The sequence below is a fragment of the Oryctolagus cuniculus genome, chromosome 7 (assembly GCF_964237555.1).
Source record: "Oryctolagus cuniculus chromosome 7, mOryCun1.1, whole genome shotgun sequence".
In the NCBI taxonomy this organism is placed as follows: domain Eukaryota; kingdom Metazoa; phylum Chordata; class Mammalia; order Lagomorpha; family Leporidae; genus Oryctolagus; species Oryctolagus cuniculus.
The window spans coordinates 30,280,549-30,424,727 of record NC_091438.1 but is presented as its reverse complement, the minus strand read 5'-3'; the positions used below and the strand labels follow the sequence as shown (position 1 = coordinate 30,424,727).

Here is a 144,179-nt window from a genome sequence, read left to right as displayed (position 1 = left end):
AATAAACTTTAAAAAAAAAAAAAGGTTTATTTTGGCCAGCTCTGCGGCTCAATAGGCTAATCCTCCACCTAGTGGCGCTGGCACATTGGGTTCTAGTCCTGGTCGGGGCGCCAGATTCTTTCCTGGTTGCCCCTCTTCCAGGCCAGCTCTCTGCTGTGGCCAGGGAGTACAGTGGAGGATGGCCCAGGTGCTTGGGCCCTGCACCCCGTGGGAGACCAGGAGAAGCACCTGGCTCCTGCCTTCGGATCAGCGCGGTGCCATGGCGGCCATTGGAGGGTGAACCAACGGCAAAGGAAGACCTTTCTCTCTGTCTCTCTCTCTCTCACTAGCCACTCTGCCTGTCAAAAAAAAAAAAAAGTTTATTTTATTTATTTGAAAAACAGAATTAAAGAGATAGAGACAGAGAGAGAGAGGTCTTTCATCTGCTGGTTCACTCCCTAAATGGCCACAGTGGCTGGAGCTGAGCCAGGAGCCAAGGAGCAAGGAGCTTCTTCTGGATCTCCCACGTGGGTGCAGGGGCCCAAGCACTTAGGCCATCCTCCGCTGCTTTCCCAGGCACATTAGTAGGGAGCTGGATTGGAAGTGGAGCAGCCGGGAGTTGAATTGGTGCCCATATGGGATGCTGGCACTGTAGGCTGTGACTTTAAGCCGCTGTTCCACAGTGCTGGCCCCCCCCAAAATAAACCATTCCATTTCCCCACAAACTTTTTGAGGTTCACTTGTATAAAAAGTAAGGGTCTTCTGTGGTGAATATCTTGAAGGTCAGCAATATTTTGTGAATTTTGTGAATGGTAGCCCAAATACTGTAGAGGAAGGAGCCTTGAGAATAATGAGTACAGAGTGAGACATCTGCACTTGCATTTCAGCTCCGCCACCGGCAAAGAGCACATTCCCTCCTCCTACTGGGCTCTAGTTTCCTCATCTCTTGAACAGTTCTATAGTGGCAGCTTTTATAAAGAGTGAGACGGTATCTATGTGATCCAGGGTGCTGTGGAGAGACAGAACAAGAAGACAACTGTAAGAAACTGCCTTTGCAGTTGTGGTGTTGGCCAGGCGAGATGGAAATCTGCAGGACCAGTTCACGCAGGAGCTGACACGAGACTGCAGGTGCCATTTCTTCTTCTGCAGGGAAACTTCAGTTTTGCTTTAAGAACCTGCAGCTGACTGCACCAGGCTTGCCCACATTATTGAGGATAATCTGTCTTATTTAAAGGCAATTGATAGTAGAGGTCAAACAGCCACCCAAGCCTTCAGCCTAGCCAAGCTGACACATGAACCTAATGATTAGCAGTACCCAGACTTAGTTTTTCCCTGCCCTGGCAACAGTCCAGAGTGCAGGCAACATTGCTGGGGGTACCATTTATGTGGCACAAAGCAAGCATTGTGACCAAACACACCGGCGGTCTTAGGAGTCGACCCGCCAGTCATCAGGAGGGGAAAGGAGCCCAGTCCCAGAGGCCCCAGCCTCTTCCACAGTCCCCCCAGGCCCTCGAGGAAAGGAAGAGCAGTGCTGGAGCCACAGGACACAGGAGTCTGGGACCCCGGGTGTCCCAGGGCTTCATCAGACCCGTGTTAGATAAAGTTAAACCAGGATCGGGGAGAGGCGCCGCGGCTCACTAGGCTAATCCTCCACCTTGCGGCACCAGCACACTGGGTTCTAGTCCCAGTCAGGGCGCCAGATTCTGTCCCGGTTGCCCCTCTTCCAGGCCAGCTCTCTGCTGTGGCCAGGGAGTGCAGTGGAGGATGGCCCAAGTGCTTGGGCCCTGCACCCCATGGGAGACCAGGAGAAGCACCTGGCTCCTGCCTTCAGATCAGCGCGGTGCGCCGGCTGCAGCGCAGCAGCCATGGAGGGTGAACCAACGGTAAAGGAAGACCTTTCTCTCTCTCACTGTCCACTCTGCCTGTCAAAAAACAAAACAAACAAAACAAACAAACCAGGATGGGGGAGAGGCGTCAGTCAAATTCTCATTTTCAGCATGGAAAAGTTGGAAATTCACTTTTTCTGGGTCTGATCACTCTGGGCATGCCTTGTGGGAGATTCTGCATGCGTGTTTATGTGCATGTGTGTGCATGAGTGTAATTACTTATTGAGGACTTTCCTGTCCCTGGGGAAGTTGTGACTTTGGAGCAGACCTAGTTCATTGTGCAAGAGCATTTTCTGGAGGATGGGATTGTGGGGAAGAGGTAACAGGGAGCTTTGGGTGACCAGGGCTGGCTCTGGAGGGTGGAGCTTTGGTGTTCTGCCCATAGAGAGGGGGCTTGGGGCTTCAAGGTGGCTAAGAGGGATTAGACAAATTCAGTGATCTGTTAGAAGAAAAGGGATTAAGATCTTGACATTTTCACTTTATGGCTCACATTTTAGAAAGGTAGATCACATAGCCAAGGTTGAAGAATGGGAAAAGTTTATTACCTCTAAGACGAAATTCAACAAAATGGAAGGGGGAGTTCGAGTGGACCATCCGTGTCCACACAAGAGTGACCGGAGATCAGAGACGTCCTGGGGCCCAGTGTGAATATTTGCAACTTCCTGGACACAGGAATGCCACATGAGTTGAAGGACTTGATGCTTAAGAGCTTTGCCATTGGGGCCGGTGCTGTGGAGCAGTAGGCTAAGCCTCCGCTTGTGGTGCCAGCATCCCATATGGGTGCCAGTTCGAATCCCGGCTGCTCCTTTTTTTATCTATCTGTCTATGGTCTGGGAAAGCAGTGGGAGATGGGCCAACTGCTTGGGCCCCTGCACCCACATGGGAGACCTGGAAGAAGCTCCTGGCTCCTGGCTTCAGTCTGGCCCAGCTCCGGCCATTGTAGCCATTTGGTGAGTGAACCAGCAGATAGAAGACCTCTCTCTCTCCCTCTCCCTCTCCCTCTCCCTCTCCCTCTTCCTCTCCCCACCCCCTTCCCATTTCTCTCTCTCTTTCTGTCTATAACTCTACCTCTCAAATAAATAAATACAATCTTGAACAAAGAGCTTTGCTACTCGGGCCTGTGCTAAAACTGCTGAGTGGGAGACTTGATAAAGCAGTATGCAGGGCCAGAGTAGCAGTTGGCCAAGGGTGGGAGGGGGGAGGGAGGACGCTCTCTGGATTTCTACCAACTTGAGCAGGGGGTGTTAATAGCCACTGTGGTTAGATATCCACATTAGAGAAATGACTTACTTTGCTGTTGCTGGGTGGAAGAATGTCTTGGTTCTATTTGAGGAGGAAGATTACCTACCCATTGCTGTATTTCCAACACCTTGCCCTATGCCTGTACATAGTACGTGCTCCATAGCTATTAATCCAGACTTGGTAGAAATAATCCTTAGCAGTGCATGGAAATTTTACATATGGAAGCAGCATAGTGGATTCATTAAGTTTTGTGTGTATTTTTTGTCAAGGTTGTGTTCTTGCAAGATCACATTTCTCTGGGAGAAATTCTTTTGCCTGTCTAGTCTTAGATCTCACTCTCATGGAATTATGTCATGCGTCCTTGGAGATCCTGTTTCTTTCCTTCTTTCTTTCCCACTTAACCTCTTTCCTTTCTCCTTCTCTGCCATTCTTTCCTTTTTTCTCTCTTTCTTTCTTTTTAGAGTCATTTGTAAGTGCTGAGGAGAGCACCTCACACAGTATGAGGACAGTTCCTTGTAAAGCTAGTACCTTTGTCTTACCTGGGGGGAGAGGTGGATGGTGACAACAAAACCAAACCACTGGCCGGCGCCGTGGCTCAATAGGCTAATCCTCCACCTTGCGGCGCCGGCACACCGGGTACTAGTCCCGGTTGGGGCGCTGGATTCTGTCCCGGTTGCCCCTCTTCCAGGCCAGCTCTCTGCTATGGCCAGGGAGTGCAGTGGAGGATGGCCCAGGTGCTTGGGCCCTGCACCCCATGGGAGACCAGGAGAAGCACCTGGATCCTGGCTCCTGCCATCAGATCAGCGTGGTGCGCCGGCTGCAGCGGCGGCCATTGGAGGGTGAACCAACGGCAAAAGGAAGACCTTTCTCTCTCTGTCTCTCTTTCTCACTGTCCACTCTGCCTGTCAAAAAAAAAAAAAAAAAAAAAAAAAAAAAAAAAAAAAAAAAACCAAACCACCCAGATAAGCTATTTGTAGCTCAGCCTACATGATGTTTGTCTGCACTTGGTGCTAGTAAAGAATGACACACTGGAGTATCTTGTGTTTGGACTTGTGGGTGCTAAACACAGTCGCTGAAATTTATTGAGCACCTGTTAAGTGCCGAATGCTGTGCTAGGCACTTTACATGCAACAACTAATTTAATTCTTACCATACCCAGAGGAGGTAGGTATTCGTTACTCTAGTGGCTTTATTGAAGTAAGTGCACGATCCACTAGTGGTTCAATCACACTACAGAGTCGTGCAGCCATCACTGTCATCCCTTCATGATCCTACAGAGAGACTTTACATGCATTGCCAGTGACACCCCCAACCCCATTTCTTCCCTGCTCTCCTCCACCCCCAGCCTGAGGCAACAGCCAATCTGCCCTCTTTCTGGATAGACTGCCATTTTTGACACTTCATTTACATGGAATCATGTAATGCATCATCTTTCATGATGGCTTCTTCACCCAGCATATTGTTTTTGATGTAGCCTGTATCAGTACTTCATTCCTTTTTTGTTGCCAGTGAATGTTCCTTTGCATATGCTTTTTTTTGACCCATTCATCGGTTGATGGACATTTGAGTTGTTTGTATTCTTTGACCATCTGTATGCAAGTTTGTGTGTGAGAAACTATCCCCACTTTTAAAAAAATATTAAGTAATTTATTTGAAAGGTAGGCTTACACAGAGAGAGAGATCTACCATCTTCTGGTTCAGTCTCAAAATGGCTGGCCCTAGCACTTGAGTCCTCTTCTGCTGCTTTCCCACGTGCATTAGCAGGGAGCTGCATTGGAAGTGGAGCAGCCGGGACTTTAACCGGCTCTCACTATGATGCCACCCCCCACCCCTTTTTATCCCCTCCCCTTGCCCTGATACACTATCCACATTTTAGAAATGAGGAAATAGGCTTGGGGAGCTGGATTTTTTTTTTCAGTGTCACCCACCTTCTAGGAGGCAGAACTTAGACGTGCCTGTTGGCAAAGACCATGCCCCTACCCACAACTCAGTGCTGCTCCGGGACTGAGAGAGGACCCAGGCAGGGTGGCAGGGTTTCTCCGTTGGTGCACGCCCTTTGTTTATTGTCACGCTTACACCAGGTCTCCAGGACTGCAGTGGTAATTAGGGCAGGGACAGTGCTTGAGAGGAGGTTGGCAGGAGGGAGCAAGGCAGTGTGAGGCTGGGAGACTGTGGTGTGGGCAGAGCCTCAGGGGCCAGCTCCTCCCAGGGGCCTGGTGGCAGACGGCTGGGCTTCCAAGAAGGCCTGGGTGGCAGGGAAGCCGCTCCAGGGGATTCTCAGAAGCATCCCCGGTATAGATTCCGGTAAAAAGTGAATTCTCTGGAGTAGTAGAAAGTGCAGGAGTCCATTATAATTTGGATTATTAATAGGAATGTGATCTAAAGACCAGTGAAGTCTGGCAATTTTTAAAAAGGATTTGTTTATTTATTTGCAAGAGTTACAGAGATACAGAGAGCCAGAGAGCCAGAGGCAAAGGCAAAGAGAAAGAGTGATCTTCCATCTGCCGGTTTGCTCCCCAAATGGCCGGAGCTGCGCCAGTCCGAAGCCAGGAGCTTTTTCCAGGTCTCCCACATGGGTGCAGGGGCCCAAGCACTTGGGCCATCTTCTACAGATTTCCCAGGCCACAGCAGAGAGCTGGATCAGAAGTGGAGCAGCCAGGACTTGAACTAGCACCCATATGGGATGCCAGCACTATAGGTGGCAGCTTTACCCACTATGCCACAGCGCCAGCCTGAAGTCTGGCAAATTTCTTTGGTGATTCATTTTAGGGTAGATTTAAGAAAATGAGCTTGTTGATACTTGAACAAACGTGTGCCAAAGTATTCAGAAATCCCAGGGCTGGCACTGTGGCGTAGCAGGTAAAGCTACTGCCTGCAGTGCCAGCATCCCATATGGGTGGTGGTTCAAGTCCCAGCTGCTCCACTTCTGATCCAGCTCTCTTCTGTGGCCTGGGAAAGCAGTAGAAGATGGCCCAAGTCCTTGTGCCCCTGCACCTGCGTGGGAGACCCAGAGGAAGCTCCCGGCTCCTGGCTTCAGATTGGCGCAGCTCTGGCCGTTGAGGCCAATTGGAGAGTGAACCAGCAGATGGAAGATCTCTCTATCTCAGCCTCTGTGTAACTCCGATTTTCAGATAAATAAAGTATTCACAAATACAAGGATTAACTTCATATTTTAAAAGTGTGATGAAATGAAAAGGATTTTGCCATTCCTTATAATGATAATTTGATTGGGGTCGTTTGTATAAGTTAGATCACTGTTTGGTAAGCCTACAGCTAGGATGCCTGTTAGCAACATAAGTGCATACATTTCTTGCTCTGTAAAAGGCTGAGATACAGAGGGAAGCCAATGCCTGGAACTGGGAGGCCCCTTGGAATACAGGTTTTGGGATGGGAAACCTGGGGGGCAGAGGGTGTCTGGGGCAGCAGCTAAGACACTCTCATGACGCCTGTGTCTTATATCAGAGTGCCTGGTTCAAGTCTGCTCCCAATCCAGCTTCTTGCTGTTGTGCACCCTGGTAAGAAGCAATGATGGCTCAAGTGTGAGTGACCCTGCCATCCATGTGGGAGACTTGGATTGCATTCCAGGCTCCTGTTTTTTTTTTTTTTTTTTTTTTTTTTTTTTTTTTTTTTTTTTTTAGAGTTATTTATTTATTTGAAAGGCAGAGTGTCAGAGAAAGAGAGAGGGAGAGACAGAAAGAAGGGTCTTCCATCCCCTGGTTCACTCCCCAAGGGCTGCAACAGCTAGAGCTGGGCCTAATTGAAACTAGAGGCCAGGAGCTTCTTCTGGGTCTCCCATATGGATGCAGGGACCCAAGCACTTGGACCCATTTCCACTGCTTTCCCAGGCCATTATCAGAGAGCTGGATTGGAAGTGGGGTAGCTGGGGCACGAACTGGAGCCCATATAGGATGCCGGCACTGTAGCTGGCAGCTTAACCTACTCCAAAGCACTGGCCCCAGGCTCTTGTTTTTAACCAGGTTTTAACTTGGCCTGACTCCAGCTGTTGTGAGCCTTTGGGGAGGAACCAGCAGATAGAAGATTCTCTTGGGTGTTTCTGCCTTTCAAGTAAAGTGAAAATTAATAAATAAATAATTAAAAACAAACCAAAACAAACATCCAGGGCAGCCTGGATTTTCCCAGGATGTGTTGCGCAGCCACACTGGGACACACACTCATACTGTGACCAGAGAGAGTCTCATAGCCTGCTGTTTGCATCACACGGGGAATGAATATTTTCCTGAAAAGAAGCAGGGCAGAAATGAGCAGAGAAGCAGTAGAAAAGCTAGCAGATGAGTGTCTCTTTTGTGCTCTTGCATTCCTACTGCACTTTTCTTTCTTTCTTTCTTTTTTTTTTTTTTTGACAGGCAGAGTAGACAGGGAGAGAGAGAGACAGAGAGAAAGGTCTTCCTTTGCCGTTGGTTCACCCTCCAATGGCCGCCGTGGCTGGCGCGCTGCGGCCGGCTCACCGCGCTGATCCGATGGCAGGAGCCAGGAGCCAGGTGCTTTTCCTGGTCTCCCATGGGGTTCAGGGCCCAAGCACCTGGGCCATCCTCCACTGCACTCCCTGGCCACAGCAGAGAGCTGGCCTGGAAGAGGGGCAACCGGGACAGAATCCAGCGCCCTGACCGGGACTAGAACCCAGTGTGGTGGCGCCGCAAGGCGGAGGATTAGCCTGGTGAGCCGCGGCGCTGGCCTGAAACTTTCTTAATTGTTGTGCAGAAACCTGGGACATTGGCAACTCCATAAAGACGGAAGTGTCTGTAGGCAGAATTTTATATGTTCATAGGGTAATTTTTGGGAGATAGGGAGACAGGTGAGGGTAAGGGATCCATAACTTTTATTAAATTTCCAATCCTTGTCCCCATGCTGATTAAGACCTACTGCTAGGTGCTTATTGGGTGATACATTCAGCTCATGGCTTCAGCTCTGAATGTTTGTGTCAATGGCCTGTATTCTCCAGGACAGCCTCTTGGTTCTAGACTCTTACACACTTTGATACTGTGTACAGGGTATTTCCACTTCATGTCCTATGGATTTCTTAATGCCAACACATCTATAACTCAACTAAATAATGGCTTCTCCCTCTCTTCAACATTTCATTTCAGAAAAGTTTGAAATTTACAAAATTAAAATTATGAGGCAGTAATACAGAGAGTTCCTATATACTCTTCAGCTTATCCTTCCCACCACTCCAAGCCTCCAGTAATCAACAATTTATGATCAGATTGAGTATTTTTTTTTTAATTTTAGCTCCTACATATAAGGGAGAACAAGCAGTATTTGTGTTTCTGTGTCTGGCCTATTTTTCTCAGCATAAGGTCTTCAAGTTCCATCCATTGTGCAGCAAATGATAGGATTTCATTTTTTTAAATAGCTCAATAGTATTCCACTGTGTATATATACTATGCTTTCTTTGTCCATCCATCAGATGATGGACACCTTGGTTGGTTCCACATTTTGGCTATTGTGAACAATGCTGCTATAAATATGGTGGAGCAGTATCTCTTTGACACAATGAGTTCATGTCTTTTGTGTATATATCCAGTAGCTGAATGGCTGGATCATATGGCAAGTCTATTTCTAGTTTTTAACCTACTTTTTCTTTTTAAAAGTTTATTTTATTTGAAAGGCAGAGTTATATATAGAGAGGGAGAGACAGAGACTGAAGGATCTTCCATCCTCTGGTTCACTCTTCAGATGACCACAATGGCTGGAGCTGAGCTTTTCTGAAGCCAGGAGCCAAGAACTTCTTCTGGTCTCCCATGTGGGTGCAAGGGCCCAAGCACTTGAGCCATCTTCCACTGCTTTCCCAGGCCACACGGCCTCTATTTCTAGTTTTTAAAGAAATATGCATACTGTTTTCTACAGTGCCTGCACTAATTTATATTGCCAATAACAGTGTATAAAGGTATAACAATAGATGATGGCCATTCTAACAGGGATGAGATGATACCACATTGTGGTCTTGATTTGCGTTTCACTGATGGCTAGTGATGTTGAGCTCTTTTTCATACACCTGTTGACTATTTGTATTCTCTCTTTTGAGAACTATCCATGTCCTTTGCCCATTTATTAACTTGATTGGTTGTCTTTTATGTTGTTTGAGTTGTTGATATATTCTAGATACTAATCCTTTGTCACATAAATAGCTTGCAAACATTTTCTCCCATTCTGTCAGATGTCTCTTTACTCAATTGATTATTGCCGTTGGTGTTTAGAAGCTTTTGAGTTGGTATAATCCTGTTTGTGTAGTTTTGCCTTGGATGCCTTTACTTTTTGGGTCTTATCCAGGTCATCACCTGCATCAATGTATTGCAGTGCTTGCCCTACATTTTTCTCCCAAGCAATTTCATAGTTTCTGATATTACGTTTAGATATTTGATCCATCTTGAGTTGATTTTTATTTATGATGATAGATGGGGATATGATTTCATTTTTCTACACACACACATACACACACACACATATATCCAATCCTATACCATAACTCTTGCCCATTGCATGCCAATCCAGCACACCTGCTGTCCTATAGTGCATCTGAGTCTCTTTTGCAATGAAGAAGACACCATGAACATGGGTACACTGAGTTACATGTGGAGACACCATGGAACTTTCCCAGATGACAACATGCACACTGAACCCCAACCAAACTCCACCCTGTTTGTATATTCAATTAAGGGACCACCTAGTACTCCATAAAGGGTCCATTAAACTGAGGAACTCTCTTCTCCTCTTGGGCCGCTGCCTGTCCTCAGAGGTGCCATGCAGCTCTCCCTCTCTCTCTTTCTTTGGCCCTCTCATGGCTAGCATTGCTCCTTGTTGGGTTGCCCAAACTTACTTCTGAATGTGTATTCTCTAAATAAATCTTGCTCCCATTTTTTTAAAGATGTATTTATTTATTTGAGAAAGTAGAGTTACAGAGAGAGGGAGAGGGAGAGACAGAGAGGAAGTTCTTGCATCTTCTGGTTCATTCTTCAATGGTTGCAACGGCTGGAGCTGGGCCAATCCAAAGCCAGGATCCAGGAGCTTCTTCCAGGCCTCCCACGTGGGTGCAAGAACCTAAGCACTTGGGCCATCTCCCACTGCTTTCCCAGGCCATCAGCAGAGAGCTGGATTGGAAGTGGAGCAGCCGGGACTCAAACTGGTGCCCATATGGGAGACTGGTGCTGTAGGTGGAGGCTTTAATCTACTATGCCACAATGCTGGCCCCTTTTCTCCCATGATTGTACTTATTTCCTGGCTCTGAGTGCTTATCTCATGTGGGGGTAAGAGCCTGGGATAAGATTGCCAGAAAATATTCCTATAATGATTGCTTAGACCCCAGTCAGTCCTCTAGACTTGAGTTAAAGTCAGCCAGGCCTGGGGGTTCTCCTGTAGAAGGGGTCACAGTGCTTTCTGCTCATCTCTTCTCAGCAAGCTGGGAGAAGAAATGTTTGCTGACTCTGATCTTATTTAGACAAGGTCATAGTCAAAGTGGAAGTTCTCTCCTCCCTTCAGAGAAAGGTACCTCCTTCTTTGATGGTCTGTTCTTTCCACTGGGATCTCACTCACAGAGATCTTTCACTAGGTCATTTTTTTTTTGACAGAGTGTCTTGGCTTTCCATGCCTGAAATACTCTCATGGGCTTTTCAGCCAGATCCGAGCGCCTTAAGGGCTGTTGATCTCCTTTTACCCAGGCCCTAACACAGTGGCATTTCTAGAAACTTCTTTCCTTGTTTCTTGAATTGATGCATTTGTTATTCGGCTTTTGTGGAGATACACATTGGTTTCTTCTTCGTTTTTTCCCTGTGGTGGCTTTTATCTTTGAACTATGTCTGAGTGTCTGTTTTCAGGGACTATCTAGAGGCATGTGGTGGGTGTGGCCAGGGAGCTCTGTTCAGTGCTCTAGGGTGGAGGGCATGTCTGAGGTGACATACCCAGGTTTGTCATGGTAAATCTCCCTCCCTCCCTCCCTCCCTCCTCCTTCCTTCCTTCCTTCCTTCCTTCCTTCCTTCCTTCCTTCCTTCCTTCCTTCCTTCCTTCCTTCTTTCTTTCTTTCTTTCTTTCTTTCTTTCTTTCTTTCTTTCTTTCTTTCTTTCTATCAGAGGGGACGTTTCTTCTTGTCTGTTGGCATAGACTCAGCTGAGCTCCTTACCTCGAAGGAGACCAAGTCCTGGGTGCAAGCTCCAGTGAGAATTTCATTTGTCCTTTCTGACACAGGATCGCACAAAGGATCTGTGCAGTCCTCAGTGTAAGCTGATTCCCCAGCAATGTCCCTCACCAGGTAACCAGGGAGCCCTGATTGTGTGGAGCCTCCCACAGTGACTGCCCAAAGTCCCGTCCAGACCCTGAGTCCTCCCACACAGCCTCAGAGTTTTCACAGCCCTGGCACACAAGCCTCCCACAGTCATGAGCACCCAGCCGCCTGTCTGTTCTCTCCACCAGACTCAGGAGTCTCCACTTGGCTTGTTGCTAGGTGCTGACTCGAGCTGGTACAGCTGTTATGTATGTCCAAAATGGTGCCTGCTCTCTGTCAGGTTGTTATAGGCTGCCTTTACAGGATGATGGGGAGAGAGAAAATGTGCCCTCTGCTTTGTTTTTTCTCCTCTAGTCTGGCAGGTACACTATCCCCCATGGGGCTCCAAGCTGGATTCCTCTTGGTTCTTCATGCAGCTTTTCCGCCAGCGGCTTGGGCAGCTGCTGTCTGGTCTCATCTTGTTCTCCAACGCTGGTGTGGACACTCTCAGCTGTTGGGTTCCTAAGTTGTGCACTACCTTCCATGTAGGTCCACTGTGTTCCTCCAATTTGTCAATTTGTGTAGAGTTCCTTCTGCTGTTTTCTTTGTAACTGTTCCCTGAGACTGCACTCTTTCCACTTCTTTAAAAACTATCTTCTAGACTCCAGCAGCAAGCTCCTTCCCTACTCTGCCATATTAATCCAATGATGTATATCATCCTTTTATAAATATCCTAGTGTGTATGAATCCATGACAAATATACATAATTGGTTTATGTGTCTTAAATCATAGTAAATGATATCAGCCTCTACATGGTATGTTGAGACATTTTTGTCCTTTAAAAAGTTTAGAAATATTTATTGTCATTTTCTATTTGAGAGAGAGAGAGAGAGAGAGAGAGAGAGGTGTCTTCCATCTGTTGGCTCACTCCCAAAATGCCTGCTATAATGAGAGCTGGGTCAGGCAGAAGCCAAAAGCCCAGAATCCAGTCCAGGTCTGCCATGTGTGTCAGGAACCCAAGTACTTGAGTCATCACTTGATGTCTCCCAGGGTGCACATTAGTAGGAAGCTGGATTAGAAGTGGAGGAGCTGGTACTCAAACTGGGTACTTCAATATGAACTTCTCAAGTGGCATCTTAACCACTGAACCAAACACCCACCTTGAGATTTATTTGTCAGTTCAACAAATGCGTAAAAGCTATGTTGATATTTACACATAAAGATCACATAGTTAATTCATTTTAATTGTTCTAGAACAATTTAGCAAATAGTTTCCATTTTATGAATAAACCTTATGTTTATCATTTCCCTTCCTAGGACAAGTATTTTAACTTATTTTCTAATAAAAGTAGTGGTGCAATGATTATCCTTGTATGGGTCTTCAGTGAACATATGTGAGTGCTTCTTCAAGACAGAGACCTCAGAGTAGAATCCCAAACTTAAAGTACATGCAGCTCAACTTTTGCAGGTACTGTTGAATTGTTATCTAAATTGGATAAATAAAAATTATATTCCCAGTAATAATATATGCATTTCCAAGCTTGCTGACACCGTGCGTTACTGAGCTATAACATTTTACAATCTCAGTGCTATAAAACTTTATCTCTTTGCTATAATTTTTGTCTTAGTTGATTGAGGTTGACTATCCTTTTATAGTTGAATGGTTAGCATTTTGATGATCTCTTTTAAGAAAATCCTCTTTATTTCCTATACTCATAATTCTTACAAGTAGATTGTCTCTCCTTACAGGTTCTGGATGGTTATTTCTTTGTTGGCACAGGTGAATCCTATAAAGCTAATGAAACTTAAATTTAGAGCCTCTTGTGTGCGTTCCCTGGGAAGGGGACAGAGCAAGATGCTTAGGTGAATATATATACTTTTAAAGTTTTCAAGAATAAGCTACTATAACACCATTAAAACCACATTTCTTTCCATTCTTACTTTCTTTCTGTAACACCTCTCTTTGTTAGATGTTTTGGGCACTTTGGAATCACATAGGATGAAAGGAGAATACTTTCACTGTTCATGATGTGAAAATAAAATGCCAGTGATTGTGCTGTGATATAAATGAGTCCTCTGGCACGTGGCACCAGAAGAGTCTGGATAACAGAGAGCTAGCAAGATTTAAATGTGCAGATCCAGAAGCGGAAATGAGGAATTTTATTTGACCTGTTCACTGGACATGGAGACTTGTATGCAGGAGACTCAGGGATCATTAGTACCTGGTCAGAATGGAAATTACCTCCTGTCAGGAGTGTAAACAATAAAGCATAAAGTATAACCATACATCTACAACAATTTATTTCTCCTTTAATAGGCACTATCAAAATTGGATGTTTTAGAATTCCCGTGTTTGCAAGGCACAAACCTGTACCCAAACCGGAAAATACACATGTGATGGCTCAAACGTAAAAGAAACTTGATACAAGTTTTACAAGATGGACAATGCTGGGGATTTGCATGAAGCAGAAAGAAAGCAAATATTAAAAACAACATGCCGAAGTTTGATCAATTGTGTTGGAGAAAAGCTTGCATTCCAATGTCTCCATGGAAAAGAGTATTACCAAAATCACTGTGTGAAGAGCCAACCACTAGCAAAAAGAAAGTTGGTTCCTAACTAACATAAACATTATGTCATTTCTGGAAGCTAGAACTGAGGCACCTCCAGCCTCCCTTGCAGATGTGTATGCCCATGTAAAGAAATTCTGGCCAATAACATATGTAGGAGCATCCTAGGGCAGCTGTTCACAAAGTGGCTTAAAGCAATGAGAAATGTGTTCTCTCATTGTCCTGGGGGCTAGAGGTCTGAAATGCAGCTATTGATGAGACCCCACTCTTTCTGGATGGTCTAGGTGAGGGGCCTCCCATACCTTTCATGTTCTTGTGGTTGCTGGCAATGTTAGCATTCCATCACTTGAGGGTGCAGGGACCCAGTCTCTTCCTCTGTTGTCACCTGCTATTCTCCCTGTGTCCACCATGTCTCTGTTTTCTCTTCTGATTAAGGCTTATTCTAATTCTAATTTTTTGTATTAGGGCTTATTCTAATCCAATACAATTCCCCCCCCCCTTTTTTTAAAATTTTTTTTGACAGGCAGAGTGGACAGTGAGAGAGAGAGAGACAGAGAGAAAGGTCTTCCTTTGCCGTTGGTTCACCCTCCAATGGCCGCCGCAGCCAGCACACTGCGGCCGGTGCACTGCGCTGATCCAATGGCAGGAGCCAGGTACTTATCCTGATCTCACATGGGGTGCAGGGCCCAAGCACTTGGGCCATCCTCCACTGCACTCCCTGGCCATAGCAGAGAGCTGGCCTGGAAGAGGGGCAACCGGGACAGAATCCGGCACCCTGACCGGGACTAGAACCTGGTGTGCTGGCGCCGCAAGGTGGAGGATTAGCCTAGTGAGCTATGGCGCCGGCCACAATTTCCTTTTAAACAATGATGCCCACAAAAGCCCATCTTTCCAAAAAGTCTCAATCCAAGGTTTTGGGTGAGTAAACATTTTGCAGAGGGAGACACTATTAAACCCAGTACAGAATACACACAAACTCTCATGTTTGACCTCCAGGAAATGCTAAGGGGTGGAGAAGATGAGAATGTCTTAACCCTTCCTTCTACTTGTTGGGTGGAATGTAGATGCAATAATCGGAGCTTGAGCAGTCACCTTGAACCTTGAGGTGAAGCCACCACAATTTGAGACTGTAGCAAGATAGAGGAATCTGAGTTCATGTCTTCTTTGTGCCATCACAGCAGCCCTGGGCCTTTTACTCCTGGACCTTGTTTACAGAAGACAACAACTTTCTCTCTCATTTAGGTCAGTCATTTTGGGTTTTGTGTTACTGGCAGTATCTACATTCATTCTTAGGTTTTACAATGGATTGTTATTAAAAAAATTTAAAATATAATTATTTTTTGTGGTCTTTCTGAATATTGTATGATTTACCCCCAAGTTCTTGGGGTCTAGTTGTACAGTCTGTTGTGTCTATTGACTTGGCACTCATGATTGATTTCCTGCTTGTACATGTGTATCTTTGGTTGTGAGCTCATCTTCACTGGAGTCTCTCTATTTCTCTCTTGATTCTCTCTGGTGTCCTTTCAAAGCATTTTAATTTGCTTCCATTCTGTACCTGACTTATCAACAGGCACTCCAGTTACTGTAGCTGCATAGCTAACCTCCTCAAGCTTAGTGGCACACATCCACAACCATTTAATATGCTGTGAATTCTGCAGAACAGGAATTTAGCAAGGGTGCAGTAGGCATGGCTGGTTTCTGCTCTGTGGTATCTGGGACTTCAGTTGAGAAAAATAAAAGGCTGGATCCTGAGTCTTCCTAAGGCTAAGTCTTCCTAAGCAGAGAGCTGGATCCAAAGAGGATCATCCAGGACACGAATTGGCACACATATGGGATGCTGGTGCTATAGGTGGAGGCTTAGCTTACTACACCACAGTGCTGGCCCTGACTCTAGCTTTTGATAATAAGCATATCAAAGTCACATTAGAGGAAGAGCATGTGGCATGTGTAATGTTATTCTGATAGTTTTTGGAAAAAACAAAACAAAAGAATGTGCCATACCACCAGCAACACTTATTTGAATATCATTTTCCCAACTTGGAATTTCCTTGTCTAAAAGTTCAAAGCTGGTCAAATCCAGTTTCCAGTCCAAAGTTTTAAACTATGCCACTCTAAATCCAGTGTCTCAGTTTCATGTGTTAAACTACGAAGCGAGAACTAATTTTTCTCCCTCCCAGAGTCCAGGCAAGGATGGGAAAAGCTTCCACAGAATTACTGGTGGATAATGAACTCCCTCATTGACTGTGTGGAATTTTGAAGGTCTCGGTGTGTTTTTTTTTTTTTTTAAGGTGTCTTTCTGGTTCACTGGATGAAGTTCCCAATAGCCCCCTTCATCTTTATATTTCTTCAACTAACACCCAAATCCATTACACATAGAGTTCAGGGAGTGTTTCTGAGTGGAACTGAACTCCCTATTCATATGTTATGTTGTCATGTTTCTGTCCTTTACGGAGTATCCACTCTTTCCTGCTGACTTCATTATTCTATGTTGGTATTATTTTTAAAGTTGTTTATGCTTTGAAGACTCCTTGTGATTCTTGGAGCCATAGGGCCATAGAAACTTGATAAATTAATAATGTTATGACTTTAGCACTTATGTGATTGCACTTGCAACAGAGCAAACATAAATATTTCAGTGGAATGTACTTAAAAGCTATGAGGATAGAACAATTCCTGGGTTCTGTGCCGCCATGGAGTGATGCTTCCATTCTTGTTCCTGTCTGAGTGCAAAAGAGTATACAAATCCCATATTTCTTCCCTACAGTTTATCCTCTGTAGACATTGAACATCCTGGGAAAAGGCTGAGGCCCCCAGTGATGTGCTCGGCTTAGGGATTTAAGGGCTGGTCCCCTCTATCCTGGCTGAGCCTGAGCGCTGCTTGTTATTATTTCAGCAAGGCTGAAGGACATAGTTTCTTTCATGGTGGGACAGTGGACCTCGAGAGCAAAGAGTATAGGGTGAATGAAGGGAGGAGAAATAAGCAATGGAAAGTACATTTTACCAGAAAACATTGTGGTCACTACGGATGTACTGATTGGGTCCATGTGGCTGATTCTGAATTTTCCACGATGATAGGGCGAATGGGAGAGTGTCAAAAATTGACAGTCACAAATAATTCCCAAACCTCACTTTGGCTATTGGCTTTATCTCTTGCCTTGCACCTTCTGCAAATGTTGGCATATAGGAATTTCACCCCCTTCCTTTTCATTTAACAAATTTAACAATAGCAAAAATGACAACTGATCTGGTACTGCATCTTGGAGTTACTGCCCATTCTCACATCAACTGGAAAATGAAGATGTGCGAGACCCATAAAGAGTTGTCTTACCACCTTGTCCTCATTCAGGTCCTCACTATCATGTTCCTGGGTGGCAGGCACATTTCTCCTCCCTGCCTCCCAGGCCATCCTGTCAATGCTAGCTCCCTAAAGTTCCATTTGGATAGCAAGCCCTTCCCTCATCAGGCTAAAAAGCCCTCAATGTCTCACCACTGGCAATGTTAAATATAAAGGCCAAATTCCATAGCCTGCCACTGAATCTTCCAAAATTGAACCCAACATATCACTGTGGTTGAATCTCCCATCATTCTTTTATATAAGACGTATGCCCCAACAAACCACTGCTATCCTTTCCGTATTTTAGTTTCGGCTCTTACTGCTCTCTCCATATTTCCCTACTGAAAACCTCATCTAACCTTAACGTCCAGCACACAAGAACCATGTACTGCATGGGGCTCTCTTTGACGACAAAACAGCTCCTTCCCTCTTTCATTTCCTTTACCACATTGTTCATGTGATCCCTATCTCTGATTTGCTAAGTGGTTAATTTTTAAAAATATTTTATTTATTTATTTGAGAGGTAGAGTTACAGACAGTGAGAGGGAGAGACAGAGAGAAAGGTCTTCCTTCAGTTGGTTCACTCACCAGATGGCTGCAACGGTCAGAGCTATGCCGATCCAAAGCCAGGAATCAGGTGCTTCTTCCTGGTCTCCTATGCAGGTGCAGGGGCCCAAGCACTTGGGCCATCTTCTACTGCTTTCCCAGGCTATAGCAGAGAGCTGGATTGGAAGAGGGGAAGCCGGGACTAGAACCGGTGCCCATATGGGGTGCCAGCGCCGCAGGTGGAGGATTAACCTACTACACCACTGCGCTGTCCCCTGCAAAGTGGTTATTTTTAAGTGCTTCTATTTGTGAAGATGATCCCAGCAACTATAATAGATAAAACTCTGACCAACAGTGGTCTTACAGAATGATACTTCAGTTTGCACTCATATGACATTCCATGGTGGCTCATTGTGGAAGAAGCCATGTAGCGGCTCTGCCATAATGGTGTTAGGATCTCTCTGTCCCATCAGTCAGAAGGGGCAAGGACATAGCCAGTTGCATTGGGAGACTCCTTGCTAAGTGAGGGCTCTGATACCTCAACTTCATTAGCTTTAAGACTGTCCGCCTCTGAGTGCCACCACATTGGTTAAGGCTCCAGAATCTTTCATCTCTGGAGCCATCCACTCTGCTGTGGACCATACTCCCCCATACACGTGATCTCTAGATCAGACCAGCAGCTAGAGTCTGAAATGAGACAAGAGGCTCATTTTGGCATCAGGTTCAAGCCACATTCTCCAGCTACATGTGGGGGCTTTGTCATGGGTGAACTTGGCTGCTGCTTGGCACTCAATTTCCCAGGATGTCTTTCCTGTATGTGTCCACTTAGAGTGGGCTTCAAGAGAGACTCTCACAGGCAGGAGTGAAGCATCCATTGCATCATAGCTCATGCAGGTTCTCATTTACCCACTGGCTTGCCTCAATGCAGGAAGCGGGTTGCCTAGTTGCTAAGAAACTGGAAATTTGAGTGATCTATTATTCAGGTGCATGAGTTTTATGATGCCCCCTGCAGTCCATTATAAAGTAACTTGTAACTCTATCTTCCTGGGAAAGGATGTACCAGAACAGTGTGGGAAGTTTTGGTTTCTGATCCACTTGTGCAGTGTGTTTCCAGGCACTTTATCCCCCCATTTATCACATAATTGCTGCACACCCACCCTGCCAATAAAGGTACTTGAGAGAAAGAAGGTCTGAACAAATGGGCCCCATGGCACTGGTTAACAGGAAAAAATCCTTTGTCAAGCTATATTGAGCTCTAGAGGAGATGCACAAAACTAAAAATAAAGGTGAATTATTTATGACTTGTACACTTACGTTCTCTTGTTGTAGCATTTGTTCTTTTAGCTCAGTGCAATGCAATGCAAGAAGTATAGGCTCAGTGGGCAGCTCACTGGGCATGGACTCTGCCCCACGCAGGGCTGGGGCTACTCAGTGGAAGAAAAGCTGATTCTGGGCTGTGTGGAGAGACAGGCACATTCACAGTGACTGTGGCATTCAAGCCCCGGAGTGAGCCTGTGCACACTGCGGTGAGCACCGAGGAGGAGGTGCTGATTTCCAGTGTACACTGGGAAGGCTTTGCTCGTGGAGCGGCTGATCCTGGGGCTGGGCCTTGGAGGGCAGATTCCACCCTCCACCCTGAGCCACAGGAAGGACATTTTTGTCTGGGTGTCTGTTGCTATGTTGTTCACAAGTTGCAGCCTCTGGAGGAGAAGGACCAAGGACAAGCTGGACTTCTCAAGGTGCCTTGGTGAAGGGAACTGAGCCTTCACTGGGAGGTGTAAAGTGTTCTTTTTTAAAAAAAGATTTATTCATTTATTTGAAAGTTAGAGTTACACAGAGAGAGAAGGAGAGGCAGAAAGAGAGAGAGAGAGAGGTCTTCCATCCACTGGTTCACTCCTCAATTGGCCACAATGGCCGGAGATGTGCTGATTTGATTCCAGGAACCAGGAGCTTTTTCCAGGTCTCCCACGTGGGTGCAGGGGCCCAAGGACTTGGGCCATCTTCTACTGCTTTCCCAGGCCATAGCAGAGAGCTGGATCGGAAGTGGAGCAGCCGGAACTTGAACCAGCACCCATATGGGATGCCGGCACTGCAGGTGGTGTCTTTACCTGCTATGCCACAGTGCCGACCCCTGAACAATCTTTGAAGAATTTACTGTAGCAAAAACCCAGTGAGATAAGTTACATGAAATGCTTTGTAATCATAGCAGATATTTTCAGTTATACTTTGTGCCTTGAATTGCTATTTATTTTTTAATAAGCATGTCCTGTATGTCTCCAGTGATTTTGTAGCCTCCTTGTGGGAAGGGGTGGGGTGGGCCTCTTTTTGTGTCCATTTATGAGTGGGCGTCCTGGCCCCCTCAGCATACTCTGCACACAGGACCTCCCAGTCGCTGGGGCCTGTGGGTCCACCTGGAAAGGCACTTCCTGGCAGTGAAGACCTTCTGCTGGAGAACCAGGCACTTCTCCCAGATCCGTTGTCTGTCAATGAGCTCCAGGTTACCAGTACTCGCTTTAGCCTGTGTGCCATGGGGATTTAGATTGTCCTAACTTTTCTGATGCATCGGCATCCCGTATGAACACCAGTTTGAGTCCCAGCTGCTCCACTTTTTTTTTTTTTTTGACAGGCAGAGTGGACAATGAGAGAGAGAGAGACAGAGAGAAAGGTCTTCCTTTTCCATTGGTTTACCCAACGGTGGCCGCTGATCCGAAGCCAGGAGCCAGGTGTTTCCTCCTGGTCTCCCATACGGGTGCAGGGCCCAAGCACTTGGGCCATCCTCCACTGCACTCCCAGGCCACAGCAGAGAGCTGGACTGGAAGAGGAGCAACCGGGACAGCAGAGAGCTGGACTGGAAGAGGAGCAACCGGGACAGAATCTGGTGCCCCGACCGGGACTAGAACCCTGTGTGCCGGCACCGCAGGCGGAGGATTAGCCTAGTGAGCTGTGGTGCCGGCATGCTCCACTTTTGATCCATCTCCCTTAATGCATCTGAGAAAGCAGTGGAAGATGACCCAAGTCCTTGAGCCCCTGCCAGCCATGTGGGAGACCCAGTTTGGAGAGTGAATCAATAGTGGACAATCTCTCTCTCTCCTTCTCTTTCAAATAAATAAATAAAACATTAAAAAAAAATCCAACCCTGCAGTATCCCAGAGGAAAGACCCCCTATTGTGCTCTGCTCCCAAGCTGCATCCGTGTGGGTTAACTGAAGACGGAAGCCAGGGGAGGATCCAGGAAGCGGGGTCAGAGGCAGCATGGGAGAGATTCTGATGGGAACTCTGTTACCAGGGCTAGCAGCTGAATAGCGAGGGGAAAGAGATCCGTGAATGCCTAATGACTGATACATTTAAAACACTTTGTGGGCCGGGAGTGCAGTGGAGGATGGCCCGAGTATTTGGGCCCTGCACCCCATGGGAGACCAGGAGAAGCACCTGGCTCCTGCCATCGGATCAGCGTGGTGTGCTGGCCGCAGCGCGCCGGCCGCGGCGGCCATTGGAGGGTGAACCAACGGCAAAGGAAGACCTTTCTCTCTGTCTCTCTCTCTCTCACTGCCCACTCTGCCTGTCAAAAAATAAACAAACAAACAAACAAAAAAACAAAACAAAAAAACCACTTTGGCCATGTCACACTTTAACTCCTGAGTCTGAGAAAGGATGGGATAGAGTTGCTTTTGATGTGAACTTGATGTAGGCTATGGTTCTATTTCACTATTCCCTTTGGAAAGTTCCAGAAATCATATGAGGAGGATCCGGAGCTGCTGAGGGTGTTTAGGGTGGAAGAATGAAGACCCAGGGAAAACTGGACAGCAGCTCTCAAGCCCGTGAAGGTGGTCATGGGAAAGGGAATAGATTTAGAATTGCTACAAGAAGAAAAATCAGGCAAATTAAAAAAAAAAACTTGTTTATTTGAGGAAAGAAGAATTCATGAGTGAGGCAGCTTTTACAACAGGACATTCAGAGAGCGCTGCTTTGTCAGCTTTTACAGTGAGCCATCACAGGCCAAACACAGTAGAAGGCAAAAAAATCCAGTTGGTCTCTGTTTCTGTGGGCTCACCATCAATGGGTTAAAAATACGCAGAAAAAAATTGTGTCCACATTGAACATGTACAGATTTTATTCCGTGTCGTTTTCCCCTAACAATACAACTATAACACATACTATGAAAAAGTATGCGTGGTTTTCACAATTTTTTGATCTGAAATAAGCTTGCTATTTAATCCATTTTCATAAAATTTCGAAGTGCCTTCCTACACTTTCATTGCATTAGGTATTGTACATAATCTTGATTTATGGTGTATGGGAGAATGTGCATAGTTATGCATAAATTCTATGCTGTCTCATAGGAGGGTAAGGAGCACCCCTAAGATTTTTGTATTGGGGGAAGGGTGTTGAGGGACCAATCCCCCATGGACACCAAGGGAGGGACAGCTGTATACACTTATGCATTGCTTCACCAAGGCAGGCGAGAGTCCTGAGAAATGCATCACTAGGTGATTTTGTCATCGTGGGAACATCATGGAGTGTACTTAGTACAAATCAAGACAGCTGCAACGTCACCAGGGCACTACAATCTCAGGGAACCAACGTCTTATATACTGTCCATCACTGGCCAGAATGGAATGTGCAGTGCCCGATGCACCTTGTATTGGGATTGGCTCTCTTTCCTTTTGTGCTGTAGCAGGCAGAATAGAGTGAGCATGGCACGTGTGAAACCATCGTTGCATATTCAGCAGAACCTGCATCTTCCTTGCTCTCACACATCTCTCTGTGTTGTCTAAGCCTGTGGCGACATTTTTGGCAGCCATATTGGGTGACTAAAACGCCTAGGTTTTCCCATATCAGCTTTTTTTTCCCAGATAAACAACTTTTTTTTTTTTAAAAAAAGATTTATTTATTTGAAAGTCAGAGTTACACACAGAGAGAAGGAGAGGGAGAGGGAGAGAGAGAGAGAGAGGGAGAGGGAGAGGGAGAGGGAGAGGGAGAGGGAGAAAAATAGGGCTTCCATCCGCTAGTTCACTCCCCAAATGGCTGGAGCTGTGCTGATCTGAAGCCAGAAGCTAGGAGTTTCTTCTGGATATCCCAAGTGGGTGCAGGGGCCCAAGGCCTTGGACCATCTTCCAGTGCTTTCCCAGGCCATAGCAGAGAGCTGGATCAGAAGTGGAGCAGCTGGGACTTGAACCGGCACCCATATGGGATGCAGGCACTGCAGGTGGCGGCTTTACCTGCTATACCACAGGGTTGTCCCCAACAACTTTATTTTTTATACCTAAAGGCTGATGAAAAAACCACTACTAATCTGATTGAAGAAAACCCAATATTTCAACTGGAAACTATACTTATTAGATATTATATAGGTTTCCTCAACCACAACTTGAAAACATCAAACATACTTGTTTAATTACAGTATGGTGGATTCAAGACCAAGTACATGTTATATGCATCAAAGTTAAATTACAAATTATCATAGTCATAGTCATCATCATCTTCACGTTTTCTTTTCAATGCATTTGATTCATTGGCAGTATTTTGTGGTGATCAACTGCTTTTAAGCCAAGTTTTCACATCTTGTATCTCTGTGGTCAACCTAAAAACACACACACACACACACACAAAACGTATTTCCAGGGCTTCAGATAAGCCTGTTGAGTTACTTTTTTTTTAAAGAAAGCTTTTATTTAATAAATATAAATTTCATAGGTACATATTTTGGACTACAGCGATTCTTCCCCCAAACCCGCCCTCCCACCCCCACTCCCATCCCACCTCCTACTCCCTCTCCCATCCCATTCATTAAGATTCATTTTCAATGATCTTTATATACAGAAGATCACGTTGAATTATTTTGGCCTATAATGTCTTAGCAAGGCTTCCCAGACTGTGCCGTATTAAATCCCGCCAGCAAGTCCTCCTCCCTGGCGAGACGAGAGGGGTTTAGCAGGACCCAGATGGGCACTGACAGGTCCACCAGAGACAGCTTCCTCACCGGGCCCCAGCAAACCACGCCCTGGGGTTCCCGAAAAGGAAAGATCTGCAGAAGTGGGGCACCCCCGCGGCCCGGGTTTTCTGGCTGGGCCGTGCGTGATCTCCGCGCAGCCACCCACGCCCGCCGCAATGCAGCCGGTCTCGTCGGTCTCGCCGGTCTGCGCGGCCCGGCCCCAGGACGCCTGTGCGGCGGGCCCGGCCTCCTGTCCCTGTCGCCCTCGGAGCTCGCCGCTAGGTGGCGGCAGAGCCCGCCTCACCCAGCGCTCAGCCCTGCGTCTGGTGGGCTGGGGCGACCCTGCGGCTTTTCCTTTAGAGAAGGAGCTGCGCCGTGCAAGATCAGCTTTCCGGGCGAGCGCCACGCCGCAGCGGCAGCGCTGTCAGGACGGAAGCTGCCGCGAGCACAACCCCAAAGCAAGCACCCAGACGGCAGTCCCCACGTCCCACCTGCCCTGCGGAGCTGCTTTGAGGGGGCCGCCATGCACTGTTTCGTTCAGAGCTTGCGGCAGGTCCCATTTTGGGAACTGTGTGCAGGGAGGCAGAGATTCGTAGTTTTCTGAGGCCCCCTCCTGGCTGCGCGGGGGCGGGAATGAGACGGTTTCCTGGTACCTTTTTGACTGTGGAGGGGTGGCTCTGCTTGCCCTAGTGATACTGAGGTTCCGAGCCATGCGTCTAGGGCCTGCAGCATCAAGGTGCATCTCGTAGCTACTACCCGGACCCCAGGTGGAAGTCAAGATGGGGCCGGTGGAGAAGCTTGCTAACCCGGAAGGGCTGGTTCTGGAGGAGCGTGCAAGGCAGAGCCTGTGGCGAGAGTACCTTGCTCGCCCGGGCATAAGGCGGCCCTGTGGCGTTGCTGTGTCCACCAGGAAGGAAAAGGCAGGGGGAGCAAGAATGATCTGCAAGGCGCAGAACGCCAGAGGCCTGTTTCTATAGACAGAACACCCGTGGGACCAACTGGTTCTTAGAATTTAGCAAACCCACTGCGGCACACCGACACTGCTGCTTCAACGGGATTTTATTTTTAGTGTTGTCAAAGCCCTTTAAAAAGCCAAGGCTGGGACGCTTGCTAAAAGAGATCTTGTTGAGCATGAGTGGTTTTTTTTTTTTTTTTTTTTTTTTTTTTTTTTTTTTTTTTTGGCTTTCTTGGTTGCTATTTGTGTAGCTCCTGAGACTTGAAGGAGATTATACAAAAGGCCATGGAGGGGCGGTGTTGTGATGCAAGTCGAGATGCCTCTACTTCCGGTCCACCTGCCTACTAGTGCACACCCTGAGAAGCAGCACCCATGCCTGCAGCATGGGGGTCCCTGCCACTCAGGTGGGAGACCTGGATGGAGCTCCTGGCGCCTGTCTCTGGCCTCATCCAGTCCTGGTTGTTGCAGGGCTACGGATAGTGGACCGGTTGAAGGAGGACCTCTGCCAACCTCGCTTCCTCTCTGTTGTTCTGCCTTTCAAATAAACAAAAACGAATGCAGTTTTGAAAAGGCGGTGGAGAGGGAGCCAGGATCAGAGGAAGGGTGATAGACTCTATCATGTACCTTTTTTGTCCCCCTCTTGGTCATCTAAGAATTTCAGGCGTAGTAGATAGCTGTAAGTTGATGGAGATGAGGAACCTGATTTTGCCATTTGTGGCTCTGAGTGGGCTTCATCACCCTTCTCTTCCTGGGACCCATGTTGGGTGGGGGGCATGGTATGTGTGCTGCCTGTCTTCTCGTCAAAGCCTGGGTGATGGGAAGAAGTAAATCCACCTGCCGCCCAGGCTCAGCAGAGCGTTTGATCCATACCCGTGCATCTGAAGCTCATCTTTCTGGCATTCAAAAAAAAAAAAAAAAATAAATCACCAGACGTGCCTCCTTCTTCAGCTCACCATCATCCATGCACCAAAATTCATGAACTCCTTTGCTCACAATGTAAAGGATTTCCTGGTAAGTCTGTGTGTTTATGCATGGTTTGCTCATACTTTGCATTTTCTCAGTGTTCAGAATTGGCGCACTTTCTCCCAGATTTCTGTTTGCGAGAGGGCATGCGAATGAGGAGGCTGATAGAATGAGTGTTAAGTAAATCAATATGTAAAACATAAGGTCCAGGCCGGCGCCGCGGCTCACTAGGCTAATCCTCCACCTTGCGGCGCCGGCACACTGGGTTCTAGTCCCGGTCGGGGCGCCGGATTCTGTCCCGGTTGTCCCTCTTCCAGGCCAGCTCTCTGCTGTGGCCAGGGAGTGCAGTGGAGGATGGCCCAAGTGCTTGGGCCCTGCACCCCATGGGAGACCAGGAGAAGCACCTGGCTCCTGCCATCGGATCAGTGCGATGCGCCGGCTGCAGCGCGCCGGCCGCGGCGGCCATTGGAGGGTGAACCAACAGCAAAGGAAGACCTTTCTCTCTGTCTCTCTCTCTCACTGTCCACTCTGCCTGTCAAAAACAAAACAAAACAAAACATAAGGTCCAGGGCCAGGGCTGTGGTGTAGTGGGTAAAGCTGCCACCTGCAGTGCCGGCATCCCATATGGGCGCCTTTAAAGTCCTGGCTGCTCCACTTCCGATCCGGCTCTCTGCTATGACCTGGGAAAGCAGTAGAAGATGGCCCAAGTCCTTGGGCCCCTGCACCCATGTGGGAAACCCAGAAGAAGTTTCTGGCTCCTGGCTTCGGATCAGCACAGCTCTGGCTGTTGCAGCCATTTGGGGAGATGGAAGACTTCTCTCTCTCTGTCTCTGCCTCTGTAACTCCAACATTCAAATAAATAAATAAATCTTCAACAACAACAACAACAAAACATAAGGTCCAAAAATATAGGCCTGGTGTCTAATGTTATCTTCTCTATAACACTGTGTGCTGACATGATTACTATCATGTTGTAAATGGGAAACTGAGGCTTAGAGGGTTAAGAAGGGCTCTGTGGGTACTCAGCTGGGAAGGGCAGGAGGTCTCTGCCTTACTCGGGTGGCTAAGCAGTTCCAAGTTCAATGTGGTGAGATGCTGGGCACACATCTGTAATGACAAGGGATAAAGTTGTGAACCAAGTTAAGATAGACAAAAGCCAAGTGAAAATGGAACTGTGGGTGGATTCATCTGCCATGGTGTCTCTCCCACTCTTTCCTCTGCCTCTCGAGTTTACAATTAAAAAAAAAATTATTTGAGGGGCTGGTGCTGTGGTGTAGCAGAGGAAGCCACTGCCTGCAGTGCCGGCATCCCATATGGGTGCCGGTTCGAGTCCTGGCTGCTCCACTTCTGATCCAGCTCTCTGCTATGGCCTGGGAAAGCAGTGGAAGATGGCCCAAGTCCTTGGGCCCCTGCACCCATGAGGGAAACCCAGAAGAAGCTCCTGACTCCTGGCTTTGGATCAGTGCAACTCCAGCCATTGCGGCCAACTGGGGAGTTAACCAATGGATGGAAGACCTTTCTCTCTCTCTCTCTCTCTGGCTCTCCTTCTCTCTGTGTGTAACTCTGTCTTTCAAATAAATAAATAAATCATTAAAAATTATTTGAGATTTGGGGGTGGGATGGGGGAGAGGGAGAGTGAAAAAGAGAGAAAGAGAGAAAAATGAGACTATGAGAGACACTCGCATTCTCCGATTCACTCTCCAAATGACCACAAGGGCTGGGCTGGACCTGTAGCTGGGAACTCAATCCAGGTTTCCCACATGGGTCGCAGGAATCCAACCACTTGAGCTCCCACTGGCTGCTTCCCAGGGTGTGCCCAGCAAGAAACTGAAATTAGGAATGGAACTTGGACTAGACTCCATACTCACCAATATGTGGGCCTACTGCCCACATTTCCTCTCAGTTTTTAAACTAGAGTTTTAATCATTTTTTTCTCTGAATATTAAACTTAGTGTGCTTATTATAGAAAAAGTGGATTTTTTTTAAATGAAAAGACAAATGCTCTCCAAATTCAAAGGACAACATCAGGTGATCCGCAAAACTAGGCAAAGAGCAGAGCTGAGCACAAACCAATGGTGCACTGTCTGAACTGACAAAAAGAATATAATAGGATTAAAGAAGATTTAATCACTTAGAAGATTTCTTTGTTTTCTCATTTTGTATAACAGTTATATTAGCATATTTTCCTCTCTATATAAAGATAATTAATTATTTAATTGTAAAAATTTGCATATTACAAATATGTTACCTTAATTTTATACTGTGCAATCCTTCTTATATTTCTAAAGGCTTTTTATTAGAATTTTAATTTCTGTGTTCATGTTCCAAAATTTATCAAATCATTACTGGACTGTGGGGCTTGTTTAATTTTTTAAAAAGATTTATTTATTTATTTGGAAGTCAGAGCTACACAGAGAGAGAAGGAGAGGCAGAGAGAGAGAGAGAGAGGTTCTCCATCCGCTGGTTCACTCCCCAATTGGCCGCAATGGCCGGAGATACACTGATTCAAAGCCAGGAGCCAGGAGCTTCTTTCGGGTCTCCCACATGGGTGCAGGGGCCCAAGGACTCAGACCATCTTCTACTGCTTTCCCAGGCCATAGCAGAGAGCTGGATGGGAAGTGGAGCAGCCAGGTCTCAAACCAGTGCCCATATGGGATTCTGGCACTGCAGGCCAGGGTGTTAACCCACTGTGCCACAGTGCCAGTCATGGGGCTTGTTTAATTTTTAAGTGAATATTTTAAAGTGTATGCTTGGGGCATTTGTGCTACAGTTAGTATTAATTAATTTTTTCCCTTATTTCTTTAGAGTAAGCTCTTTGGAGTATGACAACTAGGTCAAACATTGTGAACTTTTCTTCTTTTTAAGGATTTTATTTATTTATTTGAGAGGTAGAGTTAACAGACAGAGAGAGGGAGAGAGAGAAAAAGGTCTTCCTTCTGCTGGCTCACTCCCCAAATGGCCACAACAGCTGGAGCTGAGCCGATCTGAAACCAGGAGCCAGAAGATTTCTCCAGGTCTCCCATGTGGGTGCAGGGGCCCAAGCACTTGGGCCATGTTCCACTGCTTTCCCAGGCCATACCAGAGAACTGGTTCAGAAGTGGAGTAGCCGGAATTAGAACCAGTGCCCCTATGGGATGCTGGTGCTGCAGGCAGAGGCTTAGACCACTACGCCACAGCACCCCATTGTGCCCTTCTTATTGACTTTTGCTTTGTGTTGATCTAAAATGATTGTACCACTTAATCTTGTGTCAAGCAATACATGCATACACTAATTTTGCTATACATCACTAGCATTAGATGTTATTATTTTTACCTTTTCCCTCAAAGACAGTTTCATTTTCCACAAAACCTTAAAAATAGCTAGGAGAAAGCAGAGTTTACCACCCATAAGCAGCCTGTGGCTGGGTCATACTTGGCTAATGGTGGTGAGGTAGCTACATTGTCTTTTATGTTCTTCATTGTATCATGCATCTTTCCCCCCTTAAGTTGAAATGTTCAGTCATTGACCCACGTCCATCCCATTCCATTGCTTTAATATTTTACGGAAGACAAACCATGGGAAGGAAATGGTGGACTGGTGGTGGATCAGGCAGTGGTGGTATGATATTGCACAGTGATCCAAAAGAAAACACACAGAGAGTCAGGCAGAAGCTGGGTCTGGCACCCACTGTGTGGGACCTGCAAACCCTGCATCTGGGGGGTCTGCCTGCAGGAGGAACTTGGGAAGAAGTAGAGATGCATTAGACTCAATACCTAGGGAGAGGCGGGCATTGTGGAGCAATGGGTTAAGCTTGTGACTCTGGCCACTCACAGGAGCATGGGTTTTAGTTCTAGCTACTCTGCTTCCAATCAACATGCCTGGGAAAGCAGAGGAAGATGGCCCAAATGCTTGGACTTCTGCTATGCATGTGGGAGACCAGGATGGAGTTCCTGGTTCATGGCTGTTGTAGGCATTTAGGGGATGAACCAGCAGATGGAAGATCTCTCTTTTTTTCTGTCAATCTGCCTTTCAAATAAATCTTTAAAAAATAGACCTAGGGGAAGCATGGCATGAAAAGATGTCAGGAAGGAGAGGTTTCTAAAAATTGCTTAGTATAACAGAAATCTCATTTGGATCAAGAAATCTTTGTGGCATGGAGAGGTTAATTCAAGATTAAAAAATATTTTCTTGTGATTAAAATTGCATTTATTCATGCTTATGTATTCTGCAGTATGTTCCAAAAGGGGTTTTATGCAAGTCCCGGTTTTGGAGAATAGAAAATGAAAAAGAGGCAGGCCATTTTCCACCCACGCAAAGCAGTCGGGGCTCTGCTGAAGAAATGTGCAGATGTGACTACACAGTCTTGCAGCTAGCAGCTGAGAAACCACAGAGAGCTACAAGCTGATAAGCACACTCTTGACAGATAAGAGTCAAGACTCATTTCTTAAAGAGATTAGGAATATTTTGAAATGGATGCAGTGATCATGTGCTACAGGGAAGGAAACACAAGAAATTAACATCATGCTGCCTTTTCATACAGGGCAATTCATTTACAAACCCCAGGAAAGCCGTTTCTGTCTGGCATCTGGGAAAGCATGTTCTATGTTATCTGGATGGAAGAGTGTGCAACATTTGGATACTGTTGTTGTCAGATGTACTCAGACTGCAGGGGCAACATTTGGATACTATTGTTGTCAGATGTACTCAGCCGGCTGGGAACAAACCCCTGTCTTTTCTCAGCCTGGGTCTCTGTTGGAGGCAGAGGACTCTGCCCTTGACCTTGCCTTTGTCATGTTGGAGAATTTTATCCCTGACCTGTTGGAAGAAAGAAACATTTTATAACCAAGCAGATGAGATAAAGCTCCAGGGAATCTACTAAGGATGATGGCAGGACCAAGATTTAAAAGCCATTTTGGAGCCTGAAATAGGAGGCTGAAACTAACAGGATGAAGCTGAAATTTCATAGGTTTTCAAAAAAAAAAAAAAAAAAGCAACTGTACAAATATAGAATGAACACTGTTCCTGGGAAAAGATCTGGGAGTAATAAGATTCAGCAGCTCAGGAGATAATGAGGACTCAGAGGCGAGCAGGGGGCTCAATTAAGGGTGAGGATGCTTGTGCGTTGCTGGGTCTGGCAGCTGGCTGGATCAGCTGCAAACTTGTTGTTTAAGGAAGATGGTGAGAGTGAGAGGTGTGGTCAGAACAGGCCTCCAGCGTGGGTAGGACCCTGGAAAGCAAGCCAGGCACAAAATGATGGGATGTCGTACAGAGGAGTAGAGTAAGGGGGAGGGTCAGAATTACCTCCAAGGTTTTATGTAGAAGTGTGGCTGGCTCTAGGTAGCTTCCAAGGTCAAGGACTGGTTCCCTGAGCCCACACTTCCCCAGTCTCTCTCTTTTCATGACAACTCCCTTCTAACAACCTTCTCGAAGCAGCCAACCAGATCCCAGCCCACCACTCTGCTTCCTCTTCACCCCATCTCTACCGTGCTTTTCTTCACAGCACAAGTTGGGCAGTGTGTGCATATATTGACTGGTTTCCAGGCAGTTTCTGAGGGCAGTGTGACTTGGTATCTGGTGCTGGGCTGGGGATTCTGACCACCTGGGTTTAAATCCTGACCCAGTGTGTTCACCTTTTGGAACTGCATTTCATCTCCTGTGAAATGCAGGCTAGTAACCGTTCTACCTTGCAAGGTATTTGGAAGCATGAAATGAGTTAATCCTTACAAAAGGCTTAGAAGAATGCCTGCCTAAGTATTTGACAGCTGTTTTCATTATTACCACTCTAGAACACAACCTCCAAGAGGACAGGAATCCCGTTCTGTTCAAGTTCTAGGACAAGATAAAGGCACTTTAAACAGCTGATGAGCGAACAGGTTTAGTGGGTAGAAGTTTCGAGTGGCTGGATGCTATTTTGACAGAAATGGAGACATGTCCTAAATTAGAGCTCCTCAAGAACAGAAATGCTGTGCTGGGAGGCACTGTTCCAGGAGCCCGGGATGTTGAGGGAGTGGGCAGTGGGCCCTGGGCTTGGGGGTGGGAGAATTTTTTCCCTGCTTTGGTTGGATGTCAGACCTTCGGGTTCTCTGCAGCTCCTGAGCAGGGAGAAGACCTGATGCAGTGACACAGGTCATCACTGAATCCTCTGACCTCAGTGCCAGGTTGGACCCCTTTGGGTGTCAACAGATTAGCAGAGGCAGAATCTGTGGCTTGTCAATACTCGGGAGCTGGAGAAGCAGTCTTGGCAAGCAGCTGGCTCCTGTGTGCAGGAGGCAGGGAGAATAAGGTACATTATTTGTAATCTGGGTGATAGAGTTCGGCTGGCTTTTGTTGTGTGTGTGTGTGTTGGACTCTCTTCTGCTAAGACTCACAAAATAAGAAATTCTCCCAAGGAGGAAGCAGGTTACAAAACTCCACGTATATGCAGTTTGATAGTCTTAGGAGGTGGGTACCATCAGAAGGGATGAGGCCAAGAGGGTTCTCCCTCATTAGGGGGACTGAGACCTTTATAAAAGAGGCGCCTCTCTGTGCTGAGTTAGCTTGCAAATGTGCTCTGCTGCTCTCCCTTGCTTCCTGTCTTATGCCATGTAAGGATGTAGTGTAAGGATGCAGTGGGAGGGTCCACCCCACCCAGGGTCCTGCCCCCAGCAGACCAAACGCTGCCACCTTGATCTTGGAGTCTCCAGGTTTCAGAACTGTCAGAAAATAGATGGATGGCCTTTAGCAGTTAGCCAACCTCAGGTATTTTGTGGCAGCACACACGAAGCCAGAGAGTTTCTGGGTAGCTGGGCAACTCCCCTTGGTAGCTCCAGTTCTGAAGTCTCTTCCTGGTCACAGTCTTTCTCTTCTACTTTTCATGACTGTTTTTCCTAAAAAGACTCTTCTGACTGACAATTTTATTTTTTTAAACATTTTATTTATTTATTTATTTGAAAGACAAAGTTACAGAGAGGCAGAGGTGCAGAGAGAGATGGGGGAGGGGGGGAGTCTTCCATCTGCTGGTTCACTCCCCAAATGACCACATGAGCTAGGTCAATCCAAAGCCAGGAGCCAGGAGTTTCTTCCAGGTCTCTCATGTGGGTGCAGGGGCCCAAGGACTTGGGCCATCTTCTACTGCTTTCCCAGGCCATAGCAGAGAGCTGGATCAGAAGTGGAGCAACCGGGACTCGAACCAGCACCCGTATGAGATGCTAGCACAGCAGACAGTGGCTTTATCTGCTGTACCACAGCGTTGCCCCCCACCCCCATTTTTTTTTTAAACAATAATGACAGGATACTTTCTTCAACCAATGGCCCCTATTCTGAATTACCCAGAGCATCTGTCCCTTTCATGAGACTTGCAGGAATCAAATAACCTAAAGCTCCCCCTCCCTTCCCATCCTTCTTTCCCTGCTCATTGTTGTAGCACCACTGGCCAAGGTGAGCAAAGCGCTTATCTCATTCCTCTGCACTGCCTGCTGTCAGTGGAACCCAGATTCCCAGCAGCCCTGCCCCTCAACCCTATAACCATTCCCAGGCCACCTCGTAATTCCAGTGGATGAATTGGCTCCTTAAAGTAGAAGAGGAAAGTGCTCCACAGAGAGAGAAGCAGGAGACAGGAAAGGTGGCAGGGAAGGGCTGTGACGAGAGTACAGGCAGAAAGCTGAACCCCAAAGACCAACAGGGATGATTGGTGGTGATAACAGGTGCATTCAGAAACTTGGGTCTACCTCCTTGGGTGCCATTTCTAGCTTGGGGTTTTCTTATTGTCTTGATAAGCTCATATTTTGGAAGAAATACTGAGAAGCTCTTATGTTCCCCCAAAATACCAGATGGTGCCAGATACCACTTTCTTTCATCATAAGTCAGCCTAGTGACTTACAAAACAGTTCTCCACCAACACTCATGAAGACAGCTCCCACGCACTAAGGAAGCTCCATTTGTGCCCATGTCTGTTTTCATGAACTTAAAAATGCAATTTCTTATAGAACTGTTGTTGTAAAAGATGGCTGAGTTCCAAAATTACCCACCAAAAAAACTAATTTCCATCCCCCAACTATAACTAAATAATACACATTTGCAGAAAGAAAAATCTACTTAGTGTGGAGAAAAAAAATGGTCTGAGATAAGCAATACCCAAAAATGATTTTAAATGAGTAAAATTGGACTAGCCAATCCTTGAAGATATGAATTTTTTATATAATTATTTGTCTGCCTTTCAGACCTTAGTCTACTGACTATTAGGGGATGTTTCTGCTCACTGAATTTCAGTGCTTGGGAATAAAGCCGCTTTCATGGGAAGTGGCTAAGGGGTACCTGAAGATTTGTGTGGATTTTCTGAAATGACTTGCAAGACTTCCTATCCTGGCTGCTCCAGTTGCCTAATCTCACCATAGATAGATGGGTGGCAATATCCATGCACTTATAAATGATAACTCTTTTTTTTTTGACAGGCAGAGTTATACAGTGAGAGAGAGAGAGACAGAGAGAAAGGTCTTCCTTTTTCTGTTGGTTCACCCCCCAAGTGGCTGCTACGGCCAGCACCGATCTGAAGCCAGGAGCCAGGTGCTTCCTTCTGGTCTCCCATGAGGGTGCAGGGCCCAAGGACCTGGGCCATCCTCCACTGCCCTCCCGGGCCACAGCAGAGAGCTGGACTGGAATAGGAGCAACCGGGACAGATTCCGATGCCCCAACTGGGACTAGAACCCGGGGTGCCGGTGCAGCAGGTGGAGGATTAGCCTAGTGAGCCGCGATGCCGGCCAATGATAACTCTTTAACATTTTGCTCTAGAAATGGGCTAAACAAAATAGACTGGGAAAGAAGACAATAGAAAAGGCAGTAAGTGAAGAAGGCAGAGTTTCTCAAGGTACCAGGTCACAAGTGGGAGGAGAGGGACTGTTCTTCAGCTAGATGGGAGGCAGGAGGGAGGGAGTAAAGGAAGATGGGAGAAAGGGATGAGAGGAGGAAACAGAAGACAAGACAGGGGAAAGGGAGTGAGCACCACACTTCTTGGCCCTCCAGGGTGGGGAGAGAAGGTAGAATGAGTCTACAAAGCAGAGGTGGGTTTAGGCCAAGGCCCACATGGAGATGGAGCAGTTTGATAGTTTCTTCTCTCTTGTACTCCTTTTTTGCCTTGATTTTTTTATTTAAGTGTTTATTTGAAAGTCAGAGTCAAAGAGAGGAAGAAAGAGAGGGAAAAAGAGAGAGAGAGAGTGAGAGAGGTATCTTCCATCTACTGGTTCATTCCCCAAATGACCACAAAGGCTGAGACTGGGCCAGGCCAAAGCCAGGAGCCAGGAGCCAGGAGCCAGGAGCTTCTTCCAGATCTCCCATGTGAGTGCAGGGGCCCAAACACTGTTTTCCCAAGTGCAGAGAACTGGACAGGAAGTGGAGCAATCGGGTCTTGAACCAGTGCCCATATGGGATACTGGAATTGAAGGCAGTGGCTTTAGCCATTATGTCTCAATGCTGGCTTCTTGCCTTGATTTTATTTAAAAAATCAGTGTTGGCAGACAAGGATTTATAGGCATGAGATGGGAGGATAGTATGGAGAGGAGAGTTCAGAATGTGTAGGTCTCTCTTAGTTGAAGTTACCTTGGGGGAACAGGGAGGTGACTGTACAGTTACTTATGAGACTATCAGCAAACACTGAAGCATCCTGCTTTTTGAAAAATGTCTTAATTATGGGTAAACTCAAGTTCCAGTTTTGAAGGTAAATATTGCCTTAAACCAGAATACTTATGAGTACCCACGAATTCTCAGAAGACATACTGCTCGATCAGAAACTTGCTTATTTCACCAAGCAGTGTTTGCTCAATGCAGCTTTTTGGCTAACAGAGTATGAGGCAGGGTGAGAGGCCAGGGAGTGCAGTGGAGGATGGCCCAAGTACTTGGGCCCTGCACCTGCATGGGAGACCAGGAGAAGCACCTGGCTCCTGCCATCGGGTCAGCGTGGTGCGCCGGCCACAGCACGCCGGCCGCGGCGGCCATTGGAGGGTGAACCAATGGCAAAAGGAAGACCTTTCTCTCTGTCTCTCTCTCTCCCTGTCCACTCTGCCTGTCAAAAAAAAAAAAAAAAAAAAAAAAAAAAAAAAAAAAAAAAAAGATGGAGCCTCTTCTTTGGGAAGCCTGTGTTCTGCATGAGAAGAAAATGCTACAAGGTGGGAGTCAGAGGAGGCAAGATCTGAGATGACAAATGATGTCATCTCATTATGATACGTACTCAGCATGATACTGTGTATACTGACGATCAGTGCTGGCCAGCAAGGAAGAGCAAGGCTCCTGTGGGTTGGATGGCTGGGGAAGGTAGCATGAAGGAGTTGGGGTTAGAGTTGGATGTTAAAAAGGGGGAGCACATCATATTTGCATGGAGGAAGGAAGGCCCTTCACATAGAATAATAATCAGAAGGCGGGCCAAGGACCAGACCTACTGAATCAGCATAAAGGGAAGGGGCTTCACTGAGTGAGAAGTTGGAGTCAGGACCAGGACCAGGTGGGAGCACACAACTCAATGAGCCTGCGCAGTATTGATTCCTGATTCCACAGGCAACAGGGAGCCACTGGAGATCTTTGGGATGCAAGTATGGCAAAGACTTAAATCATAGAGTCCATTGTTTTAGAGTTGGAAGAATTCCTAGAGGGCATCAAAATGAAATCTTTCATTTCACAGGTGAGAAGATAGGCCGAGAGAGGCAGGATGACTGTGCAAGGCTGTTCAGCAAAGCAGTGGTGAGGCCAGGGCTCCAATTCCCTGCAGTGACCCAGGAGGCTTTCCTGCCACATCTCAGGGCCTGTGCTCTTGGAAACATTCCAGCTCTGAAGCTGAAGTGCAGGCCTGCTTCCCGTTGCTGCCTTGTGCTGCCTCTGCCCCTGCTTCTGCCCTTTCCCCGCCAAAGTCCGTCTGGGATTTGGATTTCCACAGAAAAGAAGCTTCCTCTTGGTTCTGGGAACTAAGTCTGAAAGATGATCTGTATTTGCAATGATTGGGGAGTTGGAAATGTGCCTGATGACTAATTTATCATACAGCTTGGACATTTATTCCTTCATCAAATATTTATTGAGGCTCTTCTAGGTAATAGGCACTGTGCGACATGTTGAGAGGACAACTGGTGCTTCTAGGCTGAGGGGGAGGGGATAGAAACAGGCAATCAGAACATAGCTTAGGAAGCGCTGCACGGGAGATAAAATACAGGGAGTCATAGGCAGAGACAGGCCACTAAACCCAGTGTGGGCAGGTGAGAGGCAGTGGGGAAAGAGGCAGGAGGGGAGAGAGAGGTGCACTCAATGTCTGCTCTTGCTCAGTGTGTCTGAAGTACTGTGTGCTGGTTTGGGGGTACGAGAGATGAGGATGGACATGTCAGCGGAACAGATTATAAAGACATTATGTGATCATTTTTTTCTTTTTAATAGGCAGAGTGGACAGAGAGAGAGAGAGACAGAGAAAAAGGTCTTCCTTTGCTGTTGGTTCACCCTCCAATGGCTGCCGCGGCCGGCGCGCTGACCCGATGGCAGGAGCCAGGTGCTTTTCCTGGTCTCCCATGCGGGTGCAGGGCCCAAGTACTTGGGCCATCCTCCACTGCCCTCCTGGGCCACAGCAGAGAGCTGGCCTGGAAGAGGGGCAACCGGGACAGAATCCGGCGCCCCGACCGGGACTAGAACCCGGTGTGCCGGTGCCACAGGCGGAGGATTAGCCTAGTGAGCTGCAGTGCTGGCCGACATTATGTGATCATTTAAGAAACAGGGGAGCAGCCATCCAGCCTAGTGATGGAGACACCTGCGTCTCACAGCAGAAGGAGCACCTGGGTTTGATTCCTGGCTCCTGACCCCGGCTACCTGCCAATGCAGACCCTGGGAGACAGTGGTGATGGCTTAATTCATTGGCTTCCTGCCACCTACGTAGGAGACCAGGATTGAGCCCCAATCCAATTGCTGTGGACATTTGGGGAATAAACTGGTGGATGGGAGCTCACGCGGTCTCTGTTTCTCAAAGAAATCAATAGTAGCAACAATAAAACAAGAGACTTAGATTTTAAATAATGGACAGTGGGGAGCAGCAAGTGTTTAAAGAATGCTTCCCTCTGAACCGAATATTGTTCTACGCCCACTCCTAATCTCAATCAGTCTTTAAAACAGAGACTGGTATTATTATCTCCCCCATTTTACAGATAAGAGAGAAAGGCTCAGCCTCCTAGCAATTGTCAGGATTGAAATCAAGTACAAACTTCAGAGTCTGTGTTTTTTTTTTTTTTTAAAGATTTACTTTATTTTATTTGAAAGAGAGTTACAGAGAGAGGTAGAGACAGAGAGAGAGGTCTTCCATCCGCTGGTTCATTCCCCAGATGGCTGCAATGGTCGGAGCTGCGCCGATCCAAAGCCAGGAGCAAAGAGCTTCTTCTGGGTCTCCCACGTGGGTGCAGGGGCCCAAGGGCTTGGGCCATCTTCTACTGCTTTCCCAGGCCATAGCAGAGAGCTGGATCAGAAGAGGAGCAGCTGGGACTAGAACCAGTGCCAATATGGGATGCTGGTGCCTCAGGCCAGGGCATTAACCCACTGTGCCACAGCGCCGGCCCGAGTCTGTGTTCTTAAGCATAGCCACTGAGCTGTGCGGCCTCGTTTATCGTGCTCAGCAGAGAAATGATGTGACCAGGCAGATGTTTGCAGAAAGACCACCATGGCCTCAGGTGTGGAAGATCTGGGGCAGGTCAAGAAGATGGACCTTGAAGAGCTGCAGCTGCGAAAGGTGGGACTACAGGAACACAGCCGCCATCCTCAGCCAGCCTGAAGATGCTGCTGTCCCTAGTTCTGGAGTGACAGTTCCGTCATGGTGTGGGTGGTGGAGCCTCCTGACTGGCATCCCCACTCGAGGCCTTCTGGCTGTTGGGACAGATGCACAATTACGGGTGTTTGGGAGAAAGCAGCAGAGACGTGCTCAGAGATGAAAGTCAGAATTATGTCTCACTGTGCCACGTGCACTCTGAGGGCTGCAATGGAAAGTCGGGTGGACTGAAAGGAGGAGTGGGGCAGGGGAGGAAAGGCACCCACCCCTGATGGGCAGAAGGCTCCCTCAGTGGACTCCAAGGGGCCAGGCTTAGGGGCTTGGTTCCAAAGAAAGCTGGGATGGGGAGAGATAGTATCTTGGCTGGACAAATTGTGCGAGGAAGCCAGAGAGTGTGGCATCAGTTCCTTGGTCAGGCATGGCTGTGGCTGTCATGGGAGCCAGCAGCCCTGCTTTCCCAAGTTCAGCCCTGCCCTCCTGGCCCTGCTCCTTGGCAGGAAGGCAGCAGGCTGAGAGAAGGCAGCTAGGCTGATGGACCAGGGCTCACCCTTGCATTTCAACCTGCAAGGGCTCCACTGTTGTTGTGGGAAGAGAAGAAGAAAAAAAATGGCCCAGGGGGCCCAAAGCAGGAGAATCCTGGGCTTCAACCTTCACAGCCTAAATTCGCTGCCATTTGACGCAGAGCTGAGCTTGCAATGCATGCTCCATTGCACCAGGGCTGCATGCATTGCTACACTGCACATCAGGAAACCCTGCAAATCAGATTTCTAGCTGGGAACGCTTGTGAAGGCACGAGGGATGGACAGATCTGAGGGGTATGCAGAGTTCGGCAGCTTGGAAACTTGGACTAGGAAGACGTTGGGCCGGCCTCAACCCTTCTCTTGAGGGACTCAGTTGCTTCTGAGACAGGTTTCTTTCTCTTCCTTCCCTCCCAATTTGGAAACCTCTGAGAAATGCTTCCCTTTGAAACAGAGACAAGTGACCTGTTATTTGGGTTAAAAGCTTATCTTGCAAGAAAGCCCAGGCTGGCTGCTGGGTGGCTGTGGGGAGGAGGCTGCGGCTGCCGGCTCCTTGCCTCCCTCCCTGCTGCCCGCTGACTCATTCCTCTCAAGACAGATTGCTCTTGCGTGGGAGCCGCACAGCAGAACTCAAAGCTGTTCCCAGGGAGTTACAGGAATCGCAACCTGGTGAAGGGGACAATTGTTCTAAATATGTTCTTTTAATGAGATTTTATTTTTATTTTCATTTTATTAATGGGTTCCTAAGAGGAAACGGCAGGTACCACTGTTCAGAAAAATCGTTTGCTCTTCTCCTTGGGGGCGTTTGGCCTCCTGGCTGTGCATTCTGAACGCTGCAGCTCCATCAGGCCTGACTTTTAGTGTCTGTGCGGCTGGCGTGAGGCCCAGGCTAAAACCCCTCAGGAAGGTTGCTGCCTTGGAATCAGTGTCCTGGGGTCCTCTTCTAGCAGATGGCCTCACTCCGGGATCTGATGCTAGCAAGGCCCTGCGGAGGCGTGACTTGTCCATTACGGTCAGGGTATGTCAGAACAGGGCCAGAAGCTGCCAAGGCTTCCAGAGCAGAAGAAAAGCAGATATCTTGTGTGTTATTTTTCCTGGAGCCCAACTATCCCCCACCCCCCTCAGTGCTGGCCAAGGGTCCTGTCTGCTTGTGCAGGGAGCTATGGCAGATGCCACAAGAGCTGGATATCAAATCCTTCTTAGTCTGCAGCGCTCTCACACTGGTGGTTGTGGTGGTTGCTGCTAAGGTGGGAGGGTTGCAGGCCCCATTTTTCAGAGCAAAATAGGGCCCCCAGAAGGGTGGGATCTCACTGGATGCTATCAGGGGGCCGGCTGCACAGAGCGCCTGGCTGGCTCATTATCCAGTGCAGTTTGATGAGTGTTAGCTGAGCACCTGCTGGAGGGTGAGACAGAAAAGTGAAAGGTAGGCCTGGCTTCAAGGAGCTCCTGGAATTGCAAATCCTCCTAGTTCTTGAGGGGTTTGATAAAAGTGTCAAGCACTGAGCTTCCTCAAATATAACATGGAGGTCATAGAAACCTAATGGTGTCCCTGGGAGAATGTAAAGGAACAATGCCCATAAGAACATGCTCTGTACATCACCTGGCACAGAGTAGATGCGATTATTTGCTGGAGGAATAAATGAATAAAGGTGAATCAAAGGTATAGAAGTGAGTCAAATGTGTGTGTGGAGGCATGTATGTTAATTTCTGTCCCCTTGGCTGACCATGCTGGTATTAAATCAATCCATACTGAAACGCGGGTAGTTTCTCTTCCTCTGCTCCCACCAGTTTTCAGCATCACATTATAGAAGCACAGACTGCAGAGCTGGGGCCTCTGCTGATCTCTGCTCTGCCACTTGCTAAGTGTATAGCCTTACTAGGCAATCGCTCTCTGTCTCAGTGTTCTCATTTGTTAAATGTGAACAATACCTCCTAAAGCCGTTGGGAGGATTGGACAAATTGCAGAGTCAAATGCTGAGGCTTGTGACTTGTGTGTTGTAACTTCTCCATAACTCTTTTTTTTAAAGATTTATTTATTTATTCGAAAGTCAGAGTTACACACAGAGAGAAGGAGAGGTGGGGGGGGGGGTCTTCCATCCGCTGGTTCACTCCCCAATTGGCTGCAACAGCTGGAGCTGCGCCGATCCGAAGCCAGGATCCAGGAGCCTCTTCCAGGTCTCCCACGTGGGTACAGGGGCCTAAGGGCTTGGGCCATCTTCTACTGCTTTCCCAGACCATAGCAGGGAGCTGGAATGGAAGTGGAGCAGCCGCAACTCGAACCAGTGCCCATAGGGGATGCCGATACTGCAGGTGGCAGCTTTACCTGCTACGCCACAGTGCCGGTCCCCTGCATAACTCTTGGGCATTGTTCTTTTCTTCACCACTGAAGGACGGGCCATATATATAACCATGGTGGGTGAGAGCAAGCAAGAGAGTCCTGAGTTTGATAGTCTCCCAATGCTGCATCCAAATGCCTAGAGCTCTTCACACAGCAGTTGCTCAGCAAATACATGCTATTGTTGAATTGTGTAGAGTGGAGTTGCTGGTGCAGGGTGGGGAAGGGAGGAAGGACCCAGGGACCCTCAGACAACTGCCTGACCTCAGGAAAATGGAGGAGCCGACTGAGGGCCTTGGGAGTTGGGGTTTTTGGGCAACAGACCTGGGAAAGGATCAGTGAGAGTGACCGACTGGGCAGCCCCATGGTCAAGGCAGTCTGTGGTCAGACTTCTGCCTTGGGTGGGATGTGAGTACAGGGGCGAATACTTAGGAATATCAGGAATCTTCTCCGTAAGATGGGAATGATGAGGCCAAAACTATTTCCTGCTTTTCAAAGTCATGCATTTGTTAGTGCGAATGGAATAAAGCTGTATCTGTGAAAGTCTTAATCAACTGGAAATTATCATAGCAATATGAAAATCAGCGTGCTGAAACCTTGAGTGTCTAGCATGTCCTCAACGTCTCCATCTATGGATGTTTGCATTTTCAGAGAGCCTGGTGGAGAATTGGTAGCTGGGCAGCACTTTGGAGTTTCAGAGGCCTCAGCGTTGGAGCAGGAGTGGGGAAAAATGACTGATGCCAGGTAGTGGTGGAGAGGACCATTTGGTGAACAAATGGCCTTGCTCTTGGAGCCTCCCCAAAACAGGTCCAGAGACTTAGGAGGAAGCTTGGTGTGTTAGTCCACTTTGTGTTGCTTTAAAATACCCAAGAGGAGTTTCTTGGGAAAGAAAAGGTTTATTTCAGCTTATGTTTTGGATGTTACAGTTCAGGATTCAGTAACAAATACAGTCTGGTGTCTGTGGAGGCTGCTTGAGGCAGGTGCAGAGGTAGCCACATGGTGAGCCAGGAAGCAGACAGAGAAGCTAGGCTGCACTTGAACTCAAATAACAACAAACCCTTTTGTGAGAACCACCCTCCAAGACCAAGACCCCAGTGACCTGAAGACCTCCCACCAGCCCCACCTCCGAGCTAGCATAATTAGATCCATCAGCCATTAACATTTATCAGGGGTCAGACATCTGCGTGCATTTGGGGAGGCAAATGCATATCCCTGCTAATGCACCTGTGAAGGCAAGTGGGTTATGGCCAAGTGTTTGAGCCCCTGACACCCATGTGGAAGTCCCAAATGGAGTTCCTGGCTCCTGGCTTCAGCTTTTCTCATATCTGGCTGTTGCATCCATTTGAGGAGTGAAACAGCTAATGGGAGATCTGTATGTCTTTCCCTCACTCTATTGCTCTACTTTCAAGTAGATAAATCCTTTAAAAAAAAGTTCATGGAAATTATAAGCTTATGGAATGGATGTTTGGCACAACATGGAGTGCCTGAGTTCAAGTCCCAGTTCTGCTTACAATTCCAGCTTCCTGTTAACATGCAGCCTGGGAGGCAATAGATGATGGCTCAAGGACTTGGATTGCTGATACCCACAGGGTAGACCAGAATGGAATTCCTGACTTCAGGGTTTGGCCTTGCCCAGCTCTGGTTGTTGCAGACATTTGAGGAATAAAACAGCAGATGGGAAGTCTCTCTCTAAAATTTTATTTTTTTAATTAAATATTTATTTGTTTGAAAGAATTAGAGAGAGGAAGAGACAGACAGAGCAAGCTTCCATCTGCTGGTTCACTCCTCAGACAATTGCAGCAGCCAAGGCTGGGCCAGGCTGAAGCCAAGAGCTTCATCTGGGTCTTCCACATGGGTGGCAGGGGCCCAAAAACTAGGACTTTCTACCACTGCTTTTCCTAGGGCATTAGCAAGGAGCTGGATAGGAAGTGGAGCAGCATTGGTGCCCATGTGGGAAGCCAGCTCTGCAGGCAGCAGCTTTACCTGATATACCACAATGCTGACTCCTCTCAAAATATTTGATGAAAGATTTGAAAAAAAAAAAAAGTAATATTGTTTAGTGCAGAAACACTTTGGAACCCATGAATAGTTTTTCCATAATACACATTTTTTCATGAACTTTTAAAAAATGCTTTGTTTTTAAAGACTTTTTTAAATTTTATTTGAAAGGCAGTGACAGAGAGAGGAAATGACATAGAAAGAAGTCTTCTATCTACTGGTTCACCCCTCAAATGTTTGCAATGACTGGGACAGGGCAGGAGGAAGCAGGAGCCAGGAACTCCACCCAGATCTCCCTTGTGAGTGGCAGGGACTTAAGTACTTGGGTCATCTTCCAATGCCTTCCCAGGTTAATGAGCAAGGAGTTGGATCAGAAGCAGAACAACTGGACATGAACCAGATACTGGACATGAGTCTGATCATGGATGCCTGCATTGCAGGTGGCAGCTTAATCCGCTGCACCATAAGAGCTGGGATTCTCTAATAAGTAAGGGCAGAGTCAAGTCATGTCATGAGCTGAAGGCTTGTTTCATGCCACCTTCCCCACTCAAGTCACAGGCCGAAGTCCTGGTCCCTGATGTCATGGCATCTGCAGATGGGGCTTTTAGGATGTAATCAGATGAGGTTATAAGGGTAGGACTACAGCTTGATGGGATCAGTGGCCTGATAAGCAGAGACTTCAGAAGCCTGCTGTGTACACAACACAGCACTGTGGAAGGGCTAAGTGAGCACGCAGGGAGAAGCCGCTGCCTGCAAGGGAAGAGATGAGGCTTTGGATGAAATTTACCTTGCCAGCACCTTAACCTGGACGTCTCAGCCTCCAGAATAGAAGATATATCTCTGTTGCTAGAGTTACCACGTCTGTGGGTTTTTCTGGTATGATATGGTCTGAGCAGCTAATACAGTTGTCAAATTTTCCATCACTCTAGTTTTGATTCTCAGGATGTGCGGTCTGCAAAACCATACACACATTTAAAAGAAAAGTCCACCCTCCAGTAACAGGTACTCTTTAAGCCACATTCTTTGGAGTGGGCAGGGAGTGAGCTTGCTGTGACAATCGTGGTGGGAAATGGATCCTTTCCATGGCTCGGCCAGGCTGCCTGCTGACTCCTTTACAGGATAATAACCTTTAATTTTTAGAGCAGTCTATGGAGAGGGTGTCATTGCCCCCATTTTACAGATGTGGAAACTGAGACTCAGGGAGTAGTTTCCTAGTAGGCAGGTACCCAGACTCGGCTTACATTCAAGGTCATGTTCTCCTGAGCTGAGCTTAAGTTAGGAAAGTAGAAGAACCATTCTCACATTACACATCTATCTGAATTAGAATTTCTTACTCTTGCTACCCTACACTCAAATTCTCTGTACTTTGGGAAGACTTTTTTTAAAACTATTTTAAATTTCTATTTCATTCTTAAATAATTATATTTCACCCTTAAAAGTATTTAGCTAAGTGTTATTAAAGATTTGTGTTTTCAAGAGTTGAGACAAAATGTACTCCAGCCTTGGTTCTACAAAGAAGAAAAGATCTAGTCTAAGTGTTGAGATAAGCTGACTGATCTCCCCATTATTTCACTTCAACCCTAGAAAATTCCACTCTTTGAGGGCTAGAGAAGGCAAACTTGGGGAAGATCAAGGAAAAACTGCAAAGTAGATGGCTGCAACAAATGTATAATAAGACCCAATAAGAGTCTAATAGCTGAGTGGATTAGGCTGGCGTTGAATATGAAAGAGAAGAATCATGAACCAGAGTTTGAATGAAGCAATTTTGGAGGTGTTTGAGGGAGATTATTTTCGACATCAACATGATCATCAGCATTGACATTTACTGAGTTTAGCAGCATGCTAAACCCTTTACCTATATTATCATATTTAATCTTCATAGCTACTCTACAAAGGAATTACTGCTAATCTCCCCTACTGCTAATCTCCCCATTTAATAGGTGAGGAAACCGAGGCTAATGGGCACTGTTCCCAGGTCACTGGCTAGCTGATGTGAGCAGCAAACTGAGTGCTTGCTATGTGAAGGGGAACAGTGACTTTATTTTGCTTTGAACTGTGTGGCCTTGGTTCAGTAAGCAGGAAGAGGCTAATGAAGTTGGGGGGCAGGGAGTGACCAGTTTAGAGCAGTGTTAGAGGACAGTTGAGCACCACAACATAGCATGTATGCAAGCAGGAAGACTGGTGGGCTGAAGGCCAGTTGAGAGGCTATCGCATGGTTCAGGGGAAAGGAGATGAGTGTCTGAATGGGGCGGTGTCACAAAGCCTGAGAATGAGAGACTAAGTGTTGAGGATGCCAAGGGAAGAGGCCATGGCCTCTGGAGGAACAGTGATGTCGAAGAGGGATGGAGAACTCCATGCTGATTTCAGACTTGGGCAGTGGGAGGATGATGGGGCATTCAACAGACATGGAAACAGAGAATCTGGAGCTTGTTTGACTGGGAGAATAGGAGTAGAGTGCGGTGCCTTGGGCTGACTAGCAGTAGTGATCTCTGGATGGACTCACAGGGCAGGCTGGCAAGAGGTCTGGTGTAGGGTGACAGTTCCAAAGCATCGGTGCCTACAACCTTGGAAGTATCTGTTCTCAGGATGAGTTCCTAAAGCTGTGGGATCCAGCCTCGAATCTTGCCTGGGTGGGGTGCTCAGGGAGTGGGGACGGGGCTTGGCTTGCTGATCTCACCCCTCTACCCTCAGGCTTGTCAGCTGATTCATGTTGAAACTTAGCGTGGGGTAGGGATAAACATTCTTCGAGACACGTCTGGCATCTTCCAGAAAATTGTGAAAATAACTGTACGTTACTACAATGATTGAGTGAACAGTGCTTCTTAAAGTTGTGCAGTGTATACTGCAAGCATCAGCCTAGTTACTGTGTAGCAGCTCTCACACTCTTGACATTTTGGTCTCATAATTCGGGCCTCCTCCTAAGCTCTCCTGGCTGAGTCTGGCCCCATGGCTGTGGACTGGGTACGTATAATCTCATTAGTTCCATGGGCTACTCTGCCACTGTGTGCCTCAGGCACTGAGCTCAGTACCTGCTGCAGTGCCTCTGCGACAGCTCAGCCTCTCACTCTAAGGTCCTGGAGGGAAGAAAGTTTGGGATTGTAGAAAGATCGTCAATACCAGGATTTTAGGCATCACCACCATTATAGGCACAAGAGACAGGAGACAAGAACTTCGAACTGGAGTGACTTAGAGCTCCTGTCCTTTGACCCAGTCTAGTACTTGTTCCGCTGGCCTGGGCTTCCTCCATTATACAGACTCTGTGTAGTAGTACCTGATCTGAAAAACTGCATTGGGGCTGGCGCTGTGGTGCAGTAGGTTAAGCTTCTGCCTGAAGCGCCGGCATCCCAGATGGGCATCGGTTTGAGCCCCGGCTGCTCCTCTTCTGATCCAGCTCTCTGCTATGGCCTGGGAAAACAGTAGAAGATGGTCCAAGTGCTTGGGCCCCTGCACCCATGTGGGAGACCCGGAGGAAGCTTCTGGCTCCTGGCTTTGGATCAGCGCAGCTCTGGCTGTTGAGGCCATTTGCGCAGTAAGCCAGTGGATGTAAGATTTTTCTCTCTGTCTCTCCCTCTGTCTGTAACTCTACCTCTCAAATAAATAAATAAAATCTTTTAAAAAATATATTATAAATATATTATAAAGGGTAAATGTCACATGTGTGTATTGATTTCCTTTATGATAATTTGATTGGATCACTTACCCAACTACTGTAAAATTAGATTGTAATTTCTCAACTAGTTCTCCTGCCCCTCAGGTTAGTTCTTCCTGCAATTGCATGATCAGGTATCATTTTCCATGTGTAAGTACAGGGTTTTCTCTGCTTGATTGGTGGCATCTAGAGGTCAAGTACTGAGTGTGATTAATTTGCTTTTTATAGCACTTAGCACGATGAAGCAGGCAGATAAGTGCTCCAAGGGGTGTTGGTGATTTCATCATCTCCCCAGGAAAAGGGTTCAGTGACCTCAAACACGGCCATTTCAGTTGTAGGTCACTGGTAGAGGTGGTAGCTAAGGGAGTGGTTGGGTGATAAGGGTTAGAGGAAAGCAGAAAGTTCTGTCTCAGGAAAAGCTAAGTTATCAATTCTATTAGAGAAGAAAATGATTGGGAGAAAAATAGTTAATTTAATATTGGTATGTCTTAATAGACGTTTGATGGTAAATTTTTGAGGATGTCTTTGTGTTTAATCTAATTGTGGTTCATTAAAAAACAAACATACCAGAAACACCTTGAAAGGTAATAAAATCAGCAAGTAACAGAACTTTCTACAGCAAATAATTTGAGAATAAATTGATTGCTTTTTTGGTAGAAGAATAATCTTGGTAAAATAATGGGAAGACACCAATATTCTGAGGCTGCAGGAGTTGGGCTAATAGCATTCCTCTTTCCCTTGCTAATTTTAATGGAATGGTGTCCAGGGAACCAACTGCATTTGACAGCCTGTCTTCAAGTGTTTGATGAGAAATTTTATGAACAATGAATGGTGCAAACAACCCAGGTTATGTTCTAATATTCAACTTGTCCATTTTGAGATTTATTCTCCTTTTTTCATTTTTTAAAAGTCAGAAAATGTGGGGGCCGGCACTGTGGTGCAGTGGGTTAAAGCCCTGGCCTGAAGCGCTGGCATTCTAGTCCTGGCTGCTCCTCTTTGATCCAGCTCTCTGCTATGGCCTGGGAAAGCAGTGGGAGATGGCCCAAGTCCTTGGGCCCCTGCACCCACATGGGAGACCTGGAAGAAGCTCCTGGCTCCTGGCTTCGGATCAGCACAGCTCCGGCCTTTGTGGTCACCTGGGGAGTGAACCAGCAGATAGAAGATCTCTCTCTGTGTCTACCTCTCTCTGCAACTCTGTCTTTCAAATAAATAAAACAAATCTTTTAAAAAAAAGTCAGAAAAATGTGGTTTACATTTAATTAAAACAAGCAATGTTTTTTTTTTAAAGATTTATTTTATTTATATGAAAGGCAGAGTTACAGTCAGAAAGGGAGAGACAGAGAAGAGTGGTCTTCCATCCTCTGGTTCACTCCACAAATAGCTGCAATGTCCAGGGTTGGGCCAGGCCAAAGCCAGGAGCCAGCATCTTTTTCTGGGTCTCCCATGTGAGTGCAGGGGCCCAAGTACTTGGGCCATTCTCCCCTGCTTTCCCAGGTACATTAGCAGGGAGCTGGATTGGAAGTGTAGCAGCTGGGACACAAACCAGCACTCATATGGAGTTCTGATGCTACAGAGGTGGCTTAACCTGCTATGCCATAGCATCAGCCCCTACATACAACAATGTTAAGGTAAGTTTATGGACTGGATATGGATGTTGTAAAAAACTCCTTTCAGACATACCATATTAAGAGGTTGCAAAAGGAGAATTGGAACATCAACATGACAGTTAATTTTATAGAGTCATTTGCAGTCAATTTCTGATACTGAGGCTTTTTAAATTTTTATTTATTTATTTATTTATTTTTACTGGCTTCCCAATCACTCTTAGTATATTACTCCTTGGCAGAGGATGTCTGAACATGTTACATTTCTGAGTCAATTCCTCGGCTCAATGATTCTTAATCGCTTTTTCTTGAAGTGTCATGGACCTGAATTTTTTGAGAAGTTAATGGAAGCCATAAACACTTTCCCCAGAAAAGGCTGTTTGTAATTTAAGATGTGGATGACAAGCGAAAAATCTCAAGTTATTCATCAGACCTCAAGTTGCTCTTCTTCTTCCTTCAGGAACCCATTCATTTTCCTTAAACCAGCAACTGTGCAGACAGGGCAGTAATAGACACAGCGCAAATAGCTGACTGCACCACAGTAAAACAGGTCTATGCTGACTCTGCTTCTACAGCTCGTGCTGATGAAGGCAGGAGCCTAAATTTGCTCCAAGCCCAGTTAAATTCATTTAGCAAGTCGCACTTGTGCACACACTATACACTGGGTTTTGTGACAGGTCTAACAATGGCCAGTGACCAAGATGTGGTCCTGCTCATGTTTAGTGGCACAGAGCGTTGGAAACAAATCGTTCTACACCAGTCTTGTCCCCTGCACAATATCAGATGGCTTCTCAAATCCTCACCAAGTCACCTCACATGCCCATTAAGTTTCTCAAAAAAGATATTACTGGAAAAATTTCACATGAAAAACACCTTACAGATGCATAGCTTATTACCAATGAACTCTGTACAAATTTCTCTATACGTTTCCAAGAGTGGGGAGTATCTGTTACGTTCCTAGAAGTAGACTTATCAGAGCCAAGGGTTTGAATATCTAACTGTTTGATATTGAGACCCTAATTGTCTTCTAGCAAAAGGTAGTGCCAATTTCCTGCATCAGGAAAATGTCTGTCGTTTATGAGTGACGATCCTTGTTCAGTGATGAATTTTGCGAGCAGTAGTGCCATCACCTCACATGGACCTCTGCATGCGTTCTCATTTCATTCCTGTTGAGTCTCCCTCGATGTCTGCTCTGGAGGACTCCTATCACCCTCTGTTTCCAGGGCAAAGCATTTGCCTTAGAATCACCTGCTCCTCTAGCAGCCCCGCCCCTAACATGCACCAGCCTGCAGGCTTCTCTCCTGTTGGCTGCTCTGGCCCTGGTTCTCCTTGCTCCCAGCTGGCTTCAGGCCCCTGAGGATGATGTCTCAGGTGCCTGGTCCTAACCCCTTGTAACAAAACCACTCCTGTCTTCTCCCTTGCAGGTAGAATGGATGCAGCTCAGCTTGGATAAGGTTCTGGATTGAGGAGAAGAACATGACTTGGAAGGAAGGAGGGAGACGGTATCTTTTTTCTTTGAGCTATGGGTGTAAGCTTTTCAACTTTATTTTGATGATCAGATTTTTGTTGCTTTGAATGGAACTTCTCACTGAGGCTGGCTTGGAGGCAGGAACTTGTGGCCTGGCCTGACAAGGATCATAAGGGCCAGGGCCATCAGTAGCCCTTGTGCCAAGGCGCACACAGTGCCGCCACTCACGTCAGTCAGACATGCATGGCACTTTATATACAACAAGCAGATGCAGGCCGCACGAGTGCACATTCATTAACTAAAATACTTGGGAGGAGTTTCTTGGGAAAGAGAAGGTTTACTTCATCTTCTAGTTTGAGTTCACAGGATGGGGAGGCCCAAAAGTCCCTCAGCTGATGGAGGCTGGCTACAGTGAGTACGGTGGTGGTGACTGCATGGTGAACCGGGAAGGAGAGCGTGAGGCTAGTCTGAACTTGAACTGGAATACTCAAACCTGTTAGGAGGCTGCACCATGCTCCTAGTGACCCAGAGACCTCCCATGGCCCCAACTCTCAGATGCTGTCATTAGAACAAAACTCTATCCTAATCAATCAGCCACTCATATTAAGACACCAGAGTTTAAGCAGCTGCATGAGATCTGGGGACACAAATCCTGCTGAACCCATAACACAGTCCTGTGCCTTTCCTACAGGATGAATCAGCTCTGAGCCAGGATGTCCGGTGTGATAAGAAAAGGGCAGGTTGCACTTCAGGCCCCACTCATATTCTGGGCTGTATGCCAGAATATGAAAATATGCACTGCCCTGTGCAAATGTATACAGCAGTCCTGATGGTGGGTTCCAAACTCAGCTGCTACTGCAAGGGACTCCAGGTCAGCAGCCTGTGCTGTGCTCAGGGAGACAAACATGGCCCAGCACTGATCTGAGGCCTCAGCCTCAGCCAACTCTTCTTCCTTCCAAAGTCCCTGCTTCTGCTTACTCTACTCCTCTGGCCCAGTTCTCGCTCCTGGGTCCCAAGGGTGAAAATGGCCATATTGAGGGATTTTGCTGTAGCTTGTCTTGCTCCTATTAGAGGGAACTTTTACATTTTTTATTTTTTTTAAAAAGATTTATTTATTTATTTGAAAGAGAGAGACAGAAAGAGAGACAGAGAATCTTTCATCTGCTGGTTCACTTCCCAGATGGCTGCAACAGACAGGGCATCTTCCTGGTCTCCAGTGTAGGTGGCAGGGGACCAAACACTTGGGCCATCTTCTACTGCTTTCCTCAGGCCATTAGCAGGGAGCTGGATAGGAAGTGGAGCAGCTGGGACATGAACCATCACTCATATGAATTGCTGCCGTTGCAGGTGGTGCTTTTACCCGCTTTGCCACAGTGCTGGCTCCCAGAGCAAGTTTTGTGTTGAGCTGGTTGATGGCTTTTCATTCTGGATCCAGCTTTTCTATTCTGAGGGCTTACGACATCCTCTCATTAGCTTAACTTTGCTGGTGATGAGACTGTGGAAGTTAATGCCAACTGCCATAATAGCGGCCTAACATAATAATCACAGCTGCCTAACATAAAAGTTGGTTTCTGGGAGTGGGCACTGTGGCATAGCAGGTTGTCGCTCCTCCGGCACCGGACCGGACGCTGTTATTCCCTTGCTGTCGGTTTTTTCTACAGTAAAGCAAGCACAAGTAAAGAGAAGTACGAAATAACGAGCTCCCCAGCGAACTCTCCACCAGCCCGGAGACAGTAGTTGTCCCAGAAAGTGCAGTTGAGTCTCCTTCTATAGTCCTCTTCCACCAACCCGTGCTCCGCTGCCCACATGCTGAGCACGCCTCTTTCTTCCAATCAGAGGTTGGGTCAGCTCCTGCAACTCATTAGTCAAATTGATGAAGCAGCCAAAGCCGCTGTGTAGAACTTGTTTACTCCCTCTCAGCGCCATGTTGTGGGAGCCGGGCCCTGCTTCCCACTCAGGTAAAGACACCGCCTGCAGTGCCGGCATCCCATATGGGTGCCAGTTCGAGTCCCAGCTGCTCCACCTCTGATCCAGCTCTCTGTTGTGGCCTGAGAAAGCAGTAGAAGATGGCCCAAGTCCTTGGGCCTCTGCACCCACATGCACCCCGAGGAAGCTCCTGGCTCCTGGTTTTGGATCAGCTCAGCTCTGGCTGTTGCGCTATTTGGGGAGTGAACCAGTGGATGGAAGACCTCTCTCTCTGGCTCTACATCTCTCTGTAACTTTTTCAAATAAATAAATCTTTAAAAAAAAAAAGTTGGTTTTTGACTTGTATTCAATTGTAGTGATTTAGGGATGCAAGCTCTTTCTATATCCCTGTTCTGCCATTTGAACCTGAGCCAGGAGAAGGGGAAAGAGAGGGCAGAGATGGACTCATTTGACTTACACATGACCTTGCTAATTTCCGCACATCTTCTGTTGGGAGGAAGTAGTCACATGGGGCCTAGATGCTGGTGCATTCGTGCATTTTCCATTACTATGAAGAAATTTCTATGGTAAGCTACATTTATAAAGAGGTTTATTTAGCTCACAGTGTGCGGTCCAGGTGGAAGGCCCACATATGGTGATGGTCTTCCTGCTGGCAAAGTCAGTCCCACCTCACATGACCCCCTGACGCACGTGTGTGTGTGTGTGTGTGTGTGTGTCTGGTCTTTCTCCCGCTTATAAATCCCCAGAATTCAATCATGGGAAGCCCAAGCTCCACCTTTCTACTTGCTCAACACTTCCCAAGGGACTTAAACACAACCCCCTGGGAAACACTGGAACCCATTCCACAGCCTTCTATCGGGAGGAACTGGTCACACGGGGCCTAGATGCAGGTGCATGAGTGCATTTGTCCATACCGTGATGAAATTCCCATGGTAAGGTGCATTTAGCACAGGGGTTGCTGGGAACAGCAGAAGGGGAGCCCCACGCCATGGCGAGCAGGGAGCAGTCTCCGCCCCGGCCCGCCTGCCAGCTGCCCTTCTGTTGTGTGGGGAGAAATCCTTACCCTTTACTCAACAACGGGCTCTGCCCAGAGACCTAACGAGGCTTCAGGTGGGATCAGATTCGCCTCCGTCTCCCTTCAACTCAAGGTCACAGGTAAATGTGCCACGGGGTCACTCTGGAGCGTCTCCCTGATTCCCCCGCTCCCCGTCATGATTTGTGACTGTTTCGGTTCGCCGGGGACTAGGGAGAGAAGGAATTTTTAATTTCGGGGAGGGAGGCCGGCTCGGGAACTCGGGGGGAGGCTCACGTGACCGCGCCGGCACCCAGGCCCCCAGCCCGGCAGCCGCGCGGGGGCGCTTTCCTGCGGAGGTGTCCTCCGTCGTGACGTCAGAGGCGGCGCCGTTGCCTTGGTAACGGCACCCGCTCCGGATGCCGTGTGCGCAGGCGCCGACTTCAGAGCTCTCTCGGTGCTGACGCGGAGTTAAAAATGAATCTCGCTGCCTCCCCCAGGCGACTTAATCGCCAGGAAGATACTATCCGGTACTCGTGCGATCCGAAGGCGGACACGGCCCTAGGGAGTGGTTGGTGCTGGCAGGAATTCTTTCTTTTCACACAAAAAGCTTTGTGTTCCACGAAGAGGAAACCCCGGTCCACCGTTCGCAGGGCTCGTGGCTTCCGCCTGTTTCGCGTGAAAAAACCTCGTGGAATTATGTGGCCGGTTGTCCATGAGTCCTGCTCCAGGATTGGAGAGTTCTGGAAGTAGTACAGAGGTGGGCGCCGTTAAGGTGCCAGCCTGGTAGAGAGCAGGAGGCACCTGCACACAAAGCCCGTGTTCCAGCTACCCACCTGCAGCAACGCGCCCCCTCTCTTCCCTTGCAGCCCTTCTGAGTGGGAGGAGACCAAACACCCAGGCGTGGGCACCACGCTGACCCGAGGCGCGCCCTCTTCCTGTCGGTGTGATCCTGACCCCCTTAACGGACACCACTGAGCTTTGGGATCTGCTCCGCAGGGCTTTAAGGAATAGCTGGTATAAATGTGAGAACCGTCTGGACCATAATCAGAACTTGAATGATGGTTATTTAGAATATTTCTTAAACTTTCTAGTCCACGGTTGACATTAGCACACAATAGGCCTTTGCACAAATTAAAATAGACAAACTGACCAAAGGTGCTTCCTCTAGCAGCCTGATGCAGCCCGGCGCTGGCCCACAGAGGCTTACAGCTTGATGAGAGGCGCATAGCTGTCCCATCAGCACAGAACAGCCCTGGCTGTGACTTGCTGCTTCTATCCTGTCTCAGTAACCTTCTTGGAAAGGAACCCGAAGCGTGAGGTCTAGTAGGACTATCTTGAAAAATTCAAAATAAGTAAAGTTTCTTTTTAAAAATTTTATATGATTTGTTTGCAAGGTAGAGTTACAGAGAGAGGGAGAGACAGGGAGAAAGGTCTTCCATGCACTGGCTTGCTCCCTGGGCTATACTATGGGATCAGGCCTTGAAAGTTCTTTTCTTTAATAGAATATTTATCTATTTATTTGAAAGCCAGAGTTACAGCAAGAGAGGGACAGACAGAGAAAGAGGGGGAAAGAGATCAGCTGGTTTTTACTCCCTAGATGGCTGCAAGGGCCGGGGCTGGGCCAGGCTGAAGCCAGGAGACTGGAGTTTCTTCCTGGTGTCCCACGTGGGTGGCGGGGGTCCAAGAACTTTGGGCCATCTTGCGATGCTTTCTCCAGGCCATTAGCAGGGGGTTATATTGGAAGTAGAGGAGCCAGGACTTGAACTGGCACCCATAAGGGTTGCTAGTTTCATAGGCAGAGGCTTAACCCATTATGTCACAATGCGAGCCCCAGGGATTAAAGTTCTCAGTAGCTTTAACTACAGCAAATCAGGAGTCAGTTCAGCACTGCTGGTCCCTTCTGTTTTCCCTAGGACTGCTCATTCTCAGTGACTGCCCTGTTACAAGTTGCCAGCAGCAGCAGCATCAGCATCAGCAGTTTGGTTTTATTTCTTCTTTCCTGTTACTGGTTTTTAGGTTGGCTTATTGTAAGACGGCCCTGGTTGAGGTGCAACCTTCTTGCAGGTGGTATGGAATTTGACAGGTAAGTGTTGCCTGTGAAGCCTGTGTTCAGGGTGGCTCCTTGGGGCTGTTTTCTTCATTGAGTTGCATCCACTAGGAGCATTGGAGTCATTATTGTCTCAGTATGCACCTCCAAAGGCTGGCGGCTGGCCTGCACTCTCAGATAGAGACATTGGGTATAGTCTGGGTTCTCAGTGGGTTTGTAGTCTTGTGGGGGAAGCAGAAACCGAGGGGTATATTGATGTATTAGATAATCTTTGGTTGGGTGCTAGAAATTTTATAGGAGAAGTGTAAGACTTTGTGCAACATTAACTTTTTCCAGAGAGAGCTATTTGTACTTTTGGTAGGCTATTATTCTAGGGACATATCACTTTACTTACTTACTTACTTATTTATTTATTTAAAGATGTATTTATTTATTTGGAAGGTGGAGTTAGAGAGAAGCAGAGACAGAGACAGGTCTTCCATCCACTGGTTCACTCCCTAAATGGCCACAATGGTCGGAGCTGGGCCAGTCTGAAGCCAGGAGCTTCTTCTGGGTCTCACACACTGGTATAGAAGCCCAAGGATTTGAGGCATCTTCTACTGCTTTCCCAGGCCATTAGCAGAGAGCTGGATTGGAAGTGGAGCAGCTGGGACTCGAACCGGCACCCATATAGGATGTCGGCACTGCAGGCAGTGGCTTTACCTGCTACGCCACAGCGCTGGCCCCAAGGGACATATCACTTTAATCTTATTTGGGATTGAGATTGAGATAATTCGGAGATGTGTTTTAGTTTTGTGAGAGCTTGTCTATCTTATTCAACTTTATTTCTTGGAGATAGCTCTTTAAGGGTGTGTTTGTTGCATAATGGCTCCCCGAAGAGATCCATATTCTAATTCCTAGAACCTGTGAATGTTAGTTTTCTGCCTTAAAAAAGGGAGACAGCCCTGGATTTTCTGGGTGGTCCCAATGAAATTACAAGGAGACTTAGAAGTGGAAGAAGGGAGTGGGTGTTTGGCCTAGTGGTTAAGACATCAGTTGAGATACCCACCTGCTCAGCTCCAGCTCCTGGCTCCAGCATCTTGCTAATGTAGTCTTTGGAGGCATCCATGAGGCTCAAGTGATTGGGTCCCTACCACCCATATGAGAGACCTGGATTGAGTTCCCAGCTCCTGACTCTGGCCTTTGCCCAGCTCTGGTCATTACAGGCATTTGAAGGGGAGGGGGTGCACCAGCTCTCTCTCTCTAACTCTCTCTCTCTCCATTCCCTGCCCATCCCAGTGATAGACCTTGAGAGGCACCCTAACTGCGGTTGCCAACTTTAAAGATGGAGGATGAGGGGCACAGCTAGGGACTACCAGCAGCTTCTTCAGACTGGAAAAGGCAAGGAGAGAGAGAGAGAGAGAGTTTCAGGACACATGCATATCTGCATATTTGAGTTCAGTGAGACGCTTGTCAGATTTCTAACCTACGGAATTGTATAGTACACCTGTGTTATCCTAGGCATTCAATTTGTGATAATTTGTTGCAATAGACAATGAAAACAAGGTGTCCGCAGCTGAAAGTCCTGTTTACCAGAGCATTTTCTTGGTGGGTCCTGAACTCCAGGATTGGGCTCCATAGAGCTGTGAGACTTCTACAATCTTTACATTATATCTTTCTTCAATATTTTTGTTTTAATTTGTATGTATCTCATAAATACAACATTAGGAACCTCTTGCCTCATGGTTTCTGCTTCACTCTTACAAATCAGCAACTGCTGGACAACAAGAACTTCAAAGAGTTCAGAATCACATCTCTGCACTTCTCTTCCTTAAGGATCTGCTCCTTCAGGCTTGGGCTGCTTTGGCAGCCCGGAACTCAAATTTGTGTTCTTCCAGTTGTGACGCTTTGGTTTCTCAGCATTTGCCTCATCCTGCTGACCAATCAGCATTTATACATGGCAATATATGAATGGTAGCTATTTGTTGCTATGGTTATTGAGGTCAGGAAATCTAATGGCCTTGGTCGGTGGTCATGGCTTCTTTGAACCTTTTCCCCTTGTATATATAACAAGGGTTTCAGATAAAACAATCTCCAGGTTGTCTTCTAGCTCTTGCTGTCTTTAATTGTGGGGTCACTTTGTGTTTCAGACAGTGTTTAATTGTGGGGACACTTTATGTTTCAACCGTGTTGGTTGGTTTTATGGGATTCTAAGAGGTTGAGTCCTTGACAAGAAGACACTTCCAGTATCCTTATCATATTGGTCAAATAAGGCCTATTTGAGTAGAAAAAAATTACAGGAATGAGTAGTGTTTGTCAAATGATAGGACCAGTCAGAACTGGCAGACAGCAAAGATTTCCATTTGGGTCTAATGAAATGAAAAAGGCAAATGCTATGAGATCTTATCTCTAGAAAAATCACAACCTTACACCTCAACACTTTCTTGTCAACGCAGTTTGGTTAATTAATCCATGATTAATCTGGAGAGTTAATTGAATTTGTAGGACTTAATGAATTAATACCCTGATGGAGTTAAGATCCCAATGGAAGTAGAAGCCATCTAATTTTGGTTATTTGTGCAAGCTGTGGATCTGACCTGACAATTGCTTTCTTTGTAAGCAGTGTGGCAGTTAAATGGATGGCAGCTTTGTCCAGATTAAATAGGATGAAATTAGGTGGTGTTTTGCAGGCTCTGCAGTTCAGTTTGTTTTCTGGGAAGGCAGTCAAGAAAAAAAAAAAGCAATAGAAATCTTTGATTATACAAGCATTAGGCCAAAGCAGGAGCTCCTTGGGGAGCTCTAACTCTTGTTCATCTTTGCCTCCCAGTGCTCCAGCACAGTGCCTGGCACATCGTTGTTGATTAACGGAATGCATGAATGAATGATTCCTCCACCCACCTATGCAGTGCATGTTCAATAAATCACCATGTCCAAGCCCTGTGGTAGACACTAGGACTAAAGGGTGAAAAGCAAACCATAGTGGCTGCCATGGGAGAGCTGCCAACCTAATCAGGGTGGCTGTCCCCTGACAAGCAATGGCGCACGATTTGATGCAGCAACAGGTCGTGACAAGAATGGGAGGGGCAGTTTGACATCAGGAAGAACAAGGAGAAAGGTCTGAGGAACCATGGGAGGGTTTCACAGAAGAAGGGACATTTGAGCTAGGTCTTCAACTATGAACAGAAGATGATTCTGGGAAGAGAAGGGGAAACCATATTGCACAAAGTACAGTGTGCATAAAAGGTGAAGGTACAAAAAAACCTTTGATGAATGGTGAGCAGCGTGAACATGCGGGAGGGAGTGGAGAATGGGACTTGATGGGTGGTAGGAATAAGGTTGGGAAAAGTTAAGAATGATGGTTTAGAGACCCTTGGCTTTTTTTTTTTTTTCTGTTTGGACAGAATGCGGAGTCTTGAAGGACTTTCAATATGTGAGTGTCATGGTAGGATCCATGTTTTAGGAAGGAGTTCATACAGGTGGATAGCAGGTGGGTGGAGACTCCTGGCAGGAACCCTGACTGGCAGATGATATTGATGGGCACAGTGAGAGGGCGGAAGAGGAAGAAAGCCATAGTAGGGTAGGAGGACAAAAGGTAAGAGGGTGAAGTTAATGTCTCTGATCTGTAAAATGAAAATAATTCCTACCTATAGGATTATTTTGAGATTTTGATGAGAAATTGCATACAAAAATACCTAAGTAATTATTGCCTGGCATGTCATAAGCCTTAGTAAATATGAGGAGAGATCATGAGAGCCTAGCTGAGGCAGCAGGGGTAGGGATGGAGAGGGAATGAAAATGAGGAGCATTTAGCACATGGATGAGAAGGCTGAGTCATGCTGCTCCCCTGAGAGCTGAAAGCAGTTTTATGCTGACATTTGCTACTGCAGCCTGTGCTGCTGGCCTCATTAAAAACCACAGATGAGGCTTGGGGTGCTTGACCTTGGGTTATCCTAGGATTGTCAGATACAGCCAGCAAAACAGAGGTAGGTTGCAAGCAAGGGAGGCACTGAGCTGGGTGACAGCAGCCACACCTGAGCCTCTGCCTGCTTGCTCCTGTCGTGGCAGGAACCCAGGCACGTTCTGCCTCTGCACTGTGGTGCATGATCGTTCCTTGTTCTTGAGCAGCAGAACCATGTGGGCCCTCAGTGCGGAGGAACAGATGTAATCCAAACTGGGGAGCAGGCTCAGGCATGGAGACAAGCATCTGTGAGTCCCGAGTGGGTGTCTCACAAGGAGAGGTTTGAGGGGTGCCATGAAAGACCTTGTCCAGAATTTTTCTTCTGGTCTGAAGGTCCATTAGGAATCTGATCCTTTGGATCTGAAAGTTCCTTTGTCTCCCATTGAATGCAGATATCCCAGGGAAAGGTAGTAGAGGTAACAATGGTAGCAGAAATGATAGTAAGGGAACAACTGATGTGTTGTTTAGAGAACTGTTTGTTGCCAGGCACTGTGCCGGGCTCTCTTATTTATTATTTAACTGTTCCTACAGTTGTATGAAGTGAATATGTTGATGCATCCAGATATCACAACTAGGAGATGTTATGAAACGGGATTAAACACACACATCATGCAGTTTTTGAGAGCACAGAAAGTGAGAGCGAGGGCAAAAGTGAGAGTGAGAGCCGGAAGGTAGAGGATGTGGCGTGTGGGATGCTGGGTAGGTGCCCCCAGAAGTGAGAGGAAAGGAGAGATGAAAGAGTGGAGAAGAAGCTGAATTCTGGTCAGGACTGGCCCTGCTTAGCTCATAGCCATTGGATTTACCTGTCTGCTCCCCCAACCACCGCCCTGTTTTGTCAGCCTCTGGTTTGGAAATACAGAAAAACAATCACATGGGGCACAAACAGAACTGGATTAGAGTTAAGGAAGCAAATAGAGATTCAGTTTTAGGCAAGTGTGTCCAGCCACAGTCAGGACAAGCAGAACAGATTCCCAGGGCCAGGATGGGGGTGCCGGAGGCTTGGCCTTTTGCATTGTTCATATAAGGTACAGGGCATTGCTCCCAGTAGCTGTCCACAGATGGACTCTGAGGGATGTTACCTAAGAGTTCTCACTGGAACTTGGGCTTGCTCACCTCAGAGTCCTGTAAACCCCTCTGTCAGCTGTGTTTCCAGTGATAAAGGAATTACAGGTCTTCTACTTGTGCATTCAAGAGGGATCAGATGAGGGTCCAATGCAACTGAGCTTTGTTATTTATTAATGATTGCTTTCACAGCTCATCTGGGCCATTTAACATTTTAATCCTAAATTCAAAAAAAATTTTTTTTAAGATTTATTTATTTATTTGAAAGGCAGAGTTACACAGAGAGAGGAGGGGGAGAGAGAGAGAGAGAGAGGGAGAGAGAGAGAGAGAGAGAGAGGTCTTCCATTCGCTGGTTCACTCCCCAGAGGGCCGCAATGGCCAGAACTGCGCCGATCCAAAGCCAGGAGCCAGGAGCTTCTTCCAGGTCTCCCCCATGGGTGCAGGGGCCCAAGGACTTGGGCCATCTTCTGCTGCTTTCCCAGGCCATAGCAGAGAGCTAGATCAGAAGTGGAGCAGCCGAGACTAGAACCGGTGCCCATATGGGATGCCGGCGCTTCAGGCCAGGATGTTAACCCGCTGCGCCACAGCGCCAGCCCCAAATTGAAAATTCTGAGTTTCTGATCAGGAAGCAGGCAGTGAAGATGTAGACAGAATAGGCACCTGGCCTATTCTTCAGGGTCGTGGTGACACATGTGTGTCAAACATAGGGGTCAGAATAGCTTGATGGTCTCCAAGCAACAAATGATCTGAACAGTCCATGTGTCCATGTAAAACTTTACTCCAAAATGGTATTGGAGAGAGTTCTGGAAGTTAGGAGGTCGTGGTTTTGCCACCAGCTGTGTGACCATGTTCCTCTTCTCAGCCTTAACTCGCTCAACTGTGAAATTGAGCTATTGGACAAGATGAGTCATCTTTAAGCCATGTTGGGAAGATCTGAAGAGTTCTAAGTTCTCTGGGTCATCTTTTATCTGTTTAAAATAATGTTGTGTTGTGTCTAAGGTATTGTCTCTGCTTTTTGTTGCAGTAAGCAAATATTATAGATTAGGTAATTTATAAAGAAAGGGGTTTATTGTGCTCATGGTTCTGGAGGCTGGGAGATCCAGGATTGGGTTTCTGATGAGGGCCTTGTGCTACTTCATAACGTAGAGCTGGAACAGCACAGAGGGAGGGTGTGAGAAAAAAGGGGCAAATTCCTGCCATAGCTAACTCATTCCCATGAGAATGGTGTGAATTCATTCATTCATACCCCGAAGACTCAAACACCTTCAACTAGGGCCCACCTCCCAACACTGAGGGGTTATGGTTCTAACACACAAAGTGGATGGGGTGGGCATTTGGTGTACTGATTAAGACAGTTCCTGGGATACCCACATTCTATGTTGGAGTATCTGACTTTGAGTCCCAGGTCTGCTCCTGATTCTAGTTTCCTGCTAATATGGACCCTGGGAGGCAGTAGGTGATGATGGCTCACGTGGTTGAACTGCTGCCAATCATGTGGGAGTTCTGGACTGAGTTCCTGGTGCTAGGCTTTGACCTGGCCCACCTCAGGCTGTTGTGTGCATTTGTGGAGTGAACCAGCAGATGCGAGAGCTCTGTCTGTCTTTCTCTCTCCATCTCTGCCTTGCAAAATAAGTATAATAAAAGCTTCCAACAAAGAAAGTTTTGGGGACCATACTCCAACCACAACAGGTATCAATTGACAAAGGAGAACAGGTGCCTAAAAACCTAAAGGGTCCTCTACAATGCAATCAGTCCATGACTCTGTATGTGCAAAGCTTCTTCTTCTTCTTCTTCTTCTTTTTTTTTTTTTAAAGATTTCTATACTTATTTGAAAGAATTGCAGAGAAAGAGAGCAACTGAGAGAGAGAAAGAGAGAGAGAGAGAGAGAGAGAGAGAGAGAGAGAGAGAGAGATTGTTGATCTGCTGGCTCACTCCCTAAATGGCCGCAATGGCCGGGGCTGGGCCAAGTCAGATCCAGGGACCTGGAGTTTCCTCCAGGTCTCCCACATGAGTGCAGGGGCCCAAGCACTTGCACCATCCTCTGCTGCTTTCCCAGGCCATCAGCAGAGAGCTGGATCAAAAGAGGAGCAGCAAGGATGTAAACCAGTGCCCATATGGGTTGCTGGTGCTGCAGGCAGAAACCTAACCTTCTAGCCACAGTGCTGATCCTTTAATGCTTGTTTAAGCAAACAGCTCTGTAAGTAAAAAGTAGATAGACCACTGTTTCACAGGAATATAGACAATAGTTATAGACAAAATCAAATCACAAGATGTCAGTTTAGCTGGATATACATTGTTTGTTTGGCTGTAGCTAATATATAGAGTACAAAAAAAAAAAAAAAAACCCAGAGAAAACATGATTTTTTTGGGGGGAGGATAGGGTCTGGCTTATTTCACTAAGCATAGTGGTCTCCAGTTGCATCTTTTGCTGCCAAATGTAAGATTTCATTCATTTTTTCCCTAATATTTATTTGAAAGGCAGAGTTACAGAGAGAGAAAGAGGAAGAGACACAGAGAGAGGTCTTTCATGTGTTGATTCACTCCACAAATGGCTGCAAGGGCTGGGGCTGGCCAGGTGTAAGCCAGGAGCCAGGAGCTTCATCAGGGTCTTTCACACGTGTACAGAGGCCCAAGCACTTGGGCCATCCTCTGCTGCTTTCTCAGGTATATTAGCAAGGCGCTGGATCAGAAGTGGAGCAGCTGGGACTCGAATAGGCACCCATATGGATGCCGGCATCACAAACATCCATAGTGTCTATACCCATTATGCCATGACACTGGCCCCAGGATGTCACTTTTTTTTTTTAAAGCCATCATATCTTATGTGTTTGGGTTAAAATTTATCATTCTCAGGTCTGTCATTGTGACACTGTGGGTCAAGCCGCCATTTGTGACATTGGTTTGAGTCCCAACTTGTGACACTGAGTAGAGTCCCAGCTATTCTGCTTCCCATCCAGCTTCCTGCTAATGAGCTTGGGAAGTTACCAAAAAATAGCCCAAGTGCTTGGACTGCTGTCACCCACATGGGAGACCAGGATGGAGTTCTAGGCTCCTGACTTTGGTCTGGTTCAGCCATGGCCGTTGAGGCCATTTGGGGAGTGAACTAGAGGGTGGAAGATCTCTCCTTCTCTGTCTCTCCCTCTCTCTCTCTTGCTCTGCCTTTCAAATAAATATATAAGTCTTGGGAAAAAATTCATTATTCTGTTTCTTTTAGTTACTTAGTCCCACCTAGTGTGTAGGAAGACTTGTGAAGTCTATTTTCAGGATCATATCTGGAAGGTATAACATAATAAAATTTAATATTATGGTCAATTTATAAATAATATTATTAATAAAATAATTAACATAATAACATAATAAAAAGTTTAATTGGAGCAGAAAGAGTGAGTGGGGAGTGGACTGATGCAAAGGGGATCAGAGCGAGGAATAAGTAAGGGCAAAATTCCTTACCAATACTTGGCACCGCCTTCCAAATGAAGCTGTGACGTTTGAATGCTCTCTTCGGTATTGAGGTTTCCCCTGACATCTCAGGTTCCTTTCCTGTCATTTAAGTCTCTAGGGAAGGTTTCTGAGGATCCCCAAGGCTGGCTCTTCCTGCAATTAGCTGACAAGATCAATCAGTGCTTTGCCAGCTTGTGGCTTCCCAGGGACAGCTCTGAGGAGTGGTGGGGCCCAGAGCCAAAGTGGAGTACGGCCCAGAGCTTGGCGCTGTTCTCACAGTTAGTACTGGGGTTCTCTTTTTCCAGTGCCTGGGCGGAGCACTAGCAGTGTCGGAGCCCCGGGCTGCAAGTCCCAGCTCTAATGAGTTACATCATTTCAGGCAGGCCACTTAGCCTTTTGGTTTTTTCATTTTCCATATCTGAAGTGTGCACATGATGATGTCTGGCCTGCTCATCAGACAGGCTTGGTTTGAGGCTCAAATCATTTAATTTATATGAAACAGCCTAGGAGTTGAGAGCAGAGAACAAAGGGAAAACACTTCAGGCTTAAACGGACAGCCTTAGCTGCTGGAGGGAGAAAAGTGGGGTTGGAAATGCCTCCGACAGGGCTCTCGTGAAAGTGGAAGGGTAGGGCAAGCAGAGAGGCCATGCTGGGTGGTGCCATAGAACTCAGACCTGTGGTTGAATCCTGTTGCTACTGTGTGCTTAACCTCTGAGTCTCAGTTTCACCATCTGTGCATGTGAGCGTTGGCAACCCACACATGGGCGTGACAGCGCTTCCCATTTGTGTCATGGGCTGAACTGATACAGACCTTGGATCCTGTGTTGTATAAGACCTTTCCCAAGTTCTTCATGCCCTTAAAGGTGAAGGTAGAATAGGGAAAAGACAAAATATTGTGACAATTTCCATATTAGACATGTTGTAGGAACTATCATGGCCACAGTGCAGAAAGGGGTTTAGAGCTTTGGAAAGGGGTTGGACATACAGATGGAAATTTTAGGGTGGCCTTAGAGGTGGTTCAGGAACATGCATTCACTCAGCAAGCATTTACTGAGGACTTACTAAGTGTAGTAGGATGATGTGTCTCTAGGTCAGGAGATAACTGGTGTGTGGGAGAAATTCAATCCCTCCCCTTGCTATCGAGAAGACATAAACCATTACATAATAGTGTGCAGTGTGTGGTGACAAGTGCCAAGAGGAGGGTAAAGATGGGAAAGGGACAGCTTTGTCACTGGGTGTCCTGGGTGGAGGCCGCCGTGTTCTCTCCTGCTCTGATCTCAGGGGCACAGCCTGTAGGCACCGCTCCCAGGTGGCTGCACCTGCCCACCTCTGGCAGTCAGGTTTCCTCATCCAGGCCTCCATTTCTGCTTGAAAGACGAAGGGAGGGCACGACCACACGTCCCTCCTGTCTCTAATGGGAGGCAGTAAGGCTGGGCAGTTTTGATCTCACAGGGAGGGGACAATCTCCTGCCTGGACCTCTGTTCTGGCCCCTGGCTCTGTGTGTGTGTGTGTGTGTGTGGCTGTTGGCATGGAGACCGTGGCAGGAGCGGGAGGTGGGTCTGGCTCCGAGTGCTTGAAATGCAGACTTCATTTGGCAGGACTTTCTGTGACTCCGTATATTATCTTCACAGCTCCCAGTTTCATGGGACATTTGTGCAGATGAAATTGATCAGCAGCAGGAGGAAAATAGCCGTTGCCTAGGCAACCAGCTGATGACTCATCCCGGCTTTGAGGCAGCCAAAGTCATGAGCCTGCAGTAATTTTCCAGATGCTTCCCCACCCTCCTCTTTCTTTCTCTGCTTCCCACTGCCCAGCCTTCGCTGCTTTCTCTGCCCTGCACTCTGCCCATCTGGGTCCTGAGCTCTCCGTAGTGAGAGTCCCAAGCCCCACCCTGCTCCTGTGTCTGTGACTTGATCTGCTGCTCCCATCCCTTTCCTGGCTGCAAAAATCTTGATGCCATAGAGTCCCCAAGGGGGAACTTGTGCTTCATCAGAAAAGCCTCACATGAGGCTAACACCTTTCCTTTTGTTCTAACCCGAGCCCCTGCCTTGGTCCCAGAGATCTGCAGCATGTTCCTTTGAGGAAAAGGCCTCTTTTGGGCCTACCCAAGCAAAACCAGGTCAATGCTGTTTAAAAGACAGCATCTCTTTTGGCGGGGGTTGGCCATCTTCTTGTGCAACCTTTCTGCGCTCTTCATCTGAGGTCTGATTTTCCAGGTTCTTCTTAGTTATCCATTGTAATCCTCCCTAAAGTGATAGAAGCTTACGCCAGTCCCTGCCAATAGCATTTTCACTGTAATCAGGGACTTTGGGAGGTAGAGTGTTTGAAGACCCAAAGGAAAAAGTCTTGAGTTAGCCTATCACATACAGATGGAAACTATGGGACTTGGGTGTTGGACCATGTCTGAACATCCTGTATCCTGTTCCTATGCTGCTTCCGACTTTAACAAAATTCATGCTGGATGTGTGTTGGTGCCTCCATTCTGTTTCCCATTCCCATCCATATGTGCTCCATTCCCACACATGCATGAACACACACACGCCTCACTTTGAACAGCAGTGGCAGCTGATGGGGAACGTCAAGCTCCCATGACAAAGGCTGCTCTGTCTGCTTACTTTTTGTGGAGGTGGGCCTAGTGTCTGCTATGTGCAGTAGGCAAGGGTCTCAAAGTAGCACATGGTCAGGAAGGAATGAAGTCAAACAGATACATGCCTTTGTGGGAATGAGGCGTAGAGGTTGGGAGGATGCTCCTAGGTATGGTTGCTCCTCAGAGTTTTACCCTTTGGGGCCCTGGAATGCTTTGTGCCTTTCTAATGGAATCAGTTGGCTCAAGTCTATGAGGTCTTTCTCACTGGTGGTTTCCTTGTCTTACCATGTTGTCACTCCACTGTGGGGTGGCCAGACGGCACTACCACCTGCCACAGAGATGTGTGTTCCCTCCATCCTGCCCCAAAGAGAGTGAGCTCTTTGGTCTCAGGCACCCATTGTGGCTGCTCTGTCTTGGGCAGCTTCATGGACGGAGAAGAAGCTGGAGGGCATGACTTCCCAGGCTCTCTGAACTTCTCAATACAGAAGCACATGAAACTCCTGGGACATATAAGACCACCAGCTGTCCAGGGTGCGCACTGCTCTTAAAGCAGCCTGACAGTTGTTGTCCCATGGGCTTGTGTGCCCAGGCATGCACAGCTGCCTGTCCCACATGGTAGCCTGTCTGGCTTGTGAGCATGTTTTATATTCATTTACTTATTTGTTGAGCAATTCCTTCATTCAACAAAGGTGAGCTGACTTCCCTGTGGCATGTTAGACCCCAGGACAGTCTCTGCCAGCATGGCACTGTGATCTACAAGGCAGGCAGACTTACTCTTATAACAAGCAAAAGGGCTGTGGGCAGAACAGCAGGGAGTTGTGAGACCCTGGGACACTGGAGGTGGGAGGCAGGGGCCAAGGAAGTACAGGGGTGGTCTCTTTGGGGAAGATGACATGGAGGCCAAAGAATGGAACTTGCTGGACCAGGAGAAGTGGGGGTGAGAGGGAAGAGCATTCCAACAGAGGGAACAGAATGAGTAAGAAATTGTCCTGAGGTCATGGGGACCACAGCAGGGCCCAGAGAGGGAGAGGAGGCCAATGTGGCTTGAGAATCCAGTACAGGGAAGGGGACACAAGAAGTGGGAGATGGGGCTGACAGGACATTGCCATGGAGGCATCAATGGACCCTCAGAGTAGCTCAGATCAGGGAGAAATGAGGATTTCTCTCCCCTCCCCATCACCCTCCTCCCCTTTCATCTTTTTTTTTTTTTTGGTGGTGGTGGGGAGGGAGTGATCTACAGCTAATTTAGTCTTTCTCAGAAGTCCCATCTGCTGAGGAGCAAAAAATTTCACTTTCAAAGCTTAGTGTGAAGTAAAAATAGAAAGTCTTTTTGAGTCAATATGCTCAGATTCAGCTACCCTAAGCTGCAACTCTTCAAAATGGCTTCTAAGAATGTTGGGCAGTGTTTTGCTTACTTGGCACTTGCAGCAGCAGTGACAAAAGGGACCTTGGAGCCCTGCAGTGACCTGGACTGTCCCCCTGCCTCTTTTGGTCTCTGCAGCACTGTCCCTTGTCACCCAGGCCACCAGTTGCATCACTGATGTTGGTGGCTGCAGTATTCTACTGGTGTCCCTTGCAGCCAGCCTCTCAGTCCGTGTCTCTTTCTCTGTCTTCTCCCACCCCCGAAGTTGGCCAGAGACTAGCAGCTGCCCCTGGGCTGGTCTGACTTTGCCTAAGCTCCTGCTGTGTGTCCATCGTATCCACCAAATGATCTTCATCTGAGCATCCACCTGAAGCCTGTGAAACATGTTTTTCTGATGCCTGCTGCTGTGTATCTCAGCAGACTGCTGGCTGTCAGCTCACAGGGACTCCTGGAGGCTGGGTGTTTTGTGTTCTGCCACAGTTCGGTAAGGGGAAGCTTCTTGATATTAAAGGGAACTCCATAGTCTGGGCATTCAGCCTTGATTCTGGATTAAGCCACAGAGAAGAAAAAAAAAAATCAGAAAACCTCTTGCATAACAGTAACACAAAAAATTCATGTTGAAAGTAAAAAATATGCGTATGAACTACTCCTTCCAGCCCCTTTGCATTTTTCCTTTATAGTCCTAATCTTTCCCTGAGCAGATGGAATACCTCTGGCCATCTAGGGTGAAATTTACCTTTTTGGGAAGGCAAAAGAGAAGAGTGTGTGGGGCATGTGTATGTTTCAAAATAGAATTCCTGCTACTATGCTATTATAAGGATTTTGTGTGCTTTTCCCAGGGACCCCTGGAAAGTCATTGAAATATTTTTAGCAAGGGAATGATAGATTCAGATCTGCATTTTTATAAAGATCAAGCACACGCTGTAGAGAATGGATTAGATGGGCAAGCCACAGGTAGGCAGATTGGGCAGCAGTTAGTGGGTGGTGGCAGAGGCGATAACTAGAGACACTTGCAAGATGTTTAGGTGATTTAGGGATAGGCAGTGGAGATGGGTCAGATGTGGGGTTGAAGGAGAAGTAGGTATCCAGAAAGAACTGCAATTTGTGTGACTTGAGACTTTTTGGGAGTCTTTACTGAGAAAGGAAATAGTAAGAGATCCAGCTTTAGAGACTGGTGAAGGATGACACCTCTAGTAGGATATCTTGAGTTTAAAGTATCTATGAGAACCCGAAACAGGGATTCCTGGAGCCCATTTCTGCTGCTGTAACAAATAGCACAGGCTGGGTGGCGTCTGGAGGCTGAGAAGTCCAAGACCAAAGCACCGGCAGATTTGGTATTGGGTGAGGGCCTCCACTGTCTGATTCATGGATGGCACCTGCTAGTTGTGCCCTCCTATGGTGCAAGTGGGCAAGGCAACTCTCTGGGGCCTCTTCTCCAAGGGCACTAATCCCATTCCTGAGGTCCTACCCTCCTGACTCAATTCACCCACAATGGCCCCATCTCTAAATACCATCACATTGGTGATTAATTTTTTTTAAAGATTTATTTATTTATTTGAAAGGCAGAGTTACAGAAAGGCAGAGGCAGAAAGAGAGAGAGAGAGAGAGAGAGAGAGAGAGAGAGAGAGAGAGGTCTTCCATCCACTGGGTCACTCCCCAAATGGTCTCAATGGCCAAAGCTGGGCCGATCTGAAGCCAGAGCCAGGAGCTTCCCCCGAGTCTCCCACATGGGTGCAGGGGCCCAAAGACTTGGGTCATCCTCCACTGCTTTCCCAGGCCATAGCAGAGAGCTGGATTGGAAGTGGAGTAGCCTAGACTAGAACTGGTACCCATATGGGATGCTGGCACCACAGGCAGAGGATTAACCTATTGTGCTGCAGTGCTAGCCCCAAAAGAACAATTTCTTACAAATGCAGAATAGTATTATTTTCAAGTACATATAGGATCTACAGAAATTCACCCAATACTGGATGGAAAAGGTAAACTAATACTATATCAGGGAACTGTATTTATACAGAATCAGACCACAATATAATTTTGCTATAAATAAATACAAAAATGATAACTAAAAAATTCCTATGTATTTGAAAACTAAAAATACACTTCTGCATTATTTATGAGATAATTGAATTTACAAAGTAAAATGATAATGAAAATATGACACATGATTTTGCAATATAGTTAAAGTAATATCCAAAGAAAGATATTCTTATATCCAGGAATGTACAAAAAAATAGCAGAAATAACTCCCCTCTAATAGAAGTAAATAAACTGTAATAGTAACAAAATACATCAATAGAAAGGATTAATTAAGCTGAGAGTCAATTCTTTGAAGACTAACAAAGTTGATATACTTTGGCAACACTGATCAAGGGAAGAAAACAGTCAAGGTGTAAATAATCAGTGTCAAGAATAGAAAAGAAGACATCACTACAGATCTCACAGGTATTATAAAGAAAATAAGAATATGATGAACAATTTGTGCCAGTGAACATAAAATTGTTTGAAATAGATGAATTTCTGGACAAATATGTGTAGTCAGTCCAGGTGGGCAGCAGTCATTAAGAACCTAGTCTCTATCATGCTGCTTTAAATGTTTAACTTGAGTTATCTACCTCACCTTCAAGCATGGCTGTTCAAATGCTAGCTATCATATTCATATTATGGTCTTAAGGAGGAAGGAATTAAGAGTATTATATTCTTCCTGTTTAAGAATATTTCCTGGAAGTTTGACATGACACTTTTGCTTACTTCTCATTGGCCAGAATTTAGTTACATGGCCTTCCTTAGCTGCAAGGGAGGCTAGTAAATATAATCTTTCTCCGCTTGGCCATTTATTTGAGTAAAATTTGCAAATTGTATTAAGAAAGAAGGTTCCTCTCAGCCACTGATAAATATATTTCCTGTAGACCCAGGAATTGTTTTGGCCTTGAGATAGACTGCCATTCTTTCACCCAAAAAGGTCCCTTGCTGAATGATGGGATTCCAGCAGCAAGTGACTATGGGGTGGTCTGTGTGTAATGAGGTCTTAGATGTTGAAAGGAGAACATGATTCCTAACCAGATCTCTCATATCAGGAAATTATTTCTTCCTTAATTCAACAAATAACTATTGAGTTTATGAATATTATAGGAACTGTTCTAGATGTTTGGGAAAGAGCAGTTGACAAAACAGAAACATCTTGTCTTTCCTAAAGCTATGGAGAAAAAGAAAGCAGAGAAGGGGATATACAGTGCTGGGGGTTGGGAGTGATTTACAAATTTTAATGGAATGGTCAGGAAAGACCTTACTAAAAAACTGACCTTTGAGCAATGACTTTAAGGTGATGGGTAGAAGGACATTACATGGAAAGTAAATATCAAGGGTATTCCTGATACCCATTCCTTAGCCACCTCTAATTTCCCAGAGATGACCTCATAAGTGAGGGAAGAAAGGGATTCAGAGAGAAGGGTATTGGCAAAGTGAAGGTGACAGGACCTGGGAGAAGAAATAGAGGCACAAATAAGATTTTGGACTTCATGGTGCAAATATTCTAGCCTAATGTTGGCTCAGGGCAAGAATAAAGTCATTGCTAAGAAGACATTTTGTTTTATAGTAGTTTATTCATTTTTAAGAACCATTTATTTGAAACAGAGTGACATGTTGGAGGGAGGGAGAGAGGGAAGAAGAGAGAGAGAGAGAGAGAGAGAGAGAGAGAGAGAGGTTTTTTTCCCCATCTGCTTGTTCACTCCCCAAATGGCCACAATACATAATAGTCAGTTCTGGGCCAGGCTGAAGCCAGGAGCCTGGAACCCCATCGGGGTCTCCTGTGTGGGTGGCAGGGGCCCAAGCACTTGGGTCATCTTCTGGTGTTTTCTGAGGCATATTGGCATAGAGTTGGGTGGGAAGCCGAGCAGCCAGGACTCAAATCAGCGCTCTGACATGGGTATATGTTACTAACAGGACTCACCCCACTGTGCCACAATGCTGGCCCCATCTTTTTTGATTTTTATAGTCATTTATGCATTAAAGAAAAATGCAAATCCCATAGAGATCTTTATCCCCACCAACTTTGCAGAATTGTGTTCATTAATTTTTTTCTTTGAAGCTTCCTTATGCACATGCCTCTTTTTTTCAATTCATAAAAACCTTGATGGAGCCCAGATATGAGTCCTACAGTGAAGCAACACCTCCTGAGTCTGGTGAGCCACAAGCTGAAGTGACAGAAGGTGAAGGTCACATGGTGTTGATTTCTACAGAAAACCTGTGAAGAAGAGTTCTGGGTGTTCATCTGCATGAGGGGGTTGATGACTGTTAAGGGTATGGTGGAAAATGGAGGATTAGAGTAGTTCAGTTCAAAGCTTGGGGCTTCCAAATGGGAAGGGCTGGGATGAAGACAGCATGAAGAACCCATTTTCCATCATGGCAGGAAGCTCTGGTAGAAGGGCAGCAAACAGTAGCACAAAAGGGAAAGAAGTCCCCATTAAAGACAACCTTATCAACAAGAAATCATTTTTCACTCATTCACTTCAAGAGAAAAGCCTTAGTAAAATTAAACCTTTATAGCTCAATCCTATTCCAAAAAAGCTTCTCTGCATTTCCAACAAGTGTATCCTCTCTACTGCAGATTCGGGTTGGTTCTGGAACTCAGAATCCTTTTTGGAAAGTGCTGAAGTCCCAAGGCAAGAGCTTTGGGTGACTGAGCACTTTGTTCTTGCACCTGCTCTGCTACTTCCCCTTGACATCCCAGAGTCCTTGGACACCAAGCTGATGGTTTCCACGGGCCCTGTAACTGGTGTTTTTTAGACGAGTTGGTATTGCTTCAGCTCCTTCAGCTTTGACTCCAGCCGTCTGTGGCCCAGGTTTATTTTCATGTTTTCAGACTCACTACCAGGAGGGTATTGATTTTATTCTTATCTCTGTTGTACAGTTGTAGACTCCCCAACATCAGGAGCAATGGATGCTTGTGTATTTCTTCTCTTCTTGTCTGTCACGTACTGTGACAGACCACTGGGTCTTTTTGAAAGGAAATCTTGTTATGTTTCAGGGTACTGGGTGTATTGTTTGCATCCTCTAAGTACAGGAGACTAAGTATTAGGTGCTCCCTAGTGCATAGATAAGGAACCCACACACAGGGCTGGACTGGACAAAAAGTATGGCTGCCTCAAAAAGATACCCCTCATTCAGGTCATGAGACACAGGGGCTGACATGTAAGGTACTGGAATGGTGACCTGGTGCCGTCCTGGTGATGTGCAGCGGGTGCCCCATGAAACATGGCAATGGATCTTGGAATGCATGCACTGTGGTCAAGTACATGAGGGTCCAGTAGTTGGAAGTTTGCAAGGTGCATGCTGTTGGCTGCCTGATTACCTTCAAGGATTATGTGACCAGACTGCAGAAAGGTGTGACTATTTAAGCCAGTAGGTCTTACTGTGAAGTGTAATGAAAACCAGTGGAAAAGTCCAAACTACGTAGCCCCCATCTCAAAGGAAGGAAGCAGCACAAGGGCTCCAGACAAGGTAGCTGCATCTTATTTGTGAACAGGACCGTTCGTGCCCATAACTCATCTTCTCCTCCCTTCCTTCTTTTTTGCTTCCTCCTAAGATACTAATTGACAATGCCAATATTTTATGTTCACTTGTATGCTGTACTTCTTTACACTTCCTCTTAAAAAGCTAACTTTTATAATTTTCTTTTAGGGAATGAGTGAGATAGAAAAAGAGTAAACCAAATATAAGAAGGCTTCCAAATGTTGTGGAAAATGTACATTATCTTGAACTTTGTTTCTTTTGAATTTATTTTTGAGAGTAAGAGAGCCATAGCTCCTATCCACTGGTTCATTACCCCAGATGTGCAATGGCTGGGACTAAGCCAGGTTGAAGCTGGGAGCCAGAAACTCAGTTCAGGCCTCCCATATGGGTGGCAGGCTGCCTTACAGGGTGTACATTATCAGGAAGCTGGAGTCAGGAGCCAGGGCTATATCCCATGATATGGGTGTCCTAATTGGCTTTTTAACCACTAGGTCAAATGTCCACTTAGGGCATTATTTTTAACTTAATTTTTCCATGGAACTTTTGAAGTCCTTGAGAACAAACTATCTTAAAAAAAACCTGCAAAGCATTCAAAACAAACACTTACTGAGACTTGTATGATGCATGTCTGGACAAGTCTGTTAAACCTATTTACCAGGTCAATTTGACTGGAAAGGGAGTGCACAAAGGGTCTGTTTTGTCTTAATCATCTGGAACAACCTTGCACAATGTTTAGTTCCTTGTCTAAATATTCCTTATATATTCCCAGAAACATCCTTCTTAAAATTAATCAGTAGCCTTTAAAGCATACCCCATCTCTAAAGCTATTTGTAACCAATCATACTCAACAAGCAGGATTCTCCAAGCTGTGAGGAATTTGCTCCTGATTTAAAGACTGCCTGTTTGGGCCAAGCCAACATGTTTACTGTATAGTGATAGGGGAAAATGCACTGTCATGGAATGCAGACATTCTGACTAGAATTTGGTCACTTTTGGGACATTTCCCAGGACTCATTACAAGTCACTGGCTTATGTTTCCCAGGTCCAGACGACTTGTGTCCTGCCCTGCATAAACCTCAGATGAGTCTTTTTGCAGTCTGTTTCCATCACTAACATTCTCTTGTATGTGGGCAACTGCCTGTCAGCTCTCTAGTCAATGACAGTCTGGGGTGGCACTGGGTGTGTACCAAGGACCACAGGACTTGAGTCAGGAAACCAGAGTACCTTGTTTGCTGTGTGATCCTGACCAGTTTGCTTCCTTCTCTAGGGCTTAATGTCCTCAGCTGCAGAATGAGAGCCCAGGAAACACAATTTCCTTCCAAGAATATCTTCCAGACAGTCCATGATGTCTTCTATGTGAAATGACAGGGATGTACAGGAGAAGCAGTGCACCGGAAATCACACATCCTCAAGTCTAACTAAAATTCGCTTTTGCTCTTCCTCCCCCAACCCCTCCCTTTCAACAATTGCATTTGCAAAGTCTTGAGTTTCAATCGTTTGTTTACTTGTTTGTCTCTACCTCTAGACTGGGATCTTTCACAGGGCAGGGTCCACCTCTTTCTCACCTGTGTTTCCTCAGCAGCTTATGCAAAGCCCAGCACACAGCTCTAGTGCTCTAAGTGTGGGTGGGTTGGTGGGGTCAACTAAAGCAGCAGAGGTTTCATGGCTGTGTGTGGTTGGCACAAGGGGAAGCAATGTGGGAAAGCGTGGGTTTGACATACTTGGGTTCAAACCTGTCTTGAGCCATTTTCTAGTTGTGGGCCTTGGACAATTTACTCTTTGAGTCTCTATTTCTTAATTTTAACATGGACTTAGTGGATTCTTCCTGGTGAGGTTATTGTGAAAATTAAGTAAGATAATTTATGCTATGCACCTCTCAGAACACCTGGCACATGGAAGTTGCTCCTTTTAGTGCTGTGCTGTGTTGGTCCTGTGGCCACCATGCTACAGGTTCAAAGCAAAGGCAGGGGAGATTAGCAATTTGATTGCTCATCCATTACAAAATATATAGAGATACTTTGGTCTGCATTTTGTAGGGGGTATATTAATTTTTGGCTCCATTTGACCACTGACCTCAGAACTAAGCAGACTTTCAATTGGCAGTCTTGTCAGCTGTGTCCTGCAGTGACAAGTAGGCAATAAAGAATTTTCTGTGTCTGTGCAGAGAGGTGCAGTGCAGGTTTGCTGCAGTGAGTCTGCAGGCAGACAGTCTGGCTGTGGGAGGGAGACTGTTAGTATATTAACACACCCAGCCTGGAAAGGGCACCAGAACAACATTGGCTTTTGACTTTAAAGCTGACTCTGTCATTCTCCTTGGGCCCCTCCCACACCAATTAGAAAAGTGCTGTCAGAGGAGTCTTGGGGACTGCTCCCCAGTCTCTGTGGTCTCTGTGACTTGGGACAAGGGGCATTACCTACAGGTGACTGCCTCTATAGAACTCCCTTCTATCTGCAGAAGAGGGAAAGTAAGAGACAGGGAATTCTGATGGGGAAGGCATTCAGATTTACTACCAGGGTCATAAAAATTGTTTAATTTATTTGAAAGGTGGAAAGACACATAGAGATCCTCTATCCCGTGGTTCGTTCCCCAAATGTCTGTAATGTCTGGGGCTGGGCCAGGCCAAAGCCAGGTGCCAAGAACTCAGTCTGGCCCTCCCACATGTGTTGCAGGGACCCAAGCACTTGCACCATCATCTGCTGCTTCTCAGGGCGTGCTTTAGCAGAAAATTGCTGTCAGGAGCACAGTGGGGATTCACCCCGGGCACTCTGATGTAGGATGTGGATGTCCCCAGTGTGGTCTTAACTACTAGGCCAAAGGCCAGACCCAAATCTGGGACTTTCTGAGTCAAGATCAGTATTACTTGATGTTGGGGTTTAAATATATAAACAGTAGATGAATTTCTAACCCTCTGGTTGAGTTTGTTTTATTATTTTTTTTTGGTAAGTAAATTTTTTCTCCAGGAGAAATAAAATTATAGGAAATTAAAAAAATTTAGTTTTTCTGTCCTAATGTCATAATAATTGTCTTAAATAATTATAATAGTAGTTATCCTTTATGGAATATTTAACATATGTTAAATACTACACTAAATGCTTTCTATATATAACATCTCTATTTATTTTAAAGATTTTTTTGAAAGTTACAGTTACACAGAGAGAGAAGGAGAGGCAGAGAAAGGGAGAGAGAGAGAGAAAGAGAGAGAGAGAGAGGTCTTCCATCCACTAGTTCACTCCCCAATTGAACGCAATGGCTGGAGCTTCGCCAGTCCAAAGCCAGGAGCCAGGAGCTTCTTCCAGGTCTCCCGCATGGGTGCAGGGGCCCGAAGACTCAGGCCATCTTCTACTGCTTTCCCAGGCCATAGCAGAGAGCCGGATAGGAAGTGGAGCAGCCGGGACTTGAACTGGCACCTATATGGGATGCCGGCAATACAGGTGGCAGCTTTATCTGCTATGCTGCAGCGCCGGCCCCACATCTCTTATTTTTAAAACAATCTTATTTTTACTTGTAGCTAGAAACCTAAGAAAGGCCACATCTTTAACTTCACCCCAATATCTTTTCTTTAACACTGTTTACCTAAAATGAATATTCTGCCTTCTGAGCCCTCATGGCTACATCTGCAGGCTCACTGTTGCATTAAATACAATTTCAGCTGTGAGCTCAGTGTGGGAGCAAAGATGGAGAGGCTGTAGTCCATCACTATGGGTGAGTGTGCAGGGACCTTTTGTGTTTTGGTTTATATTCAAGGTGAGTGAGGATGCAAAGGTCCTGACTGTCAGAAAGGGACCACGGTAGAGTGCTATTCTGTGAAACTGAGGCACTTGCTAGTTCTTGAAGCAGTAGAGGCTCAAGGAAGCAACGGGTTTTAGAAAGCACGTAGATTAATGTATCCAAGTGGTTTTGCCATGGATACCAGAACCAAGGCTCCTATGCCAGCACCTCTTCTTTTGTCCCTTGGTCCTGTTTCTCCCAAGGACACCTTTTTTTCCAAGCCCTTCTAGGTGTCTTCACCAATCAACTGGGTGATGTGTGGTGCCACCCCATCCACCATTCGAGTACCCCTCTCTCCCACGTGCAGATGGGATGGTGGTGTGGGAGAGAGAAGAGGTGCCTGATGTGTGCTGACTGGGTTTCTCTCTTTCTGCCACCAACTAGTTGTGAGCCTTTGGGGAAATCAGTTCATCTTTCTGGGAGTCAATTTCCTTATCTGCAAAATGAGGGCTTGGACCCACAGGTCTCTTAAGAGAGTGTTGTTACAGGAAGTTTGAGTGTTCAGAATGGGGAAAACTCGTAAGCTCTAGCAGAAAGCACGCTATTGGTGTTGGGGACAGGCTTTTGGATTAACTGGGCCTGGCTTGAAGGACTGCGATCATGCCTGTGTTTGTATCATTTGAATATTGCTGCTGTCTCTCAGAGATGGAGTGCATGTCTTCATTTTTCAGATGAAGAGAGCTGAGGCATATTTGGCTATGGGCTGACCATGGATCATTACTGCTGATTACTTAATTTGCAGGGCTAATGCATTGCCAATGAGTGGCAGCTGATGTGATGGTAGCCAGGAATAATTGCCAGCAAATGGAGAGGTCTGTCCTGTTTTGCTTTATGAAAGTGAGTCAGCCCTAGCAGAGGCTCATGCGGCTTCTAATGAATTTTGTTAAGTTTGGAGAAAAATTGGACTGTAGATCAATTGTGGCATGTTTCCTCCCAACATTTCTCACCGAAAAGGTGCTAAAATTCTGAAATGAGCAAAAATTAAAAATATCTGCTTTATTCAGGAGGAAAATTGTCTCTTACGGAGATGCTCCTTGAAGAATATCAGCTTCTTGATTTGACTCAGTCATTTGGCCAATGAGCTCCTTCATCCACCTTGCTTTCCTTTCTTTCTCCAACTCAGTTTTTAAAACATATTTATCTATTTATATTTGAAAGGCAGAGAGAGGCTGAGGCAAAGAGAGAGAGGTCTTCCATCTGCCGGTTCATTCCCCAGATGGCCACAACAGCCGGAGCTGCACCAATTTGAAGCCGAGAGCCAGGAGCTTCTTCTGGGTGTCTCACCTTAGTGCAGAGGCCCAAGGACTTGGGCTATCTTCTACTGATTTCCCAGGCCATAGCAGAGAGCTGGATTGGAAGTGGAACAGCCGGGACTCGAACTGGCGCCCATATGGGATGTCAGTATTGCAGGCGGCAGATTTATCTGCTACGCCACAGCACCAGCCCTTCTCCAAGTCTTTTTTACATGTTTGTTCTTAATTCTTTCTTGTCTGGGATGAAAAGATAACTTTCTTTCTCTGTGCCCACCCTTCCACCTGTAAACTGAAATTGTTTTTCTGGTTTTAAAAGTGTTGCATGTTTCTGGTAGATAATTTGGAAAATATGGAGAAGTAAAAGAAGAAAATAATAATCACTCAGAATTCCACCACCTGCTAACATTTTGAAGTCTTTCTGATGTTTTTCTTGGCATATTTATTTTTAAAAATTTTTTATTTTTACTTTTTTATTTAATGAATTCATTTTTTTTCATAGATATGACTTTAGGAATACACTGGTTCTTTCCCCCTTATCTCTGCCCCCCTCCAATCCCACCTCCCCTCTCCCTCTCCCATCTCCTTCTTCATTATGGTTCATTTTTAGTTTGACTTTATATACAGAGGACCAACTCCATGCTAAGCATAGACTTCAACAATTTGCACCCACGCACACACACAACATATAGAGTGCCATTTGGGAACAAAATTTGCAGTTGATTCTCATAGTACAACTCATTAGGGACAGAGGTGCTATATGGGGAGTAAGATGGCATATTTCTTAAAATAAAAAAAATTGGATATAGCTTAGAAGCTTTAAAAAAAAGTCATAGCGAGAGCATTTTCCATGCCTATTAGACATTTTTGGAGAGCTGTTCTGGGGACTACCACATTTTGCCGTAGGATGCTTTATGATTTGCTGTGCCCTCCTGCTTTCCTCTGGAGCTTGGTTTTGCCCCCTGTGCTCATGAGCTGATCCTTTCTTGGCTCCCTGAGTGTGCTCTTCAGTCAGGCCTGTGCGCCTCCATCACTACAGCCACGCTGTGCATCAGCACCCTCCCCGTGTCTTCTCACATCTCCAGGCACACAGCGCGTCTCTATTCTTGTCTCTTACGGGCCATATCCAGAGACCTATTGACTTACATATTTTTGTATTTTTAGATGTTCCTTGTTTCAGTCTTTTTTTTTTTTTTTTTTTTTTTTGACAGGCAGAGTTAGACAGTGAGAGAGAGAGAGAGAGACAGAGAGAAAGGTCTTCTTTCCGTCGGTTCACTCTCCAATTGGCCAAATGGCCGCCACGGCTGGCGTACTGCACTGATCCAAAGCCAGGAGCCAGGTGCTTCTCCTGGTCTCCCATGCGGGTGCAGGGCCCAAGCACTTGGGCCATCCTCCACTGCCCTCCTCGGTCACAGCAGAGAGCTGGACAGGAAGAGGAGCAACCAGGACAGAATCTAGCACCCCAACTGGGTCTAGAACCTGGGGTGCCGGCACTGTAGGTGGAGGATTATCCTATTGAGCCGGGGCACCAGCCAAGTCTCTGTTGTTTTTATATCACAGTGTTCTGGACTGAGTCTTTGGGTGTCCCACAAATTCATATGTTGAAGTCTTAACCCCTAATGTGGGAGTATCTAGGGGTGGGGACTTTAGGAGTTAATTAGGTCATGAATAAGATCAGCACCCTTCTAAGAAGAGACAGGAGAGGATGTGTCTCTCCTTTCTCTCTGCTCCCTGCCATCTAAGGATCTACTCAGAATGATGACATTTGCAAGTCAGAAAGAGGCCCTATGAAGAACCAAGCTGGGCTGGCACCCTGACCTTGACATCTCACTCTCCAGAGCTGTGAGAAGAGTATGTCTGTTGTACAAATCACGCATCTATGGTACTATATTATAATAGCCCAGACTGGCTGAGCCACACAGAAAATCTAAAGCACAGCAGGACTCCAACAATGCTCAGGCCTCCACCAAGCTTCCCAGCCTCATCTGCTCTCTGCATGCACCCCATGAGCTGATCTCACATTGCACAGGTACACCGGGCATCCTGCTCATGAGTTCCCTTCTGGTTGGCTGTCATCTAAACCAGTGATAGGAACGTCAAACCTCTTCCCTGTGGCCCCACACGAAATAACGTCGATCCACTTAGTACTCTTTAAGCAAAGATCAGCTAGCCTTTTGTTTAGGTAGGGAATTGTTGTCTGTCGCAGCCCGGGCATCTCCGTCCTATCTCCTGGGGTGTTGTTCCTGGTCAAGTTGATGCACTGGAGTAGATCAGACATGCTGCATTGCCACGTTGCAGTGTCTACCCTCTTGGAGCAAAGAGGGAGGTGACTTTGTCAGGTCCTTATGTTTGTGAACTCACAGTTGTTCCTGGGAATCACTGCTGCCCTTTCCATCAAATCCTTTAAAAAATTACTCTATGTGTGCAGACTTTTCTTTGTCCATTAAAAAAAAAGTGAACGTACCTGTGTTATTTACTGATGCCCGTAAAGTGGCAGAAGGAAGCTGCAGACTACCAGTCTAGGGAGAACTGGAATTGGGGCTGTGGTCTTTGTAGGCATTTTCTGTGCAGAGGACTCAGTTCAGTGCTTTCTCTCTCTTCTGTGGTTCTTACCTAAGGTCTGATGCCCTCTCCCATGCTGCAGCTACTTGCATAGGGTGTGCTAGGCAGAAAATTGCCCCCCAAATATATGCATGTTCCAAGCCCTTGACCCTGTGAGTATGTCGCCTTGCAGGGGAAAAGGACTTTTCCAGTATGATTGTTTTAAAAGTTTGAGATGAGGAGGCAATGTGGATTATTCAGGTAGGCACAATGCAATTATATTTGGTCCTTCAAGAGACAGAAAAAGGTTTGAAGATGGACGAAGGGGCCATGAATCAAGGATGCAGGCAGTGTCAGGGAACATAGCACTGCTGACATCTGGATTTTAGCCCTGACCCATTTCAGACATCTGATGTCCAGACCTGTGGATAACAAATCTGTGTTGTTTTAAGTCACCAAATTTGTGATAGTTTGTCACAGCAGCACTGTGAAACCTGTAAGTAAGTGGTCAATAGTGATTTTAAATTCTTGAGATTTAAAAAAAGGCCTTAGTGACTGTCTACCCAAATCTCTAATTTTGAATCCCTTTTTTGTTGCTCCTGACAAAGAGGAAGCCTATGAGCTTTGGGACTGGGGGAGAACAGTGCACTTAGAAGGAAATGGGGGAGTGGTCATATGATGAGTATCTGGAGATGCAGTTACGATAGCAGTCACTTTATGCATTTAAAGTGTATAGTTCAATGGTTTTTAGTGTATTCAAAGTGTTGTACAGCTATCACCACAATTGATTTTGGACAATTTCCTCAAAGAAACTTTCCATCCATTAGCAGTCCCTCTCCATTTCCTTCTGCCCTCTCTGGTCCCTGGCTAACAATAACCTACATTCTATCCCTATATATTTACCTGTTCTAGACACTTCACGTGAATGGAATCAGAGAATATATGGCCTTTGTGTCTGGCTTGTCAACTAACACAGTTTTTTTTTTTTAAAGATTTATTTATTTATTTGAAAGAATTACAGAGAGGCAGAGGGAGAGAGAGTCTTCCATCCACTGGTTCACTCCCTAGATGGCCACAACAGCTGGAGCTGGGCTGATCTGATGCCAGGAGCTTCTTCTGGGTCTCCCACTTGGGTGCAGGGGCCCAGGACTTGGGCCATCTTCCACTGCTTTCCCAGGCCACAGCAGAGAGCTGGATCAGAAGTGGAGCAGCTGGGACACAAACCAGTGCCTATATGGGGTGCTGGCTCTGCAGGTGGTGGCTTTACCAGGCTACGCCACAGCACTGACCCCACTTAGCACAGTTTTCAAGGCTCATCCATGTTGTAGCATGTATCAGAACTAGTCCTTTCTGTTGTTGAATACTCCCTTGTATTGTATGGGATTTATTTCAATTACCTATTCATCAGTTGGTGAACATTTGGATTGTTTGTGCTTTTTGACTTTTAAAACTATTTATTTGAAAAGTAGAGTTACAGAGAGAGAGAGAGAGAGAGAGAGAGACGGAAAGATAGAGAGATCTTCCACCCACTGGCTTACTCCCAAAGTAGGGCTGGACCAGGCTGAAGCCAGGAGCCAGGAGCTTTTTCCAAGTGTCCCATGTGGGTGGCAGGTGTCCAAGTACCTGGACCATCCTCTGCTACTTTTCCAGGTGCATTAGCAGGAATCTGAATTGGAAGTGGAGCACCCAGAACCTGAACTGACACTTGTAGAGGATGCCAGCACTGCAGGTGGCAGCTTAACCTGCTGTTCCACAATGCCAGCTCCTGCATTTGGCTTTTATTGAATAACACTGTTACGAATGCTTACATATGGATTTTTGTGTGGTGCTATGTTTTCATGTCTCTTAGATATATACCTAGGAGTGGAATTGCTAGGGCACCTGGTAACCCTGTGTTTAACCCCTTGTGGAACTGCAAGGATTGTTTTCCAGAGCAGCCGCCCTATTTATCCTTCCATCAATGTCTGAGAAAGCATCAGCGATAGGAACTCTTGCTGGCCTCTCAAAGTCGTATAAAGGACACAAAATGCAAAGTTGAGTGAGAAAGAGAGGTCTGGAGGTTTCTAGGAGTAAAAAAGTATCAAAAAAATTTGTGCCCACAGAGTTTGCCTGGAAACTCTTGAGTGATATCTGGATTCTTTTTTCGAGAGCAACAATTCATATTGGCCAAATTCCCTTGACAACTGGCTTCAGTAAATTATTTTGATGGTTTTAGTGCTTGGTTTTCTTGCAATCCATGTGATTATTTTGTGATTATTTCTGAAAAATTCTGATGACTAATGCCTCAGAGGAGCTTCTTGGACCATGACACAGTGGAGCAGAACTGTGTGCCCCATCTAAACAAACATACGCCATTATTTGAAGTTAAAAACAACATCAGTTCAAGGTGAACAACATTCTGAAGGTTTTATGAGTTTGCTGGTGCTTCCATAATAAATTAGCACAGACTGAATGACTTAGACAACAGAAATGTATCTTCTTGCAGTGCTGAAGCCTGGAGGAGATTTGGAATCAAGACGCCGCAGGGTGAGCTTCCTCTGAGGCCGCCCTCCTTGGCTTGCAGATGTCCTCTCCCTGGGTCTTCACATGCCTTCCCTCTGTGTGTCTTCTCCTCTTCTTCCTCCTCTTCTTCTTGGGAATGAAAATTATTTTAAATTAACATAATAATTGTCCATATCTATGGGGTATAGTGTGATATTTTGATACATGGATTAAGTGTATAAGATCAAATTAGGGAATTAGCACACCTATCATCTTGAAATATATAGTTTTGAAATTTATAATAAGTTACAGTTAATTGTTGATCTATGCTACGGAGTATAGATTTTACTAATCCTGTTTACTAGATTTCTGTACCTGATCACCAGCTTCTATCTTCCTTTTTTTTTTTTTTTTTTTTGACAGGCAGAGTGGACAGTGAGAGAGAGAGACAGAGAGAAAGGTCTTCCTTTGCCGTTGGTTCACCCTGCAATGGCCGCTGCGGCCAGCGCGCTGCGGCCAGCACCCCGCGCTGATCCGAAGGCAGGAGCCAGGTACTTATCCTCGTCTCCTGTGGGGTGCAGGGCCCAAGTACTTGGGCCATCCTCCACTGCACTCCCTGGCCACAGCAGAGAGCTGGCCTGGAAGAGGGGCAACCAGGACAGAATCTGGCACCCCAGCTGGGACTAGAACCCGGTGTGCTGGTACCGCAGGCGGGAGGATTAGCCAAGTGAGCTGCGGTGCTGGCCTTCTATCTTCCTTTACCCTTCCCAGCCTCTCGTAACCCCTGTTCTACTCTCTACGTCTATGAGAGAAACTTACTCAACTCCCACATACCAGTGAGAACATGCAGTATCTATCTTTCTGTGCATGGCTTATTTCACTTAATATAATGTCCCCTGGGCCTATCCACATTGCCACAAATTACAGGATTTCATTCTTTTATGGCTGAATAGTATTCCATTTTATATACTTGCCTTTCTCCATTCATCTGTTGATGGATAACTAGGCTGAATTCATATCTTGGCTATTATGAATGCTGCAATAAATGTGGGAATGCAGGTATCTTTTTCCTTTGGATAAATACTATTGGGATTGCTGGACTATAGGGTAGTTCTTTTACTTTTTTTGAGGAACTTCCATACTGTTTTCCATAATAACTGTATTAACTTACATTCCCATGAAAAACATATTAGAGTTCCCCATTTTGTACATACTAATCAGCACTTGTTATTTTTTGTCTTTTTAATAATGACCATGCCAACTGGGGTGAAATGATATCTCATTGTGATTTTGATTTGCATTTCTCCAATTTGTGCTGTTGAATATTCTTTCATATACTTGTAAGTCATTTGCATGTCTTTTTTTAAAAAAAGTTTTATTTATTAATTTGAAAGTCAGAGTTACAGAGAAAGAGAGACAGAGAGAGAAATCTTCCATCCTCTGATTGAATTCCCAAATGGCCACAATGGCTAGGGCTGGACCAGGATGAAGCCAGGAACCAGGAGCTTCATCTGGGTTTCCCATGTGGGAGGCAGAGGCCCAAGCACTTGGGCCATCTTCTGCTGCTTTCCCAGGTGCATTAGCAGGAAACTAGATTGGAGTGTAGCAGCTGGAACACAAGCCAGTACCCATAAGTAGTGTTGGGTTTGCGGATAGCAACTTTACCCACTATGCTACGATACTGGCCACCAAATGTATGTCTTTTGAGAAATGCTTATTCAGATGATTTTCCCATTGTCAAGTTAGATCATTTATATTTTTGTCATTGAGTTGTTTGAGTTCCTTATATATTAATTCTGAATATTGTTGGGTGAAGAGTCTGCAAATTTTTTCTTCTACTCTGTAGATTGTCTCTCTCTCTCTCTCTCTTTTTTTTTTTTTTTTGACAGGCAGAGTGGATAGTGAGAGAGAGAGAGACAGAGAAAGGTCTTCCTTTTTGCCATTGATTCACCCTCCAATGGCCACTGTGGCCGGTGCATCGTGCTGATCCGAAGCCAGGAGCCAGGTGCTTCTCCTGGTATCCCATGCAGGTGCAGGGCCCAAGGACTTGGGCCATCCTTCACCGCACTCCCGGGCCATAGCAGAGAGCTGGCCTGGAAGAGGGGCAACCAGGACAGAATCCAGTGCCCTGACTGGGATTAGAACCCGGGGTGCCGGCGCCGCAAGTGGAGGATTAGCCTAGTGAGCCGTGGCACAGGCCTAGATTATCTCTTAATTCTATGGATTTCTTCCTTTGCTGTGGAGAAGTTTTTTGGTTGACACATTTCCATTTGCTTATTTTTGCTTTGATTTCCTGTGCTTTTGGAGTTTTCTTAAGAATCATTGCCCATACCGGTTTCCTGAAGTGTTTCCACTATATTTACTTCTAGTAGTTTTAATAAGCCAGTCCTGAAAAGACAAATATCGTATGTCTTCCCTGATCTGTGGTAACTAATGGAGTACCTAAAAGGTAATGTATAGGAGTGAAATTGATATTTTGAGATTTAATGATAGTTTACAGCCTTTGTCTCGACTGTTGAGAAGCAATGGCTTTTTCTTCGTAGTATTTGTTGACCTCTTTACTTAGTGTAGGGTTAACTTTATAGTATGAAGTAAACTGAAAATACATCTTTGTACAAATTAAGAGTGGGGATAGGAGAGGAAGGAAGAGGAAGGGAAGGAGTGTGGGTAGGAGGGAAGTATCACTATGCTTGAATCTGTGTATATGAAATACATGAAATTTATATACCTTAATTAAAACTTTAAAAAGTTTTAGGTCCTATTAGATTTTCAAGTATTTTCAGTTGATTTTTGTATATGGTGAGAAGTCTAGTTTCATTCTTTTACAAATGGATATCCAGTTTCCCAGTACCATTTATTTATGAGCCTGAGCTGCCTCCAATGTATGTTCTTGGTATATATGGTACGCCAGTATATGGTAAATAAGTGGATTTATTTCTGGTTTCTCTACCCTGTTCTGTTGCTGTATGTCTTTTTGTGCTAGTAACATGCTGCTTTGGTTACTATCGCTTTGTAGTATATTTTGTAGCATTGTAATCCCTCCAGCTTTATTATTTTTCTCAGGGGCTTGTCTATTTTGAGGTCTTTTATGATCCCATATGAATGTTATGGATGCTTTCCCCCCTATTTCTCTGAAGAGTGTCATTGATTTTTTGTTAGGAATTGCATTCAATCTGTAAATTGCTTACGGTAGTGCAGATAATTTAGCAGTATTAATTCTTACAATCCACGAACATAGCATATCTTTCCTTTAATGTGTGCCCTCTTCAATTTCTCCATCAAGGTTTTGTAGTTTTATTTCTAGAGATCTTTCACCTGCATGGTTAAGTTTATTCCCAGGTATTTGTTTTCTTTTCATTATTGTTGTATAGAAACACTATTGCTTTTGTATGTCTATTTTGCAGTTTTCATCTTTACATAATTTATCAATTCTAGTGTCTTCTTTTTTAAAATATGTAATGTCATGTCATCTGCAAGCTGGACAGTTTGATTTCCTCCTTTTCAATTTGAATGCCCTTTACTTTTTTTTCTTGTTTTTTGTTCTGGCAAGGACGTCCGTACTATGTTAAATAAAAGTGATAAAAATGAGCATCCTTGTCTTGTTCCAGATCTTAGAGAAAAAGCTTTCAACTATTTCCTTTTCAGTGTGATGTTAACTGTGGCCTTTATTGTGTTGAGGAATGTTCCTTATAAACCTATTTTATTCAGAGTTTTTATCATGAAGGGGGCAGGCATTTAGTGTAGTGGTTGAGCTGCTACTTGGGCCCCCACTTCCCATATCAGAGTGCCTGGGTTTGAATTCTGGTACCGTTCCTGACTGCTAATGTGTACTGTGGGAGGCAGAAGATAAGAACTGAAGGGACTGAGTCTCTGTAACCTACGTGTGAGACCTAGATTCAGCTTGCAGCTCCCAGCTTGGCTTGTCTCAACTCTGGATTTTGGGGAGTGAACCTGCAGATGAAAGATATCTGTCTTTGTCTCTCTCTCTCCCTCTAATATAATATAATAATAATAATAATATAATAATAATATAATAAAAGAAGTAAATATCATAAAGGAATGTTGAACTTTATCAAATGCTTTCTCTCATTTATTTAGCACTTGATGTTTGTCCTTTATTCTGTTAATGTGATTTATCATGTTTATTGATTTCCATATTTTGAGCTATCTTTGCATCACTAGGTTAAAGTCCACTTCTAATTTCCCACACTTAAGAGAAATTATACTATCCCACCCTTATGATCTCATGCAACCTTAACTACCTCTTTAAAGTCCTCCAAATACAGCCATGTTTTGAGGTACTAAAGATTAGGACTTAAGCATACGAAGTTTTTTTTGAGGGCACATAATTCAGCTCATAGCAAAACTCATTATAAAATTGTACTTACTATACCAAAAGGGACTGGGTTAGTATGGAAAAACATTTAAAAAAATATATATACTATTCATATTGTATGTCTTTGTATGTGCCTCAGATTCCTTTTTTTAAAGATTTATTTATTTGAAAGAAGAATTAGAGGAAGTGACAGAGAAAGGGTTGGCGGGGGGAAGAGAAGAGAAGAGAAGAGAAGAGGATATCCTCCATCTGCTGGTTCACTCCCCAAATGGCTAAAATGACCAGGGCTGGGCCAGTCCAAAGACAGGAGCCTGGAACTTCATCTGGGCCTCCCATGTGGATGGTAGGGGCTGAAGCACTTGGGCCATCTTCTGCTGCCTTCCCAGGCACATTGGTAGGGAGCTGGATTGGAAACAGAGCAGCTAGGACTTGAAGTGGCACTTGTATGGGATGCTGCATCACAGGCGGCAGCATTATCCTCTGTACCACAGTGCTGGCCCCTCTCAGCATCTTAATGAACATGACAAGATATTTATTCTTGGTGCAGGAACATCTTTCAGGATAATGTGACACTTAGTGTAGGCCCCAGAAAAAGTTAAGTGGATGCATTTTTAGTTGCCCTTTCTACATTTACCCTGCATGCACATCACAGTGAAAGGCTGGTATACCCTTTCTATCAGAATCTGTTCTCAGTACCTGCAACTTATTCTCACTATAATACAAATGTCTGCTTTATGTTTCATTTTGCCAGAATCTCCAGCCCTAAGCCTAGGAATCCTGCTTTGAAGGAATTTTAGGGACCAGAGGATAAAGAAGGCATTTTCTGAAGTCCCCTATCAGACCTATGGGTATCGCCCCACTCGGACCAATGGTGACTCACCCTTTCACAATGTCAGTCCTGCTTAGAACTCAAATTAACGCACTTACTTAAAATCAAGTCCAACTTCCAGAGATAGATATCATGCAACAACAACAACAACAAGAATCCTTAGCCCTATTTTCACGTATCTGTGTTGCTCATAACAACAATATAATCTTTAACATGAGTCAATATGTGCTGTCTCCCATTTTCAGTTTTCATCTGCCTCCTGCATGTACCAAAGAACTGACCTAGCAACTCTTTTTTTTTGTTTTGACAGGCAGAGTGGACAGTGAGAGAGAGAGACAGAGAGAAAGGTCTTCCTTTGCCGTTGGTTCACCCTCCAATGGCCGCCGCGGCCGGCGCGCTGCGGCCGGCGCACCGCGCTGATCTGATGGCAGGAGCCAGGAGCCAGGTGCTTTTCCTGGTCTCCCATGGGGTGCAGGGCCCAAGCACCTGGGCCATCCTCCACTGCACTCCCTGGCCACAGCAGAGAGCTGGCCTGGAAGAGGGGCAACCGGGACAGAATCCGGCGCCCTGACTGGGACTAGAACCTGGTGTGCCGGCGCCGCTAGGCGGAGGATTAGCCTAGTGAGCCGCGGCGCCGGCCTGACCTAGCAACTCTTGAGTGTTGACACTGTTAGGAGTGATCAGCTTGGCTTGGGGTAGGGTCAGGAACTGGCTTTCATGCTGGGTTCCTGTCTACAAAACTGGTGCTGTCAATCACGTCGGCTACAAATTCCAACATCAAAAGGACTCACTTGTCTGAAGAAGATGCGCGCTGTTAAGTTAGGGCAAGAAATGATAGCCAAGGATGAAAGCCTGAATATATTTGATCCTCACAATTTCAGTGATTGGAGTGATGATTGGCAGTCTTTGTTGTCTCTTCCCCTCTCATCGCTGAAAATGTGTCTGATTCAATGGGAAAGTCCTTCAAAATCCATATAAAAGAATTTGTCAGAACTTTTTGAGTGTATAAAGGCCTCATTGGTCTGTAAGAGAAAATAATTAGAATCTTTGTATTCTGGAAAATTTGCTCAGAAGCATAATAATTGCGGAGGAAAAATGGAAAAAATCTCTTCAGACTGTTCTGATCTCACCAATATTAAATTTTGTCTCAGAAAGTGAAGTCTGGCAACGAACATGTTTTAGGTAGAAATGATTTTCTTGCCCAGCTCTAGAGACAACTTCATAGTGAAAGGCTGAGATTCACTTAATGAAGGCCTAAACCTCCATCTCTTATGTTATGAAACTCTTCAAGATTTATAATCCTAATTTATATAAAGAAGTCAATATGTCACTTGTTACTGTTATGACAAAATAACATAATATAATAGAAAAAGCTTGTAAAAACCAGCACATAATTATCAGATTATTTTCCCTTGGTTCCAGATCTCTTAAAAAAAGAAACCCGATTCTTATTATGAGCCTTTTGAAGAGTAGAAAGAATACTGAAATTAACATTCAATTATTCCTCATTTATATTTAATAATTGCTAACATTTATTATATTTACCTAATCTCTTTTTAGTTGTGTATTTTTCTGGCTAAATAATTTGAAGTAATTCACAGATAAAGCATTATTTTAACTCACATTATTTAATATATATCTTCAAAAAAGAAAACATTCCTCTATAGTGACAGTATCATTTTAATCTAACAAAATTAATAATAGTTTTCTAATATCAGCTCATAGTTAGTCTGTATTCAAATTTCACAGTGATTTCCAGAAGGCTTTCAAAACTGCCTTGTTCAAACAGGATGCTAATTTACTCTGTTATCAGGGAGCTCCATTTTCCTGTTGCTGCTCACTTACAGGCTGGCCTGGTTCTGCTGTTTGCCAGTCAGCAGAATTCAAATTCCCCAGCAAGTCAGCACAGAAACATAGTTTAAGCTAACTCATTATGTAAACTTAAACAGATGAAATCCTCGCAATGATTGATGACTCACATCTTTCCAGAGATTGACTGAAGCCTTGAAGTTCTAGTCTTGGGTGCATTTCAGTGAGTTCACAGGTGGCTAGTTATCTGAAGGGAAGGAAGATGACTGGTGATAGGGGGTCTGGAAGAATGCAAAGAGGACAACGATTCATTTATGTGTAGAATCTAAAATCATGAACTTCATAGCAGAAGAGAGTAAAGTGAAGGTTGCCAGGGCTGGGGATAGGGGAGAATAGGGCAATGTTGGTCAGAGGCCTCAAAGACCCAGTTAATGTAAGATGGATACTTTCTGGAGATGCAGTCTACTTTATGGTGAGAATAGTTGACAACATTGTGTTGCATACTTCTAATTTGCTAAGAGGATAGATCTTAAATCTAGTCACCACACATACACATGTGCACACACACAATGTAGAAAAAATGTATACATTCATTAGCTTGACTGTAGTGACCATTTCACAATATATACATATATTAAGACATCCTATATACGTACATATACATAATTTTTCTATATTAAAAATATCCCAATAAATTTAAATTGTTGTAAAGATAAAAATTAGAGTCTGGGGCCGGCACTGTGGCATAAAGCTGCAGCCTGCAGTGCCAGTATCCCATGTGGGCTCTGGTTTGGGTCCGGGCTGCTCCACTTCCGATCCAGCTTTCTGCTATGGCCTGGGAAAGCAATGGAGGATGGCCCAAGTCCTTGGGCCCCTGCACCCACATAGGAAGACCCGGAGGAAGCTCCTGGTTCCCGGCTTCAGATGGGCACAGCTCCAGCCGTTTCAGCCAACTGGGGGAGTGAACCAGCAGATGGAAGACCTCTCTCTCTCTCTCTCTCTGCCTGTTCTTCTCTCTCTGTGTAATTCTTTCAAGTAAATAAAAATAAATTAAAAAAAAAAACAACAAAAACTAGAATCTTAGAAATCCTGCCAAGTGGCATGGGCATAAGAGAAAAAATAGCTTTGAGAACACAGTGTTAAATTGATGAATAAACTGGGTTTGATACACAGAGCACAATTTGTACACAACCGCTCCAGGATATGGAATCTTCCCTACCATATTCACAAAAGCCTCAAAACCATCCACTGCACAGCAAGGATAAGCTTGTGTCCTGTGCTGTGAGCAGCACTACAGCAACGTTTTGGGACATTGTCCTTCTTTCTGCTTTTCACAGGAGTAGGTCACCAAGTGTTGCTCACAGAACAGCAAGTAAAACAAGGCATTCAAGGACGGCCTTGAGTGTCCTATAACTAAAGCCAGTTTGTTTTAGAAACAACAGTGATCTAGTAGATGTGCTTGAGCAGAGGGGCTGAGTTGATGGTGAGAAGGTATTTGAAGAAAAGGGATTTTGCAAGAGAAAGCAAGATGGACTGGGAGAAAACCAGATTTGTAAGCCAGATTCACATAAAGTGTGAAGTAAAGACTAGACACAGGAGCCTGAAAAAACAATTTGAAAGACATGTAACTCCTCGTTATCTAGGTAATTAGATATAGAATTCTGGATTGATCTGGGTAGAATGTCAGGGGTGGGAGGAGGGGGAGAGAGAGAGAGGGAGAGAGAGAGAGGAGAGAGAGAGTTTTCTTGAGTGGAGAAAAGCAGGGAAGCTAGAATTGGGGTGCCTGTTGAAGAACGACACTTTGGATAAAGATGGAATGGCATTGTCGTTACCTTGTGTAAGTCTAACTTAACTACTTACCATGGCTCCATAGAAATACACAGATCTGGGTTCAGATCTCAGCCCCATTCTTCTAGCTGCATGACCTTGGGAAAACTATCCTTTTAAACGTTAGACCCAGACCTGCTGAATGTGATGATAATTATGTCTACTTCTCAGGGATGCTGAGGGGAATATAGTCAGTGAAAGCAGAGTGCTAGGTGGAGAGCAACCACACCATGAAGAGTACCTATTACTGTGATAGTTCATTTCCTGTGGTCGACGGTGCTTCCATTGCTATTGATGAGAGCATCCCAGAGACAGTGTGTTCAACATCTCATTACATAAAGTGAAATAAATATAATCCTGCTTGCATGATATTTTGGTCAAGGAAGGACTTCATGTACAATGGTGGCCCCTGGCAAATTCGTGTCACCTGGTGACATTGTAGCCATGGTAACGTAGCACAACACAAGGACAGTACGCAGTCATTATAAAAGATGATGATGTTACTGGCCCATGTATTTACAATGGTATGCACTTTTAGCTATTTTATATGTACTCCTTCAATTTATTACAAAGAGTTTGCTGTAAAACAGTATACCATATACCACATTACACCAGCAGCTGCCTGAAACAGCTTTTATTTATTGTGTCTCTTGACTGAATCAAGAGGACACATTGAGTGATTGACCTATGGCATCTAGGGTTTTTTTTTTTTTATTCTGAAGATATTTGATTAACATGTAATACTTGCTTTTTTTTAAAAAGATTTTATTTATTTTTTTGAGAGGTAGAGTTACAGACAGTGAGAGGGAGACACAGAGAGAAAGTCTTCCGTCTATTGGTTCACTCCCCAAATGGCTGCCATGGCCAGAGCTGTGCCAATCCAAAGCCAGGAGCCAGGTGCTTTTTCCAGGTCTCCCACGTGGGTGCAGGGGCCCAAGGACTTGGGCCATCTTCTACTCCTTTCCCAGGCCATAGCAGACAGCTGAATTGGAAGTGGAGCAGCCGGGACTAGAACTGGCACTCATATGGGACGCTGGCACCGGCAAACGGAGAATTAACCTACTGTGCCATGGCACTGGCTCCTATACTTGCATATTTTATATAGTGCAGTGCAATATGTCAACATTTGTGTACAGCATACAAGCTGATAAAATCAGGCCATTAGCGTTTCTACTTCCTTAGCTTTTCTTTAGGATCGGAGCCCACCAGCTCCTGTCTTCCAATTCTTTACATTATTGTGAACTATAGTCACTGCACTGTGCTGTGGAACACTAGCATCTGCTATTTTAGTTTTGTAAGTACACTCTGTGATGTTCATGTGATGAATAAATTGCCTAATGATGCACTTTTTAAAAAAGATTTATTTATTTATTTGAAAGGCAGAGTTACAGAGAGGCAGAGGCAGAGGCAGAGGCAGAGGCAGAGGCAGAGGCAGAGAGAGAGGTCTTCCATCTGGGGGCTCACTCCCCAGATGGCTGCAATGGCTGGAGCTGCACCAATCTGAATCCAGGAACCAGAAGCTTCCTCTGGGTCTCCCATGTGAGTACAGGAGCCCAAGGACTTGGGCCATCTTCTTCTGCTTTCCCAGGCCACAGCAGAGAGCTGGATCAGAAGCGGAGCAGCTGGGACTCAGTGCCCAAATTGTATGCTGGCACTGTAGGCGGCAGCTTTACCCCATATGCCACAGCACTGGCCCCTAATGATGCACTTCTTAGAACAGATTCTTATTATTAAGCTATGCCTGATTGTCAAGGAGACTTGGGGGTTTATTGTAGGACAGGGTGGTGTTTTTTTTTTTTTTTTTTGGTCATGTTTTAAGGAAAACAGTTCTCCCAGGACCCCTGCCTATCTTTTAATCCTCTTGCTCCACAGGAGGGGTTGTGCAGTTCAGGGTCTATGAGGGCGTCCATGGCTGAATCCTTTGTTTATTTTTCCAGAGCCAAACTTTGCAAAGTTCTGCCTTCTGCTGGCACTACTTCCCAAGGTGAGTCCTGGACCCAGCCCACTGACCTGGAGGGTCTCACTGGCACCAGCACCTTTAGCTTAGCCACCAAAGAGAGAACAGTTTCCTCAACTTCCTTGGTGTCCAACTTAGCTTTTTCTCAAGCAATTTTATTCTTATAGGATTTGTTCTAAACATTCCATTTTGTTTGAAAGGCAAAATCACACAGATATATAGAGATAGAGATAGATAGAGATCCTCCATCTGCTGGTTCACTAAGCTGGGTTCATTAAGCTGGGTCAGGCTGAAGACAGGAGCCAGGAACTCCACCTGGGTCTCCCATGTGGGTGGCAGGGACCCAAGTACTTGAATCATCACCTGCTGCCTTCCAGGGTGCTTGTTAGCAGAATGCTGGATTGGAAGTAGAGGTGAGATTCAATCCCAGACACTGCGACATGGGATGTAGGCTTCCCAAGTGTCGTCTTGATGTGCTGTATCACAGTGCCCACCCATCTTATTGGATTTAGAAAACAAGTTATCTTTGTTTTCCCTCCGGTCTGCACTGCAGTGTTTAGAAGGTCTTTGTCAATATCTAGAGGCTGCCAGGAGGTAAGTGAGGGCTGGCTCAAGGTATTTGCAGATAGTGGCTGCCTGCTGTCTAGAACAAAATAGTCTTGCTTTCAGAGTTCATCCTGAATGAGAATCACGTGGGGCATTTGAGTTTCAGCCTTCTGGTCTTTCAGTCGGGGTGGCCTGTATGTTTAGTAAATACCCTGGGTGGTGATAATGCAGGTACCCCGGGGATCACACTTGGGGAGACACTGAAGCCAGTGAATTTACCCAGAAGGCAGTCAGAGAGATTGGCTGTCTGGGAATTGATTTTTTGTGAATTGACCAAGGGCTGGGAAACATTTTCCTACAGAAAATAGGATCTTTTCACCATAGCTTCAGGGATAAAGATCTCCACAGTCATTTCTCAGCTGGACTGGGGGTCTGGTTTCTTTACCTTTACTATCAAGCCCTTTTGTGGATACCTCAAAGCTTGTTGGATGTTTTAAAGAAACCTTTAGAAATACTATTTCTTTTTTGGTATGAGAAATAAAGTGGTATTTATTTGTGTCTCACTTTGTTTTCTTTTCTTTTTTAAAGACTCTTTTATTTGAAAGTCAGAGTTAGAGATGGCGGGGTAGGGGGGAGAGAAAGAGAAAGAGAAAGAGAGAGAGAGAGAGAGAGAGATCTTTCATCTGCTGGTTCACTCCCAGTGGCTGCAATGGCCAGGGCTGGGCCAGGCTGAAACCAGGAGCCAGGAACTTTATCCAGGTCTCTCATGGGCAGCAGGAGCCAAACACCGGGGCCATCTTCTGCTTTCTTTCCCAGGCCATTAACAGGCACGGGATAGGAGGTGGAGCAGCCATTGCACAATAGGGAGCACATATGGGCTGCTGTTGTCACAGGCGGTGGCTTTACCTGCTGTGTCACAGCACTGGTCCTCTTTAGCTTCTCAGTTGTTCAGTGATTTTGGTAAACATCTGCCCCAGGTAATCAAGATAGTCAGACGGTGACAGTATGCTGGGGAATCACCCCAAAGATATTTACAACAAGCCTAAACACTTCTTTTGCTGATTCATTCATTAAATAAATACTTCTGTGGCAAGTAGTTGTGTGATAGGAACTATGGTAGGTGCTGATTAGATAGCAGTGCACATACAGGACATAGTTTCTATTTTCTAGAGGTTACAATATTAGTAGTGGCATATCCCAGGGGACTTCAAAAAGTTCATGGAAAATGGAATTAAAAGGGGTGTGCATGAAGCATAGTATTTAAGATGCCTGGTGGGATGTCTACATCCCACATCAGAGCGCCTGGATTTGACTGCAGACCCCAGCATCCTGCGAATGCAGGCTCTGGGAGGCAGCACTGAGTGCTCCAGTACTTAGTTCCTTGCCATCCATGTGAGGACTATGAAGTGGGTTCCTGGCTCTTTGCTTTGATCAAGCTGTTGCAGGCATTTGGGGACGTGAACCAGCTATTTGCAGCCCTCTGTCTCTCCAAAGAGAAATGTGCATTTCCCATAAGCTTTTTGAAGTACCCTTGCATTAATTAAATCACTAATTAAGTTGGGGACGTGACAAGGCCTATGAAAGCCCAGCAGTGACAGTGGGATTTGACCCCAGTCAAGTGCCAGGTAGAGCTTTGCTGAAATGCTCACTGAGATCCAGGTAGCCAGGGAGAAGGAAGGAGAAGCTTTTTGGGCAGGGAGCTACATGTGGAAGGCCTGCAATGAGACAGTCTATGGAGAGCTGAGGGATTCCAGAGGTTAAGTAGGTCAGTTGATAAGATTTAGTGCTGGCTTGGAAGGTGGAAGTAGCAAGGACAAGATGATGTCTAGGGTGGTTTTTAGGTTTATGCCTATCTACCTGGTTGGTGTAATACCTGGATGATACCATTCAGAAAGTTAGGAAGAAGCAGGCTTCTTCTTCTGGAGGGTTGGAACATGGAGAAGTCATTTGTTTTTTGTCTTTGATCCTTTGCGGTGCCTTTAAGATATCCAATGGGAGGTGCCAAGTAGGCAGATGGGCCAATAGGCATGGGGCTGCTTGCGGCTATGAGCCTGACGCAGCAAGCCATGAGTCCTGTGGGAACTGGTGGAAATGGAGGCAGTGAGAATGGGTGAGATTCTTCAGGGATGGAGCAGAGGGAGAAGCACTGAAGTCAGAGGACTTAGTCCTGAGGAATTCTAACACTGAAAGGGCGGGAGAGGTGGAGGTGCTGGCGAAGGGAAGACCGAGGAAGCTCGTTTTCTTCATGTGAACAGTTTCAAATCACAAGTCAACTGGAAGAAACCATTTGTCAGAAGGAGGTTGAATGTGTAAGAGAGTGAAATGTTCAATAATGAAATGTGCTTAGAAAGGCAAGCAGGGATGGGATCCAAATTTCTGTGTCCTAGAAAGATTGTGGTGACACTGTCACAAAACATTTTGGTTCAAGATGTTCCTGGAAAAAATGGAATTAAAGAGATAATTATTTTGGTGCAAAAATTTTTGAAATGGATTCATATGAAGGATCTTCGAAAAGGTCATGGAAATGCATATTGTGAAAATACTATGTGTGGGTTTTAACTTGTTTGCTCCCAAATAAACTTTTAATTCCATTTTTTTTTCAAAAAGATTTATTTATTTATTTGAGAGACAGAGTTATAGACAGAGAGCGAGAGAGAAAGAGAGAGAGGTCTTCTATCCTCTAGCTCACTCCGCAAATGGCCACAATGGCCAGAGCTGGGCTGATCTGAAGCCAGGAGCCAGGAGCTTCTTCCGGGTCTCCTACGTAAGTGCCGGGGCCCAAGGACTTGGGCCACCTTCCACTGCTTTCCCAGGCCATTAACAGGGAGCTGGACTGAAAGTAGAGCAGCTAGGACTTGGGATGCCTGCACCGCAGGTAGAGGCTTAACCTATTAAGCCACAGTGCAGGCCCCTTAATTCCATTTTCCATGAACTTATTGAAATCCCATGGCAGGAAGCAGGTATGTATTACCAGGCTTTTGCAGTTTTTTTGTCCCTGAAGAGTTAGTGTGCTCTGGTCCTGCCTCCCATCCTGATACTTCTTGCCTTGGAGAAGTCTTAGGGCACACAGGAGAGCTGTGGGTTTTTGTGTGGGGCAGTTTATGCCCAACCTTCCTGTCATCCAGATGGCTATCTGGTGTCTGCCTGGCTCTGTACTTCAATTTGACCTCAAAATGAAGGGTGTGAAGAGGCCAATGCTTTTTTTTTTTTAAGTATTTAATTTATTTGAGAGGCAGAGTTAGAGAGAGAGAGAGAGGGAGAGAGAGAGAGGTCTTCCATCTGCTGGTTCACTCTCCAAATGGTCACAATGGCCAGAGCTGGGCCGATCCAAAACAAAAAGCTGGGAACTTCTTCTGATTCTCCCACGTACGTGCAGGGACCCAAGCACTTGGGCCATCAACAGGGAGCTGGGTTGGCAGTGGAGCAGCTGGGACTCAAAACTGGTGCCCATACAGGATGACAGCACTGCAGGCAGATGCTTAACCTACTATGCCACAGAGCCAGCCCCTTGTTTTTCTTTCTATTTTTCTCAGCAGAATTATCCAGCCATATAGAACTGCTATTTTAAATTTCATGAATCAGCTCTCCCTAATGAACGATTTTGGCATTTTGGGGCAGTTTCTGTGGAAACAGTTTATAGAGAATTTGAGGTGATAGCTGCCTCTTAGGAGACACACTGATTCCAGCTGCATTAGCAGTTTGGGTTCGAGAAAGTTATCAGACAGGAAGCAATCATGCTGTAGACAGAAAACAAGCCAGGAAATTTGATCCCACTGGAATTTCATTGAGAGCCCATGATAATGTTAAAAAAAAAAAGAGAGTAATTCTGGAATGGTTGTTCAGAAAGCTGATTTCTAGATTTTTTCCCTGCCCATTTGTATGTTTTTGGTGCTGATAATTAGTGAATGCTGATGGAGCACCCATGTCCAAATACCTGTGTGACAGACAAAGGTGAACAAGGCACAGTCCGTGTTACCGAGTGTCGGGGGAGAATGGGTGCACAGCATAATGTGATCATCTCTATAATGCAGGGAAAACAATAAAACAGTAATACATGAGCAGAGGAAGTGAGGGATGTGACTCTGTGTCTGTGTGTGTTTCTGTGTGCCTAGACAATTAAGGGTGAGATTGACAGAGATAGGGCAAAGACTGAAGCTATACTATAATCATAGAGTAGATGGCATTCAAACTGGACCTTGAAGCATTGTTGGGGTTTGGCAGGAAGAGATGGGGTGTGGAGTATGGGAGGCAAAGGCAGAACACAGGGTAGGTTGGGTGTCTGTTTGACCTCCAAGGCTCATTTCCACTCCAGGAATGTATGGTTTCATGAAATGATCTAGCTTCCTTCCGACTACACATTATTCTTGTTGCCTATTCACTCTCCCCAGACCTAAATTCTCTCTGGCAAAGTAATGTGCTTTGAGTTGTGTGCAGGACTTGGCTGGCGGGGCTGGGATAAAGGCACTGTGGCTGAGTTTGCAGTCCTCTTTGCTCCTGCTTGTGTCAACCATGGAAATGAGACCGGATGTGAGAATCACCTGGAAGGAGAGCCAGGACGAGGAACGGCAGTGGGGAGTTTCAGAAAGCAACACTGGGCAGGACAGGGCCGCACAAGAATTGTTTGTTTTTGAGAAGCAATAGTGCTCAGAAAGCAGCCTGAGCCACAGGCATTCCGGACTAGATTCAGAAGCTGGGAGCCCAGGAGAAGGGAGGCCAAAGGGGCAAAGTATGGCCCAGACTCTCATGGCTGGTGACGGGGAGGGTGGCTTTTGCTGGGGTCTTGGAGGCCTGAGATCTAGAAAATAAGCTGTAATGTTTTGTTCTGTTGTTTCCTGTTAATACTCAGAAGTACTAACCAGGAGAGATCTGGTTTAGACCGGAGAACGGGAACCAGTTGCAGAAACCTCATTTATGTGTGAGCCCATGCCAGGGGTGTACTGAGGAATGTGCAGTTACGCTCCCAGGCTGAATCCGTACCTACTCTGCATCCTGAGAGTCTCTACACAGTGGAGGATCCTACTGACAGCTGATTGGACAGGCAGCTGGGGGCAAGGGCTCCTGATTCCAGAAGCAAAGGCTTAGAAAGAGAAATGCCCACTGCCTAGATGGCAGCAGTGGAAAGTTACCCATGGGCGGTTGCAAAACCTTCAGGGAGTTTTCTTCATGGGACTTGATCTGGCTGTATTTTGTCACTAAATTCATTCATTTGTTAGACATGTTACATGTATATGTCTTATTTTTTATTATTTATTTATTTATTTGAAAGTTAAAGTTACACAGAGAAAGAAAGAGAGGCAGAGAGAGAGAGAGAGAGAGAGAGGTCTTCCACCTGCTGGTTCACTCTCCATTTGGCCACAATGGTTGGAGCTGTGCTGATCAAAAGCCAGGAGCCAGGAGCTTCTTCCAGGTTTCCCACATGGGTACAGGGGCCCAAGGACTTGGGCCATCTTCCACTGCTTTCCCAGGCCATAGCAGAGAGCTGGATCAGAAGTGGAGCAGCCAGGACTCAAACTGGTGCCCATACGGGATGCCGGCACTGCAGGCAGCAGCTTTGCCTGCTATGCCACAGCACTGGCCCCTATGTGTATGTCTTATTTAGGTCATTTGCATACCATCTTATAAAGCTTTTATTTATTATCATATATCACTAAAGTTTATAATACTTCCTGGCACAAAATAGAATTAGTCTATCAGCCTGCCTATTCGTCTGTCTGCCTATCATCTCTCTATTATCTCTATGTACGTATGTATGTATGTGTCACCGTTTTGCTGTTGTATAGTGAGAGGAGCTTCGATTATCATCTTTTAAATATTGAAGGGGGCATTTTGTATTTTGCTCCAGATCAGAGTTTGGCTTAGATGATTTCTAAGGCCTTTTATCTGCCCCTCCCACTTTCCTCCCCTCGTCGTCGTCATCATCATCATCATCATCATTATCAATTTCTAAAGCCTTTAACAAATCATCACTTCTGCAAATGTTTATTCTGGTGCCACCTCTGGATATTAACCCTTGAGAATAACCTATCCAGGAAAAGCACATTTCAGCTGTGTCTTACTCAGTAAATAGGGGTTTATGTTCTGCTGATAGGACATTGTTGAATATAGGCAGTCCTGAAACTTAAAAAAAAAAAAATCCCTATTGTAGAATTATTTTTGGAAAGCAAGAGTGGCAAAATACAGTGCCATACTCTATCAGGAAAATGGAAAGTGGAGAGAAGGCAATGAACATAAAAATGAATTGCAAGGAACCTCATCAGCATAAAAACAGCAGGAGGCAGCCCCACCACGATCCTTCATCCTGACAGGTCCCGGGGGCTGACAGGCAGGGCACTTTCCTGAGGCGTCCTTCCAGCCTGCAGGGGAGGAACCGGGCAGCCCGGATCAGCCCAAGACGGAGGCTTCTCTGCAGCTCTGGAGCGGAGGCTCTGCAGAGAGGAGGGGGTGCCTGGAGCCCTGCGGCGCGGTGCAGAGGCGAGGAAGCAAGGAGTGGAGTCGGCACAGAAAGGCACGTCCGTGCTGCTGTCTCTGTGAGGGCTCCAAGGGGTCCAGGCCTTTGACCCATTTTAATTACTCATGGTTGTGGGGCGGAGGAGCGGGGAGGGAGTGTAAGTGTGACAAAGCATTTTTTTGGAGTGAGATCAACCCAGAATCCATCCTGCTTCTGCCTTGCCTGAGCTGCTTAACCTATGCACGCCTCAATTTCCTTGTCAGGAAAATTGGAATATTTTGTAAAACAGCCGTGAAGTCTAAACCGAACGATTACATATAGTGTCCTTGATCCACAGTGCATGCTTGGTGTTAGTCTCCTTCCCCTGAGGCCCCGTTTCAGGCTTGACACCTGTGGAATTTGTTTGACTTTTTAATTAATGCCTGTCCCATCTAAGGTGGCACCGGCAGCACTCCTAAGGGTCTCTGCTAGGTGAGTGTCCCTGGGGCCAGATGAAAACTGACCAGCTTGAGATGCTTCTCAGCCTTCATTAAGGGGACAGGCTTATGGGCCGTAATGTAAAATCCCAGTCCAGACAATTCTTGTTCAATGGAACACTCACCCTGTGTCTACTTCTGTGCAAGGGACTGTTTAGCTGTGGTTCTGCTTTCTGTGATGTAAGTTACCTGCAATCAACACTGGCCCAAAAACCTTAAATGGAAAATTGCAGAAATAAACAATTTATAGGCTGTAAATGGCAAGCTCTCCTGAGGGGTGTGACGAAACCTTGGCTGTCCCGTTCCATCCTTCGCTGGATGTGAATCAGCTCTTGGCTCAGTGTTTCCATGCTGTGGATGCTGCTTGCCTATCAGTTGCTTGGTAACCATTTTGGCTGTCACTTCCACTGTTGCGGTTTTACAGTGCTTGTGTTCAAGTCATGCTTATGTTACTTAATGATGTCCTCAGAGTACAAGAGTAGTGATGCAAAGGAGATACCAGGACATAAAACATGGAAGGGCTGATTAACTCTGGCACTCTGTGGCAATTCTGCAGGACATTTAGGAAAATACACAGTACGTTGATATTGGGTTGGTGCTATGCATGGCTTCAGGCATCTACTGGGGATGTGGAAAAGGGAACAGTATTGTGCAGAACTGTTTAGCACCGGGCCTCTGCAGGCTTTATCATCTGGATGGGAAGGTAACTCTGACACTTGAAAGATTAAACTCTGCAGCTCAGTGCAGACGTGGTCTGCATTGCGGAGTGCATGGAGAACTGTGCCCTTCTGGCACTGAGATTCTGCACATCGGTCAATGCAACAAAGACGGCAGTGTCTGTCTAGCAGAAGTGTCTCATGCTGAGCTGAGTGGATTTAGGATGGATACAGGCAACTAAAAGCTAGCAGTGTCTTGGTGAAAACAGTCTTTTGCACCACATACTATGCTGCGTTCATCTTTATTGTGATTAATGACAAGAGGTGTTCTCAGTCACAGAAGGATGGATGCTCTAGGATGCAGCCCAAGGTCACACAGGGAGGGTTGGGGTTCAAGTCCAGAGCTTCCATCTGTGGAGCCCAGCGACCCCCTGGGTCTGCTGTGCTGCCTTTCACAGAATGCTGAGCATGGAGCACTTTCCCTAAGAAGTTTTTGACATTGAAGTAAGGACCCAGAACCCTGGTAGAAACAGCAAGTGGCAAACCCAAGGATCACAGAGCGGAGCGGTACAGTTAAGAAGTCTGGGTTAGGAGCACCTCTGCCACTTTGCTGTTCTCTGCTATCAGGTCAGGCAGCTATTTGATGTGGAAGAGAGGGAACAAACGCTCTCTCCCCCCAGACAGCTCCTGGTCTTCTCCTTGTGTCTCAGGGGTAGAGGCTGTCTGGCAGGTGCCATTACCTCCTCTCTACTGAGGTCCCCAGACACACGTGCTTCCTTTGGGCAAGAACTAGTGCAGCCAGGTGAGACAGCTAAGGAATGGAGAAGAGAAGGGCCTCATGCCACGTTTCAGGTCCAGAGTCCATGTTCCAGTTCTTCCCATTTACTGGCTAATCACAGAGTCTCCCAGGCCTGAACACTGGGTTAATTTCCCAACTTTCCAGGGTTTTGAGAGAGGGAAATAAAGTCCCAGAGTGAGCAAGCTTTGTACAGTGCTGCACACGTGGCAGGCAATATTTAACCTGTGGCACTGCTGTGGGTGATGTATAGATATATATTTCACAAGATGTATAGTTTTAAAAGCTTCCACTCAAAGTGGGCCCTCCAACAATGGCAGCATATGAAAGTGCTGTTGTCCGTAGAGATTATACAACCACACTCAGAGAGCTGCTGTGCAAGGAGAGCCCCACACTGAGTGGAGGCTGGGAATGGGGCTGGGAATGAGGCTGGGCAGCCTCGTTGCTCTGAGGCCGAGTGAGCCATTGCTTGGAGCTGCGTGGGTGGTTGAGAGGTCTCGCTCAGCCCTTGATTGCTTGTGCTGCAGTTGTCATTCTCAGCCTGGGGCTGGCTGCTGATGGCATTTCTTTATTTCATTTGGCTGGCATTAATAGGCCTCTGCAGATGTCCAAAGATTAAGCTACTTGTGGTAGTAAAGAGAAATAATAAGGAAAGAAAGAAGAAAATAAAAAAAAAAAAACCATTGCAGCTAAATGCTGTCCTACCACAAAACAGCAGACTTGCTCCCAGACCCTTAGTTCCCCCTTCATTAATCTCTCTCTCTCTCTCTCTCTCTCTTTTTTTTTTTTGACAGGCAGAGTGGACAGTGAGAGAGAGAGACAGAGAGAAAGGTCTTCCTTTGCCGTTGGTTCACCCTCTAATGGCCGCTGCACGGCCGGCTCACCGCACTGATCTGATGGCAGGAGCCAGGTGCTTCTCCTGGTCTCCCATGGGGTGCAGGGCCCAAGCACTTGGGCCATCCTCCACTGCACTCCCGGGCCATAGCAGAGAGCTGGCCTGGAAGAGGGGCAACCGGGACAGAATCCGGCGCCCCGACCGGGACTAGAACCCGGTGTGCCAGCGCCGCAAGGCAGAGGAGTAGCCTAGTGAGCTGCGGCGCTGGCCCTTCATTAATCTTAAGCAAAATAATGGATGATTCTGATTCTGTAGTTGGAGCCACCACTACCAGTCTGGAACTAGGGCTGTCTGGTGCACATGGGTGGTGGGAGGGAGCCCATGTCCTGTCTCTCATCTAGGATGAAATCTCCTTCTTGGAACTGGGGTGGCCCTATCCTGGTTGGTCCTGCAGCCTCACTGGTCTTCCTTCGAGTATCAAGAGTGTATCCCATGAAGATTGGATCATCTTGCTCCAAAGAGACAAGGACATCTCTGTTCCAGAATCTGAAATCTAGCGTGGTCATTGTAGCTCCAGAGAATGCCATGAAGATTTGGATGAGGTTTGAATTTCCATTCCAGCATTTAGCTGACCTAATAAGACTGTTCAGAGTCTGGGAGTATCTAAAAATCATACTCTAGAATTTAGAGGTCAAATAATCTGAACACAGACCACTCCTCCTAGCCATGGGTCAATTTAGCCATTGCTGGACAGTAATAATACTCTGGGAAAACAAGTGCAGGCTCTGGGGCATTGGAGTTCTATGAAAGTACTGCCATTTCTCAGGAACTGTCACTTGAAATTCATTTACTCATCCCTTCAGGCAACAAATATTTATTGAGCTTTTACTTTATGCCAAGCACTGTAGCAGGAACCAGGATAAAATGCTGAGAAAAATCAGAAAATGTTTCTGTTCATTAGAGCTTAAAGTTTAGTGGGAGAGCTTGAGGTAACCCAAATAGTCACACCAACAGGTATAAAATTACAATATGAGGGGTAGTGCGGAGCCAAAATTGTGGTTGAGTAAGAAGCTCCAGTGACCACCTGCCCTCAGAAACATCAATTGAAACAGCCATATATTTACCAAGGCACCTGCACAAGAGCCATGGAAGCCAGGTGAAAGACCACAGTACCTTATGTTATAAGAAAATTAAAGAAAGCAAGAGTTTCCCTCATCGTCCCTCTCCTGGCTCCAAGGAGCACAGCATAGAGAATCATTTCCTTTGTGAGAGGGGAAGGGGACTGACACCTAGTGCCAGGGCCACTGTGAAGAAAGTGTCAGAGGGAGCCCACTGGCCCCTGCCCCAAGGCCCTTACCCATGGAGAGACTACCTGGAGCTTCTTCATCCAGGCAGCCTCTGCCACCCAGCTCCACAAAAGCTAAACTCCAGCCAAGCAGAGTAGGTGGGAGAGGGAGGTTAAGGCTGCACCTTGGAGCTCAAATCTGGTTTACCACACTAGGAACAGATACCTGATAAAGCCTAAAGACCTCTCCCACCCAGATGGCCCTTACAGACTGAACCTCTAGACTTGCCAAAAATCAGGCAGACACACCTGTGCTCTGGTAGGCTGGGCATTTTTTGGGCATATGTTGCTGTCAGCCTTGAGTGAGTTTTGAGGGTACTCCAGGACTTTGTGGGGTCCAGAGTGTATAAACCAGGTGTGACCAGCCTGGGGCCAATCTGAGTGGCTAGAAGTTGCCTTTGTCATCTTCCACCAACCTTGAGATGTCATCAAGGAACCAAAGAACTGTGTCTGATAAATTAGTTTTGTGCTGGTAAAACCTAGTAAAGAACAGACCGTTATGGTACCTATGGACAGAGCCTCTGAACATAACCCAATATCAGGCAGAGACTTGTACCCTGGTGAGACAGACCTGTTTTTGTATGTAGCACCAATAGCTTCTCACAGGCCTGGTGTGCACCCCTAAGACTGCATAGAGCCAGGCCTGGTGATGTGAGACCCAGGTGTGACCCACCTACAGCCTACCTGAGTATCTAAGGAGCTGCATCTACCCCTCCTATAACCTTGAGAAGACCAGAAGGAATCACAGGACCATCTTGGAACTCAGAGGCGGGCTGATAAAACCCAAGATGGAGCAGCTTTTAATGGTTGCTCTTACTAGCCCAGTGCCTGCAGACAGAGCCTCTGGAGCTCTTCTGGTGCCCAGAGGAGTTCTGTGGTCTTGGTTGAGCAGTCTCATACTCCAGTCAGCATCATCAGTGATGGAGGTGGAGCATTGGATAGTGAACCCACTTCAACAGCAGCAGGCAGACTGTAGCCCTCCACAACAACATAACAGACTACTGAGAATTTCTATAGGACAGCCACAAATGAGGCTAGGTTACTAAAATGAGTTCCTCAGTGTGCAGATGATGTCACACTCCAGCAAACCTCAGGAACTTCCAGGGAACCATGGCCTTACCTCAGTGCAAAATAGGGTGCCAGAAACCAACCATCTAGGATTCAAGTTCCCAAATGCTCAGATGAAGATTTCAAAACAGCCATTTTAAGGAAATCCAATGATATTCTAAGGAACACAGAGGAAAAAGTCAATATTCTAGCAGAGAAACTTGATAAACATTGAAGTAATTAAACAAAATAAAAATCAAACTGAAATTCTCCAGCTAAAAATAAAGTGAAGTTCATCAGTAGCAGAATAGATCAAACAGAAGAGAGAATCAGTGAGCTCAAAGACAGGCTATTTGAAAATACACAATAGGAGGAGAGAAAAAAGAATCAAGAGAAATGAAAAAAGTTTATGGGAATATGGGACAGCATGAAAAGAGAAAATACTCAACTTATTGGGGTTCAAGAAAGACTTGAGAATGCCAAAATAGTAGAAAGTATATTCAAAGAGGTAATAGCAGAAAACTTCCCAACTTAAAGATACAAGTATCCAGCTATAGGGAGGTCAAAGGTCATAAGTCAGATTCAACTCAACCAAGACCACCCCAAGACATATCCTAGTGAAGTTCTAAAGATAGAGGATACTCAAAGCCACAGAAAAAAAGAAACAATAGCAAGAAAGAGGTCCCAATTCACCTGACTGTAGTCTTGTCCACAAGAATCTTACAGGCCAGGAGGTAGTGGGATTATGCCAATCAAGAATACTTTATCTAGCAAATATAACCTTCAGATAAAAAGGAGAGATAAAGATATTTCCAGATAAACAAAAGCTGAGAGAATTTATCACCACCAGACCTGTGTTACAAGAAATATTAAAGGGAGTTCTTCAAACTGAAAGAAGACAAGTAAGAAGAAAATATGAGAAGATAGAAAACTCACTGGCAAGAGTAATATTCTGAAAAATTCAGAAAGCTGTAGTATTAGAAACACGGTGTGTAAATCATTTATATCTTTATTGTGAAAGCTAAAAAAATAATTGCTACACCAAAATCTCAAGAATCAGGCAGTAAGGGAAGAGGTCAACTATCACATCAGAAATTCAAAGTGTGAGGAGGAATGGAGCACAAATGTGTCCTGCTTATTGTTAAAAAAATCTTTTTTGTGTTTTTTTTTCCTTGTTTTTATTATCAATGTTAAGTTGTGATCTTTTCAAGAGCTTGTTAATAGAAGAAGTTTTTTTGTATGCTTCAAGGTAACCACAAAGAAAAACATACATAGACTTACCAAAAATAATAAACAGGGATTCAAAGCATGCCACTAGAGAAAATCACCTTACCACAAGTGAAGGTTGTAATTTAGGGACAAAGAAAGAGAGAAACTACAATAAAAATACAAAATATATATCAAAATGGAAATGGTGAGACCTCATCAATAATTACCTTGAATGTCAATGGGATCAATTCTCCAGTTAAAGGCATAGAGTGAGTGAATGAGTAAAAAAGAGGATGCAACTATATGCTGCTTAAAAGAAACTCACTTCAGTTCAAATGACACACATAGAAGGAAGGTGAAAGGATGGAACAAGGTGTTACATGTAATGAAAATAAAGCAGGAGTAGCCATACCCCTGTAAAATAAAATATATTTTTGAATCAAAAGCAGTAAAAATACAGCTGGAAAGTGATTTCATTATGATAAAGGATTCAATAGGAAATAACACTGTAAATATACATAAATCCAATATTGGAGTTAGACTCCAATACAGTAATAGTTCTGGACTTTAATATCCCACATTCAGAAATAGACAAATCTTCTAGACAGAAAATCAACAAAGAAATCGCAGAATTAAATTGTACTCCAGATCAATTCGGTAAACAACTTATTGCTATACCTCAAGGAAGTAAAAAAATGAGGAAAAAATAAAATCCAAGATTGATAGGAATAAATAAATAATAAAACTCAGAGCACAAATAACAGAGAGAAAAAATAAAAAATGAAGAGCTTTTTTTTTTCAAAAGATATAATTAATAAACCCTTAGCTAGACTAGCCTAGGAAATAGAGGGGAATTTCAAATATATAGAATTAGAGTTGAAAATAGAGACATTACCACTGACAGCACAGAAATATAAGAACTGTTAGAGATTACTGTTGATTACTATATGGCAAAAAATTCAATAACCTAGAAAAATGGAAAATTCTTGGACACATATACCTTACCCAGAATGAATAATGAGGAAATAGAATACCTAAATAGACCAATAATGAGTAGCCACATTGAATCAGCACTAATAAAAAAAAAAAATCCCTCATCAAAGAAAAGCCCAGTCCCAGTTGGCTTCCCTGCTGAATTCTACTAAATATTTAAAGAGGAATTAACATCAATCCTTTTTTCATTATTTCAAAAAATAGGAGTGAGTTCTTCCAAATTTATTATATGAGAGTGGCATTGCCTTGAAGCCAGAGCCAGAGAAGGACAGAACAATTAAACTACAGACCAACATCCTTGATTAAAGTAGTTGCAAAAGTCCTCATCAAAGTGCTAGCTGATTGGATCCAAAAGCATATTAAAAAAGTGATCAAGTGAGATTCATTCTAAGGATGCAAGAATAGTTCAGATATATGAATCAATAAATGTGATAGAATGAAGAATAAAAGTCATATGATCATTTCAATAGAAGCAATACATTTGATAAAATTCAATATCTCTTCATGATAAACACTGACTAAATTAGGTGTAGAAGGAACATGCCGCAACATAAAAAAGGCCATGTATACCGAAGTAACAAGCAATATCACTGGATGGAAAAAATATGAAGGTTTTCTCTCTAAGATTTGATACAAGACAAGGATGCTCACTTTTATTCAACATAGTACTGGAGATCTCAGCTACAACAATCACTCATGAGAAAGAAATAAAGGACATACAAATAAAAAAGGAGGATATCAAGCTGTCACTGTTTGCAGATGACATGATCTTATTTAGAAAACTCCAAAGACTCCACCAAAAAAGCTGCTAGAATCAATAAACAAATTTAGCAATGCAGCATATGTAGTCAATGTACAAAAATTAGAATTGTTATACATAAATAGTGAATCATCTGAAAAAGAAATCAAGAAGATAATCCCATTTCCAAGAGCTGCAAAAACATAAAATACCTAGGAATAAATTTAACCAAAGAAGTGAAATATATCTGTAATGAAAAGTGTGTCACTGATCAAAGAAATTGAAGAAGACAAAATGAAAATGGAAAGACATCTTATGTTCATAAATTGGAAGAACCAATATACTCAAAATATGCCTACTACCCAAAGTGATTTATACTTTCAGTGCAATCCCTATCAAAATGCCAATGACATTTGTCATATAACTAGAGAAAACACTACTGAAGTTTGTATGGAACCCTGAAAGACTCCAAAGCAATCTTGAGCAAAATGAACAAAGAAGTAGACATTACACTATCCAACTTTAATATATATTACAAAGCTACAGTAATTAAAATAGCATATTACTGGGGCTGGCACTGTGGCATAGAGGGTAAAGCTGCCGCTTGCAGTGCTGGCATCCCATATGGGTACTGATTCGAGTCCCAGCTGCTCCACTTCCATTCCAGCTCTCTGCTATGCCTGGGAAAGCAATGGGAGATGACCCAAGTCCTTGGGGCCTGCACCTACGAGCACCGTTGCAGCAGTTTGGGGAGTGAACCAGAGGATGGAAGACCTCTCTGTTTCTCTCTCTCTCTCTCTCTCTCTCTCTCTGCTTCTGCCTCTCTGTAACTCAATCTTTCAAATAAAATAAATACATCTTAAAAAAATAGCATGTTATTGGCATAAAAGCAGATTCGGAGACCAGTGGAACAGAACACAGGTCCTAGAAATAAACCCACGCATGTATAGCCAGCTGATCTTTGACAGAGTTGCTAGGAATATACCTTGTAAATAGGATAGACTTTTTAATACATGCTGCTGGGTAAATCAGTTATCCATATGCAGAAGAATGAAACTAGACCACTTTCTCTCACCATTTATAAAAATCAGCCCCAAATGGATAAAAGACCTAAATGTGAATTCCAAGACTTTGAAGCTATTAGAAGAAAACATAGGGAAACCACTTCAGGACATTAAAATATGTAGGGATTTTCAGGATCAGACTCCAGAAAGGACAGGAGATAAAAGAAAAAATAGACAAACAGGGGCCTGGCATTGTGGTGTAGTGGCTTAAATCTTCACGTGCAATGCTAGCATCCCATATGGGAGTGAGTTTGCATCTCAGCTGCTTCACTTCCAATCCAGTTCCCTGCCAATGTGCCTGGGAAAGCAGCAGAAGACATCCTAAATCCTTGGGCTCCTGCATCCACGTGGGAGACCTGGATGAAGTTCCTGGCTCCTGGCTTTGACCTGGGCTCTCCCCTGACTGTTTCAGCCATTTGGGGAGTGAACCAGTAGATGAAAGATCGATCTCTCTCTCTCTTTCTCTCTCTTTCTTCTCTCTCTCTAGCTCTGATTTTCAAATAAAATAAATAAATCTTAAAAAAAGACAAATGGAATTTCATCAAGCTAAAGAGTTTTTCCCGACAACAAATGAAACAATCAGTAGAATAAAGAGACATCCTTCGGAATGGGAGAAAATGTTTGCATGCTATACCTCTGACAAGGGGTTATTTGGAATTATAAAGGACTCAATAGCAAAAGGAACAAATAAAAACAAAAGTTGAAACAATCTGATTAAAATATGGACAATAGATTTAAACAGAAATGTCTTAGAGGAAGACATACACATTTACCAACAGGTACATGAAAAACATGCTCTGTATCACTACTCAGGGAAATGCAAGCAACAATGAGGTGTAACCTCATACCAGTAAGATTTGCTACCAGCAAAAAGATGAAAGCTAACAAGATTTGGCAGGAATGTGGCAGAAAGGGAGTCCTCATATACTGTTGGTGGGAATGTAAATTCCTACAGCTGTTGTGGAACACAGTATGGAGATTCCTTAAGAAGCTAAAAATAGAACCATCATATGATCCAACAATCTCATTGCAGGGAATGTACACAAGGGAAATGAAGCCTATCTTTTGAAAGGACATCTGTATTCCCAAGTTTATTGCAACACATATCTTGTGGCTTGTGTCCAAAAAAGCCTGGAAAGCACTACTCTAGAGTCTTCTAGGGAAACAGGTCTGTTTTGAGGTTCTGAGCCAATAGGAAGAAACTCAGTACCCAGTGGGCGGGACTGACTCCTACAGAAGATCCCTGAGTCATTCACTCCAGTCCTGAGGTTTTGGCCAGGGATGGCCAAGAGTTTCCCAGGATGGTTCCACATCTCTGGGCCCCAAGCATCTAAATCAATGCTGTAATCTTAGAATTGAATTCACTTCTTCCAAACCTGATGCATTCTACTAGATGAAGGGAAGGAGACAAAAGTAAGTAAATTGCTTTTGGGGCTCATGACTGCTCCCTGGTGCTCATCCCCACAGATCATGGTTACCTCCTAAAGCTTCTTGACTTGGCACTGAGTGTTTCAGGTCTAAGGCTTCCTTTAGCCTCCACAAAGTCTTTTTCTTCCATCTTTTCAAGCCATTGAAGATATGTCCCATTTCTGAAGATTTCTACAAATGAGGACTTCTAATTCTGCTTTTCCTACATTTCCATATTAGGCAAAGACTTGATTAGAAGTCTTCACACTGCCTCCTATACCTGTGGATCAAGCTCAGAATCAAAGGCTTCAGAGAACATTGGAGCTCAGTCATTTGGGACAGTGAGTGTGTTGCAGACACCTGCATTTCAAAATTTGACAAGGAGTGATGAACGGAGCTGCAGGGGAATGGTTCCTTTGGTTGCTACAGAAACCAAATTGAGTTGGGTTTAGCATTTAATTATAGGGTACACCCAGAGATGGAGTTAAACATTGTCTACCACTGTTTTTGTTTTTTTGTTTTTTTTTTTTTTTATTGTAACTCCAATCCTCTTGGCAAGTAGCAGCGGTAACTCCCGGGAAGCTAAAAGGGGGCAGTAGAACATGTTGTGACAAAGGAGAGGGTGTTGTAGAAGTTTAGAAGTGGCAAGGACTTAGCCTTCTACCAATGGCAGGATTGTTGTCCAAGAATTTCCTTTCCAGCCTCTGGTTCCTGCCAATTAGGAAGGCAATCTCAAGAATAGCAAAGGGAACTGGATAGGATCTAGAGCTGTGGTTTCCAAGATAGTTGCCACCTGTGGCTATTAAGCACATGCAATGTGGCTTGTTCAAATTCAGATGTGCTGTAAATGAGAACACATGCCAGATTTCAAAGACTTAGGGTGATAAAACCAATGTAAAGTATCTTATTACTCTAAAAATACTGATTATGTATTGAAATTATAGTATTTTGGATTAAGTAATATAGAATTAAAATAATTTCCACTACATTCTTTTGATTACTTGTATATTAACACAAAATTTAGAAGTATATATGTGGCTCATATTATATATCTATTGGACAGAACGGGTTTACAGACTCCTGTTCTGAGACTGGATTGGGTCGATTTTCCATTAACTGGAGAAGGTGTCTAACCTTGAATTACTTTGGGTTCTTTACCTGCAAGATGAAAGAAAGTAAATGCCCTCTCTGGCTTTTTCAGAGGGTTATGTGAAGATTCAATGCTAGCATGGTTTCCATAGTGTACTTTCAAGATTCCCCATTTAGGGTCAAGGGACTCATTTCCCAGGTAATCAATCTGTGTGTGCTGTTGATGACTACAGTTGAGTGCCTCTTAAGGAATTTTTTGTAGCTGAATGGAGCTGCCCATCATGAGCTCGATTCTTTCAGATGAGCCTGCAAGATGCAAGTGGTTCATTCAGTGTCAAGCACAAGCAGGCCACAGATCACAGGGAAGCTATGTGAGCAAGTGGCTCGGACTCTTCTGTCACCTGTGTTGTTTTCTGTCCGTCAGCACACACTGGTGGCAATGGCTGCAGTGGAGACTACATTACGAACAGTGTATGGAGGGGAAAAATGGTCAAATTTGGGTTACAGATGGGTTGGCTTTGTTTGTGTGCAAGCCTGAAAATCTACTGCTGTGAACCAAAGCTCCACTGAGGGTGACTCCTAAAGAAAGGGATGAGAGGAAATTCTCTCAATAGGCAAAATGTTGAGCGACAGACCTAATAATTCATTCTGTAAAGAGAGAGAAGTGGACTAAAGTAGGAATATATGAGGGGGCTTAAAAAATGGAATTAAAAATGTTTATTTTGGTGCAAAAATGAAATCCATGCAAAAATTTGTGAAAACACATATGAAAAATAATTTATGGACTTAAAAATTTTTTTGCACCAAAATAGACTCATCTTTTATTTCCAATTCCTATGAATTTTCAAAAGTACCCTCATATATCTATAGGATCACGAGAAGTAATGAGTGGCTTGGCTGGTGGATCAGGGATGTGGAAAGAAAATGATTGAAAAGCTTGGAATAATATGGCTGGTGAAGAGGTATAGCCTTTGGATGTGGGCATAAAGGGTCAGAATCTTTGTACTGCATGTCAACACCACCTGAGATCAGCCATCTTGGAAGAGGTACCAGACAACCACGTGATAAATTGACTCAGCCAGCTGGCCTCAAACAGCTTCTGTCTTCGACTATTCTAGTATATGAGCAAAGGGTAGTGAATAGAATGCCCATGGTGGCAGGGACTTAGGTGATCCATGTGATATGTACTCTAAATAAACAACTGCTATAGAGGGATGTGAGGGTAAATAAGGAGTTGCCTTGTTTGCTATCCCTCCCAGTGACTCACATGGAAAATTTGTGCTCTCCATCCCCACAGCAGTAGACCCTGTAGGTCTAGAGGTGCTGGTTTCTGGAGGGGGAATGCTTTAAACAGTGTCTATGATAAGGGCACATTGTACCCTAAGCTGTCATTACCATCTGTTCTCTTCTGCCTCCTTGTACCCAGACGTCAGCAGGCAGGGACAGGAGTCACTACATAGGTAGGAAGGATTGACCTGGATAATAGGATGAAGTAGTGCCATATTGCATAATGTAGCATTCAGTTGTCACAACGGGGCATCTCTCAATACCCCCTAACTCGATTTAAAATAAGTAGACAAGTGTAGCACCCATGGCCAGAGAAGAGAGTGGTGAGAAGAAACTTGCTCAGTGTTCTCAGGGATGAGGGCTTGGGCCACACCATTAGGAACATAGACCAGCAGAGATATTAGCCGAGGGTGAGAGGAATCTGAAATGGATAGCAGAGGAAGGTGATAGCAAAGATCATCCACAGCCTCAAGACCAGATGCTGTAATGGTGGTTTATCCCACTAATCTAGCTCTGAATGTTTCCCCGGGTGAAGAAAGGACAGAGAAGTTGCTCCCAGAAAGGGTGAATCTGGCTGGTACAAAAGCTACACAGCACTGGATATTGTGGTGTATTGCCTGGAGTTCCTACCTAGGATTGAAGTACTCAGCATCCAACTGCCGGGAGTACTGGCTGCTAATGAATGACATAGGAGTTCCTCTCCAAGAATTACTCATGTCTGAAGGGAGCCCATGCTCACAGCTCCTCCGCAAGGAAATCCACAACCAACAATTGGTTGGGGTAGAACAAGAAACCCTGGCTCCTTTGTCTTGACTCCAGACCATATTGTAAGGCATCCTAGCTCCCGAACTTCCTGTAGTTCTTCTTTTGCCTGATATTATACCTGAGGACTTGTCCCAAAAACTTTGTGCATGCAAACCTTTGTCTCAGAATGTGCTTTTGGGGCCACCCAAACCTAAGAGGGATGATCCTAGTCACTGGTGCAAAAACACTGAACTTGACCTTGGAGGTTCTAGATTCCACTGAAAACTCTGTCCTGGTTTACTGTGTGTAAAATGGGGATGACAAGAAACAAGTCTGAATTATGTGATTCAATGTTGCTTCCAAGTATGACTTTCCACTTGTGTGAAGTAACTGGGGAAAGATAACAGTTATATGAAGAGCTAGAAGGAGCCCTGGGAATCTTTCAGATGTCCTTCACTTTACATGTCAAGAAACTAAGTGATCTTCCCGTGAGTGCCCTGCCAGAAAGAGCAGAGGTGATGGCCGGCGCCGTGGCTCACTAGGCTAATCCTCTGCCTTGAGGTGCGGCACACTGGGTTCTAATCCCGGTCGGGGCGCTGGATCCTGTCCCGGTTGCCCCTCTTCCAGGCCAGCTCTCTGCTATGGCCCAGGACTGCAGTGGAGGATGGCCCAAGTGCTTGGGCCCTGCACCCCATGGGAGACCAGGAGAAGCACCTGGCTCCTGCCATGGGATCAGCGCGGTGCACCAGTCGCAGCGCGCCAGCCGCGGCGGCCATTGGAGGGTGAACCAATGGCAAAGGAAGACCTTTCTCTCTGTCTCTCTCTCTCTCACTGTCCACTCTGCCTGTTAAAAAAAAAAAAAAAGCAGAGGTGAGATTTGAACCTGGACTTCAACCTGACACCCTGTCTTGTTTGTGCTCTTTACCATCTCTGGGTCTCTGGTGTCAGTGACTATTTGCAAGTTGCAAGAGTATTTGAAATAGGGAAATTGGAAAATTTAGGGTTGGTTAGAGGATCCTGATCAACTGGCTGCTCCTGCTGCATGTCTATAGTTTCTGTTGTGCAGCTAACAAGACAAGGAGTCACCATAATGCAGGAGTCATCGACCCTGATGGGAGGAAATTCTGTCATTTACTTATACTAGGTTGACAGGAGGTCATGGCTTTTGTCCTAGGGTGGGACTTCTTAAATTTTAATGTGCTCATGAATCACTTGGGATCTTGTTAATATAATGACTCTGATTCTATAGGTCTGTGTGGGGCCAGAGAGTCTGCCCTTCTAGATGTTTCTCAGTGTTGATGCTGCTGGCTCATTAGCCATATTTTGAGTAGCAAGGTGGTGGAAAGCGGGTTTCAACCGCTGGGATTGTCAGAAACACATGGGAACTTATTGAAGCAGCTCAATCAAACTACTCATGGTCAGGGGTTCAGATTCCACAGTATAGGATGGGCATCACTAATTTAAAACTCAAGTAGTTGAGGTCACCACCAATGTTTAAGAACTGAGGTTCTAGGGCAGTGATATTCATGGTTACAACTGACATTTGTGTTCATGATGAAGCTGAACAGGCAGCACAGGACTGCCACAGGAAGAGGAAGGAGACATGACTGTTGCCTGAGTGTCGCTGAGGTCACAGGTGCTGGACAGTAACTGAGTGTACATCACGGACCAGTCACAAAGGGCCATGGAAGGAATCCCTGGGACTTATGTGGGTTGGAGTTTTGTTAAAACAATCTATAGAAATAAAACATTTCATTACTTATAAGATGCATCCTACAGTTGTAATTTTTCATAACAATTAAGGTGGTGGAAGTTGACGGACTACTTGAGATTTCATTTTGCAGATTGAGATCATAGACTCAGACTGTAGGAAGTGAGGGCCTGCTTGTTGTTCCAGTCTATGAGCTTCATTCCAGCACTTGTCTGGGATGCCCACTTGTCTAGTTGGCATCTGCTTTCTGCTAACTGGGATTCTTAGCCTGTTTCAGATGTGAGTGAGCTCTTCAGTGGTGTTTATCTACCTCCAAACACTCTTTGGTTGGCTCACTTGCTGGCCTGCTGCTCAGGGGGACCCCAAATCCATGCCTACTCACTGCCAGCTGCCTGGCTAATGGGCATCCCTGCTTCGTGGCAAACGCAAGGTTCTGCTGCCTCAGCACAGGGCGGGCTGGAATTCAGTGTGGGATGGAATGTCCCAAGACACTCACCCCCTGCCAAACTCACTCCCTCCCTGCCAAACTCACTCCCTCAGACTCTGGTTGCCTTTGCTTGTTCATCAGAAGACACTAAGATGAACTGTGAAGGAAGGACCTGTTAGCAGGACAGCCACGTTGGCAGCACAGCCCTGATGGCAGCCACAGCCTTCCCACCGGGCCTGTCAAAGCTAGGGGCTGGGGAAGTCAGTGTCATCTTCAGACAGCTGACCTAGGACTGGCTCAGAAAGCCTCAGCCAGTCAATAGCTCTGCAACTCTGAGTATGACCACAATGCAGAATTATCCTGTAGCATGCAGAGCCTGCAAGGAGAGTGGAAGGAAGACGGTAGGTTAATGGAACTGGGACGTAGCCAGGACAGCAGTATTGGCCTATTCTTTACTGAGGAAAGCGGCCCAGTTGCCCGTGGATGAAACTCCATGGATCAAGCTCCAGGGATTAAAATGAAGGTCTGCATTTTGCATTGTGACCACTTTTGCACAATGAAGTGATGAGATCTTTTTTCTTTCTCTCCTCCCAGTCTTTTCAAGGTATTTTCCCTCCTGGTACTCCCTGGCACTTCCCCCAGGTTATCGCTCCTTATACTTTGCTGGGCTCATGTCTCCTTCCTTGTGGGTTTTTGTACTTTATATCCCCTTCTCTTGCCAACAGTAGTTTGTTTCATGAAATCAATTACATAATTAACTGACCACCAAGTGGACTTAATTTTTTCCATTAAATACATTGTGGACAAGTGATGAGTAAGACTGACCTGATAACGAGGCAGAGAGTAGAATGAGTGAGAGTAGCAATAATAACTAGCTTCCTGTGAGTGCTTACTATGTGAGAGGCCTAAACACCTTATTATCCATTAAATATTCAGTTAAATGAGGATTTTCTTGTGAGTGCATGCATTTTTTTTAAAAAAAGTTATTTTATTTATTTAAAAGAGATAGAGAAAGAGAGAAATCTTTCATTTGCTAGTTCACTCCTCAAATGGCTGAAACACCTGGGGCTGGAGCAGGCTGAAGCCAGGAGCCAGGTGCTTCATCCAGATCTCTCATGTGGGTGCAGGGGCCAAGTACTTAGGCCATCTCCCACTGCTTTCCCAGGTGCATTAGCAGGGAGCTGGATTGGAAGTGGAACAGCTGGGATTCGAACTGGCCCTCACATGGGATGCTGGCACTGCAGGCAGTGGCTTAACCCATTATACCAAGTGTTGGCCCCAGGATGCACACATTTGCTAAGCCCATTTTTCAGAGGAGAAAAGTGAGGCACAGAATGGTTATGTGGGGTCTCTGGGGTGGAGCCCCCCTTGGTGGAAATCATGGCACTCTCTTCCCCATCCTTGATTGTGAAGTTTTACTTAGCTTTCAAAGTCTTTAGTTGGAGGTGGGATGAGAGCAGAGATAAGTAGATGCTATGGTTTGAACATGATTTGGCTCCTCCACTCACATGGATGAGTAAGTTCCAAAGTCATGGACAGATGATACTAATGGAGTGGTGTCTTTATTCAATTATGGTGCCTAGGAGCTGGGCCTGATGGGTGGTCCTTAGGTCACTGGGGGCGTGCTCTTGTGAGAGGGATGATTGTATAAGCCAAGTAGTGTCTGGCCTCTCTCTGCTTCCTGGCTTGCTATGTGCAACTCTCTCCAGCCTCCTCTGGTTTCAGCAGACGACTGAACCAATGGGGCCACCTGAGCTTAAATTGTAAACTACCAAAGCAATAAACTAAAATAAACTTGCTCTCTTCATATGTAGTCTGGGTCAGGTATTGGTTGTAGAGATGAAAAACTGACTGGGTGAGTAGAATTCACAACTGAATCTGTTTTCCTTTGTTTCAGGAGATATCCATTCAAAAACCTCAGGAAACTTTGTGAATTATAAAATCATGCTAGTTGGAGCCTGCGCTGTGGCGTAGTGGGTAAAGCTGATGCCTGCAGTGCCAGCATCACATATGAGTGCCGGTTCGAGTCCCAGCTGCTCCACTTCCAATCCAGCTGTCTGCTATGGCCTGGGAAAGCAGTAGAGGATGGCCTAAGTCCTTTGGCCCCTGCACCCATGTGGGAGACCTGGAAGAAGCTCCTGGCTCCTGGCTCCTGGCTTCGGATCAGCCCAGATCTGGCTATTGTGGCCATTTGGTGAGTGAACCAACAAATGGAAAACCTCTCTCTGCCTCTGCCTCTCTGTAACTCTGCCTTTCAAATAAATAAATAAATCTTTAAAAATCATCATATTTGTCATCTCATCTTTTCATTGGCTATGATTCGACATAAAACCCATAAAATAATAAGGCTGATATGATTTGGGGGGTGGGTAGGGGAGGTGGTGAACTTAGAAAGAAGGTACTGAGAGAGGAGGAGCTGGGAGGCTGTGTCCTTTTCCGTTAGTGTGAGGGCAGGAGGACCCCCAGGGCACCAGCTGGTGATGACAGCATCCAAGAGGCCAGGCTGCAGAGACTGATCAGGTCTAGGGCCTCCTTTCGGGAGACTTGGGCTTTGAACAAAGGGCTGCACTGCAGAGCAGAATGCAGAGGAGAGAGAGGCCCAGTGCTGGTGAGATCAGCAAAGCAGGGCAGATTCTCTGCAGCCAGAAATCTGAAACACACACATGCGATCCCGCCTGTACTTGGTGTGGGCCAAGTCTGTTGGAATAAAAAGGGCTTTGGATGTGTCTACGCTCAGCTCCTCGGCTGAACTACAAGCCTTTAAGGCGTCTCTCTGTTCTCAGTCGGAAGAGGAAAGTGGAGCAGTCAGAAAGGAGAAAGGCGCGGGCCACGAGCACTCGGCCAGGGTTTCCTGGGAGATCCACTGGCTCAGGGCCTGAGGTCTGAGATGGGGTCGCAGTACCAGTATGACAGGTGCTGTGTTCTTCCCTCACTGGGGAGCTGAGACCCCTTCAGCAGTGAGCAGCTAAGGGCACTGCGGTTTTCTAGGCGGAATGTTGGGAGACAGCAGGTGGCGCTCTTTCTCCTGAAACACGTCCGCAGCTTGGCTGGCACACCTGCCGGGGGCGGCAAGCCGTCTGATCGCTGCAGTCCGCAGTCACCCAAGAGGACCAGCGTAAAAATGGCTGGTCAGGAAGGCCTGCCAAGTATAACGTCCCCCGGACCCGAAGTCACCCAGAGGGCTCTAGATGGGCGTGGGCTGGCTGCACTGATCAACGTGGAAGCGCCCAGTTCCCTTTTCACGACCTCAGCATACACGGCTGCCTTTGCAAAGGAGGACGTTCTGTGTTACACGTGCTGACTGCACCCATCTGGGCTTTAGATCAGACCTGGAAGAGTCACGCTGCCCCTGTGTGTGACAAGCATATGTGTAGTTCGTCACGTGGGAAGGTGAGAGGGCCGGGGTCCTGTGTGCCACCCGGGTGAGACGCTGTTCCCTGGGGAATGCAAGGACGGCAGGATTCTGTGAGAACCTCTTACCTGGGGGGACTTGCTGTAACCAGGAGATGTTGCGATTTCTCAGAGGAATAATCTGACAGTGGTTCTCCTCGGAAGACCCATTATCTGAAAAGATGCTAAATAAACAGAAATAACTCTCTCCTCCAAACAGAAAATAAAAATAATTTCATGGTGAAGAAAAAAGATCGCTGGAGGGGCCCACACTGTGGCTTAGCAGGTTAAAGCATCTGCCTGTGGCGCTGGCATCCCATATGGGCGTCGGTTTTGGTCCCGGCTGCTCCACTTTCGATCCAGCTCTCTGCTATGGCCTGGGAAAGCAGTGGAAGATGGCCTGAAGGAAGCTCCTGGCTCCTGGCTTCAGATTGGCCCAGCTCCAGCTGTTGCAGCCAATTGGGGAGTGAACCAGCGGATGGAGGGCCTCTCTCTATCTCTCCCTCTGAAACTCTTCCTCTGAAGTAAATAAATAAATATTTAAAAAAAGGATCACTTGATTGAAATTCAAGAATATGGCAAGGCCACTGCCTAGCTGTGCCACTTATTTCTGGTTCTCAGTCTCATTTTGAGAATCAGAAATCATTAATCACTAATGTCTCTTGCAGCACCATATTCCAAGGGATGGATCTTGTGTGTGTGTGTGGTGAGGAGGCGAGCAGAAGAGACAGGCAAGTCATTAACTAGAATAACTTTTGGGAGAAAGTTTGTATAAAGCAGACCAGGACATGCATTCTTGGGGGCTGAAGAAACCCCTTCCCTTTCTTTCCTTTTTTTTTTTTTTTAAAGATTTATTTATTTATTTATTGAAAGTCAGAGTTTCAGAGAAAGAGAATGAGAGGCAGAGAGAAAGAGAGATCTTCCATCCATTGGTTAATTCCTTTATTGGCCGCAATGGCCGGAGTTGTCCCAATTTCTCTGGGTCTCCCACGCAGGTGTAGGGGCCTGAGGACTTGGGCCATCTTCTATTGCTTTTCCAGGCTATAGCAGAGACCTGGATCGGAAGTGGAGCAGCCAGGACTTGAACCGACACCCACATGGGATGCTGGCATTGCAGGAGGTGGCTTTACCCACTATGCCACAGCATCGGCCCCTCGGTTTCCATTTCAATCACTGAGGCTCTTAGTGGCCACACTCAAAGGAGAGGGCCATGCCATCTTCATTCTCCTGCATCATGGGCCAGTACATTCTTCCCTGTGCTGGAACGGCTGTGTGCCTTCCTTCAAAGCCCATGCCTTCTGGCTTTTCCGGGTAACTTCAACAAACCAATGGTGGGGGAGGGGGAAGAGAGTGAGCTCTTCCCTTGCTTCCAGGGGACTCTGAGAGGGGTGAGGAGAGAGGAGGCACGGTGGGTGGCAGGTGATGGTGGTTGGGGGCGGTGGTGAGGCAGGGCAAGAGTACAGGCCTACTTAAAGGACTTGGCCAGTTTCCAACCTCCACCAGCCAGGAGACCATCACTGAGCACCTAGAGTGCTGTCTCACAAGAGAAAGTAGACAGAATCCATTTCCTCTGCAGCTCAGACAGCACGTGTAGTGCCCTAATCAAGATCTTCTCCCTAGCCTCCCACTCCCCAGATAAGTCAGAGCCGGAGCTTTTCAGATGGAAGGATGTGGCTTTGCATTTGCTTTGGCCTGCTATCCAGATGGCCGGCAGGCTGCCCTGGGAGGATTGTGTTAGGCAGGAACGTGATCTGCCTCCTTAATTGTTGACTTTGGGGACCAGACGTGACGGAGGGCCTGAGGGCAGCTGACATGAAGCAGCTCTTTTGCACACTCACCAGCATCAGGCTGTGAGTACTGCACGGGGGCAGCCAGGCATGCACCCAAAGCGGCCGCTGCAGCATTGCAGGGGGGTGAAGCAGAGTGTCCTTGGGCACCACCGTGGCTGCCACAGGACACGCTGAACGCAATGCGCAGAGCAGGGCCCAGGCTGCCAGCTGCAGGGTGAGTTGCTGACTCATTCCTGCAGCAACCTTTAGCAACTGGAGCAGTGCGGGAGATTTCTTCCTTCTTTTTAAAGGAACAGGTGATGTGGAGGAGAGCAAGGGACGATCCTCCAAGCTTGATCCCAACTAGCAAGTGTACCTAAGCATTTTCATCAGAATTCTTGTGCAGAAATGACTTTAAAAAGGAGAAGTGTAGCCTCCTTGCGGAAACTATTCACCCCGTTAGTGTGTTTCTATTAAACACCTATCATGTGTGTAGCTAAGGAGGAAATAATGAAAAGGTGGCTCTTGATCTCTGGGCAATGATTGTATGTATGGGTGGCACTCAGAGAGGCATACTCTGTGCCAGGCTTGGCATTCTATGGGTGCTAATTGAATTGGGGAATCCAGGATTTGAATCCAGATCTGCTCAGAGCTAGTGCTCTTAACCACTGCGCTATTCTGTCTCAGAAGCAGAAGCAGTAGAGGCGCTCGTAGGAACTGGAGAATTATAGAGGATGATATGTGGTTAGGTGCCCAGTCCTGCCTGTGGGTGTTCATGATGAGTCCAGAGTGAACCCCCATCAGTTCTACAGTCGAGGGCCAGCTGGAGAGTGTAGATATGCTTATGTCTGAACAAATATTGAGCCAGTAGAGGGATTTTTTGAGTAAGCAGGGGGTCACGATGAGTACTTGGGTTGCATAAGTGGGAGCTGTGGGTAACATAATACAAGCAGCATCAGATGATCCGTGTGTCTCAGGCCACATTGTGCCTAGACTAGTCCAGGTTTCTGGGAAAACACAGACAATCAACATTTTTACCAGTTGGGAATTTAGTCTCATTGGACTTATGTGACCAATTATTCAACTTAGGAGCTCTTAACAAAATAGGAGGAGAAAGCAGGACCCATGATCTGTTGCATCCTCAGTGGGTCAACAGCATCCAGTGGTCCCTGGGTCTTTGTTGCTGATGGCACTGACAAGGACTCAGAAGCCCTTTTATTTTCAGTTAGAAGTTTGGAGTGGGGCTGATCAGAACTACCCGAGTCCTGCTGGTTGCAGGGATAGTCGAAAACATTGAGTAGCCGCCAGAGCAATTTCTCCTGTGAAACTGATAAAATGCTTTTAGCTGGTTGGGCTGAAGCCAGAGTTGTAACTCCATTCGCAAGGTGTCAAATGCTTTTCAGGCATTCAGTTGGACCCATGGATTTGGATCAACAATACCTCCCTCTCTCCCTTTCTCTAGTATGTAGCCATGTAGAGTTTGATACACTCCACCTGAATAATTCTGCTCTTCCCGTAGTTATGAAATATTCTGGATACTATTCAAGGACTCTACAAGCTTTATCCATGTGGCTGAGACATAATGGGGGTTTTAGAAGCTCAAACCTTGTGAGGAAGACAAAGAAAAGAATAAGATCAGGTAACGGTGTCTTCTAGAACAAATTGCCTTTGGCAGAATGCCAGAAAAGTCACACACGCATGTAGGAAGACTTCTGGGACAGGATCTGAGATACAGGCCAAACAGGGTTCCCGTAACCATGGAGAAAGAGGTTTAACTACAGCCACTCAGAGAGCAACTTACTTCCTCGTACCTGAAAGAAACAGTTTTGGCACTGTTTAGAGGGAAGAGAATTGCTAAAGGGGTGAGGGTAGAGAGCAGTGTATATGGGCCACAAGGATGAGATTGAGCAAAACCTCTGAGGGGAGGCAGGGGTGTGTGGAGAAAGCTGATAACTGTGTCAATCAGGGCCAAGCCAACTGCAGCCCTGAGGGTTTAACTCAAGTTCTATTTCTGTAAAGTCAAAGGTCTCTATTCGGAGAAGCAAGCTGCTTTGGACTCCACATGCCAGCCTATACCTGTTCTGTGTGGCAGGAGGCCTTGAGAAGCAGATTACTACAGGAGAGAAGAGGGGAACCAGGGGCCGGGTGTCCTGCAGAGCCTCCACCTCCCACGTGGTGACGATGCAGCATTCTCTGTGCATTGTGTTAGATTCGCTGAGCAGGGTTCTCCTTGGGGCCTCTCCTCGGCTATTCCCTGGTGCAGCTAGTGACAGAGTGAGTTCATGTGCCCTTCTAGGTGAGCATTGGCTTTGGGAAGGAGCTGGAAAAAGAAATAGCTACAGAAATTGTTAATTTCTCCGCAGTAGGGATGTGTGGCACTCATCTGTTTATCCTTGGCTCCGCATGTTTAGCAAGTTTATAGTGTGTGTTTATAGAGCCACTTAAAACAATTTGCTCCTGGGGAGGTGGGAGATACAAGGTGTAGGAAAATGGTGCCCGTTTAGGCAGCGCGTCAGTCTCATACATCTGAAATGGTGCCTGTCTCCATTGCCTCGGGCTAATTTCTCAGATAAATAAACACATTGATTGATTCCTGCTGATTCACATAGAGCCTGGGAAAGAGACCTGATTGAAAAAGTATGGGGTTGCTTAGTTATCCCAGAAACAGAAGCAAAGAAAGTTCTCTCAGGGAGAACTGACTGAGGTTTTGGTTTTCCCAAGGAAGCGCAGGATATAGAAAGGCAGGTTTGCTGGTCCAATTGCAGGAAATGCTTTCTCAAAGGAGGAGCTGTTGGTCAAGTGGACAAAGACGTGTGTGGAACAGATGTGGAACAAGGACCTTCCAGGGAACCGCTGGGGAGGGGGTTGGTGTGATTGGGGCACAGGTGAAAGAAGGGTAGAGAGCAGAGGCTGGGAGGGGATTCCGGCGCTGAGCTGCTGTAATTCCAGGGTATCTTCTTAGGACAGCCAGAAATCAGCTGCAATAACCTGAGCAAGAGAGCAGGAGAGCTTGGGCAAGGACTGTGCCAGTGGTCAGGCTAGCAGAGTCAGCTTGGGAAGATCACAGCAGAGACACTTGACTGAGCTCAAACACTGACTGGGTTGGTGTTGCGGGAGAAGGAGTCTGGCAAAGTGAGCGTTCAGAGTCTGAGCTCCTGCTGCAGGTGACAGCATTCTTTGAAGTGTTTTAATCTTAAAAACTCATGCATATCTTTGTATAACATATGCCAATATTTGCATTTCTGTGAACATAATATGCAGAACCAGTTAAAAGACCTTGACCTGGCTTTACATAACTTCAGAGAAAATCAACACTCTAGAAAGACACCTGGTGGCTGTGTGTGGCTCCTGATGACGTGTGGGAGTCTCCTGTGATCTGCCAGTAGCCTCCCTTTTAACCTTTGGCCAAATTGACCATCCCCCGCCCAGCTCCCCCCTCCCCCCCCCAGGAATATTCTGTGTTTGTCTGCTCCAGCCCAATCCCAACTGTTGGAGCATTTGACGAATGAACCAGTAGATAGGATCACCCTCTCTTCCTCCTTCTCTGTCTCTGCCTCTCAGATAAATAAAAGACATTCATTGACATGTTCCCCTTGTGCTCTCCCTATGTGTCTCCTCTCCCAGGATACCAAGGACATGACTTCATTTTTGGCAGGATTAGGATTTTTATAAGAATGCAAAGAGATAGCCGGCGTCGTGGCTCAGTAGGCTAATCCTCCTCCTTGTGGCGCCGGCACACCGATTCTAGTCCCGGTCGGGGGCACCGGATTCTGTCCCAGCTGCCCCCTCTTCCAGGCCAGCTCTCTGCTGTGGCCAGGGAGTGCAGTGGAGGATGGTCCAAGTGCTTGGGCCCTGCACCCCATGGGAGACCAGGAGAAGCCACCTGGCTCCTGCCTTCGGATAGGCGCAGTGCGCCGGCTGCAGTGCGCCGGGCCGCGGCGGCCATTGGAGGGTGAACCAACGGCAAAGGAAGACCTTTCTCGTCTCTCTCTCTCACTGTCCACTCTGCCTGTGGGGGGGAGGGGGGGAGAATGCAAAGAGGAATGAGAGTAAAATATTCAGCTTTCAACACTTAGAGTAGGAATGTATTTTAAAAATCTTTCAGTTTTCAATAGTTTTTGAAACAGGCTTTACAAATGAAAATTAGGTTTTTTTCTGTTACTTTTTAAAATTGATTTATGTATTTATTCAAAACAGAGTTACACAGAGTAGAAGAGACAGACAGACAGACAGACACACAGACACACACAGAGGAAAAGAGCAGAGAGAGAGGAGAGGGAGGGAGAGGCAGAGATCCTTCATCTCCTGGTTCACTCTCCAAATAGCAGCAATTGCTGGGGCTGGGCCAGGCTAAAGCCAGGAGCTTCATCTGGGTCTCCCACATGGCTGGCAAGGGCCCAGGCATTTGGGCCAGCTTCTGTTGCTTTCCCAAGCACATTAGTAGGGAGCTGGATTGGAAGTGGAGCAGCTGGAACTCAAACCAGAGCCCATATGGATGTCAGCATTGCAGGCAGCAAGCAGCTTAAGCTGGCGCTCCACAATGCTGGCTGCGAATGGGTTTTCCAATACTTCTATAGCTGGGTTAGTGTGTTTTTTTAAATTAATTTATTTTTTGACAGGCACAGTGGACAGTGAGAGAGACAGAGAGAAAGGTCTTCCTTTGCCGTTGGTTCACCCTCCAATGGCTGCCGCGGCTGGCTGTGCTGCGGCCAGCGCACCGCGACTGATCCGAAGGCAGGAGCCAGGAGCTTTTCCTGGTCTCCATGGGGTGCAGGGCCCAAGTACTTGGACCATCCTCCACTGCACTCCCTGGCCACAGCAGAGAGCTGGCCTGGAAGAGGGGCAGCTGGGACAGAATCCGGCGCCCCGACCGGGACTAGAACCCGGTGTGCCGGCGCCGCAAGGTGGAAGATTAGCCTAGTGAGCCATGGCGCCGGCTGGGTTAGTGTATTAAAAGCCAGCTCAGCTGAACCAGATCCCAGAGATTCCTCCACAGGGCAGAGGACACTTTTCTGCAATTAGCCTGAGTATGAAGTTTTTTGCTCTAAAAGAAAGAGAATGAGTGGCAAGAAATATCCCTTCTAGGGAGCAAAGGAAATGGAACCCTCCCCTTGGACCCTCATGAATTCTTGGAAGGAGGGAAGATAGGGGCTGGCAAGAATCTCCTGTCCTAGCCAGATAGAGGGGAAAGCCAGAAGCAGAGGGAGTTTTCACTTTTCCGCTGTTCTTGCAGGATTCTGGGTGGAAACTGCCTTGGGGAATGTTTCTTGCACCATTCAGAGCAGTTATATTAAACGAGAGTAAATGGTGCAGTGTGGCTGGGCAGGGGGAGACCTTATAGGCTGCTTCTGGCTGTCTTCTCTGCTCCCAGGTGGAATGAGAAGAATCCAACAACTCTGTCCTGTTTGGCTGACTGTTGTGAAAGGCTGATCATACTGTGGGACAATGGCTTGTGTGCAGACCACCTGCACAGGACATCAAATAGACATCACACACGCCAAGATCCCAGCATGGTCAGCATGGGCGACTGTCAGGCTCTTAGCAAACTAGAGAAGACAGATCATGAACCTCACTGGCTGCTGACCTTGGCTGTGACCACTGGCAGGAAGAGGGATAAGAGCCACATCCAGGGGCCCTGTGAGGATGACTCACAAGCAGACTGGAGGCGCCTCTGCCTATGGACCACAATCTCGTCCATATACCCAGGAGTCATCTTGGCAGGTCTATGGGAAGGGGGAGTGCTCAGAGACTCAGCCTAAACCTGAACACACTTTCAGGGTGGAGGGGAGTCTATTTAAACCGAGGGGACCAGCCAGCGCTAGCTGGAACATGGAAGGGTTCTTTTCTTTTTCCCAGCTACATGTTTTGGTGACCGCGTTGCTGGGCCAAGGGTGAGTACAGTATAGGGCCAGCTGCACGTGTGATCTGATCCAGCACCACTGAGGTCCTCATTGTGTAAGTCTGAGGCATCTCAGAATCTTTCCGCTGAGCCCCCTGAAGATAAAATAATGACTTCAGTCCATGGGTGCATCTGTCTAGAAGAGTCATAATCAGCAAATTATCTTCTGAAACACATTCTGAATGGACCTAACAGCTTTTTTGGCACTATGTCTTTTTTTTTTTTTTTTAAAGATTCTTACTCATTTATTTGAGAGGCAGAGTTACAGAGAGAGGGAGAGAGAGAGAAAAAGAGAGAGAGAGAGAAAGCCTTCCATTTGCTGGTTCACAACCCAAATGGCTGCAACAGCCAGAGTTGGGCTGATCTGAAGCCAGGAGCCAGGAGCTTCCTCCAGTTCTCCTACACGAGTGCAGGGCCCTAAGCACTTGGGCCATCTTCCACTGCTTTCCCTGGCCATAGCAGAGGCTGAATTGGAAGTGGAGCAGCCGGGACTTGAACTGGTGCCCACATGGGATACTGGCACTGCAGGTGAATGATTAGCCCTTAACCTACTACATCACTATGCTGGCCCCCCTGTTTCTTGTTATTGCTGTTTCACAGGCATCAGTCTTATATATATTGGCCACATAAGTAGATTTTAGTTTTTAGGGGGATGGGGAGAAGAGAAGATTGCAGAGAATTTCTGGACACTTTGTCAGGGGAGAAAGCTGAGTTTCTGCTCTAGAGAAATTTTCTTTCTGATAGAGAGAATCAGTTAATAATGAGCAAAGGGAAGATAAATAATAAAACACCAACTAGAAATAAGTGCTTTGAAGAAAAAAAATTAGGTAAGGGATCTGATTTTAGATATAGTGGCCAAAGCGAATCTCTTTAAAGGAGCTGCTGGCTCAGAGAAGGAAGAGAGCAGCCAGCATAGATGTGAGGGAGGGGGGATGCTCAGGCAGAGGGGAGAACAGGCGGAGAGCCCTGGAGCAGGGCTGTGCTGGGAGAACGCTCGAGGACAATTGGGGGTGCAGGTGCAGCAGGTGGCAAGGGGGCAGTGCATCGGGGCAGCTGGGGAGATGGAACAGCCATAGAAAGGAGTGTGGGTCTCATTGTAAGGGAGGTTTTCTTTGACATTCTGTTTTTTTTTCTCTTTAAGTTTATATATATATATATATTTAAAGATTTATTCATTCATTTGAAAGTCAGAGTTACACAGGGGAGGGATGGGGGGAGAGGTCTTCCATCCACTGGTTCACTCCCCAGATGGCCTGCAATGGCTAGAGCTGCACCAATCCAAAGCCAGGAGCCAGGAGATTCTTGTGGCTCTCCCATGCAGGTGCAAGGGCCCAAGAACCTGGGCCATCTACTGCTTTCCCAGGCCATAACAGAGAGCTGAATCAGAAGTAGAGCAGCGAGGACTCGAACCAGCACCCATATGGGATGGTGACACTGCAGACGGTGGCTTTACCTGCTACGCCACAGTGCTGGCCCCTTTAAATTTATATATTTATTTAATTTATTTGAAAGACAGAAAAACAGAGATCTCCCATCTGCTGGTTCACTCCCTAAATGCCTGCAGCAGCTGGGGCTAGGCCAGGCTGAAGCCAGGAAACTGGAACTCCATCAAGGTCTCCCACGTGGGTGCTGGGGACTCCAATTCCCCAGATGTTAGTTAGCAGGAAGCGAGGATGGGAAGCAGAGCCAGGACTTGAACCCAGGCACTCTGATACAGGAAGTGGGTGTCCCAAGTGGCATCTTATCTGTGCCAAACACCAGTCCGAATTCTACATTTTTCCAAGATAATTGAGAAAGAACTGGGTGATGGTAGAAGCAATTAAACAGAAGAAGAAATTAAAAGAAAAAAGTCTAAATGAAGCTATGTTTATTTTGAAAGCCTGTTCTTTTTTTTTTTTTTTTTTTTTTGACAGGCAGAGTGGACAATGAGAGAGAGAAAGGTCTTCCTTTTCCATTGGTTTACCCCGCAATGGCCGCTGCGGCCTGCGCGCTGCGGCCGGCGCACCGCACTGATCCAAAGCCAGGAGCCAGGTGCTTCTCCTGGTCTCCCATGCGGGTGTAGGGCCCAAGCACCTGGGCTATCCTCCACTGCACTCCCGGGCCACAACAGAGAGCTGGACAGGAAGAGGGGCAACCGGGACAGAAACCGGCGCCCCAACCGGGACTAGAAATCCTGACTGGGACTAGGTGTGCCAGCGCTGCAGGTGGAGGATTAGCCTAGTGAGCCGCTGCGCTGGCCTGATCTCTTACTTTTTTTTTTTTTTTTAATGTTATCTTACCTGTAGACTCCAGAGTGGGATATAAGCTCCCTTCTATAAGAAAATATGTTGTTCTATAGGATATAGGCTATTGGACTTTTTATTTCTATTTATTTATATCTAAAACAAGAAAGAAATTGAGTTCTAATAATATATATTTTAAAGATTTATTTATTAGAAAGGCAGGGAGAGAGAGAGAGAGAGAGAGAGAGAGAGAGAGATCTTTCTTCTGCTGGTTCACTTCCCAAATGGCCACAATAGTCAGGACTGGACTAGGCCAAAGTCAGAAGCTTGGAACTCCATCTAGGTTTCCCACGTGGGTAGTAGGGGCCCAAGTACTTGGGTATCTTCCACTGCTTTCCCAGGTACATTATCAGGGAGCTAGACTGGAAGTGGAACAGCCAGAATGGAATCTGTTCCTTGTCTGGGATATCTGTGTCACAGGGTGTGGCTTAACCTCCTGTGCCACAACACTGGCCTCAATCTCTAATAATATTGACCCTGTAGATTAACATATGTATACATACACATATATATAGTTTTTTAGTGGATAATTTTGAGGTCATATCCTCAAACTTTTTGCTAATGAGGTGGATGATCAGAAAAGCTTGAAGACAATGATAGAAATAATCAGTAGAAGCAGATTCCCTTGGGATGTTAGAAATATCTCTGAATTGTATAACACTCAAAACCGAAAGGTTATGTTCATTTAGGCAATTATTATGCCAGAAAAATGTAAAATTATGACTCAGGGCTTCTCATCTCAGAAATATTACTGCATATTACCTTAAAGCTCGTGTCAAGACAGAAATTTAAAACTGTTTGAAAAGAGTAAATACAGTTACATCACATTGCGATCTGAAAATGAGGATGCCAGAGGAGCCCCTGAGAAACCACGGGGAAGGTGCAGTGACTGGTCTGGGGGTGCGGGCGCAGCATCCGCAGGTGCTAGATGCACCTGTGTAGGGAGCACGGTCAGTGGAGCATCCCTACGTCCTTCCTGCCATGGCAGTGACAAGCGGTCAGGGGCTGAGCACACCCACGGGCTGGGAGTCCCCCTTTGTCCCTACTTTCTCTTGTCAACTTTCTCTCCTCCTGGTGCTCTTCCCCTTGGAAGGCACATCTGCCTCCTTTGTTGAGTTACCTTTTAGAGAAACGTACATCCAAGGAGTTGGACCAAATATATCACAGACAGACTGTGAGCTGAACCAGGAACATTATCAGACAAGTCCCATAGAGAGGCCAACATTCCTCTTCCCACCTTATTCCACGACCACTCATTTCAGACTCCAGAGTGACAAAGAAATGCAGACCTTATCTCTTGGCTGGGAATAGGAATGTCCAAAAGTTTCATCTTTTGGACAGCACTAAAAAGCAACCAGACCTACTGTTTCAGACTTGATTTCTCCCAAGTCAGAGAAGCATGGTAAGTCTTTATTGTGAGTCTCGATGTTGAAAAACTCCTGCTCCTGGCCCAGTCTGGGCCTTGTCCCGGGATATAACCTCTGTTGGGTTGGCAGACACAAATGTTCATAGACTCTCTGACTCTAGGTATTTCTCTATTCCGCCCTTTGTAGGATCCACAAGTAAGGAGGAGTTAGAGTGGGAAACTGGTGAGTAGAATTTTGACAAGGCTGTTAAGGCAAGGTTCAGCCCAAAAGGATGCTGGCTCAAGATAAGGAAGGAGTGGGTCAGAATGTAGAGAAGACCCAGTGGGCTCAGAGTTGATGTCAAGGCCAAGTGCAATGATTGCTCCTCATACAAAAAGGCATTGCAAGAAGAAATAGCATTAGGATTCAAAGTTTAAGCCCACTTTTCTGGGCTCTGGTATTTTGCTGGATTTTCTTCTTTACTTTTGACATTTTTTTCTCAAGGTTCTAGAGAGACTTTGAAGTGCACAAGAAGCAGATCTCTTTTCAAATCCCATCTCTAGCCCATCAGCATGAGGTTTGCTTTCTGTGAAGCACATGGCATCTTGTCATGTGTCTCGGCAATTCTCTGGTCCTTGCGAGGTCTCAGGGGTGTCACTGCCTGAAAAGGAAACACAGCTCTGGCTTAATGCCAGCCTTTTCTCGTTCCCTTCTCTCCCCATGTATTTGGGAATATTCAATGATGTGTCAGTGCAGAATGCAAGCAAATGAACATTTACCTAAGATGCCTTTGTTTTGCAACTGGCTGGCTCCTTTGTTATGGCTTTAAATTTAGCTCCTTACTAATGACTATGTGCACTTAGGAGGGGAGGCTGGCTTTGCAAATAATAAAGCAGCTGGGTATGTCATGTCTGACTCCTTCATCAGATCCCCCTGTACGACCAAACTTCTTTTTCATTAGCTGCAGTAATGGTGATAACCTCTTATATCCAGTGTACTTGTAAGTGTATCAGAGAATTCAAAGAAGTGGGAGCCATAATCCCTGTCCTCCATGTACCTATGGCTCAGGGAATCAGATGATTTGGAGCACGGTGAATGAGGGTGGACTTTGCAATTTGACAAACTTGAGTCTCGGTTTTGTAATCTTTAGAGTGGAGAAAATAATCTCTATTTTACAGATTCCGACAATACTCGATGTAAATGCTTAACCCCTATTGGATGTTATTGTTACTAAAAGGAGGTGATTGTGCAAGGGTACCTGTGAAATGCGGCCCAGAATGCAGAGGAAAATCTGAACCAGGAGGCTGGAGGTGAGTAGGAACAGCTCCACAGGTGAGGATTGCTGCATTGTATTGTTGAAGGAGACCGCTTGTGGCTTCATGCATTTCTGTCTCACACAGTGCTCACCTGCCTCCTTTCTGAAATCTCAGCCACTGTTGCTAATGGAGAGCTGGGATCCCGCTGCCTTTCAGAACGGACCATGACCAAGATTCCACATCTTGTCTAGACCAGGGCTCCATGTGGAGGTACATTGGTTCTGTGGAAGAGCAAGAGGGGAGCTGCTGGGGCTGTTGCAGACAACAGGCTGTGTGGAGAACAGAAGAGGTGAGAGAGGGAAGCAGAAGGCTACAGGGGACACCAGGCTTCCAAGGCAGCTGTATGAATGGGGGAAGGAAGAAAAGTGACTGAGCGGAGAGGGAAAGGAAGTGATGTGGACGGCTGGCCTTGGTTACCTTCTTGCTCAGCCACCTCCACCTTCATTATGTGTCTGGCTCAAGGGTCTTTCCTTCCTTCCCATCTTGCCCTCGCTTCCCCCTGCCCCCCCCAACCCTGTCCAGTTCAAGAGAAGAGGAAGAAAATTCTTGCCAAAATATCTCCCAAGGATCATTCTCAATGAGCACAACCTTTATTTTACCTCTTTCTACTCATTCTTTCTCTTCTCCCTCAATGGTCAAAGAGAGGGGAGTGAAGAGAAAGAAGGAAGTGGAGGGATGGCTGCCTACGTGTGGTTATATCTGGGTGCCTTCTTGGGCTGTTGGGAAAACTGGTTCTTCCAATGAATTTCCTCAGGGTCATTGAGACTGAATATCCTATTTTAGTCCATGTGTCATTTTTTTTTTCTGAAAAATTTATTTACTACTATTGAGAGAGAGAGAGAGAGAGACAGAGAGAGAGAGAGAGAGATAAGAGAAGATGCTTTTCAGTTGCTTATTCACTCTCCAAATGCCTACAATAGCTGAGACTGGGTCAGGCCAAAGTCAGGAGTTGCAAATTCAATCTGGTTTTCCCATGTGGGTAGCAGGAACCCAACTACTTTAGCCATTATCTGTCACCTCCCAGGGTACACAATAGCAAGAAGATGGAATTAGAAGTGGAGCTGGGACTTGAACCAGGCACTTTGATGTGGGATGTGGATGTCCCAAGCAGCATCCTGCCCACTGTATCAAATGCCTGCCTTGAGGTTTCCCTTAAAAAAATGTTTGCCCCATTTTTATGGAGGTCTATGGCATTTATTTCTTTGGTGTAGAAATGTGATGGAAGAATAGGTCAACAGGAAGTGGAGGGGATAGAAAGTTTAGAACAGGAGATGGGGTGTTCTTGGTGTCTCAGCAAAGTCCTGGATGCCTTAGGGTACCAATTTCCACCTCTTCCACTCCATCCTCTGCCATCCAACCCTTCAAACCCTATGCACAGCGATGGATCTCTCAAGTCTGGCTGTGTCTTCCTTCCAGGAGACATTTTTTTCAATCCTACAACTTGGAGTGACTTCCTTCTCTTGTATTTATTCTACTGTGGCTTTCTCCCACTGTAGTAGTGATCATACTGTCCTATAATTACCTCTGGTTACCTTTCCCTCTCAGGTCACTGTGGTCTCCTTGGGTAGAGGGACTGTGTCACTTTCTTTGCCTTGTCTTTGGTATGTGCTAGACACTCCATTGACATTTGTTGACTGTTACCACGTGCAACCTGGTGCTCAGGTACCCTCTCATTCATCTCCTGATGCTTACCTGACTCACAGCCCATTTCCCTAAGACACTGCCCTCTGGTGTCCAATATGAGCATTGACATAAGCGTCCAGCTAGCACCTGCAGAGCTTTCCTGACTTTGTTCTCAGAACAAATTCATAATTGGGCCAAGATGACCCTGTGCTTTACTTTTTGTGACTTAAAAGAAGTCTGATCTCGTGAGTAAGAATGTTGGCTTTTTGAGGGAAAAAGGTGGGTCTCAAACTGGTTGGGAAAGAAACTAATTCTGAAGCCCCTCATGATGGGTGCAAAGTCTCAGGCTACAGAACAGGGCAAAGCAGAAAGGTGCACACTAGGCACCCTCTGGGCATGAGTGGGTTTTCCTCATGAAGACTCTCTAAAATTCCTTACTCACAAGCTGCAATACAGTGATCCTCATTTTCAGCTGAGCCCAGGGCCATAATTTCGTGGACAAATGCAAAGGGAGGCAGACTCTCACGTAGAGGAAGTAGAAACAACACGAATCTGAGGGAGAGAACTTGTGTTTTGCTCTGGTTTCTGAGCAGGTGATGGTCAGCGCTGGCAGAAAGCCCAAGTTCTGTCAGCAGTCCGGGAAATGAGAAGCTTTTGCTGTAAATGTGGGCTGGATTCTCGCCCCTCCTTCCCACTCCCCTCCCTGTAGTGTCATGTTCTCCATTGCACAGGCCTCTTGGGCAGGCTCATATTTCTTGGTTAACTACCCTGGAGTTGCCACGCTTGTGCCGCAGAGCACTTGGTGCTTCTATGAGCATGGGCTCCCATTCTGATGAACAGTTGTGGGCGTATCTGTCTCTTTTTCTCAAGATAGACATATTAGAGTGTCTCACTCACTGACATTTCTGCAATAGTGCTTGCAGACAATGTTCCCCCTCAGATGGGCTCTCTAAATATTTTCCATTGCTTGAATTAAATTTGTTCCTTTAGCTAATGTGCCAGATGAACAGAGAAATTCACTACGTCTAACAGTAGTTTTGGCTTCTTGATGGGGAAAGGTTGTCTTGTGGTAGGAATCCTACTTCAACCTCCTAGCACTCACCCCCAAAACAGTTTCTCAGGCCCATCTCTGCCTCTCCAAATTGCCCTTATCTTTGTGTCAGGGCAAGGCGTTTTGTCTTTGCTGGCTATTCTCTCTTCTGTTAAGTTTTCCCTTCTCACTGCATCCCTTGGCACTCATTATACTCAAACGTCCCCTGAGACTGAGCCCAGAGCAAGTTACAGCTCTCCCAGGTCCATATCTTGCAGAGAAGTAGAACACTCTTTCACTGTTTCCCAGGAGGGAGAGAGAGACTGGGGTGAACTCAAGTCAGAGGTTCATATGTAGTTGCTCTTTAATTCCTGATTGCCCTTGGAGACCGACCCAGAAGCCTGGTGGGACCTGTGTGCTGCCCTAATTCATGAGGCTCTTTTACTCCATCTTCTCATCCTTATAAATACAACCTAGAGGTTAAAATTGAGATAAAGCATTTCAGATAACATCTTGAATATGTAACTAACAGACTACCAAACATCATACAAGAAAGTACTGACTGCCAAGACTCATGCAAGTTCTTCACATACTATTTCATTTGCTCTATCAACTAGCCCAATGAGGTAAGTACCATTGCAGTTCCATTCTACAAATGCAGAAACTCACCCTTAGAGAGACTGTTACATGTTCAACTACAGCCATAAACTGGTGGCCTGGGTTTTATATCTAGTTCCAGAATAATAGTAATAACCAATCATCACCTCCTAATGGATGCCTTTTGATCTCCAGTGAGAAGGCTGCATTTGTGAAAATGTTAGGCTGTGAAAATACCCATTTCACTGATTCTCAGAGAGATGAACTATCTATCTGTATGCTAGTCAGACAGGAAATAGTCTGGTTCATTACTTATGAACTAATTCTTAGAACCAACACCATAAATGTTGACTTGGTACAGGAAATTCTGTGGTTTTTATGCTCAGGAAACAGTGACCAGAGTGAAATATTTGGCAAATTTTATATTCTGACTGAGAATTGTGGGTCTGAGGGAATATCTGAATATCTTTTCAGGCTAATAAATACTTTTCCACAATGTGATTTTTAGTGGCTGCATAATATTCCACTATGTGTTTGAAACACCATTAGTTACATGAAACCTGGGAAGTGATGAAATTATAGAGAGCAGGAGGGAGTTTAGGAAAGAGGAATTGAAGACTAGGTGTCAAGTAGTCAGCTTTTCCAGTTTTAGGAATTTTCTTGGAACTACCTCTGTCCAGGAGCTGACTTGAACTTGGTGTTCACTTTTCCAGGAAGTGATGGGAGAGAGCCATGCTTCTAGGTATAACTTCTTCCAAGAAACCCCTATAAAGGTCATTCAACTCAATATGATAGCATTAGAGATGGTCAAAGATTTGGCTTACAGCTCTTAAGCCTTTGACAGAAATTATAAATGTTCTAATCCAAAGGGGTTATACTTATAACTTAGATCTGCTATAATCTTTCTTAAGTGAAAGCAGATGGAAACCCAACAACATTCCTAACTGAATACCAGTCATGGGAAGAATGTCTAGAATGTGATCCTCTCTCCTGGCTAAGTTTGAAAGAATAGTATGTTCTGAAAAGAAACACGACAGAGATTAATCTGATCTTACCTCTTGGCTAAGGATCAAACCATTAAGAAAAACACAAGAGATCATCTTTCCAAAGCAGGATGAGTCTACAAATATCTGGTACACTGAATTAAGTCATTAATCAGAGTCATGTCCTCGAATTGTGCCTGTGTACTTGGTCAACCCATTTCCTGTTTTGTTTCAGGTCCAAGGTTCTCGCAGTGCACAGGGACCTTAGTAGCATTTCGTCTGGGCTCCTCTTTCACACTGGGCTGTGATAAAGGTATCCACCTTCCAGGCAGAAGCTCAGTGGTCTAGACTCAGGGACCGAGTCTTCTCACCACTAACCCTTTAGCACTTAGCACCGCACCTGCCATATAGTAGTAGACACTTAATACAGGCTTTTGTGGGTGAATAAAGGAATTAGAAGTTGATGTAGAACTGTGGATTGCCCACTGCCATGCTTAGTACTTCAGTAGAATGCATGGTTAAGGGTATAGGGTCACTTTCTTTTCTCAGTCTGGGCCTTGGTTTTCCTCAGCACACTAGCTTAATGGGTCATGGTTATATCATGAAATGACATCCTCCCAGTAATAGAAGGAACAAAAAAAAGATGATAAGTGGCTACAAACTTATGCAAAGGGGTGGGTGGTACCGTGATAACTTGACTCTATACTGGCAGGGACCCCTAGCCGTGATCAGTGCTTTGAGCTGTGGATGAAAGCTGGGGACCTATGTTGGTGGCTCTAGAGCCAACAGATATCCTGATTCCTCTCAACTGTTTATCCATGCAATACAAGAGGATGGTTGGGGGGGCACAGGTTTAAATGCAAAGAATTCCATATATAATTTGTGAACTTCATGCTTTACATATCTGCCTTCTTTCTGGAAAGATGGAGGACTCTTTGTCAGGACTCTATGCTGGTGGTGACTCAGGCTGAACACAAATCAGATGTATGACTTTCAATTCCCTTTTTGGTTGAACTAGCTTTGGATAAGCCAAATCAATTAAAGAAAAGAGGGTCTCCATTTCCCTTCTGTAAGATCAAATTGGTCCAAATTTGAATGCCCTTTTCTTCAAACTGGCAGTGTCAGGAAGGGATTGGTTTTGTAGGAAGCTGTCACTGGCAAGTCTCATTATGTTGAAAAGAAAAGAAAAGAAAGAGAAACTCCTGCAGGTACTGACACTCGGGAAGAACTTTCTGCACCACAACATGAGAGGAGACTTGGTGTTTGATCCAGTTATTTCTGTTCTGGTCTGTTTGTAAGTTGTGGAGCTTCTCCTAAAGCTAGTCATAATTCAGATAACATAATCAATTCAAAAAGAAACTTGGGGTTACAGAGTCCCAACAGACACGTGTCGAAACAGCCTCCAGATCCAGCTAAAAGCCAGTTCTTAGATGCCACTCTAGGCTAGGGAGGGTGAGGAGGAAGTGGTGATCTTGCCACAGCCCGATCCGTGGTGACAACTTGAGTGGGTGTGAGTCAAACCAGGTCTTATCTAGACCTCATCTCAGCCCCTTCTCTGTGGAAAGGCAGTGCTGTGTGAGGGTTCAGAGTACAGGCTTTGGAACCAGACTGACTCAACAGACCACTTACTCGTCTGTTCCTTCCTCAGTTTTCTCATCTGTAAAGTGGGGGGAAGGAATAAATGCCTACCTCATTGGGTTCTTGTGATAATTGAATAAGTTAATACATGTAAAGCACTCAGAACAATGCCTGGCATATGTGGATGAGTTGCCAATAAGTGTTATGATATTATTTTGCATGCCACTTACACCTTATAATAACCTTTTAGACAACAATGAACTGCATTTTTGATGGTGGTTCTGTAAGATAATAATGGAATGGAATAAATCTCTATCACCTAGTGACATCATAGCAGTTGTGATGTCATAGCACAGTGTACTACTCATGTGTTTGTGGTGAAGCTGGTGTAAACAAACTTACTATGCTCCCAGTTGTGTGAAAATGTAACACATACAATTGTGTGTTGGGCATTAATGCTTGATAATGATAATAAATGACTATGATACTGGTTTATGTATTTAACTATACTTTTCCTCATTATTTTAAAGTATACTCCTACTTATAAAAAAATGTTTGCTGTCACACAGTGTGCTTGTATGCCATGTTATGCTGGTAGCAGCCTCATACATCTTGTTTCTACCATGTGTCCTGACTGAATTTCTCAGAATGTACCCCTATCATTAAGTGACACATGACTTTAAGAGCTTATGCCTTCAGTTCAGAATTCTGGGTCTCTGCTCTGAGAGACTCAGTGGGATAAATATTTTGTAGAGTGGCAGGCAATGTATAAGTATCTGTGTTAATGGAAAGCAAGGCTAACACAGCAAATGAATACCCACAAACAAGCACCACACTTCATTCTAGACAGTGAATCCAATATCTTTCTCTAGTATAATTTTTTTTCTGAGGAGACAATCAAAGTAATTGGAGCCTTATTTCCTTTCCTGACCCTACATACCTTCTATTGTTGTTTAGTGACAGCTCTACATCCAAAGAGAAAATGGGCAAGCCAATAGCCCTAACAATGCACTTAATTTTGGTTCATGTACCCTAGCAATAATGGATGACACAGATCAGGGTGATATTGAATTCCTATTATGTATCACTTTTGCTTTAATTAAGATACTCTTTCCAACACTGATGTTCCATTATTCCCCATTCCCTCAATAGAAGAATTTTTATCTATATTTTAGACCATTTAAAAAACATTTATGGTCTACCTTCCCTGTGCCAGGCACTGTGCTGAACTTACATAGGTTAATATCCTTTCCTTCCACAAAGAGCAAGGAGACATGTATAGGCAAAACCACCTTTAGGTGAAATCATCAAATTGAAGATTTAGGGGCCCAGAGCCTTGGAATCAATGAGGATTTTCTTCAGCAGTGCACACTGATAAAAACCTTCATTTGTTACAGCCACAAAACATCCCCAGGGCATTCATGCTGAAATGACCCAAAAACCAATCCTCATTTCAAGGTTCTAAGTAGCTTTCGTACTGACTAAATCAATAAGAAATATAGGACCAGGCCTGGAACAATGCAGATACTATATGAACGAGAATCAAATTCAATCTTTGTGTGGCTGACTCAAGGCTTTCAGATGGGCTTAACAACAGAATGGATTTGTTTTGTCCTGCTTTAAATGATGTAACCTATTTCATCACTGACTGATCTACCACCCGAGTTCTCACGCCCGACTTAGGAAGGATGCCTCCTCGGTCCAGACTAGCATTTTTTTCTCTGGGGCTGTTGTTTTTCCTTTTCTCTGGTTTCATGGAGTTCCAGACTCTGACCACTAATACAGAAAAGCTGGAACTTATTGGCAATCTTGCTGGTGAGTCAGAGCCCTGGGAGTTGGTGACAGTGCTCGGGTCATTCCTCCAGTGAGCTTTCTCACAGCACTAATGCATGTTGCATGTTCTAGAGAGAGCTGGCAGCTCCAACTCTCATACCCCAGATTTCCCCAAGACCCTGGGCCCTGCACACCCAACTGTCTGCTGGAGAATTCTTCATTCACTGTTTCCTCCCAGGTCTGCTTTCTTTTCAAGGTGATGCCAAGAAGGACACCAATGTTCATCTAGTGGCCAGGGCCACTAGATGGGTATCAACCTTGTCTTACTCATTGCCACCATCTGACAGGGCACCAAGTCAGGCTGAGTCTCTGAATGTCTGCAGAATCTGTCCCAGACTCTTCATACTAAATGGCTGTTAATATCAATGCTGAGGAGAAGAGCATTAGCAGAAATTATGACTTTCCCAGCCTGTTTCATGCTGTTGCTGATTTGAGATTTAAGGCACACACAGCTTCTGCTCATAGTCCATTAGGCAGCTACATCTAGCTACAAGGGAGATTGGGAATGTAGTTGCTCCTTGAGCAGCCATGTGTCTCCAAAGATGGAAATAATGAGTTTAGAGGGGTGATTAGCAGCATGACCTTCCATTTATTTTATTTTATTTATTTATTTATTTTGACAGGCAGAGTGAAAAGTGAGAGAGAGAGACAGAGAGAAAGGTCTTCCTTTACCGTTGGTTCACCCTCCAATGGCTGCTGCAGCTGGCGCGCTGTGGCTGGCACACCGCGCTGATCCGATGGCAGGAGCCAGGTGCTTCTCCTGGTCTCCCATGCAGGTGCAGGGCCCAGGGACTTGGGCCATCCTCCACTGTACTCCCTGGCCACATCAGAGACCTGGACTGGAAGAGGAGCAACCGGGACAGAATCCGGCGACCCGACTGGGACTAGAACCTGGTGTGCCAGTGCCACAGGTGGAAGATTAACCTATTGAGCCGCGGCGCCAGCCGACCTTCCATTTATTTTATAAATATATCAGTTCAATACTCAACGGGGAGACAGTAGGCAAAGCAGAAGACCCATGCCCTCAGGTTTACCTTTAGAGCAGTGGTGGAGGCACACCCAAGGTAATTATGATATATCTATCACTCTACTGCCTATTGGATATCTATGTATCAATCTATTTCAGATGGTGATAAGTTAAGCAGTCAAAAATATTAGGCAGAGAAGCAGTGTGGGAGTTGAGAGACTTGGGGGTGGTGTCTACCTATTTTAAATAGCACAGTAAGGGAAGGTGCCTCCGAGATGGTGACATTTGAGAAGGACCTGAAGGACTTGAAGGAGCCACTCATGCTGATCCCCCTGGGAGATGAGGGAAGAGCTGTGAACTCCAGGCGGGATGGTGCCCAGGGTGCTTGAGGAGGAACAGGGAAGCCACTCTGGTTGGCGCAGAACAGATCAGGGGAGAGGAGCAGGAAATGAAGTCAGAGGGGTATTGTGGGGATGGGGTGTGGGAAGGGGGTGGCAGACTGTGGGGGCCAAGATCACAAGTGAGGGGGTGATGTCAGTAAGCCAGGAAGGTGGGAAGTGACACGAGCCTGCACATCACACTATGGTTTCTGGTTGATTTGTACAGAAGTGCCCCCAGCCCCCACCATGTGCAAGTATTCTAAGGAAATGGATGAGTATACGAATGCATAAGCAGCAAGCACATTTACACTTATATCTGAGCCTGTTGCTCCTGTGCTTAACCCCTTTCATTATGTCCTGGGCTTGGCATAGTGAGACCACCATTTGTCTAGGCTTGCCCTAATTTCCAGCCTCAGTTTTCTCACAAATCTCTCACTTTGAATGCAAAACTGATTTCTCTCTCTTCTACCAACTTCTTCCTCTCTTCCCCACAAACTCTTTGTGAGATGCTTCTTCTACTTTCACAGGCAGCTACAGTCTTCTCATTGTTATTTGCCTGGCTTAAACCTTGGTCCCTAAGTAGAACCCTAAAATGACCTCAGATCAACAAACATAATTAATAAACTCCTAATTATTTTCCCACCACTGACAATGGTTGCTTTAGAGACCATAGGTTAATGTGAAATGACATTGCATGAGCTCAGGCTGAAATCTGTCTTGCTGAACAGACAATTCTGACATCTGTGACATGATAGTGAATGTGACAAGTCGGCATAGGACATGGTGTGGAGAGGGCAGTGCACAAACCCTAAGACCTGCTGGCCGAGGAGCTGAATGAACTGGAGAAGGCAAGACTGAGCTCTGAGCTTATGGAGGGGTGACCCTAGGGTCTGGCTGGGCAGGGAGGGAAGCCGGGTATGCCAGGGGAGGAGACAGATTGGAGCAAGAGCAGCCACAGCCCCTCTGCCAAACTTCTGTTCTTCATGCACTCTGTGTAACGGCACGGAGAACACAGTGTCAGCAGCAATGGATTTCCACTCCACATCCAGGTTGCATCACCAGAATAGGCGGGCCTGCCCACCTGTTCAAACAGACTGCCTTGTCTGGGACCCCACATCTATGGAGCTCTCTGCTCTGTCCTGCCCGGTTCTGCTTGGGAAGGGGGAGGGGTGCTGTTGTAGGCTGAGAATTGAAAGAAGAAGAAAGGTGCCGGGAGCAGAGAGCTCGGGGAAGCCAGGGCACAAAGAGAGACATTGGTCCAAGACAGAAGGGAACAGACACCACTCAGATGGCATTTTGCCCAGCTTGGAGCCAAAGCTTGATGTCAGGCACTGCCTGCTGAGAGGGAAGAGACAGAGCAAGGTGAAGGCGCTGGAGCTGAGAAGGGGCCTTGGCTGGCCTCTGCTGGCAGCCTTCCTCCTGGGCTTTCCCTGGGGCCTGGGCTTGCTCAGACCTTCAGGAAGGCAGTGAGCCAGCCTGCAGAGGTTCCGACACTGCATCAGGGAGTTTGGAAGCCCAAGGAGAGAGCGATGCTCCCAGAGGGAGGAGGAAGGACACACTGACACACTCTAATCACGGATATAAAATAAAAGAGAACAGTTTTTAAAAGATTTGTTTATTTATTTGAAAGTTTGAGTTACACACAGAGAGAAAGAGAGGGAGAGGGAGAGGGAAAGGGAAAGAGAGAGGGAGAGGGAGAGGGAGAGGGAGAGGGAGAGGGAGAGGGAGAGGGAGAGGGAGCTTTGTCTTCTATCGAAAACAGTTATTTTTTTTTTAAACTACCCTTTGAGAGAGTCATGAGGTGTTGTAGAAATGCTCATATTCGTGGCTAGTGGGATTGCGCTTGGTGTCATAGTTTTCCAGGGTACTTTAGCATATCAGATGTACTCTTTGACAAGACAATTCCAGGTTTAGGGGTTTATTCTAAAGAAATAACTATGGATGTGAACAAAGATTTATTTACAAGGTTTATTGCTGCAGCTTTTGGACTATCGAAAAGTTGCAAATTAACTGCTCAAAAATAGGGAGCTGATTGAAAAGTTTACAGAGAGCTCCCGCTGGGAGGCTCACTGCAACAGATGGGATGGAGCAGGGCTCAGCAGAGTGGTGCACTGCCTGATGCTTTTATAGTCCTTGAACTGAGAATGATTTTAAGTTCTAAGTGGATGTCTGAAAACCTATGTGATAGCCTTGATTTTGCTCTGTAGTCTAAAATACCATGTATTCCTTTAAGAAGCATGCTGATCACTGCTGCAGAGGAATATTTAATTATATGTAAATTTGTCATACGGATAATTAGGTGAGAATGTAGTGTTAGTTTGGGTTGATCTAGGAGTTTAGCTTTTTAAGACAATGGCCATTTTATTTGCTTATGCTTCTGTGAGTTGTGAATTTGGACAGGTCAGAGCAAGGATCCCCTCGGCTGGGATTGTCTGAATGGCTAGGGGCTGGCTCAGATGGCTCTATGGAGAAACATATGTCCAGGACTTTAATTCTCTCATTCTGTGGCTTGGTTCTTTTTGTGTTCTTTCCATGTGACTAGCTGGGGCTTTTCCACTGCATGCTGGGCTCAGGGTAATGGTGTTTCTTACATGGTCCCCCTCCATTGCAAAAGTAGAAGGCTAAGCATATTTTTACTTGGCTGCCTTCCAATGAATGTCACAGAGAAATCCAATAAAGGCCACAATATCAGTCTAGATTTCGGGAGGTTAGGGAAATGAGCCCTCATCAGTTGAGAGCAATTGTGGCAGCTATCT

At 45.8% G+C, this 144,179-nt stretch overlaps 1 long non-coding RNA gene across 1 annotated transcript; it reads left to right on the top strand.

Annotated features, from left to right (window-relative positions):
* The first annotated feature begins 52,451 nt into the window (after positions 1 to 52,451).
* On the top strand, positions 52,452 to 120,372 carry LOC103350020 (uncharacterized). Its single transcript, XR_011390321.1, has 2 exons — positions 52,452 to 53,390; positions 54,880 to 120,372. It is a non-coding gene; the product is annotated as an uncharacterized lncRNA (long non-coding RNA).
* Positions 120,373 to 144,179: the final 23,807 nt, after the last annotated feature.